The sequence below is a fragment of the Taudactylus pleione genome, unplaced genomic scaffold (assembly GCF_031769625.1).
Source record: "Taudactylus pleione unplaced genomic scaffold, aTauple2 ptg000282l, whole genome shotgun sequence".
NCBI lineage: Eukaryota > Metazoa > Chordata > Amphibia > Anura > Myobatrachidae > Taudactylus > Taudactylus pleione.
The window spans coordinates 13,595,975-13,740,153 of record NW_028284684.1 but is presented as its reverse complement, the minus strand read 5'-3'; the positions used below and the strand labels follow the sequence as shown (position 1 = coordinate 13,740,153).

Here is a 144,179-nt window from a genome sequence, read left to right as displayed (position 1 = left end):
AGAAGTATATCATTACAGTTGGTACATTTTGTTTTCTCTATCTGCTATTCCATTTGTATGGATCTATGAGGGTTTCCTTTAAGTACACATCTCAATATATTATAATTGTTTGGGTTGTTATTTATGCATGCCATAACATTTGTATTATTATTTTTCCACTGTGTCTGAAATGGAATATTGGAGAAATAAAAGTTATAGCCTCCCCGTCGGGGAATTGAACCCCGGTCTTCCGCGTGACAGGCGGGGATACTCACCACTATACTAACGAGGATCAGCTGTGGGCTGTGATTTCTGGTCCAGTCCAGAAAAGTGATTTTCAACTAAGAGTTGTTATAATATCCTTGGGTAATGAAAATGATTGAAATCATTTATACATCAATTTGTTAGTGTACTCTTTCACCATATATCAGATCCATGTCGATTCTTCTGCATCATGAGCTAGGTCAAATGCTTATAGAAATTGCCCCAGCTATCATTTTCTTACTCTACCCATGTCCGATAATCCCTGGACTGAGATGTTCTAGGATTTTACAGTGGATTTGCCAGTGTTTATAGGTATTTCTATGAATTGATTTATGGTTGACCATTTCTGATGCTTGATTGTATATTTAGTAATTCAAGATCCTTTAAAAAGCTCAAATGAATTTAGCAAAACCCATTACCCCTTATCAACTTTTTTCTAATTAGAATTTGCTTAGAAATCCTTGAATGGCTAAAAGACTATTATGCTAGAGACCAATGGTAGCTCTGCATGAGGAATATTAAATGCCAAATCTCTTCTGCTAAATTATGCCCAAATTATGTGAATGCTATAAAAATTGATAATTTATTCTATTATTCAGCTACTGTTTCCAACTTAATTAAAAAAAATATATATATATATATATATTCACTCTTCTTTTAAGGCACCAATAAATATCTATGCATTTTCTGGATATTCTATACCATACAATTTTAATACATGGGAATCCTGAATATAAAGTCCAATAAATGCTGGATTTGCCATGTTGTACATGTTCTAAGTAATATCTTTTAGATTATAGCTGATATAGGGCCTGATTCAGAGCCGCTTGCTGCTAGTGAGTGCTTGCTCAGAATAAGGGCGGTTTTTTATGTTTTGTATTTGTTTTTTTCTTTCATCAGGCCGCTTGCTAAGCTGTGGGTGACTACCCACAGCTTTTGCGAGTGGCCTGGAGCCCATCACGATTATCGTGACCATCAGGCTTGCGAGGAGACCCTGTGGAAGGGTCTGAGCTCTCACAAGTCCGAGTAAACTTCCTGCTCTAATAGAACAGGAAGTCCACTACTGACATCACTAGTGATGTCAGTAGGGCCACCCACAAACACCAGGCTTTCCTAAGGGAATGCCTGCATTTGTGCAGCCACCCCCCCCTCCCCGCATACAAAACGCGTTGAGTTATCAATCAACATTGACAGCCGCTCCGTCTTGTAGCTAGACCCATATCGATGGAGCAGCCGTTGCTGGACGGATCTTGCGCATGCACACGCCGGAGGCGGCGCATGGGTAGTGGGGGACCATCGAACCACTTACGAGTGTTGTGCGCTTGCGAGTGTGTCTGAATCAGGCCCATAGTCCTTAGGAAAATTTTTGGGTGCTTGCCAAAGACATGTAAATGAAGTGCTAGTTAAAAAATAAAATCCATTCTACTAACCATTGCAAAATGGAATTTGGGTCTTGAGGACCCACCTCATGGAGTTGGGCTTAGACAGCACAAGAAAATTGCTTGAGAAGTTACTTGACCTATACTGTTCTTGAGAATAGGGCCCAACAATGTGGTCTTTCAATGCTAGAAATGTCAAAATAATTCTGAATGTTGTAGTTTGATGTCCTAGAAAATGTGTGCAGTTTTCATTCCAAAAAGTGGCATACACCAATATGCCAACCTCCTTGCTTATATTTTATTTCTACATATAAAAATGTAAGTATGTATAAACCTTCCCAAAATACCAAACCATTCTGATTTATTCCATAGCCACCTAACGCCAACAAATGGTAATAGAAGTATATCATTACAGTTGGTACATTTTGTTTTCTCTATCTGCTATTCCATTTGTATGGATCTATGAGGGTTTCCTTTAAGTACACATCTCAATATATTATAGTTTGGGTTGTTATTTATGCATGCCATAACATTTGTATTATTATTTTTCCACTGTGTCTGAAATGGAATATTGGAGAAATAAAAGTTATAGCCTCCCCGTCGGGGAATTGAACCCCGGTCTCCCGCATGACAGGTGGGGATACTCACCACTCTACTAACGAGGATCAGCTGTGTGCTGTGATTTCTGGTCCAGTCCAGAAAAGTGATTTTCAACTAAGAGTTGTTATAATTTCCTTGGGTAATGAAAATGATTAAAATCATTTATACATCAATTTGTTAGTGTACTCTTTCACCATATATCAGATCCATGTCGATTCTTCTGCATCATGAGCTATGTCAAATGCTTATAGAAATTGCCCCAGCTATCATTTTCTTACTCTACCCATGTCCGATAATCCCTGGACTGAGATGTTCTAGGATTTTACTGTTGATTTGCCAGTGTTTATAGGTATTTCTATGAATTGATTTATGGTTGACCATTTCTGATGCTTGATTGTATATTTAGTAATTCAAGATCCTTTAAAAAGCTCAAGTGAATTTAGCAAAACCCATTACCCCTTATCAACTTTTTTATAATTAGAATTTGCTTAGAAATCCTTGAATGGCTAAAAGACTATTATGCTAGAGACCAATGGTAGCTCTGCAAGAGGAATATTAAACTCCAAATCTCTTCTACTAAATTATGCCCAAATTATGTGAATTCTATAAAAATTGATAATTTATTCTATTATTCAGCTACTGTTTCCAACTTACTTAAAAAAAAAATATATATGTATATATTCACTCTTCTTTTAAGGCACCAATAAATATCTATGCATTTTCTGGATATTCTATACCATACAATTTTAATACATGGGAATCCTGAATATAAAGTCCAATAAATGCTGGATTTGCCATGTTGTACATGTTCTAAGCAATATCTTTTAGATTATAGCTGATATAGGGCCTGATTCAGAGCCGCTTGCTGCTAGTGAGTGCTTGCTCAGAATAACGGCGTTTTTTTATGTTTTGTATTTGTTTTTTTCTTTCATCAGGCCCCTCGCTAAGCTGTGGGTGACTACCCACAGCTTTTGCGAGTGGCCTGGAGCCCATCACGATTATCGTGACCATCAGGCTTGCGAGGAGACCCTGTGGAAGGGTCTGAGCTCTCACAAGTCCGAGTAAACTTCCTGCTCTAATAGAACAGGAAGTCCACTACTGACATCACTAGTGATGTCAGTAGGGCCACCCACAAACACCAGGCTTTCCTAAGGGAATGCCTGCATTTGTGCAGCCACCCCCCCCTCCCCGCATACAAAACGCGGTGAGTTATCAATCAACATTGACAGCCGCTCCGTCTTGTAGCTAGACCCATATCGATGGAGCAGCCGTTGCTGGACGGATCTTGCGCATGCACACGCCGGAGGCGGCGCATGGGTAGTGGGGGACCATCGAACCACTTACGAGTGTTGTGCGCTTGCGAGTGTGTCTGAATCAGGCCCATAGTCCTTAGGAAAATTTTTGGGTGCTTGCCAAAGACATGTAAATGAAGTGCTAGTTAAAAAATAAAATCCATTCTACTAACCATTGCAAAATGGAATTTGGGTCTTGAGGACCCACCTCATGGAGTTGGGCTTAGACAGCACAAGAAAATTGCTTGAGAAGTTACTTGACCTATACTGTTCTTGAGAATAGGGCCCAACAATGTGGTCTTTCAATGCTAGAAATGTCAAAATAATTCTGAATGTTGTAGTTTGATGTCCTAGAAAATGTGTGCAGTTTTCATTCCAAAAAGTGGCATACACCAATATGCCAACCTCCTTGCTTATATTTTATTTCTACATATAAAAATGTAAGTATGTATAAACCTTCCCAAAATACCAAACCATTCTGATTTATTCCATAGCCACCTAACGCCAACAAATGGTAATAGAAGTATATCATTACAGTTGGTACATTTTGTTTTCTCTATCTGCTATTCCATTTGTATGGATCTATGAGGGTTTCCTTTAAGTACACATCTCAATATATTATAATTGTTTGGGTTGTTATTTATGCATGCCATAACATTTGTATTATTATTTTTCCACTGTGTCTGAAATGGAATATTGGAGAAATAAAAGTTATAGCCTCCCCGTCGGGGAATTGAACCCCGGTCTTCCGCGTGACAGGCGGGGATACTCACCACTATACTAACGAGGATCAGCTGTGGGCTGTGATTTCTGGTCCAGTCCAGAAAAGTGATTTTCAACTAAGAGTTGTTATAATATCCTTGGGTAATGAAAATGATTGAAATCATTTATACATCAATTTGTTAGTGTACTCTTTCACCATATATCAGATCCATGTCGATTCTTCTGCATCATGAGCTAGGTCAAATGCTTATAGAAATTGCCCCAGCTATCATTTTCTTACTCTACCCATGTCCGATAATCCCTGGACTGAGATGTTCTAGGATTTTACAGTGGATTTGCCAGTGTTTATAGGTATTTCTATGAATTGATTTATGGTTGACCATTTCTGATGCTTGATTGTATATTTAGTAATTCAAGATCCTTTAAAAAGCTCAAATGAATTTAGCAAAACCCATTACCCCTTATCAACTTTTTTCTAATTAGAATTTGCTTAGAAATCCTTGAATGGCTAAAAGACTATTATGCTAGAGACCAATGGTAGCTCTGCATGAGGAATATTAAATGCCAAATCTCTTCTGCTAAATTATGCCCAAATTATGTGAATGCTATAAAAATTGATAATTTATTCTATTATTCAGCTACTGTTTCCAACTTAATTAAAAAAAAAATATATATATATATATATTCACTCTTCTTTTAAGGCACCAATAAATATCTATGCATTTTCTGGATATTCTATACCATACAATTTTAATACATGGGAATCCTGAATATAAAGTCCAATAAATGCTGGATTTGCCATGTTGTACATGTTCTAAGTAATATCTTTTAGATTATAGCTGATATAGGGCCTGATTCAGAGCCGCTTGCTGCTAGTGAGTGCTTGCTCAGAATAAGGGCGGTTTTTTATGTTTTGTATTTGTTTTTTTCTTTCATCAGGCCGCTTGCTAAGCTGTGGGTGACTACCCACAGCTTTTGCGAGTGGCCTGGAGCCCATCACGATTATCGTGACCATCAGGCTTGCGAGGAGACCCTGTGGAAGGGTCTGAGCTCTCACAAGTCCGAGTAAACTTCCTGCTCTAATAGAACAGGAAGTCCACTACTGACATCACTAGTGATGTCAGTAGGGCCACCCACAAACACCAGGCTTTCCTAAGGGAATGCCTGCATTTGTGCAGCCACCCCCCCCTCCCCGCATACAAAACGCGTTGAGTTATCAATCAACATTGACAGCCGCTCCGTCTTGTAGCTAGACCCATATCGATGGAGCAGCCGTTGCTGGACGGATCTTGCGCATGCACACGCCGGAGGCGGCGCATGGGTAGTGGGGGACCATCGAACCACTTACGAGTGTTGTGCGCTTGCGAGTGTGTCTGAATCAGGCCCATAGTCCTTAGGAAAATTTTTGGGTGCTTGCCAAAGACATGTAAATGAAGTGCTAGTTAAAAAATAAAATCCATTCTACTAACCATTGCAAAATGGAATTTGGGTCTTGAGGACCCACCTCATGGAGTTGGGCTTAGACAGCACAAGAAAATTGCTTGAGAAGTTACTTGACCTATACTGTTCTTGAGAATAGGGCCCAACAATGTGGTCTTTCAATGCTAGAAATGTCAAAATAATTCTGAATGTTGTAGTTTGATGTCCTAGAAAATGTGTGCAGTTTTCATTCCAAAAAGTGGCATACACCAATATGCCAACCTCCTTGCTTATATTTTATTTCTACATATAAAAATGTAAGTATGTATAAACCTTCCCAAAATACCAAACCATTCTGATTTATTCCATAGCCACCTAACGCCAACAAATGGTAATAGAAGTATATCATTACAGTTGGTACATTTTGTTTTCTCTATCTGCTATTCCATTTGTATGGATCTATGAGGGTTTCCTTTAAGTACACATCTCAATATATTATAGTTTGGGTTGTTATTTATGCATGCCATAACATTTGTATTATTATTTTTCCACTGTGTCTGAAATGGAATATTGGAGAAATAAAAGTTATAGCCTCCCCGTCGGGGAATTGAACCCCGGTCTCCCGCATGACAGGTGGGGATACTCACCACTCTACTAACGAGGATCAGCTGTGTGCTGTGATTTCTGGTCCAGTCCAGAAAAGTGATTTTCAACTAAGAGTTGTTATAATTTCCTTGGGTAATGAAAATGATTAAAATCATTTATACATCAATTTGTTAGTGTACTCTTTCACCATATATCAGATCCATGTCGATTCTTCTGCATCATGAGCTATGTCAAATGCTTATAGAAATTGCCCCAGCTATCATTTTCTTACTCTACCCATGTCCGATAATCCCTGGACTGAGATGTTCTAGGATTTTACTGTTGATTTGCCAGTGTTTATAGGTATTTCTATGAATTGATTTATGGTTGACCATTTCTGATGCTTGATTGTATATTTAGTAATTCAAGATCCTTTAAAAAGCTCAAGTGAATTTAGCAAAACCCATTACCCCTTATCAACTTTTTTATAATTAGAATTTGCTTAGAAATCCTTGAATGGCTAAAAGACTATTATGCTAGAGACCAATGGTAGCTCTGCAAGAGGAATATTAAACTCCAAATCTCTTCTACTAAATTATGCCCAAATTATGTGAATTCTATAAAAATTGATAATTTATTCTATTATTCAGCTACTGTTTCCAACTTACTTAAAAAAAATATATATATGTATATATTCACTCTTCTTTTAAGGCACCAATAAATATCTATGCATTTTCTGGATATTCTATACCATACAATTTTAATACATGGGAATCCTGAATATAAAGTCCAATAAATGCTGGATTTGCCATGTTGTACATGTTCTAAGCAATATCTTTTAGATTATAGCTGATATAGGGCCTGATTCAGAGCCGCTTGCTGCTAGTGAGTGCTTGCTCAGAATAACGGCGTTTTTTTATGTTTTGTATTTGTTTTTTTCTTTCATCAGGCCGCTCGCTAAGCTGTGGGTGACTACCCACAGCTTTTGCGAGTGGCCTGGAGCCCATCGCGATTATCGTGACCATCAGGCTTGCGAGGAGACCCTGTGGAAGGGTCTGAGCTCTCACAAGCCCGAGTAAACTTCCTGCTCTAATAGAACAGGAAGTCCACTACTGACATCACTAGTGATGTCAGTAGGGCCACCCACAAACACCAGGCGTTCCTAAGGGAATGGCTGCATTTGTGCAGCCACCCCCCCCTCCCCACATACAAAACGCGGTGAGTTATCAATCAACATTGACAGCCGCTCCGTCTTGTAGCTAGACCCATATCGATGGAGCAGCCATCGCTGGACGGATCTTGCGCATGCACACGCCGGAGGCGGTGCATGGGTAGTGGGGGACCGTCGAACCACTTACGAGTGTTGTGCGCTTGCAAGTGTGTCTGAATCAGGCCCATAGTCCTTAGGAAAATTTTTGGGTGCTTGCCAAAGACATGTAAATGAAGTGCTTGTTAAAAAATAAAATCCATTCTACTAACCATTGCAAAATGGAATTTGGGTCTTGAGGACCCACCTCATGGAGTTGGGCTTAGACAGCACAAGAAAATTGCTTGAGAAGTTACTTGACCTATACTGTTCTTGAGAATGGGGCCCAACAATGTGGTCTTTCAACGCTAGAAATGTCAAAATAATTCTGAATGTTGTAGTTTGATGTCCTAGAAAATGTGTGCAGTTTTCATTCCAAAAAGTGGCATACACCAATATGCCAACCTCCTTGCTTATATTTTATTTCTACATATAAAAATGTAAGTATGTATAAACCTTCCCAAAATACCAAACCATTCTGATTTATTCCATAGCCACCTAACGCCAACAAATGGTAATAGAAGTATATCATTACAGTTGGTACATTTTGTTTTCTCTATCTGCTATTCCATTTGTATGGATCTATGAGGGTTTCCTTTAAGTACACATCTCAATATATTATAGTTTGGGTTGTTATTTATGCATGCCATAACATTGTATTATTATTTTTCCACTGTGTCTGAAATGGAATATTAGAGAAATAAAAGTTATAGCCTCCCCATCGGGGAATTGAACCCCGGTCTCTCGCGTGACAGGCGGGGATACTCACCACTATACTAATGAGGATCAGCTGTGTGCTGTGATTTCTGGCCCAGTCCAGAAAAGTGATTTTCAACTAAGAGTTGTTATAATTTCCTTGGGTAATGAAAATGATTGAAATTATTTATACATCAATTTGTTAGTGTACTCTTTCACCATATATCAGATCCATGTCGATTCTTCTGCATCATGAGCTAGGTCAAATGCTTATAGAAATTGCCCCAGCTATCATTTTCTTACTCTACCCATGTCCGATAATCCCTGGACTGAGATGTTCTAGGATTTTACTGTTGATTTGCCAGTGTTTATAGGTATTTCTATGAATTGATTTATGGTTGACTATTTCTGATGCTTGATTGTATATTTAGTTTTTCAAGATCCTTTAAAAAGCTCAAATGAATTTAGCAAAACCCATTACCCCTTATCAACTTTTTTATAATTAGAATTTGTTTAGAAATCCTTGAATGGCTAAAAGACTATTATGCTAGAGAACAATGGTAGCTCTGCTTGAGGAATATTAAACTCCAAATCTCTTCTGCTAAATTATGCCCAAATTATGTGAATGCTATAAAAATTGATAATTTATTCTATTATTCAGCTACTGTTTCCAACTTAATTAAAAAAAATATGTATATGTATATATTCACACTTCTTTTAAGGCACCAATAAATATCTATGCATTTTCTGGATATTCTATACCATACAATTTTAATACATGGGAATCCTGAATATAAAGTCCAATAAATGCTGGATTTGCCATGTTGTACATGTTCTAAGCAATATCTTTTAGATTATAGCTGATATAGGGCCTGATTCAGAGCCGCTTGCTGCTAGTGAGTGCTTGCTCAGAATAAGGGCGGTTTTTTATGTTTTGTATTTGTTTTTTTCTTTCATCAGGCCGCTCGCTAAGCTGTGGGTGACTACCCACAGCTTTTGCGAGTGGCCTGGAGCCCATCGCGATTATCGTGACCATCAGGCTTGCGAGGAGACCCTGTGGAAGGGTCTGAGCTCTCACAAGCCTGAGTAAACTTCCTGCTCTAATAGAGCAGGAAGTCCAGTACTGACATCACTAGTGATGTCAGTAGGGCCACCCACAAACACCAGGTGTTCCTAAGGGAATGCCTGCATTTGTGGAGACACCCCCCCCCCCTCCCCGCATACAAAATGTGGTGAGTTTTCAATCAACATTGACAGCCGCTCCGTCTTGTAGCTAGACCCATATCGATGGCGCAGCCGTCGCTGGATGGATCTTGCGCATGCACACGCCGGAGGCGGCGCATGGGTAGTGGGGGACCGTCAAACCACTTACGAGTGTTGTGCGTTTGCGAGTGTGTCTGAATCAGGCCCATAGTCCTTAGGAAATTTTTTGGGTGCTTGCCAAAGACATGTAAATGAAGTGCTTGTTAAAAAATAAAATCAATTCTACTAACCATTGCAAAATGGAATTTGGGTCTTGAGGACCCACCTCATGGAGTTGGGCTTAGACAGCACAAGAAAATTGCTTGAGAAGTTACTTGACCTATACTGTTCTTGAGAATGGGACCCAACAATGTGGTCTTTCAATGCTAGAAATGTCAAAATAATTCTGAATGTTGTAGTTTGATGTCCTAGAAAATGTGTGCAGTTTTCATTCCAAAAAGTGGCATACACCAATATGCCAACCTCCTTGCCTATATTTTATTTCTACATATAAAAATGTAAGTATGTATAAACCTTCCCAAAATACCAAACCATTCTGATTTATTCCATAGCCACCTAACGCCAACAAATGGTAATAGAAGTATATCATTACAGTTGGTACATTTTGTTTTCTCTATCTGCTATTCCATTTGTATGGATCTATGAGGGTTTCCTTTAAGTACACATCTCAATATATTATAGTTTGGGTTGTTATTTATGCATGCCATAACATTTGTATTATTATTTTTCCACTGTGTCTGAAATGGAATATTAGAGAAATAAAAGTTATAGCCTCCCCATCTGGGAATTGAACCCCGGTCTCCCGCGTGACAGGCGGGGATACTCACCACTATACTAACGAGGATCAGCTGTGTGCTGTGATTTCTGGTCCAGTCCAGAAAAGTGATTTTCAACTAAGAGTTGTTATAATTTCCTTGGGTAATGAAAATGATTGAAATTATTTATACATCAATTTGTTAGTGTACTCTTTCACCATATATCAGATCCATGTTGATTCTTCTCCATCATGAGCTAGGTCAAATGCTTATAGAAATTGCCCCAGCTATCATTTTCTTACTCTACCCATGTCCGATAATCCCTGGACTGAGATGTTCTAGGATTTTACTGTTGATTTGCCAGTGTTTATAGGTATTTCTATGAATTGATTTATGGTTGACTATTTCTGATGCTTGATTGTATATTTAGTTTTTCAAGATCCTTTAAAAAGCTCAAATGAATTTAGCAAAACCCATTACCCCTTATCAACTTTTTTATAATTAGAATTTGTTTAGAAATCCTTGAATGGCTAAAAGACTATTATGCTAGAGACCAATGGTAGCTCTGCATGAGGAATATTAAACTCCAAATCTCTTCTGCTAAATTATGCCCAAATTATGTGAATGCTATAAAAATTGATAATTTATTCTATTATTCAGCTACTGTTTCCAACTTAATTAAAAAAAATATGTATATGTATATATTCACTCTTCTTTTAAGGCACCAATAAATATCTATGCATTTTCTGGATATTCTATACCATACAATTTTAATACATGGGAATCCTGAATATAAAGTCCAATAAATGCTGGATTTGCCATGTTGTACATGTTCTAAGCAATATCTTTTAGATTATAGCTGATATAGGGCCTGATTCAGAGCCGCTTGCTGCTAGTGAGTGCTTGCTCAGAATAAGGGCGGTTTTTTATGTTTTGTATTTGTTTTTTTCTTTCATCAGGCCGCTCGCTAAGCTGTGGGTGAGTACCCACAGCTTTTGCGAGTGGCCTGGAGCCCATCGCGATTATCGTGACCATCAGGCTTGCGAGGAGACCCTGTGGAAGGGTCTGAGCTCTCACAAGCCTGAGTAAACTTCCTGCTCTAATAGAGCAGGAAGTCCAGTACTGACATCACTAGTGATGTCAGTAGGGCCACCCACAAACACCAGGTGTTCCTAAGGGAATGCCTGCATTTGTGCAGCCACCCCCCCCTCCCTGCATACAAAATGCGGTGAGTTATCAATCAACATTGACAGCCGCTCCGTCTTGTAGCTAGACCCATATCGATGGAGCAGCTGTCGCTGGACGGATCTTGCGCATGCACACGCCGGAGGCGGCGCATGGGTAGTGGGGGACCGTCAAACCACTTACGAGTGTTGTGCGTTTGCGAGTGTTTCTGAATCAGGCCCATAGTCCTTAGGAAAATTTTTGGGTGCTTGCCAAAGACATGTAAATGAAGTGCTTGTTAAAAAATAAAATCAATTCTACTAACCATTGCAAAATGGAATTTGGGTCTTGAGGACCCACCTCATGGAGTTGGGCTTAGACAGCACAAGAAAATTGCTTGAGAAGTTACTTGACCTATACTGTTCTTGAGAATGGGGCCCAACAATGTGGTCTTTCAATGCTAGAAATGTCAAAATAATTCTGAATGTTGTAGTTTGATGTCCTAGAAAATGTGTGCAGTTTTCATTCCAAAAAGTGGCATACACCAATATGCCAACCTCCTTGCCTATATTTTATTTCTACATATAAAAATGTAAGTATGTATAAACCTTCCCAAAATACCAAACCATTTTGATTTATTCCATAGCCACCTAACGCCAACAAATGGTAATAGAAGTATATTATTACAGTTGGAACATTTTGTTTTCCCTATCTGCTATTCCATTTGTATGGATCTATGAGGGTTTCCTTTAAGTACACATCTCAATATATTATTATTGTTTGGGTTGTTATTTATGCATGCCATGAGATTTGTATTATTATTTTTCCACTGTGTCTGAAATGGAATATTGGAGAAATAAAAGTTATAGCCTTCCCGTCGGGGAATTGAACCCCGGTCTCCCGCGTGACAGGCGGGGATACTCACCACTATACCAACGAGGATCAGCTGTGGGTTGTGATTTCTGGTCCAGTCCAGAAAAGTGATTTTCAACTAAGAGTTGTTATAATTTCCATGGGTAATGAAAATGATTGAAATCATTTATACATCAAATTGTTAGTGTACTCTTTCACCATATATCAGATCCATGTCGATTCTTCTGCATCATGAGCTAGGTCAAATGCTTATAGAAATTGCCCCAGCTATCATTTTCTTACTCTACCCATGTCTGATAATCCCTGGACTGAGATGTTCTAGGATTTTACTGTTGATTTGCCAGTGTTTATAGGTATTTCTATGAATTGATTTATGGTTGACCATTTCTGATGCTTGATTGTATATTTAGTAATTCAAGATCCTTTAAAAAGCTCAAATGAATTTAGCAAAACCCATTACCCCTTATCAACTTTTTTCTAATTAGAATTTGCTTAGAAATCCTTGAATGGCTAAAAGACTATTATGCTAGAGACCAATGGTAGCTCTGCATGAGGAATATTAAACGCCAAATCTCTTCTGCTAAATTATGCCCAAATTATGTGAATGCTATAAAAATTGATAATTTATTCTATTATTCAGCTACTGTTTCCAACTTAATTAAAAATATATATATATATATATATATATATATATATATATATATTCACTCTTCTTTTAAGGCACCAATAAATATCTATGCATTTTCTGGATATTCTATACCATACAATTTTAATACATGGGAATCCTGAATATAAAGTCCAATAAATGCTGGATTTGCCATGTTGTACATGTTCTAAGTAATATCTTTTAGATTATAGCTGATAAAGGGCCTGATTCAGAGCCGCTTGCTGCTAGTGAGTGCTTGCTCAGAATAAGGGCTGTTTTTTATGTTTTGTATTTGTTTTTTTCTTTCATCAGGCCGCTTGCTAAGCTGTGGGTGACTACCCACAGCTTTTGCGAGTGGCCTGGAGCCCATCACGATTATCGTGACCATCAGGCTTGCGAGGAGACCCTGTGGAAGGGTCTGAGCTCTCACAAGCCCGAGTAAACTTCTTGCTCTAATAGAACAGGAAGTCCACTACTGACATCACTAGTGATGTCAGTAGGACCACCCACAAACACCAGACGTTACTAAGGGAATGCCTGCATTTGTGCAGCCACCCCCCCCTCCCCGCATACAAAACGTGGTTAGTTATCAATCAACATTGACAGCCGCTCCGTCTTGTAGCTAGACCCATATCGATGGAGCAGCCGTCGCTGGACGGATCTTGCGCATGCACACGCCGTAGGCGGTGCATGGGTAGTGGGGGACCGTCAAACCACTTACGAGTGTTGTGCGCTTGCGAGTGTGTCTGAATCAGGCCCATAGTCCTTAGGAAAATTTTTGGGTGCTTGCCAAAGACATGTAAATGAAGTGCTTGTTAAAAAATAAAATCAATTCTACTAACCATTGCAAAATGGAATTTGGGTCTTGAGGACCCACCTCATGGAGTTGGGCTTAGACAGCACAAGAAAATTACTTGAGAAGTTACTTGACTTATACTGTTCTTGAGAATGGGGCCCAACAATGTGGTCTTTCAATGCTAGAAATGTCAAAATAATTCTGAATGTTGTAGTTTGATGTCCTAGAAAATGTGTGCAGTTTTCATTCCATAAAGTGGCATACACCAATATGCCAACCTCCTTGCCTATATTTTATTTCTACATATAAAAATGTAAGTATGTATAAACCTTCCCAAAATACCAAACCATTCTGATTTATTCCATAGCCACCTAACGCCAACAAATGGTAATAGAAGTATATCATTACAGTTGGTACATTTTGTTTTCTCTATCTGCTATTCCATTTGTATGGATCTATGAGGGTTTCCTTTAAGTACACATCTCAATATATTATAGTTTGGGTTGTTATTTATGCATGCCATAACATTTGTATTATTATTTTTCCACTGTGTCTGAAATGGAATATTGGAGAAATAAAAGTTATAGCCTCCCCGTCGGGGAATTGAACCCCGATCTCCCGCGTGACAGGCAGGGACACTCACCACTATACTAATGAGGATCAGCTGTGTGCTGTGATTTCTGGTCCAGTCCAGAAAAGTGATTTTCAACTAAGAGTTGTTATAATTTCCTTGGGTAATGAAAATGATTGAAATCATTTATACATCAATTTGTTAGTGTACTCTTTCACCATATATCAGATCCATGTCGATTCTTCTGCATCATGAGCTAGGTCAAATGCTTATAGAAATTGCCCCAGCTATCATTTTCTTACTCTACCCATGTCCGATAATCCCTGGACTGAGATGTTCTAGGATTTTACTGTTGATTTGCTAGTGTTTATAGGTATTTCTATGAATTGATTTATGGTTGACTATTTCTGATGCTTGATTGTATATTTAGTAATTCAAGATCCTTTAAAAAGCTCAAATGAATTTAGCAAAACCCATTACCCCTTATCAACTTTTTTATAATTAGAATTTGTTTAGAAATCCTTGAATGGCTAAAAGACTATTATGCTAGAGACCAATGGTAGCTCTGCATGAGGAATATTAAACTCCAAATCTCTTCTGCTAAATTATGCCCAAATTATGTGAATGCTATAAAAATTGATAATTTATTCTATTATTCAGCTACTGTTTCCAACTTAATTAAAAAAAATATGTATATGTATATATTCACTCTTCTTTTAAGGCACCAATAAATATCTATGCATTTTCTGGATATTCTATACCATACAATTTTAATACATGGGAATCCTGAATATAAAGTCCAATAAATGCTGGATTTGCCATGTTGTACATGTTCTAAGCAATATCTTTTAGATTATAGCTGATACAGGGCCTGATTCAGAGCCGCTTGCTGCTAGTGAGTGCTTGCTCAGAATAAGGGCGGTTTTTTATGTTTTGTATTTGTTTTTTTCTTTCATCAGGCCGCTCGCTAAGCTGTGGGTGACTACCCACAGTTTTTGCGAGTGGCCTGGAGCCCATCGCGATTATCGTGACCATCAGGCTTGCGAGGAGACCCTGTGGAAGGGTCTGAGCTCTCACAAGCCTGAGTAAACTTCCTGCTCTAATAGAACAGGAAGTCCACTACGGACATCACTAGTGATGTCAGTAGGGCCACCCACAAACACCAGGTGTTCCTAAGGGAATGCCTGCATTTGTGCAGCCACCCCCCCCTCCCCGCATACAAAATGCGGTGAGTTATCAATCAACATTGACAGCCGCTCCGTCTTGTAGCTAGACCCATATCGATGGAGCAGCCGTCGCTGGACGGATCTTGCGCATGCACACGCCGGAGGCGGCGCATGGGTAGTGGGGGACCGTCAAACCACTTACGAGTGTTGTGCATTTGCGAGTGTGTCTGAATCAGGCCCATAGTCCTTAGGAAAATTTTTGGGTGCTTGCCAAAGACATGTAAATGAAGTGCTTGTTAAAAAATAAAATCAATTCTACTAACCATTGCAAAATGGAATTTGGGTCTTGAGGACCCACCTCATGGAGTTGGGCTTAGACAGCACAAGAAAATTGCTTGAGAAGTTACTTGACCTATACTGTTCTTGAGAATGGGGCCAAGCAATGTGGTCTTTCAATGCTAGAAATGTCAAAATAATTCTGAATGTTGTAGTTTGATGTCCTAGAAAATGTGTGCAGTTTTCATTCCAAAAAGTGGCATACACCAATATGCCAACCTCCTTGCCTATATTTTATTTCTACATATAAAAATGTAAGTATGTATAAACCTTCCCAAAATACCAAACCATTCTGATTTATTCCATAGCCACCTAACGCCAACAAATGGTAATAGAAGTATATCATTACAGTTGGTACATTTTGTTTTCTCTATCTGCTATTCCATTTGTATGGATCTATGAGGGTTTCCTTTAAGTACACATCTCAATATATTATTATTGTTTGGGTTGTTATTTATGCATGCCATAACATTTGTATTATTATTTTTCCACTGTGTCTGAAATGCAATATTGGAGAAATAAAAGTTATAGCCTCCCCGTCGGGGAATTGAACCCCGGTCTCCCGCGTGACAGGCGGGGATACTCACCACTATACTAACGAGGATCAGCTGTGGGCTGTGATTTCTGGTCCAGTCCAGAAAAGTGATTTTCAACTAAGAGTTGTTATAATATCCTTGGGTAATGAAAATTATTGAAATCATTTATACATCAATTTGTTAGTGTACTCTTTCACCATATATCAGATCCATGTCGATTCTTCTGCATCATGAGCTAGGTCAAATGCTTATAGAAATTGCCCCAGCTATCATTTTCTTACTCTACCCATGTCCGATAATCCCTGGACTGAGATGTTCTAGGATTTTACAGTGGATTTGCCAGTGTTTATAGGTATTTCTATGAATTGATTTATGGTTGACCATTTCTGATGCTTGATTGTATATTTAGTAATTCAAGATCCTTTAAAAAGCTCAAATGAATTTAGCAAAACCCATTACCCCTTATCAACTTTTTTCTAATTAGAATTTGCTTAGAAATCCTTGAATGGCTAAAAGACTATTATGCTAGAGACCAATGGTAGCTCTGCATGAGGAATATTAAACGCCAAATCTCTTCTGCTAAATTATGCCCAAATTATGTGAATGCTATAAAAATTGATAATTTATTCTATTATTCAGCTACTGTTTCCAACTTAATTAAAAAAAAAAAATATATATATATATATATATTCACTCTTCTTTTAAGGCACCAATAAATATCTATGCATTTTCTGGATATTCTATACCATACAATTTTAATACATGGGAATCCTGAATATAAAGTCCAATAAATGCTGGATTTGCCATGTTGTACATGTTCTAAGTAATATCTTTTAGATTATAGCTGATATAGGGCCTGATTCAGAGCCGCTTGCTGCTAGTGAGTGCTTGCTCAGAATAAGGGCGGTTTTTTATGTTTTGTATTTGTTTTTTTCTTTCATCAGGCCGCTCGCTAAGCTGTGGGTGACTACCCACAGCTTTTGCGAGTGGCCTGGAGCCCATCACGATTATCGTGACCATCAGGCTTGCGAGGAGACCCTGTGGAAGGGTCTGAGCTCTCACAAGTCCGAGTAAACTTCCTGCTCTAATAGAACAGGAAGTCCACTACTGACATCACTAGTGATGTCAGTAGGGCCACCCACAAACACCAGGCTTTCCTAAGGGAATGCCTGCATTTGTGCAGCCACCCCCCCCTCCCCGCATACAAAACGCGGTGAGTTATCAATCAACATTGACAGCCGCTCCGTCTTGTAGCTAGACCCATATCGATGGAGCAGCCGTTGCTGGACGGATCTTGCGCATGCACACGCCGGAGGCGGCGCATGGGTAGTGGGGGACCATCGAACCACTTACGAGTGTTGTGCGCTTGCGAGTGTGTCTGAATCAGGCCCATAGTCCTTAGGAAAATTTTTGGGTGCTTGCCAAAGACATGTAAATGAAGTGCTTGTTAAAAAATAAAATCCATTCTACTAACCATTGCAAAATGTAATTTGGGTCTTGAGGACCCACCTCATGGAGTTGGGCTTAGACAGCACAAGAAAATTGCTTGAGAAGTTACTTGACCTATACTGTTCTTGAGAATGGGGCCCAGCAATGTGGTCTTTCAATGCTAGAAATGTCAAAATAATTCTGAATGTTGTAGTTTGATGTCCTAGAAAATGTGTGCAGTTTTCATTCCAAAAAGTGGCATACACCAATATGCCAACCTCCTTGCTTATATTTTATTTCTACATATAAAAATGTAAGTATGTATAAACCTTCCCAAAATACCAAACCATTCTGATTTATTCCATAGCCACCTAACGCCAACAAATGGTAATAGAAGTATATCATTACAGTTGGTACATTTTGTTTTCTCTATCTGCTATTCCATTTGTATGGATCTATGAGGGTTTCCTTTAAGTACACATCTCAATATATTATAGTTTGGGTTGTTATTTATGACCTATACTGAGGAATATTAAACTCCAAATCTCTTCTGCTAAATTATGCCCAAATTATGTGAATGCTATAAAAATTGATAATTTATTCTATTATTCAGCTACTGTTTCCAACTTAATTAAAATATATATATATATATATATTCACTCTTCTTTTAAGGCACCAATAAATATCTATGCATTTTCTGGATATTCTATACCATACAATTTTAATACATGGGAATCCTGAATATAAAGTCCAATAAATGCTGGATTTGCCATGTTGTACATGTTCTAAGTAATATCTTTTAGATTATAGCTGATATAGGGCCTGATTCAGAGACGCTTGCTGCTAGTGAGTGCTTGCTCAGAATAAGGGCGGTTTTTTATGTTTTGTATTTGTTTTTTTCTTTCATCAGGCCACTCGCTAAGCTGTGGGTGACTACCCACAGCTTTTGCGAGTGGCATGGAGCCCATCACGATTATCGTGACCATCAGTCTTGCGAGGAGACCCTGTGGAAGGGTCTGAGCTCTCACAAGTCCGAGTAAACTTCCTGCTCTAATAGAACAGGAAGTCCACTACGGACATCACTAGTGATGTCAGTAGGGCCACCCACAAACACCAGGCGTTCCTAAGGGAATGCCTGCATTTGTGCAGCCACCCCCCGCTCCCCGCATACAAAACGCGGTGAGTTATCAATCAACATTGACAGCCGCTCCGTCTTGTAGCTAGACCCATATCGATGGAGCAGCCGTTGCTGGACGGATCTTGCGCATGCACACGCCGGAGGCGGCGCATGGGTAGTGGGGGACCATCGAACCACTTACGAGTGTTGTGCGCTTGCGAGTGTGTCTGAATCAGGCCCATAGTCCTTAGGAAAATTTTTGGGTGCTTGCCAAAGACATGTAAATGAAGTGCTTGTTAAAAAATAAAATCCATTCTACTAACCATTGCAAAATGGAATTTGGGTCTTGAGGACCCACCTCATGGAGTTTGGCTTAGACAGCACAAGAAAATTGCTTGAGAAGTTACTTGACCTATACTGTTCTTGAGAATAGGGCCCAACAATGTGGTCTTTCAATGCTAGAAATGTCAAAATAATTCTGAATGTTGTAGTTTGATGTCCTAGAAAATGTGTGCAGTTTTCATTCCAAAAAGTGGCATACACCAATATGCCAACCTCCTTGCTTATATTTTATTTCTACATATAAAAATGTAAGTATGTATAAACCTTCCCAAAATACCAAACCATTCTGATTTATTCCATAGCCACCTAACGCCAACAAATGGTAATAGAAGTATATCATTACAGTTGGTACATTTTGTTTTCTCTATCTGCTATTCCATTTGTATGGATCTATGAGGGTTTCCTTTAAGTACACATCTCAATATATTATAGTTTGGGTTGTTATTTATGCATGCCATAACATTTGTATTATTATTTTTCCACTGTGTCTGAAATGGAATATTGGAGAAATAAAAGTTATAGCCTCCCCGTCGGGGAATTGAACCCCGGTCTCCAGCATTACAGGTGGGGATACTCACCACTCTACTAACGAGGATCAGCTGTGTGCTGTGATTTCTGGTCCAGTCCAGAAAAGTGATTTTCAACTAAGAGTTGTTATAATTTCCTTGGGTAATGAAAATGATTGAAATCATTTATACATCAATTTGTTAGAGTACTCTTTCACCATATATCAGATCCATGTCGATTCTTCTGCATCATGAGCTATGTCAAATGCTTATAGAAATTGCCCCAGCTATCATTTTCTTACTCTACCCATGTCCGATAATCCCTGGACTGAGATGTTCTAGGATTTTACTGTTGATTTGCCAGTGTTTATAGGTATTTCTATGAATTGATTTATGGTTGACCATTTCTGATGCTTGATTGTATATTTAGTAATTCAAGATCCTTTAAAAAGCTCAAGTGAATTTAGCAAAACCCATTACCCCTTATCAACTTTTTTATAATTAGAATTTGCTTAGAAATCCTTGAATGGCTAAAAGACTATTATGCTAGAGACCAATGGTAGCTCTGCATGAGGAATATTAAACTCCAAATCTCTTCTGCTAAATTATGCCCAAATTATGTGAATGCTATAAAAATTGATAATTTATTCTATTATTCAGCTACTGTTTCCAACTTACTTTAAAAAAATATATATATGTATATATTCACTCTTCTTTTAAGGCACCAATAAATATCTATGCATTTTCTGGATATTCTATACCATACAATTTTAATACATGGGAATCCTGAATATAAAGTCCAATAAATGCTGGATTTGCCATGTTGTACATGTTCTAAGCAATATCTTTTAGATTATAGCTGATATAGGGCCTGATTCAGAGCCGCTTGCTGCTAGTGAGTGCTTGCTCAGAATAAGGGCGTTTTTTTATGTTTTGTATTTGTTTTTTTCTTTCATCAGGCCGCTCGCTAAGCTGTGGGTGACTACCCACAGCTTTTGCGAGTGGCCTGGAGCCCATCGCGATTATCGTGACCATCAGGCTTGCGAGGAGACCCTGTGGAAGGGTCTGAGCTCTCACAAGCCCGAGTAAACTTCCTGCTCTAATAGAACAGGAAGTCCACTACTGACATCACTAGTGATGTCAGTAGGGCCACCCACAAACACCAGGCGTTCCTAAGGGAATGCCTGCATTTGTGTAGCCACCCCCCCCCTCCCCGCATACAAAACGCGGTGAGTTATCAATCAACATTGACAGCCGTTCCGTCTTGTAGCTAGACCCATATCATTGGAGCAGCCATCGCTGGACGGATCTTGCGCATGCACACGCCGGAGGCGGCGCATGGGTAGTGGGGGACCGTCGAACCACTTACAAGTGTTGTGCACTTGCGAGTGTGTCTGAATCAGGCCCATAGTCCTTTGGAAAATTTTTGGGTGCTTGCCAAAGACATGTAAATGAAGTGCTTGTAAAAAATAAAATCCATTCTACTAACCATTGCAAAATGGAATTTGGGTCTTGAGGACCCACCTCATGGAGTTGGGCTTAGACAGCACAAGAAAATTGCTTGAGAAGTTACTTAACCTATACTGTTCTTGAGAATAGGGCCCAACAATGTGGTCTTTCAATGCTAGAAATGTCAAAATAATTCTGAATGTTGTAGTTTGATGTCCTAGAAAATGTGTGCAGTTTTCATTCCAAAAAGTGGCATACACCAATATGCAACCTCCTTGCCTATATTTTATTTCTACATATAAAAATGTAAGTATGTATAAACCTTCCCAAAATACCAAACCATTCTGATTTATTCCATAGCCACCTAACGCCAACAAATGGTAATAGAAGTATATCATTACAGTTGGTACATTTTGTTTTCTCTATCTGCTATTCCATTTGTATGGATCTATGAGGGTTTCCTTTAAGTACACAACTCAATATATTATAGTTTGGGTTGTTATTTATGCATGCCATAACATTTGTATTATTATTTTTCCACTGTGTCTGAAATGGAATATTGGAGAAATAAAAGTTATAGCCTCCCCGTCGGGGAATTGAACCCCGGTCTCCCGCGTGACAGGCGGGGACACTGACCGCTATACTAACGAGGTTCAGCTGTGTGCTGTGATTTCTGGTCCAGTCTTGAAAGTGATTTTCAACTAAGAGTTGTTATAATTTCCTTGGGTAATGAAAATGATTGAAATCATTTATACATCAAATTGTTAGTGTACTCTTTCACCATATATCAGATCCATGTCGATTTTTCTGCATCATGAGCTAGGTCAAATGCTTATAGAAATTGCCCCAGCTATCATTTTCTTACTCTACCCATGTCCGATAATCCCTGGATTGAGATGTTCTAGGATTTTACTGTTGATTTGCCAGTGTTTATAGGTATTTCTATGAATTGATTTATGGTTGACCATTTCTGATGCTTGATTGTATATTTAGTAATTCAAGATCCTTTAAAAAGCTCAAATGAATTTAGCAAAACCCATTACCCCTTATCAACTTTTTTCTAATTAGAATTTGCTTAGAAATCCTTGAATGGCTAAAAGACTATTATGCTAGAGACCAATGGTAGCTCTGCATGAGGAATATTAAACTCCAAATCTCTTCTGCTAAATTATGCCCAAATTATGTGAATGCTATAAAAATTGATAATTTATTCTATTATTCAGCTACTGTTTCCAACTTAATTAAAAAAAATATATATATGTATATATTCACTCTTCTTTTAAGGCACCAATAAATATCTATGCGTTTTCTGGATATTCTATACCATACAATTTTAATACATGGGAATCCTGAATATAAAGTCCAATAAATGCTGGATTTGCCATGTTGTACATGTTCTAAGCAATATCTTTTAGATTATAGCTGATATAGGGCCTGATTCAGAGCCGCTTGCTGCTAGTGAGTGCTTGCTCAGAACAAGGGCGGTTTTTTATGTTTTGTATTTGTTTTTTTCTTTCATCAGGCCGCTCGCTAAGCTGTGGGTGACCTCCCACAGCTTTTGCGAGTGGCCTGGAGCCCATCGCGATTATCGTGACCATCAGGCTTGCGAGGAGACCCTGTGGAAGGGTCTGAGCTCTCACAAGCCCGAGTAAACTTCCTGCTCTAATAGAACAGGAAGTCCACTACTGACATCACTAGTGATGTCAGTAGGGCCACCCACAAACCAGGCATTCCTAAGGGAATGCCTGCATTTGTGCAGCCACCCCCCCCTCCCCCCACATACAAAACGCGGTGAGTTATCAATCAACATTGACAGCCGCTCCGTCTTGTAGCTAGACCCATATCGATGGAGCAGCCATCGCTGGACGGATCTTGCGCATGCACACGCCGGACGCGGCGCATGGGTAGTGGGGGACCGTCGAACCACTTACGAGTGTTGTGCGCTTGCGAGTGTGTCTGAATCAGGCCCATAGTCCTTAGGAAAATTTTTGGGTGCTTGCCAAAGACATGTAAATGAAGTGCTTGTTAAAAAATAAAATCCATTCTACTAACCATTGCAAAATGGAATTTGGGTCTTGAGGACCCACCTCATGGAGTTGGGCTTAGACAGCACAAGAAAATTGCTTGAGAAGTTACTTGACCTATACTGTTCTTGAGAATGGGGCCCAACAATGTGGTCTTTCAATGCTAGAAATGTCAAAATAATTCTGAATGTTGTAGTTTGATGTCCTAGAAAATGTGTGCAGTTTTCATTCCAAAAAGTGGCATACACCAATATGCCAACCTCCTTGCTTATATTTTATTTCTACATATAAAAATGTAAGTATGTATAAACCTTCCCAAAATACCAAACCATTCTGATTTATTCCATAGCCACCTAACGCCAACAAATGGTAATAGAAGTATATCATTACAGTTGGTACATTTTGTTTTCTCTATCTGCTATTCCATTTGTATGGATCTATGAGGGTTTCCTTTAAGTACACATCTCAATATATTATAGTTTGGGTTGTTATTTATGACCTATACTGAGGAATATTAAACTCCAAATCTCTTCTGCTAAATTATGCCCAAATTATGTGAATGCTATAAAAATTGATAATTTATTCTATTATTCAGCTACTGTTTCCAACTTAATTAAAATATATATATATATATATATATATTCACTCTTCTTTTAAGGCACCAATAAATATCTATGCATTTTCTGGATATTCTATACCATACAATTTTAATACATGGGAATCCTGAATATAAAGTCCAATAAATGCTGGATTTGCCATGTTGTACATGTTCTAAGTAATATCTTTTAGATTATAGCTGATATAGGGCCTGATTCAGAGACGCTTGCTGCTAGTGAGTGCTTGCTCAGAATAAGGGCGGTTTTTTATGTTTTGTATTTGTTTTTTTCAATCATCAGGCCACTCGCTAAGCTGTGGGTGACTACCCACAGCTTTTGCGAGTGGCATGGAGCCCATCACGATTATCGTGACCATCAGTCTTGCGAGGAGACCCTGTGGATGGGTCTGAGCTCTCACAAGTCCGAGTAAACTTCCTGCTCTAATAGAACAGGAAGTCCACTACGGACATCACTAGTGATGTCAGTAGGGCCACCCACAAACACCAGGCGTTCCTAAGGGAATGCCTGCATTTGTGCAGCCACCCCCCGCTCCCCGCATACAAAACGCGGTGAGTTATCAATCAACATTGACAGCCGCTCCGTCTTGTAGCTAGACCCATATCGATGGAGCAGCCGTTGCTGGACGGATCTTGCGCATGCACACGCCGGAGGCGGCGCATGGGTAGTGGGGGACCATCGAACCACTTACGAGTGTTGTGCGCTTGCGAGTGTGTCTGAATCAGGCCCATAGTCCTTAGGAAAATTTTTGGGTGCTTGCCAAAGACATGTAAATGAAGTGCTTGTTAAAAAATAAAATCCATTCTACTAACCATTGCAAAATGGAATTTGGGTCTTGAGGACCCACCTCATGGAGTTTGGCTTAGACAGCACAAGAAAATTGCTTGAGAAGTTACTTGACCTATACTGTTCTTGAGAATAGGGCCCAACAATGTGGTCTTTCAATGCTAGAAATGTCAAAATAATTCTGAATGTTGTAGTTTGATGTCCTAGAAAATGTGTGCAGTTTTCATTCCAAAAAGTGGCATACACCAATATGCCAACCTCCTTGCTTATATTTTATTTCTACATATAAAAATGTAAGTATGTATAAACCTTCCCAAAATACCAAACCATTCTGATTTATTCCATAGCCACCTAACGCCAACAAATGGTAATAGAAGTATATCATTACAGTTGGTACATTTTGTTTTCTCTATCTGCTATTCCATTTGTATGGATCTATGAGGGTTTCCTTTAAGTACACATCTCAATATATTATAGTTTGGGTTGTTATTTATGCATGCCATAACATTTGTATTATTATTTTTCCACTGTGTCTGAAATGGAATATTGGAGAAATAAAAGTTATAGCCTCCCCGTCGGGGAATTGAACCCCGGTCTCCCGCATGACAGGTGGGGATACTCACCACTCTACTAACGAGGATCAGCTGTGTGCTGTGATTTCTGGTCCAGTCCAGAAAAGTGATTTTCAACTAAGAGTTGTTATAATTTCCTTGGGTAATGAAAATGATTGAAATCATTTATACATCAATTTGTTAGAGTACTCTTTCACCATATATCAGATCCATGTCGATTCTTCTGCATCATGAGCTATGTCAAATGCTTATAGAAATTGCCCCAGCTATCATTTTCTTACTCTACCCATGTCCGATAATCCCTGGACTGAGATGTTCTAGGATTTTACTGTTGATTTGCCAGTGTTTATAGGTATTTCTATGAATTGATTTATGGTTGACCATTTCTGATGCTTGATTGTATATTTAGTAATTCAAGATCCTTTAAAAAGCTCAAGTGAATTTAGCAAAACCCATTACCCCTTATCAACTTTTTTATAATTAGAATTTGCTTAGAAATCCTTGAATGGCTAAAAGACTATTATGCTAGAGACCAATGGTAGCTCTGCATGAGGAATATTAAACTCCAAATCTCTTCTGCTAAATTATGCCCAAATTATGTGAATGCTATAAAAATTGATAATTTATTCTATTATTCAGCTACTGTTTCCAACTTACTTAAAAAAAATATATATATGTATATATTCACTCTTCTTTTAAGGCACCAATAAATATCTATGCATTTTCTGGATATTCTATACCATACAATTTTAATACATGGGAATCCTGAATATAAAGTCCAATAAATGCTGGATTTGCCATGTTGTACATGTTCTAAGCAATATCTTTTAGATTATAGCTGATATAGGGCCTGATTCAGAGCCGCTTGCTGCTAGTGAGTGCTTGCTCAGAATAAGGGCGTTTTTTTATGTTTTGTATTTGTTTTTTTCTTTCATCAGGCCGCTCGCTAAGCTGTGGGTGACTACCCACAGCTTTTGCGAGTGGCCTGGAGCCCATCGCGATTATCGTGACCATCAGGCTTGCGAGGAGACCCTGTGGAAGGGTCTGAGCTCTCACAAGCCCGAGTAAACTTCCTGCTCTAATAGAACAGGAAGTCCACTACTGACATCACTAGTGATGTCAGTAGGGCCACCCACAAACACCAGGCGTTCCTAAGGGAATGCCTGCATTTGTGTAGCCACCCCCCCCTCCCCGCATACAAAACGCGGTGAGTTATCAATCAACATTGACAGCCGTTCCGTCTTGTAGCTAGACCCATATCGATGGAGCAGCCATCGCTGGACGGATCTTGCGCATGCACACGTCGGAGGCGGCGCATGGGTAGTGGGGGACCGTCGAACCACTTACAAGTGTTGTGCGCTTGCGAGTGTGTCTGAATCAGGCCCATAGTCCTTTGGAAAATTTTTGGGTGCTTGCCAAAGACATGTAAATGAAGTGCTTGTAAAAAATAAAATCCATTCTACTAACCATTGCAAAATGGAATTTGGGTCTTGAGGACCCACCTCATGGAGTTGGGCTTAGACAGCACAAGAAAATTGCTTGAGAAGTTACTTAACCTATACTGTTCTTGAGAATAGGGCCCAACAATGTGGTCTTTCAATGCTAGAAATGTCAAAATAATTCTGAATGTTGTAGTTTGATGTCCTAGAAAATGTGTGCAGTTTTCATTCCAAAAAGTGGCATACACCAATATGCAACCTCCTTGCCTATATTTTATTTCTACATATAAAAATGTAAGTATGTATAAACCTTCCCAAAATACCAAACCATTCTGATTTATTCCATAGCCACCTAACGCCAACAAATGGTAATAGAAGTATATCATTACAGTTGGTACATTTTGTTTTCTCTATCTGCTATTCCATTTGTATGGATCTATGAGGGTTTCCTTTAAGTACACAACTCAATATATTATAGTTTGGGTTGTTATTTATGCATGCCATAACATTTGTATTATTATTTTTCCACTGTGTCTGAAATGGAATATTGGAGAAATAAAAGTTATAGCCTCCCCGTCGGGGAATTGAACCCCGGTCTCCCGCTTGACAGGCGGGGACACTCACCGCTATACTAACGAGGTTCAGCTGTGTGCTGTGATTTCTGGTCCAGTCTTGAAAGTGATTTTCAACTAAGAGTTGTTATAATTTCCTTGGGTAATGAAAATGATTGAAATCATTTATACATCAAATTGTTAGTGTACTCTTTCACCATATATCAGATCCATGTCGATTTTTCTGCATCATGAGCTAGGTCAAATGCTTATAGAAATTGCCCCAGCTATCATTTTCTTACTCTACCCATGTCCGATAATCCCTGGATTGAGATGTTCTAGGATTTTACTGTTGATTTGCCAGTGTTTATAGGTATTTCTATGAATTGATTTATGGTTGACCATTTCTGATGCTTGATTGTATATTTAGTAATTCAAGATCCTTTAAAAAGCTCAAATGAATTTAGCAAAACCCATTACCCCTTATCAACTTTTTTCTAATTAGAATTTGCTTAGAAATCCTTGAATGGCTAAAAGACTATTATGCTAGAGACCAATGGTAGCTCTGCATGAGGAATATTAAACTCCAAATCTCTTCTGCTAAATTATGCCCAAATTATGTGAATGCTATAAAAATTGATAATTTATTCTATTATTCAGCTACTGTTTCCAACTTAATTAAAAAAAAAATATATATGTATATATTCACTCTTCTTTTAAGGCACCAATAAATATCTATGCGTTTTCTGGATATTCTATACCATACAATTTTAATACATGGGAATCCTGAATATAAAGTCCAATAAATGCTGGATTTGCCATGTTGTACATGTTCTAAGCAATATCTTTTAGATTATAGCTGATATAGGGCCTGATTCAGAGCCGCTTGCTGCTAGTGAGTGCTTGCTCAGAACAAGGGCGGTTTTTTATGTTTTGTATTTGTTTTTTTCTTTCATCAGGCCGCTCGCTAAGCTGTGGGTGACCTCCCACAGCTTTTGCGAGTGGCCTGGAGCCCATCGCGATTATCGTGACCATCAGGCTTGCGAGGAGACCCTGTGGAAGGGTCTGAGCTCTCACAAGCCCGAGTAAACTTCCTGCTCTAATAGAACAGGAAGTCCACTACTGACATCACTAGTGATGTCAGTAGGGCCACCCACAAACCAGGCATTCCTAAGGGAATGCCTGCATTTATGCAGCCACCCCCCCCCTCCCCCCACATACAAAACGCGGTGAGTTATCAATCAACATTGACAGCCGCTCCGTCTTGTAGCTAGACCCATATCGATGGAGCAGCCATCGCTGGACGGATCTTGCGCATGCACACACCGGACGCGGCGCATGGGTAGTGGGGGACCGTCGAACCACTTACGAGTGTTGTGCGCTTGCGAGTGTGTCTGAATCAGGCCCATAGTCCTTAGGAAAATTTTTGGGTGCTTGCCAAAGACATGTAAATGAAGTGCTTGTTAAAAAATAAAATCCATTCTACTAACCATTGCAAAATGGAATTTGGGTCTTGAGGACCCACCTCATGGAGTTGGGCTTAGACAGCACAAGAAAATTGCTTGAGAAGTTACTTGACCTATACTGTTCTTGAGAATGGGGCCCAACAATGTGGTCTTTCAATGCTAGAAATGTCAAAATAATTCTGAATGTTGTAGTTTGATGTCCTAGAAAATGTGTGCAGTTTTCATTCCAAAAAGTGGCATACACCAATATGCCAACCTCCTTGCTTATATTTTATTTCTACATATAAAAATGTAAGTATGTATAAACCTTCCCAAAATACCAAACCATTCTGATTTATTCCATAGCCACCTAACGCCAACAAATGGTAATAGAAGTATATCATTACAGTTGGTACATTTTGTTTTCTCTATCTGCTATTCCATTTGTATGGATCTATGAGGGTTTCCTTTAAGTACACATCTCAATATATTATAGTTTGGGTTGTTATTTATGCATGCCATAACATTTGTATTATTATTTTTCCACTGTGTCTGAAATGGAATATTGGAGAAATAAAAGTTATAGCCTCCCCGTCGGGGAATTGAACCCCGGTCTCCCGCGTGACAGGCGGGGACACTCACCACTATACTAACGAGGATCAGCTGTGTGCTGTGATTTCTGGTCCAGTCTTGAAAGTGATTTTCAACTAAGAGTTGTTATAATTTCCTTGGGTAATGAAAATGATTGAAATCATTTATACATCAATTTGTTAGTGTACTCTTTCACCATATATCAGATCCATGTCGATTCTTCTGCATCATGAGCTAGGTCAAATGCTTATAGAAATTGCCCCAGCTATCATTTTCTTACTCTACCCATGTCCGATAATCCCTGGACTGAGATGTTCTAGGATTTTACTGTTGATTTGCCAGTGTTTATAGGTATTTCTATGAATTGATTTATGGTTGACCATTTCTGATGCTTGATTGTATATTTAGTAATTCAAGATCCTTTAAAAAGCTCAAGTGAATTTAGCAAAACCCATTACCCCTTATCAACTTTTTTCTAATTAGAATTTGCTTAGAAATCCTTGAATGGCTAAAAGACTATTATGCTAGAGACCAATGGTAGCTCTGCATGAGGAATATTAAACTCCAAATCTCTTCTGCTAAATTATGCCCAAATTATGTGAATGCTATAAAAATTGATAATTTATTCTATTATTCAGCTACTGTTTCCAACTTACTTAAAAAAAAAATATATATGTATATATTCACTCTTCTTTTAAGGCACCAATAAATATCTATGCATTTTCTGGATATTCTATACCATACAATTTTAATACATGGGAATCCTGAATATAAAGTCCAATAAATGCTGGATTTGCCATGTTGTACATGTTCTAAGCAATATCTTTTAGATTATAGCTGATATAGGGCCTGATTCAGAGCCGCTTGCTGCTAGTGAGTGCTTGCTCAGAATAACGGCGTTTTTTTATGTTTTGTATTTGTTTTTTTCTTTCATCAGGCCGCTCGATAAGCTGTGGGTGACTACCCACAGCTTTTGCGAGTGGCCTGGAGCCCATCGCGATTATCGTGACCATCAGGCTTGCGAGGAGACCCTGTGGAAGGGTCTGAGCTCTCACAAGCCCGAGTAAACTTCCTGCTCTAATAGAACAGGAAGTCCACTACTGACATCACTAGTGATGTCAGTAGGGCCACCCACAAACACCAGGCATTCCTAAGGGAATGCCTGCATTTGTGCAGCCACCCCCCCCTCCCCGCATACAAAATGCGGTGAGTTATCAATCAACATTGACAGCCGCTCCATCTTGTAGCTAGACCCATATCGATGGAGCAGCCGTCGCTGGACGGATCTTGCGCATGCACACGCCGGAGGCGGCGCATGGGTAGTGGGGGACCGTCAAACCACTTACGAGTGATGTGCGTTTGCGAGTGTGTCTGAATCAGGCCCATAGTCCTTAGGAAAATTTTTGGCTGCTTGCCAAAGACATGTAAATGAAGTGCTTGTTAAAAAATAAAATCAATTCTACTAACAATTGCAAAATGGAATTTGGGTCTTGAGGACCCACCTCATGGAGTTGGGCTTAGACAGCACAAGAAAATTGCTTGAGAAGTTACTTGACCTATACTGTTCTTGAGAATGGGGCCCAACAATGTGGTCTTTCAATGCTAGAAATGTCAAAATAATTCTGAATGTTGTAGTTTGATGTCCTAGAAAATGTGTGCAGTTTTCATTCCAAAAAGTGGCATACACCAATATGCCAACCTCCTTGCCTATATTTTATTTCTACATATAAAAATGTAAGTATGTGTAAACCTTCCCAAAATACCAAACCATTCTGATTTATTCCATAGCCACCTAACGCCAACAAATGGTAATAGAAATATATCATTACAGTTGGTACATTTTGTTTTCTCTATCTGCTATTCCATTTGTATGGATCTATGAGGGTTTCCTTTAAGTACACATCTCAATATATTACAGTTTGGGTTGTTATTTATGCATGCCATAACATTTGTATTATTATTTTTCCACTGTGTCTGAAATGGAATATTGGAGAAATAAAAGTTATAGCCTCCCCGTCGGGGAATTGAACCCCGGTCTCCCGCGTGACAGGCGGGGACACTCACCACTATACTAACGAGGATCAGCTGTGTGCTGTGATTTCTGGTCCAGTCTTGAAAGTGATTTTCAACTAAGAGTTGTTATAATTTCCTTGGGTAATGAAAATGATTGAAATCATTTATACATCAAATTGTTAGTGTACTCTTTCACCATATATCAGATCCATGTCGATTTTTCTGCATCATGAGCTAGGTCAAATGCTTATAGAAATTGCCCCAGCTATCATTTTCTTACTCTACCCATGTCCGATAATCCCTGGACTGAGATGTTCTAGGATTTTACTGTTGATTTGCCAGTGTTTATAGGTATTTCTATGAATTGATTTATGGTTGACCATTTCTGATGCTTGATTGTATATTTAGTAATTCAAGATCCTTTAAAAAGCTCAAATGAATTTAGCAAAACCCATTACCCCTTATCAACTTTTTTCTAATTAGAATTTGCTTAGAAATCCTTGAATGGCTAAAAGACTATTATGCTAGAGACCAATGGTAGCTCTGCATGAGGAATATTAAACTCCAAATCTCTTCTGCTAAATTATGCCCAAGTTATGTGAATGCTATAAAAATTGATAATTTATTGTATTATTCAGCTACTGTTTCCAACTTAATTTAAAAAAATATATATATGTATATATTCACTCTTCTTTTAAGGCACCAATAAATATCTATGCGTTTTCTGGATATTCTATACCATACAATTTTAATACATGGGAATCCTGAATATAAAGTCCAATAAATGCTGGATTTGCCATGTTGTACATGTTCTAAGCAATATCTTTTAGATTATAGCTGATATAGGGCCTGATTCAGAGCCGCTTGCTGCTAGTGAGTGCTTGCTCAGAACAAGGGCGGTTTTTTATGTTTTGTATTTGTTTTTTTCTTTCATCAGGCCGCTCGCTAAGCTGTGGGTGACCTCCCACAGCTTTTGCGAGTGGCCTGGAGCCCATCGCGATTATCGTGACCATCAGGCTTGCGAGGAGACCCTGTGGAAGGGTCTGAGCTCTCACAAGCCCGAGTAAACTTCCTGCTCTAATAGAACAGGAAGTCCACTACTGTCATCACTAGTGATGTCAGTAGGGCCACCCACAAACACCAGGCGTTCCTAAGGGAATGCCTGCATTTGTGCAGCCACCCCCCCCTCCCCACATACAAAACGCGGTGAGTTATCAATCAACATTGACAGCCGCTCCGTCTTGTAGCTAGACCCATATCGATGGAGCAGCCATCGCTGGACGGATCTTGCGCATGCACACGCCGGAGGCGGCGCATGGGTAGTGGGGGACCGTCGAACCACTTACGAGTGTTGTGCGCTTGCGAGTGTGTCTGAATCAGGCCCATAGTCCTTAGGAAAATTTTTGGGTGCTTGCCAAAGACATGTAAATGAAGTGCTTGTTAAAAAATAAAATCCATTCTACTAACCATTGCAAAATGGAATTTGGGTCTTGAGGACCCACCTCATGGAGTTGGGCTTAGACAGCACAAGAAAATTGCTTGAGAAGTTACTTGACCTATACTGTTCTTGAGAATGGGGCCCAACAATGTGGTCTTTCAATGCTAGAAATGTCAAAATAATTCTGAATGTTGTAGTTTGATGTCCTAGAAAATGTGTGCAGTTTTCATTCCAAAAAGTGGCATACACCAATATGCCAACCTCCTTGCTTATATTTTATTTCTACATATAAAAATGTAAGTATGTATAAACCTTCCCAAAATACCAAACCATTCTGATTTATTCCATAGCCACCGAACGCCAACAAATGGTAATAGAAGTATATAATTACAGTTGGTACATTTTGTTTTCTCTATCTGCTATTCCATTTGTATGGATCTATGAGGGTTTCCTTTAAGTACACATCTCAATATATTATAGTTTGGGTTGTTATTTATGCATGCCATAACATTTGTATTATTATTTTTCCACTGTGTCTGAAATGGAATATTGGAGAAATAAAAGTTATAGCCTCCCCGTCGTGGAATTGAACCCCGGTCTCCCGCGTGACAGGCGGGGATACTCACCACCATACTAACGAGGATCAGCTGTGTGCTGTGATTTCTGGTCCAGTCTTGAAAGTGATTTTCAACTAAGAGTTGTTATAATTTCCTTGGGTAATGAAAATGATTGAAATCATTTATACATCAATTTGTTAGAGTACTCTTTCACCATATATCAGATCCATGTCGATTCTTCTGCATCATGAGCTAGGTCAAATGCTTATAGAAATTGCCCCAGCTATCATTTTCTTACTCTACCCATGTCCGATAATCCCTGGACTGAGATGTTCTAGGATTTTACTGTTGATTTGCCAGTGTTTATAGGTATTTCTATGAATTGATTTATGGTTGACCATTTCTGATGCTTGATTGTATATTTAGTAATTCAAGATCCTTTAAAAAGCTCAAGTGAATTTAGCAAAACCCATTACCCCTTATCAACTTTTTTCTAATTAGAATTTGCTTAGAAATCCTTGAATGGCTAAAAGACTATTATGCTAGAGACCAATGGTAGCTCTGCATGAGGAATATTAAACTCCAAATCTCTTCTGCTAAATTATGCCCAAATTATGTGAATGCTATAAAAATTGATAATTTATTCTATTATTCAGCTACTGTTTCCAACTTACTTAAAAAAAATATATATATGTATATATTCACTCTTCTTTTAAGGCACCAATAAATATTTATGCATTTTCTGGATATTCTATACCATACAATTTTAATACATGGGAATCCTGAATATAAAGTCCAATAAATGCTGGATTTGCCATGTTGTACATGTTCTAAGCAATATCTTTTAGATTATAGCTGATATAGGGCCTGATTCAGAGCCGCTTGCTGCTAGTGAGTGCTTGCTCAGAATAACGGCGTTTTTTTATGTTTTGTATTTGTTTTTTTCTTTCATCAGGCCGCTCGCTAAGCTGTGGGTGACTACCCACAGCTTTTGCGAGTGGCCTGGAGCCCATCGCGATTATCGTGACCATCAGGCTTGCGAGGAGACCCTGTGGTAGGGTCTGAGCTCTCACAAGCCTGAGTAAACTTCCTGCTCTAATAGAACAGGAAGTCCACTACTGACATCACTAGTGATGTCAGTAGGGCCACCCACAAACACCAGGCATTCCTAAGGGAATGCCTGCATTTGTGCAGCCTCCCCCCCCTCCCCGCATACAAAATGCGGTGAGTTATCAATCAACATTGACAGCCGCTCCATCTTGTAGCTAGACCCATATCGATGGAGCAGCCATCGCTGGACGGATCTTGCGCATGCACACGCCGGAGGCGGCGCATGGGTAGTGGGGGACCATCAAACCACTTACGAGTGTTGTGCGTTTGCGAGTGTGTCTGAATCAGGCCCATAGTCCTTAGGAAAATTTTTGGCTGCTTGCCAAAGACATGTAAATGAAGTGCTTGTTAAAAAATAAAATCAATTCTACTAACAATTGCAAAATGGAATTTGGGTCTTGAGGACCCACCTCATGGAGTTGGGCTTAGACAGCACAAGAAAATTGCTTGAGAAGTTACTTGACCTATACTGTTCTTGAGAATGGGGCCCAACAATGTGGTCTTTCAATGCTAGAAATGTCAAAATAATTCTGAATGTTGTAGTTTGATGTCCTAGAAAATGTGTGCAGTTTTCATTCCAAAAAGTGGCATACACCAATATGCCAACCTCCTTGCCTATATTTTATTTCTACATATAAAAATTTAAGTATGTGTAAACCTTCCCAAAATACCAAACCATTCTGATTTATTCCATAGCCACCTAACGCCAACAAATGGTAATAGAAGTATATCATTACAGTTGGTACATTTTGTTTTCTCTATCTGCTATTCCATTTGTATGGATCTATGAGGGTTTCCTTTAAGTACACATCTCAATATATTACAGTTTGGGTTGTTATTTATGCATGCCATAACATTTGTATTATTATTTTTCCACTGTGTCTGAAATGGAATATTGGAGAAATAAAAGTTATAGCCTCCCCGTCGGGGAATTGAACCCCGGTCTCCCGCGTGACAGGCGGGGACACTCACCACTATACTAACGAGGATCAGCTGTGTGCTGTGATTTCTGGTCCAGTCTTGAAAGTGATTTTCAACTAAGAGTTGTTATAATTTCCTTGGGTAATGAAAATGATTGAAATCATTTATACATCAAATTGTTAGTGTACTCTTTCACCATATATCAGATCCATGTCGATTTTTCTGCATCATGAGCTAGGTCAAATGCTTATAGAAATTGCCCCAGCTATCATTTTCTTACTCTACCCATGTCCGATAATCCCTGGACTGAGATGTTCTAGGATTTTACTGTTGATTTGCCAGTGTTTATAGGTATTTCTATGAATTGATTTATGGTTGACCATTTCTGATGCTTGATTGTATATTTAGTAATTCAAGATCCTTTAAAAAGCTCAAATGAATTTAGCAAAACCCATTACCCCTTATCAACTTTTTTCTAATTAGAATTTGCTTAGAAATCCTTGAATGGCTAAAAGACTATTATGCTAGAGACCAATGGTAGCTCTGCATGAGGAATATTAAACTCCAAATCTCTTCTGCTAAATTATGCCCAAGTTATGTGAATGCTATAAAAATTGATAATTTATTGTATTATTCAGCTACTGTTTCCAACTTAATTAAAAAAAATATATATATGTATATATTCACTCTTCTTTTAAGGCACCAATAAATATCTATGCGTTTTCTGGATATTCTATACCATACAATTTTAATACATGGGAATCCTGAATATAAAGTCCAATAAATGCTGGATTTGCCATGTTGTACATGTTCTAAGCAATATCTTTTAGATTATAGCTGATATAGGGCCTGATTCAGAGCCGCTTGCTGCTAGTGAGTGCTTGCTCAGAACAAGGGTGGTTTTTTATGTTTTGTTTTTGTTTTTTTCTTTCATCAGGCCGCTCGCTAAGCTGTGGGTGACCTCCCACAGCTTTTGCGAGTGGCCTGGAGCCCATCGCGATTATCGTGACCATCAGGCTTGCGAGGAGACCCTGTGGAAGGGTCTGAGCTCTCACAAGCCCGAGTAAACTTCCTGCTCTAATAGAACAGGAAGTCCACTACTGTCATCACTAGTGATGTCAGTAGGGCCACCCACAAACACCAGGTGTTCCTAAGGGAATGCCTGCATTTGTGCAGCCACCCCCCCCTCCCCACATACAAAACGCGGTGAGTTATCAATCAACATTGACAGCCGCTCCGTCTTGTAGCTAGACCCATATCGTTGGAGCAGCCATCGCTGGACGGATCTTGCACATGCACACGCCGGAGGCGGCGCATGGGTAGTGGGGGACCGTCGAACCACTTACGAGTGTTGTGCGCTTGCGAGTGTGTCTGAATCAGGCCCATAGTCCTTAGGAAAATTTTTGGGTGCTTGCCAAAGACATGTAAATGAAGTGCTTGTTAAAAAATAAAATCCATTGTACTAACCTTTGCAAAATGGAATTTGGGTCTTGAGGACCCACCTCATGGAGTTGGGCTTAGACAGCACAAGAAAATTGCTTGAGAAGTTACTTGACCTATACTGTTCTTAAGAATAGGGCCCAACAATGTGGTCTTTCAATGCTAGAAATGTCAAAATAATTCTGAATGTTGTAGTTTGATGTCCTAGAAAATGTGTGCAGTTTTCATTCCAAAAAGTGGCATACACCAATATGCAACCTCCTTGCCTATATTTTATTTCTACATATAAAAATGTAAGTATGTATAAACCTTCCCAAAATACCAAACCATTCTGATTTATTCCATAGCCACCTAACGCCAACAAATGGTAATAGAAGTATATCATTACAGTTGGTACATTTTGTTTTCTCTATCTGCTATTCCATTTGTATGAATCTATGAGGGTTTCCTTTAAGTACACAACTCAATATATTATAGTTTGGGTTGTTATTTATGCATGCCATAACATTTATATTATTATTTTTCCACTGTGTCTGAAATGGAATATTGGAGAAATAAAAGTTATAGCCTCCCCGTCTGGGAATTGAACCCCAGTCTCCCGCGTGACAGGCGAGGATACTCACCACTATACTAACGAGGATCAGCCGTGGATTGTGATTTCTGGTCCAGTCCAGAAAAGTGATTTTCAACTAAGAGTTGTTATAATTTCCTTGGGTAATGAAAATGATTGAAATCATTTATACATCAATTTGTTAGTGTACTCTTTCACCATATATCAGATCCATGTCGATTCTTCTGCATCATGAGCTAGGTCAAATGCTTATAGAAATTGCCCCAGCTATCATTTTCTTACTCTACCCATGTCCGATAATCCCTGGACTGAGATGTTCTAGGATTTTACTGTTGATTTGCCAGTGTTTATAGGTATTTCTATGAATTGATTTATGGTTGACCATTTCTGATGCTTGATTGTATATTTAGTAATTCAAGATCCTTTAAAAAGCTCAAGTGAATTTAGCAAAACCCATTACCCCTTATCAACTTTTTTATAATTAGAATTTGCTTAGAAATCCTTGAATGGCTAAAAGACTATTATGCTAGAGACCAATGGTAGCTCTGCATGAGCAATATTAAACTCCAAATCTCTTCTGCTAAATTATGCCCAAATTATGTGAATGCTATAAAAATTGATAATTTATTCTATTATTCAGCTACTGTTTCCAACTTAATTAAAAAAAATATATATATGTATATATTCACTCTTCTTTTAAGGCACCAATAAATATCTATGCATTTTCTGGATATTCTATACCATACAATTTTAATACATGGGAATCCTGAATATAAAGTCCAATAAATGCTGGATTTGCCATGTTGTACATGTTCTAAGCAATATCTTTTAGATTATAGCTGATATAGGGCCTGATTCAGAGCCGCTTGCTGCTAGTGAGTGCTTGCTCAGAATAACGGCGTTTTTTTATGTTTTGTATTTGTTTTTTTCTTTCATCAGGCCGCTCGCTAAGCTGTGGGTGACCTCCCACAGCTTTTGCGAGTGGCCTGGAGCCCATCGCGATTATCGTGACCATCAGGCTTGCGAGGAGACCCTGTGGAAGGGTCTGAGCTCTCACAAGCCCGAGTAAACTTCCTGCTCTAATAGAACAGGAAGTCCACTACTGACATCACTAGTGATGTCAGTAGGGCCACCCACAAACACCAGGCGTTCCTAAGGGAATGCCTGCATTTGTGCAGCCACCCCCCCCTCCCCACATACAAAACGCGGTGAGTTATCAATCAACATTGACAGCCGCTCCGTCTTGTAGCTAGACCCATATCGATGGAGCAGCCGTCGCTGGACGGATCTTGCGCATGCACATGCCGGAGGCGGCGCATGGGTAGTGGGGGACCGTCGAACCACTTTCGAGTGTTGTGCGCTTGCGAGTGTGTCTGAATCAGGCCCATAGTCCTTTGGAAAATTTTTGGGTGCTTGCCAAAGACATGTAAATGAAGTGCTTGTTAAAAAATAAAATCCATTCTACTAACCATTGCAAAATGGAATTTGGGTCTTGAGGACCCACCTCATGGAGTTGGGCTTAGACAGCACAAGAAAATTGCTTGAGAAGTTACTTGACCTATACTGTTCTTAAGAATAGGGCCCAACAATGTGGTCTTTCAATGCTAGAAATGTCAAAATAATTCTGAATGTTGTAGTTTGATGTCCTAGAAAATGTGTGCAGTTTTCATTCCAAAAAGTGGCATACACCAATATGCAACCTCCTTGCCTATATTTTATTTCTACATATAAAAATGTAAGTATGTATAAACCTTCCCAAAATACCAAACCATTCTGATTTATTCCATAGCCACCTAACGCCAACAAATGGTAATAGAAGTATATCATTACAGTTGGTACATTTTGTTTTCTCTATCTGCTATTCCATTTGTATGGATCTATGAGGGTTTCCTTTAAGTACACAACTCAATATATCATAGTTTGGGTTGTTATTTATGCATGCCATAACATTTATATTATTATTTTTCCACTGTGTCTGAAATGGAATATTGGAGAAATAAAAGTTATAGCCTCCCCGTCTGGGAATTGAACCCCAGTCTCCCGCGTGACAGGCGAGGATACTCACCACTATACTAACGAGGATCAGCAGTGGATTGTGATTTCTGGTCCAGTCCAGAAAAGTGATTTTCAACTAAGAGTTGTTATAATTTCCTTGGGTAATGAAAATGATTGAAATCATTTATACATCAATTTGTTAGTGTACTCTTTCACCATATATCAGATCCATGTCGATTCTTCTGCATCATGAGCTAGGTCAAAAGCTTATAGAAATTGTCCCAGCTATCATTTTCTTACTCTACCCATGTCCGATAATCCCTGGACTGAGATGTTCTAGGATTTTACTGTTGATTTGCCAGTGTTTATAGGTATTTCTATGAATTGATTTATGATTGACCATTTCTGATGCTTGATTGTATATTTAGTAATTCAAGATCCTTTAAAAAGCTCAAATGAATTTAGCAAAACCCATTACCCCTTATCAACTTTTTTCTAATTAGAATTTGCTTAGAAATCCTTGAATGGCTAAAAGACTATTATGCTAGAGACCAATGGTAGCTCTGCATGAGGAATATTAAACTCCAAATCTCTTCTGCTAAATTATGCCCAAATTATGTGAATGCTATAAAAATTTATAATTTATTCTATTATTCAGCTACTGTTTCCAACTTAATTAAAAAAAATATATATATATATATATATATTCACTCTTCTTTTAAGGCACCAATAAATATCTATGCATTTTCTGGATATTCTATACCATACAATTTTAATACATGGGAATCCTGAATATAAAGTCCAATAAATGCTGGATTTGCCATGTTGTACATGTTCTAAGCAATATCTTTTAGATTATAGCTGATATAGGGCCTGATTCAGAGCCGCTTGCTGCTAGTGAGTGCTTGCTCAGAACAAGGGCGGTTTTTTATGTTTTGTATTTGTTTTTTTCTTTCATCAGGCCGCTCGCTAAGCTGTGGGTGACCTCCCACAGCTTTTGCGAGTGGCCTGGAGCCCATCGCGATTATCATGACCATCAGGCTTGCGAGGAGACCCTGTGGAAGGGTCTGAGCTCTCACAAGCCCGAGTAAACTTCCTGCTCTAATAGAACAGGAAGTCCACTACTGACATCACTAGTGATGTCAGTAGGGCCACCCACAAACACCAGGCATTCCTAAGGGAATGCCTGCATTTGTGCAGCCACCCCCCCCTCCCCGCATACAAAATGCGGTGAGTTATCAATCAACATTGACAGCCGCTCCGTCTTGTAGCTAGACCCATATCGATGGAGCAGCCATCGCTGGATGGATCTTGCGCATGCACATGCCGGAGGCGGCGCATGGGTAGTGGGGGACCGTCGAACCACTTACGAGTGTTGTGCATTTGCGAGTGTGTCTGAATCAGGCCCATAGTCCTTAGGAATATTTTTGGGTGCTTGCCAAAGACATGTAAATGAAGTGCTTGTTAAAAAATAAAATCAATTCTACTAACCATTGCAAAATGGAATTTGGGTCTTGAGGACCCACCTCATGGAGTTGGGCTTAGACAGCACAAGAAAATTGCTTGAGAAGTTACTTGACGTATACTGTTCTTGAGAATGGGGCCCAACAATGTGGTCTTTCAATGCTAGAAATGTCAAAATAATTCTGAATGTTGTAGTTTGATGCCCTAGAAAATGTGTGCAGTTTTCATTCCAAAAAGTGGCATACACCAATATGCCAACCTCCTTGCCTATATTTTATTTCTACATATAAAAATGTAAGTATGTATAAACCTTCCCAAAATACCAAACCATTCTGATTTATTCCATAGCCACCTAACGCCAACAAATGGTTATAGAAGTATATCATTACAGTTGGTACATTTTGTTTTCTCTATCTGCTATTCCATTTGTATGGATCTATGAGGGTTTCCTTTAAGTACACATCTCAATATATTATAGTTTGGGTTGTTATTTATGCATGCCATAACATTTGTATTATTATTTTTCCACTGTGTCTGAAATGGAATATTGGAGAAATAAAAGTTATAGCCTCCCCGTCGGGGAATTGAACCCCAGTCTCCCGCGTGACAGGTGGGGACACTCACCACTATACTAACGAGGATCAGCTGTGTGCTGTGATTTCTGGTCCAGTCTTGAAAGTGATTTTCAACTAAGAGTTGTTATAATTTCCTTGGGTAATGAAAATGATTGAAATCATTTATACATCAATTTGTTAGTGTACTCTTTCACCATATATCAGATCCATGTCGATTCTTCTGCATCATGAGCTAGGTCAAATGCTTATAGAAATTGCCCCAGCTATCATTTTCTTACTCTACCCATGTCCGATAATCCCTGGACTGAGATGTTCTAGGATTTTACTGTTGATTTGCCAGTGTTTATAGGTATTTCTTTGAATTGATTTATGATTGACCATTTCTGATGCTTGATTGTATATTTAGGAATTCAAGATCCTTTAAAAAGCTCAAGTGAATTTAGCAAAACCCATTACCCCTTATCAACTTTTTTATAATTAGAATTTGCTTAGAAATCCTTGAATGGCTAAAAGACTATTATGCTAGAGACCAATGGTAGCTCTGCATGAGGAATATTAAACTCCAAATCTCTTCTACTAAATTATGCCCAAATTATGTGAATGCTATAAAAATTGATAATTTATTCTATTATTCAGCTACTGTTTCCAACTTAATTAAAAAAAATATATTTATGTATATATTCACTCTTCTTTTAAGGCACCAATAAATATCTATGCATTTTCTGGATATTCTATACCATACAATTTTAATACATGGGAATCCTGAATATAAAGTCCAATAAATGCTGGATTTGCCATGTTGTACATGTTCTAAGCAATATTTTTTAGATTATAGCTGATATAGGGCCTGATTCAGAGCCGCTTGCTGCTAGTGAGTGCTTGCTCAGAATAACGGCGTTTTTTTATGTTTTGTATTTGTTTTTTTCTTTCATCAGGCCGCTCGCTAAGCTGTGGGTGACCTCCCACAGCTTTTGCGAGTGGCCTGGAGCCCATCGCGATTATCGTGACCATCAGGCTTGCGAGGAGACCCTGTGGAAGGGTCTGAGCTCTCACAAGCCCGAGTAAACTTCCTGCTCTAATAGAACAGGAAGTCCACTACTGACATCACTAGTGATGTCAGTAGGGCCACCCACAAACACCAGGCGTTCCCAAGGGAATGCCTGCATTTGTGCAGCCACCCCCCCCTCCCCGCATACAAAACGCGGTGAGTTATCAATCAACATTGACAGCCGCTCCGTCTTGTAGCTAGACCCATATCGATGGAGCAGCCATCGCTGGACGGATCTTGCGCATGCACACGCCGGAGGCGGCGCATGGGTAGTGGGGGACCGTCGAACCACTTACGAGTGTTGTGCGCTTGCGAGTGTGTCTGAATCAGGCCCATAGTCCTTTGGAAAATTTTTGGGTGCTTGCCAAAGACATGTAAATGAAGTGCTTGTTAAAAAATAAAATCCATTCTACTAACCATTGCAAAATGGAATTTGGGTCTTGAGGACCCACCTCATGGAGTTGGGCTTAGACAGCACAAGAAAATTGCTTGAGAAGTTACTTGACCTATACTGTTCTTGAGAATAGGGCCCAACAATGTGGTCTTTCAATGCTAGAAATGTCAAAATAATTCTGAATGTTGTAGTTTGATGTCCTAGAAAATGTGTGCAGTTTTCATTCCAAAAAGTGGCATACACCAATATGCCAACCTCCTTGCCTATATTTTATTTCTACATATAAAAATGTAAGTATGTATAAACCTTCCCAAAATACCAAACCATTCTGATTTATTCCATAGCCACCTAACGCCAACAAATGGTAATAGAAGTATATCATTACAGTTGGTACATTTTGTTTTCTCTATCTGCTATTCCATTTGTATGGATCTATGAGGATTTCCTTTAAGTACACATCTCAATATATTATAGTTTGGGTTGTTATTTATGCATGCCATAACATTTGTATTATTATTTTTCCACTGTGTCTGAAATGGAATATTGGAGAAATAAAAGTTATAGCCTCCCCGTCGGGGAATTGAACCCCGGTCTCCCGCGTGACAGGCGGGGACACTCACCACTATACTAAGGAGGATCAGCTGTGTGCTGTGATTTCTGGTCCAGTCTTGAAAGTGATTTTCAACTAAGAGTTGTTATAATTTCCTTGGGTAATGAAAATGATTGAAATCATTTATACATCAAATTGTTAGTGTACTCTTTCACCATATATCAGATCCATGTCGATTCTTCTGCATCATGAGCTAGGTCAAATGCTTATAGAAATTGCCCCAGCTATCATTTTCTTACTCTACCCATGTCCGATAATCCCTGGACTGAGATGTTCTAGGATTTTACTGTTGATTTGCCAGTGTTTATAGGTATTTCTATGAATTGATTTATGGTTGACCATTTCTGATGCTTGATTGTATATTTTGTAATTCAAGATCCTTTAAAAAGCTCAAATGAATTTAGCAAAACCCATTACCCCTTATCAACTTTTTTCTAATTAGAATTTGCTTAGAAATCCTTGAATGGCTAAAAGACTATTATGCTAGAGACCAATGGTAGCTCTGCATGAGGAATATTAAACTCCAAATCTCTTCTGCTAAATTATGCCCAAATTATGTGAATGCTATAAAAATTTATAATTTATTCTATTATTCAGCTACTGTTTCCAACTTAATTAAAAAAAATATATATATGTATATATTCACTCTTCTTTTAAGGCACCAATAAATATCTATGCGTTTTCTGGATATTCTATACCATACAATTTTAATACATGGGAATCCTGAATATAAAGTCCAATAAATGCTGGATTTGCCATGTTGTACATGTTCTAAGCAATATCTTTTAGATTATAGCTGATATAGGGCCTGATTCAGAGCCGCTTGCTGCTAGTGAGTGCTTGCTCAGAACAAGGGCGGTTTTTTATGTTTTGTATTTGTTTTTTTCTTTCATCAGGCCGCTCGCTAAGCTGTGGGTGACCTCCCACAGCTTTTGCGAGTGGCCTGGAGCCCATCGCGATTATCGTGACCATCAGGCTTGCGAGGAGACCCTGTGGAAGGGTCTGAGCTCTCACAAGCCCGAGTAAACTTCCTGCTCTAATAGAACAGGAAGTCCACTACTGACATCACTAGTGATGTCAGTAGGGCCACCCACAAACACCAGGCGTTCCTAAGGGAATGCCTGCATTTGTGCAGCCACCCCCCCCCTCCCCGCATACAAAACACGGTGAGTTATCAATCAACATTGACAGCCGCTCCGTCTTGTAGCTAGACCCATATCGATGGAGCAGCCATCGATGGACGGATCTTGCGCATGCACACGCCGGAGGCGGCGCATGGGTAGTGGGGGACCGTCGAACCACTTACGAGTGTTGTGCGCTTGCGAGTGTGTCTGAATCAGGCCCATAGTCCTTAGGAAAATTTTTGGGTGCTTGCCAAAGACATGTAAATGAAGTGCTTGTTAAAAAATAAAATCCATTCTACTAACCATTGCAAAATGGAATTTGGGTCTTGAGGACCCACCTCATGGAGTTGGGCTTAGACAGCACAAGAAAATTGCTTGAGAAGTTACTTGACCTATACTGTTCTTGAGAATGGGGCCCAACAATGTGGTCTTTCAATGCTAGAAATGTCAAAATAATTCTGAATGTTGTAGTTTGATGTCCTAGAAAATGTGTGCAGTTTTCATTCCAAAAAGTGGCATACACCAATATGCCAACCTCCTTGCCTATATTTTATTTCTACATATAAAAATGTAAGTATGTATAAACCTTCCCAAAATACCAAACCATTCTGATTTATTCCATAGCCACCTAACGCCAACAAATGGTAATAGAAGTATATCATTACAGTTGGTACATTTTGTTTTCTCTATCTGCTATTCCATTTGTATGGATCTATGAGGATTTCCTTTAAGTACACATCTCAATATATTATAGTTTGGGTTGTTATTTATGCATGCCATAACATTTGTATTATTATTTTTCCACTGTGTCTGAAATGGAATATTGGAGAAATAAAAGTTATAGCCTCCCCGTCGGGGAATTGAACCCCGGTCTCCCGCGTGACAGGCGGGGACACTCACCACTATACTAAGGAGGATCAGCTGTGTGCTGTGATTTCTGGTCCAGTCTTGAAAGTGATTTTCAACTAAGAGTTGTTATAATTTCCTTGGGTAATGAAAATGATTGAAATCATTTATACATCAAATTGTTAGTGTACTCTTTCACCATATATCAGATCCATGTCGATTCTTCTGCATCATGAGCTAGGTCAAATGCTTATAGAAATTGCCCCAGCTATCATTTTCTTACTCTACCCATGTCCGATAATCCCTGGACTGAGATGTTCTAGGATTTTACTGTTGATTTGCCAGTGTTTATAGGTATTTCTATGAATTGATTTATGGTTGACCATTTCTGATGCTTGATTGTATATTTTGTAATTCAAGATCCTTTAAAAAGCTCAAATGAATTTAGCAAAACCCATTACCCCTTATCAACTTTTTTCTAATTAGAATTTGCTTAGAAATCCTTGAATGGCTAAAAGACTATTATGCTAGAGACCAATGGTAGCTCTGCATGAGGAATATTAAACTCCAAATCTCTTCTGCTAAATTATGCCCAAATTATGTGAATGCTATAAAAATTTATAATTTATTCTATTATTCAGCTACTGTTTCCAACTTAATTAAAAAAAATATATATATGTATATATTCACTCTTCTTTTAAGGCACCAATAAATATCTATGCGTTTTCTGGATATTCTATACCATACAATTTTAATACATGGGAATCCTGAATATAAAGTCCAATAAATGCTGGATTTGCCATGTTGTACATGTTCTAAGCAATATCTTTTAGATTATAGCTGATATAGGGCCTGATTCAGAGCCGCTTGCTGCTAGTGAGTGCTTGCTCAGAACAAGGGCGGTTTTTTATGTTTTGTATTTGTTTTTTTCTTTCATCAGGCCGCTCGCTAAGCTGTGGGTGACCTCCCACAGCTTTTGCGAGTGGCCTGGAGCCCATCGCGATTATCGTGACCATCAGGCTTGCGAGGAGACCCTGTGGAAGGGTCTGAGCTCTCACAAGCCCGAGTAAACTTCCTGCTCTAATAGAACAGGAAGTCCACTACTGACATCACTAGTGATGTCAGTAGGGCCACCCACAAACACCAGGCGTTCCTAAGGGAATGCCTGCATTTGTGCAGCCACCCCCCCCCTCCCCGCATACAAAACACGGTGAGTTATCAATCAACATTGACAGCCGCTCCGTCTTGTAGCTAGACCCATATCGATGGAGCAGCCATCGATGGACGGATCTTGCGCATGCACACGCCGGAGGCGGCGCATGGGTAGTGGGGGACCGTCGAACCACTTACGAGTGTTGTGCGCTTGCGAGTGTGTCTGAATCAGGCCCATAGTCCTTAGGAAAATTTTTGGGTGCTTGCCAAAGACATGTAAATGAAGTGCTTGTTAAAAAATAAAATCAATTCTACTAACCATTGCAAAATGGAATTTGGGTCTTGAGGACCCACCTCATGGAGTTGGGCTTAGACAGCACAAGAAAATTGCTTGAGAAGTTACTTGACCTATACTGTTCTTGAGAATGGGGCCCAACAATGTGGTCTTTCAATGCTAGAAATGTCAAAATAATTCTGAATGTTGTAGTTTGATGTCCTGGAAAATGTGTGCAGTTTTCATTCCAAAAAGTGGCATACACCAATATGCCAACCTCCTTGCTTATATTTTATTTCTACATATAAAAATGTAAGTATGTATAAACCTTCCCAAAATACCAAACCATTCTGATTTATTCCATAGCCACCTAACGCCAACAAATGGTAATAGAAGTATATAATTACAGTTGGTACATTTTGTTTTCTCTATCTGCTATTCCATTTGTATGGATCTATGAGGGTTTCCTTTAAGTACACATCTCAATATATTATAGTTTGGGTTGTTATTTATGCATGCCATAACATTTGTATTATTATTATTCCACTGTGTCTGAAATGGAATATTGGAGAAATAAAAGTTATAGCCTCCCCGTCGGGGAATTGAACCCCAGTCTCCCGCGTGACAGGTGGGGACACTCACCACTACACTAACGAGGATCAGCTGTGTGATGTGATTTCTGGTCCAGTCTTGAAAGTGATTTTCAACTAAGAGTTGTTAAAATTTCCTTGGGTAATGAAAATGATTGAAATCATTTATACATCAATTTGTTAGTGTACTCTTTCACCATATATCAGATCCATGTCGATTCTTCTGCATCATGAGCTAGGTCAAATGCTTATAGAAATTGCCCCAGCTATCATTTTCTTACTCTACCCATGTCCGATAATCCCTGGACTGAGATGTTCTAGGATTTTACTGTTGATTTGCCAGTGTTTATAGGTATTTCTATGAATTGATTTATGGTTGACCATTTCTGATGCTTGATTGTATATTTATTAATTCAAGATCCTTTAAAAAGCTCAAATGAATTTAGCAAAACCCATTACCCCTTATCAACTTTTTTCTAATTAGAATTTGCTTAGAAATCCTTGAATGGCTAAAAGACTATTATGCTAGAGACCAATGGTAGCTCTGCATGAGGAATATTAAACTCCAAATCTCTTCTGCTAAATTATGCCCAAATTATGTGAATGCTATAAAAATTGATAATTTATTCTATTATTCAGCTACTGTTTCCAACTTAATTAAAAAAAATATATATATGTAAATATTCACTCTTCTTTTAAGGCACAAATAAATATCTATGCGTTTTCTGGATATTCTATACCATACAATTTTAATACATGGGAATCCTGAATATAAAGTCCAATAAATGCTGGATTTGCCATGTTGTACATGTTCTATGCAATATCTTTTAGATTATAGCTGATATAGGGCCTGATTCAGAGCCGCTTGCTGCTAGTGAGTGCTTGCTCAGAATAAGGGCGTTTTTTTATGTTTTGTATTTGTTTTTTTCTTTCATCAGGCCGCTCGCTAAGCTGTGGGTGACTACCCACAGCTTTTGCGAGTGGCCTGGAGCCCATCGCGATTATCGTGACCATCAGGCTTGCGAGGAGACCCTGTGGAAGGGTCTGAGCTCTCACAAGCCCGAGTAAACTTCCTGCTCTAATAGAACAGGAAGTCCACTACTGACATCACTAGTGATGTCAGTAGGGCCAACCACAAACACCAGGCGTTCCTAAGGGAATGCCTGCATTTGTGCAGCCACCCCCCCTCCCCGCATACAAAACGCGGTGATTTATCAATCAACATTGACAGCCGCTCTGTCTTGTAGCTAGACCCATATCGATGGAGCAGCCATCGCTGGACGGATCTTGCGCATGCACACGCCGGAGGCGGCGCATGGGTAGTGGGGGACCGTCGAACCACTTACGAGTGTTGTGCGCTTGCGAGTGTGTCTGAATCAGGCCCATAGTCCTTAGGAAAAATTTTGGGTGCTTGCCAAAGACATGTAAATGAAGTGCTTGTTAAAAAATAAAATCCATTCTACTAACCATTGCAAAATGGAATTTGGGTCTTGAGGACCCACCTCATGGAGTTGGGCTTAGACAGCACAAGAAAATTGCTTGAGAAGTTACTTGACCTATACTGTTCTTGAGAATGGGGCCCAGCAATGTGGTCTTTCAATGCTAGAAATGTCAAAATAATTCTGAATGTTGTAGTTTGATGTCCTAGAAAATGTGTGCAGTTTTCATTCCAAAAAGTGGCATACACCAATATGCCAACCTCCTTGCCTATATTTTATTTCTACATATAAAAATGTAAGTATGTATAAACCTTCCCAAAATACCAAACCATTCTGATTTATTCCATAGCCACCGAACGCCAACAAATGGTAATAGAAGTATATCATTACAGTTGGTACATTTTGTTTTCTCTATCTGCTATTCCATTTGTATGGATCTATGAGGATTTCCTTTAAGTACACATCTCAATATATTATAGTTTGGGTTGTTATTTATGCATGCCATAACATTTGTATTATTATTTTTCCACTGTGTCTGAAATGGAATATTGGAGAAATAAAAGTTATAGCCTCCCCGTCGGGGAATTGAACCCCAGTCTCCCGCGTGACAGGTGGGGACACTCACCACTATACTAACGAGGATCAGCTGTGTGATGTGATTTCTGGTCCAGTCTTGAAAGTGATTTTCAACTAAGAGTTGTTATAATTTCCTTGGGTAATGAAAATGATTGAAATCATTTATACATCAATTTGTTAGTGTACTCTTTCACCATATATCAGATCCATGTCGATTCTTCTGCATCATGAGCTAGGTCAAATGCTTATAGAAATTGCCCCAGCTATCATTTTCTTACTCTACCCATGTCCGATAATCCCTGGACTGAAATGTTCTAGGATTTTACTGTTGATTTGCCAGTGTTTATAGGTATTTCTATGAATTGATTTATGGTTGACCATTTCTGATGCTTGATTGTATATTTAGTAATTCAAGATCCTTTAAAAAGCTCAAATGAATTTAGCAAAACCCATTACCCCTTATCAACTTTTTTCTAATTAGAATTTGCTTAGAAATCCTTGAATGGCTAAAAGACTATTATGCTAGAGACCAATGGTAGCTCTGCATGAGGAATATTAAACTCCAAATCTCTTCTGCTAAATTATGCCCAAATTATGTGAATGCTATAAAAATTGATAATTTATTCTATTATTCAGCTACTGTTTCCAACTTAATTAAAAAAAATATATATATGTAAATATTCACTCTTCTTTTAAGGCACAAATAAATATCTATGCGTTTTCTGGATATTCTATACCATACAATTTTAATACATGGGAATCCTGAATATAAAGTCCAATAAATGCTGGATTTGCCATGTTGTACATGTTCTAAGCAATATCTTTTAGATTATAGCTGATATAGGGCCTGATTCAGAGCCGCTTGCTGCTAGTGAGTGCTTGCTCAGAATAAGGGCGTTTTTTTATGTTTTGTATTTGTTTTTTTCTTTCATCAGGCTGCTCGCTAAGCTGTGGGTGACTACCCACAGCTTTTGCGAGTGGCCTGGAGCCCATCGCGATTATCGTGACCATCAGGCTTGCGAGGAGACCCTGTGGAAGGGTCTGAGCTCTCACAAGCCCGAGTAAACTTCCTGCTCTAATAGAACAGGAAGTCCACTACTGACATCACTAGTGATGTCAGTAGGGCCAACCACAAACACCAGGCGTTCCTAAGGGAATGCCTGCATTTGTGCAGCCACCCCCCCCTCCCCGCATACAAAACGCGGTGATTTATCAATCAACATTGACAGCCGCTCCGTCTTGTAGCTAGACCCATATCGATGGAGCAGCCATCGCTGGACGGATCTTGCGCATGCACACGCCGGAGGCGGCGCATGGGTAGTGGGGGACCGTCGAACCACTTACGAGTGTTGTGCGCTTGCGAGTGTGTCTGAATCAGGCCCATAGTCCTTAGGAAAAATTTTGGGTGCTTGCCAAAGATATGTAAATGAAGTGCTTGTTAAAAAATAAAATCCATTCTACTAACCATTGCAAAATGGAATTTGGGTCTTGAGGACCCACCTCATGGAGTTGGGCTTAGACAGCACAAGAAAATTGCTTGAGAAGTTACTTGACCTATATTGTTCTTGAGAATGGGGCCCAGCAATGTGGTCTTTCAATGCTAGAAATGTCAAAATAATTCTGAATGTTGTAGTTTGATGTCCTAGAAAATGTGTGCAGTTTTCATTCCAAAAAGTGGCATACACCAATATGCCAACCTCCTTGCCTATATTTTATTTCTACATATAAAAATGTAAGTATGTATAAACCTTCCCAAAATACCAAACCATTCTGATTTATTCCATAGCCACCAGACGCCAACAAATGGTAATAGAAGTATATCATTACAGTTGGTACATTTTGTTTTCTCTATCTGCTATTCCATTTGTATGGATCTATGAGGGTTTCCTTTAAGTACACAACTCAATATATTATAGTTTGGGTTGTTATTTATGCATGCCATAACATTTGTATTATTATTTTTCCACTGTGTCTGAAATGGAATATTGGAGAAATAAAAGTTATAGCCTCCCCGTCGTGGAATTGAACCCCAGTCTCCCACGTGACAGGTGGGGACACTCACCACTATACTAACGAGGACCAGCTGTGTGATGTGATTTCTGGTCCAGTCTTGAAAGTGATTTTCAACTAAGAGTTGTTATAATTTCCTTGGGTAATGAAAATGATTGAAATCATTTATACATCAATTTGTTAGTGTACTCTTTCACCATATATCAGATCCATGTCGATTCTTCTGCATCATGAGCTAGGTCAAATGCTTATAGAAATTGCCCCAGCTATCATTTTCTTACTCTACCCATGTCCGATAATCCCTGGACTGAAATGTTCTAGGATTTTACTGTTGATTTGCCAGTGTTTATAGGTATTTCTATGAATTGATTTATGGTTGACCATTTCTGATGCTTGATTGTATATTTAGTAATTCAAGATCCTTTAAAAAGCTCAAATGAATTTAGCAAAACCCATTACCCCTTATCAACTTTTTTCTAATTAGAATTTGCTTAGAAATCCTTGAATGGCTAAAAGACTATTATGCTAGAGACCAATGGTAGCTCTGCATGAGGAATATTAAACTCCAAATCTCTTCTGCTAAATTATGCCCAAATTATGTGAATGCTATAAAAATTGATAATTTATTCTATTATTCAGCTACTGTTTCCAACTTAATTAAAAAAAATATATATATGTAAATATTCACTCTTCTTTTAAGGCACAAATAAATATCTATGCGTTTTCTGGATATTCTATACCATACAATTTTAATACATGGGAATCCTGAATATAAAGTCCAATAAATGCTGGATTTGCCATGTTGTACATGTTCTAAGCAATATCTTTTAGATTATAGCTGATATAGGGCCTGATTCAGAGCCGCTTGCTGCTAGTGAGTGCTTGCTCAGAATAAGGGCGTTTTTTTATGTTTTGTATTTGTTTTTTTCTTTCATCAGGCCGCTCGCTAAGCTGTGGGTGACTACCCACAGCTTTTGCGAGTGGCCTGGAGCCCATCGCGATTATCGTGACCATCAGGCTTGCGAGGAGACCCTGTGGAAGGGTCTGAGCTCTCACAAGCCCGAGTAAACTTCCTGCTCTAATAGAACAGGAAGTCCACTACTGACATCACTAGTGATGTCAGTAGGGCCAACCACAAACACCAGGCGTTCCTAAGGGAATGCCTGCATTTGTGCAGCCACCCCCCCCTCCCCGCATACAAAACGCGGTGATTTATCAATCAACATTGACAGCCGCTCCATCTTGTAGCTAGACCCATATCGATGGAGCAGCCATCGCTGGACGGATCTTGCGCATGCACACGCCGGAGGCGGTGCATGGGTAGTGGGGGACCGTCGAACCACTTACGAGTGTTGTGCGCTTGCGAGTGTGTCTGAATCAGGCCCATAGTCCTTAGGAAAAATTTTGGGTGCTTGCCAAAGATATGTAAATGAAGTGCTTGTTAAAAAATAAAATCCATTCTACTAACCATTGCAAAATGGAATTTGGGTCTTGAGGACCCACCTCATGGAGTTGGGCTTAGACAGCACAAGAAAATTGCTTGAGAAGTTACTTGACCTATATTGTTCTTGAGAATGGGGCCCAGCAATGTGGTCTTTCAATGCTAGAAATGTCAAAATAATTCTGAATGTTGTAGTTTGATGTCCTAGAAAATGTGTGCAGTTTTCATTCCAAAAAGTGGCATACACCAATATGCCAACCTCCTTGCCTATATTTTATTTCTACATATAAAAATGTAAGTATGTATAAACCTTCCCAAAATACCAAACCATTCTGATTTATTCCATAGCCACCAGACGCCAACAAATGGTAATAGAAGTATATCATTACAGTTGGTACATTTTGTTTTCTCTATCTGCTATTCCATTTGTATGGATCTATGAGGGTTTCCTTTAAGTACACAACTCAATATATTATAGTTTGGGTTGTTATTTATGCATGCCATAACATTTGTATTATTATTTTTCCACTGTGTCTGAAATGGAATATTGGAGAAATAAAAGTTATAGCCTCCCCGTCGGGGAATTGAACCCCGGTCTCCCGCGTGACAGGCGGGGACACTCACCACTATACTAACGAGGATCAGCTGTGTGCTGTGATTTCTGGTCCAGTCTTGAAAGTGATTTTCAACTAAGAGTTGTTATAATTTCCTTGGGTAATGAAAATGATTGAAATCATTTATACATCAAATTGTTAGTGTACTCTTTCACCATATATCAGATCCATGTCGATTTTTCTGCATCATGAGCTAGGTCAAATGCTTATAGAAATTGCCCCAGCTATCATTTTCTTACTCTACCCATGTCCGATAATCCCTGGACTGAGATGTTCTAGGATTTTACTGTTGATTTGCCAGTGTTTATAGGTATTTCTATGAATTGATTTATGGTTGACCATTTCTGATGCTTGATTGTATATTTAGTAATTCAAGATCCTTTAAAAAGCTCAAATGAATTTAGCAAAACCCATTACCCCTTATCAACTTTTTTCTAATTAGAATTTGCTTAGAAATCCTTGAATGGCTAAAAGACTATTATGCTAGAGACCAATGGTAGCTCTGCATGAGGAATATTAAACTCCAAATCTCTTCTGCTAAATTATGCCCAAATTATGTGAATGCTATAAAAATTGATAATTTATTCTATTATTCAGCTACTGTTTCCAACTTAATTAAAAAAAATATATATATGTAAATATTCACTCTTCTTTTAAGGCACAAATAAATATCTATGCGTTTTCTGGATATTCTATACCATACAATTTTAATACATGGGAATCCTGAATATAAAGTCCAATAAATGCTGGATTTGCCATGTTGTACATGTTCTAAGCAATATCTTTTAGATTATAGCTGATATAGGGCCTGATTCAGAGCCGCTTGCTGCTAGTGAGTGCTTGCTCAGAATAAGGGCGTTTTTTTATGTTTTGTATTTGTTTTTTTCTTTCATCAGGCCGCTCGCTAAGCTGTGGGTGACTACCCACAGCTTTTGCGAGTGGCCTGGAGCCCATCGCGATTATCATGACCATCAGGCTTGCGAGGAGACCCTGTGGAAGGGTCTGAGCTCTCACAAGCCCGAGTAAACTTCCTGCTCTAATAGAACAGGAAGTCCACTACTGACATCACTAGTGATGTCAGTAGGGCCAACCACAAACACCAGGCGTTCCTAAGGGAATGCCTGCATTTGTGCAGCCACCCCCCCCTCCCCGCATACAAAACGCGGTGATTTATCAATCAACATTGACAGCCGCTCCGTCTTGTAGCTAGACCCATATCGATGGAGCAGCCATCGCTGGACGGATCTTGCGCATGCACACGCCGGAGGCGGCGCATGGGTAGTGGGGGACCGTCGAACCACTTACGAGTGTTGTGCGCTTGCGAGTGTGTCTGAATCAGGCCCATAGTCCTTAGGAAAAATTTTGGGTGCTTGCCAAAGATATGTAAATGAAGTGCTTGTTAAAAAATAAAATCCATTCTACTAACCATTGCAAAATGGAATTTGGGTCTTGAGGACCCACCTCATGGAGTTGGGCTTAGACAGCACAAGAAAATTGCTTGAGAAGTTACTTGACCTATACTGTTCTTGAGAATGGGGCCCAGCAATGTGGTCTTTCAATGCTAGAAATGTCAAAATAATTCTGAATGTTGTAGTTTGATGTCCTAGAAAATGTGTGCAGTTTTCATTCCAAAAAGTGGCATACACCAATATGCCAACCTCCTTGCCTATATATTATTTCTACATATAAAAATGTAAGTATGTATAAACCTTCCCAAAATACCAAACCATTCTGATTTATTCCATAGCCACCAGACGCCAACAAATGGTAATAGAAGTATATCATTACAGTTGGTACATTTTGTTTTCTCTATCTGCTATTCCATTTGTATGGATCTATGAGGATTTCCTTTAAGTACACATCTCAATATATTATAGTTTGGGTTGTTATTTATGCATGCCATAACATTTGTATTATTATTATTTTTCCACTGTGTCTGAAATGGAATATTGGAGAAATAAAAGTTTTAGCCTCCCCGTCATGGAATTGAACCCCAGTCTCCCACGTGACAGGTGGGGACACTCACCACTATACTAACGAGGATCAGCTGTGTGCTGTGATTTCTGGTCCAGTCTTGAAAGTGATTTTCAACTAAGAGTTGTTATAATTTCCTTGGGTAATGAAAATGATTGAAATCATTTATACATCAATTTGTTAGTGTACTCTTTCACCATATATCAGATCCATGTCGATTCTTCTGCATCATGAGCTAGGTCAAATGCTTATAGAAATTGCCCCAGCTATCATTTTCTTACTCTACCCATGTCCGATAATCCCTGGACTGAGATGTTCTAGGATTTTACTGTTGATTTGCCAGTGTTTATAGGTATTTCTATGAATTGATTTATGGTTGACCATTTCTGATGCTTGATTGTATATTTAGTAATTCAAGATCCTTTAAAAAGCTCAAATGAATTTAGCAAAACCCATTACCCCTTATCAACTTTTTTCTAATTAGAATTTGCTTAGAAATCCTTGAATGGCTAAAAGACTATTATGCTAGAGACCAATGGTAGCTCTGCATGAGGAATATTAAACTCCAAATCTCTTCTGCTAAATTATGCCCAAATTATGTGAATGCTATAAAAATTGATAATTTATTCTATTATTCAGCTACTGTTTCCAACTTAATTAAAAAAAATATATATATGTATATATTCACTCTTCTTTTAAGGCACCAATAAATATCTATGCGTTTTCTGGATATTCTATACCATACAATTTTAATACATGGGAATCCTGAATATAAAGTCCAATAAATGCTGGATTTGCCATGTTGTACATGTTCTAAGCAATATCTTTTAGATTATAGCTGATATAGGGCCTGATTCAGAGCCGCTTGCTGCTAGTGAGTGCTTGCTCAGAACAAGGGCGGTTTTTTATGTTTTGTATTTGTTTTTTTCTTTCATCAGGCCGCTCGCTAAGCTGTGGGTGACCTCCCACAGCTTTTGCGAGTGGCCTGGAGCCCATCGCGATATCGTGACCATCAGGCTTGCGAGGAGACCCTGTGGAAGGGTCTGAGCTCTCACAAGCCCGAGTAAACTTCCTGCTCTAATAGAACAGGAAGTCCACTACTGACATCACTAGTGATGTCAGTAGGGCCACCCACAAACACCAGGCGTTCCTAAGGGAATGCCTGCATTTGTGCAGCCACCCCCCCCTCCCCGCATACAAAACACGGTGAGTTATCAATCAACATTGACAGCCGCTCCGTCTTGTAGCTAGACCCATATCGATGGAGCAGCCATCGATGGACGGATCTTGCGCATGCACACGCCGGAGGCGGCGCATGGGTAGTGGGGGACCGTCGAACCACTTACGAGTGTTGTGCGCTTGCGAGGGTATCTGAATCAGGCCCATAGTCCTTAGGAAAATTTTTGGGTGCTTGCCAAAGACATGTAAATGAAGTGCTTGTTAAAAAATAAAATCCATTCTACTAACCATTGCAAAATGGAATTTGGGTCTTGAGGACCCACCTCATGGAGTTGGGCTTAGACAGCACAAGAAAATTGCTTGAGAAGTTACTTGACCTATACTGTTCTTGAGAATGGGGCCCAACAATGTGGTCTTTCAATGCTAGAAATGTCAAAATAATTCTGAATGTTGTAGTTTGATGTCCTGGAAAATGTGTGCAGTTTTCATTCCAAAAAGTGGCATACACCAATATGCCAACCTCCTTGCTTATATTTTATTTCTACATATAAAAATGTAAGTATGTATAAACCTTCCCAAAATACCAAACCATTCTGATTTATTCCATAGCCACCTAATGCCAACAAATGGTAATAGAAGTATATAATTACAGTTGGTACATTTTGTTTTCTCTATCTGCTATTCCATTTGTATGGATCTATGAGGGTTTCCTTTAAGTACACATCTCAATATATTATAGTTTGGGTTGTTATTTATGCATGCCATAACATTTGTATTATTATTTTTCCACTGTGTCTGAAATGGAATATTGGAGAAATAAAAGTTATAGCCTCCCCGTCGGGGAATTGAACCCCAGTCTCCCGCGTGACAGGTGGGGACACTCACCACTATACTAACGAGGATCAGCTGTGTGATGTGATTTCTGGTCCAGTCTTGAAAGTGATTTTCAACTAAGAGTTGTTATAATTTCCTTGGGTAATGAAAATGATTGAAATCATTTATACATCAATTTGTTAGTGTACTCTTTCACCATATATCAGATCCATGTCGATTCTTCTGCATCATGAGCTAGGTCAAATGCTTATAGAAATTGCCCCAGCTATCATTTTCTTACTCTACCCATGTCCGATAATCCCTGGACTGAGATGTTCTATGATTTTACTGTTGATTTGCCAGTGTTTATAGGTATTTCTATGAATTGATTTATGGTTGACCATTTCTGATGCTTGATTGTATATTTATTAATTCAAGATCCTTTAAAAAGCTCAAATGAATTTAGCAAAACCCATTACCCCTTATCAACTTTTTTCTAATTAGAATTTGCTTAGAAATCCTTGAATGGCTAAAAGACTATTATGCTAGAGACCAATGGTAGCTCTGCATGAGGAATATTAAACTCCAAATCTCTTCTGCTAAATTATGCCCAAATTATGTGAATGCTATAAAAATTGATAATTTATTCTATTATTCAGCTACTGTTTCCAACTTAATTAAAAAAAATATATATATGTAAATATTCACTCTTCTTTTAAGGCACAAATAAATATCTATGCGTTTTCTGGATATTCTATACCATACAATTTTAATACATGGGAATCCTGAATATAAAGTCCAATAAATGCTGGATTTGCCATGTTGTACATGTTCTAAGCAATATCTTTTAGATTATAGCTGATATAGGGCCTGATTCAGAGCCGCTTGCTGCTAGTGAGTGCTTGCTCAGAATAAGGGCGTTTTTTTATGTTTTGTATTTGTTTTTTTCTTTCATCAGGCCGCTCGCTAAGCTGTGGGTGACTACCCACAGCTTTTGCGAGTGGCCTGGAGCCCATCGCGATTATCGTGACCATCAGGCTTGCGAGGAGACCCTGTGGAAGGGTCTGAGCTCTCACAAGCCCGAGTAAACTTCCTGCTCTAATAGAACAGGAAGTCCACTACTGACATCACTAGTGATGTCAGTAGGGCCAACCACAAACACCAGGCGTTCCTAAGGGAATGCCTGCATTTGTGCAGCCACCCCCCCTCCCCGCATACAAAACGCGGTGATTTATCAATCAACATTGACAGCCGCTCCGTCTTGTAGCTAGACCCATATCGATGGAGCAGCCATCGATGGACGGATCTTGCGCATGCACACGCCGGAGGCGGCGCATGGGTAGTGGGGGACCGTCGAACCACTTACGAGTGTTGTGCGCTTGCGAGGGTGTCTGAATCAGGCCCATAGTCCTTAGGAAAATTTTTGGGTGCTTGCCAAAGACATGTAAATGAAGTGCTTGTTAAAAAATAAAATCCATTCTACTAACCATTGCAAAATGGAATTTGGGTCTTGAGGACCCACCTCATGGAGTTGGGCTTAGACAGCACAAGAAAATTGCTTGAGAAGTTACTTGACCTATACTGTTCTTGAGAATGGGGCCCAACAATGTGGTCTTTCAATGCTAGAAATGTCAAAATAATTCTGAATGTTGTAGTTTGATGTCCTGGAAAATGTGTGCAGTTTTCATTCCAAAAAGTGGCATACACCAATATGCCAACCTCCTTGCTTATATTTTATTTCTACATATAAAAATGTAAGTATGTATAAACCTTCCCAAAATACCAAACCATTCTGATTTATTCCATAGCCACCTAATGCCAACAAATGGTAATAGAAGTATATAATTACAGTTGGTACATTTTGTTTTCTCTATCTGCTATTCCATTTGTATGGATCTATGAGGGTTTCCTTTAAGTACACATCTCAATATATTATAGTTTGGGTTGTTATTTATGCATGCCATAACATTTGTATTATTATTTTTCCACTGTGTCTGAAATGGAATATTGGAGAAATAAAAGTTATAGCCTCCCCGTCGGGGAATTGAACCCCAGTCTCCCGCGTGACAGGTGGGGACACTCACCACTATACTAACGAGGATCAGCTGTGTGATGTGATTTCTGGTCCAGTCTTGAAAGTGATTTTCAACTAAGAGTTGTTATAATTTCCTTGGGTAATGAAAATGATTGAAATCATTTATACATCAATTTGTTAGTGTACTCTTTCACCATATATCAGATCCATGTCGATTCTTCTGCATCATGAGCTAGGTCAAATGCTTATAGAAATTGCCCCAGCTATCATTTTCTTACTCTACCCATGTCCGATAATCCCTGGACTGAGATGTTCTATGATTTTACTGTTGATTTGCCAGTGTTTATAGGTATTTCTATGAATTGATTTATGGTTGACCATTTCTGATGCTTGATTGTATATTTATTAATTCAAGATCCTTTAAAAAGCTCAAATGAATTTAGCAAAACCCATTACCCCTTATCAACTTTTTTCTAATTAGAATTTGTTTAGAAATCCTTGAATGGCTAAAAGACTATTATGCTAGAGACCAATGGTAGCTCTGCATGAGGAATATTAAACTCCAAATCTCTTCTGCTAAATTATGCCCAAATTATGTGAATGCTATAAAAATTGATAATTTATTCTATTATTCAGCTACTGTTTCCAACTTAATTAAAAAAAATATATATATGTAAATATTCACTCTTCTTTTAAGGCACAAATAAATATCTATGCGTTTTCTGGATATTCTATACCATACAATTTTAATACATGGGAATCCTGAATATAAAGTCCAATAAATGCTGGATTTGCCATGTTGTACATGTTCTAAGCAATATCTTTTAGATTATAGCTGATATAGGGCCTGATTCAGAGCCGCTTGCTGCTAGTGAGTGCTTGCTCAGAATAAGGGCGTTTTTTTATGTTTTGTATTTGTTTTTTTCTTTCATCAGGCCGCTCGCTAAGCTGTGGGTGACTACCCACAGCTTTTGCGAGTGGCCTGGAGCCCATCGCGATTATCGTGACCATCAGGCTTGCGAGGAGACCCTGTGGAAGGGTCTGAGCTCTCACAAGCCCGAGTAAACTTCCTGCTCTAATAGAACAGGAAGTCCACTACTGACATCACTAGTGATGTCAGTAGGGCCAACCACAAACACCAGGCGTTCCTAAGGGAATGCCTGCATTTGTGCAGCCACCCCCCCTCCCCGCATACAAAACGCGGTGATTTATCAATCAACATTGACAGCCGCTCCGTCTTGTAGCTAGACCCATATCGATGGAGCAGCCATCGCTGGATGGATCTTGCGCATGCACACGCCGGAGGCGGCGCATGGGTAGTGGGGGACCGTCGAACCACTTACGAGTGTTGTGCGCTTGCGAGTGTGTCTGAATCAGGCCCATAGTCCTTAGGAAAAATTTTGGGTGCTTGCCAAAGACATGTAAATGAAGTGCTTGTTAAAAAATAAAATCCATTCTACTAACCATTGCAAAATGGAATTTGGGTCTTGAGGACCCACCTCATGGAGTTGGGCTTAGACAGCACAAGAAAATTGCTTGAGAAGTTACTTGACCTATACTGTTCTTGAGAATGGGGCCCAGCAATGTGGTCTTTCAATGCTAGAAATGTCAAAATAATTCTGAATGTTGTAGTTTGATGTCCTAGAAAATGTGTGCAGTTTTCATTCCAAAAAGTGGCATACACCAATATGCCAACCTCCTTGCCTATATTTTATTTCTACATATAAAAATGTAAGTATGTATAAACCTTCCCAAAATACCAAACCATTCTGATTTATTCCATAGCCACCGAACGCCAACAAATGGTAATAGAAGTATATCATTACAGTTGGTACATTTTGTTTTCTCTATCTGCTATTCCATTTGTATGGATCTATGAGGATTTCCTTTAAGTACACATCTCAATATATTATAGTTTGGGTTGTTATTTATGCATGCCATAACATTTGTATTATTATTTTTCCACTGTGTCTGAAATGGAATATTGGAGAAATAAAAGTTATAGCCTCCCCGTCGGGGAATTGAACCCCAGTCTCCCGCGTGACAGGTGGGGACACTCACCACTATACTAACGAGGATCAGCTGTGTGATGTGATTTCTGGTCCAGTCTTGAAAGTGATTTTCAACTAAGAGTTGTTATAATTTCCTTGGGTAATGAAAATGATTGAAATCATTTATACATCAATTTGTTAGTGTACTCTTTCACCATATATCAGATCCATGTCGATTCTTCTGCATCATGAGCTAGGTCAAATGCTTATAGAAATTGCCCCAGCTATCATTTTCTTACTCTACCCATGTCCGATAATCCCTGGACTGAAATGTTCTAGGATTTTACTGTTGATTTGCCAGTGTTTATAGGTATTTCTATGAATTGATTTATGGTTGACCATTTCTGATGCTTGATTGTATATTTAGTAATTCAAGATCCTTTAAAAAGCTCAAATGAATTTAGCAAAACCCATTACCCCTTATCAACTTTTTTCTAATTAGAATTTGCTTAGAAATCCTTGAATGGCTAAAAGACTATTATGCTAGAGACCAATGGTAGCTCTGCATGAGGAATATTAAACTCCAAATCTCTTCTGCTAAATTATGCCCAAATTATGTGAATGCTATAAAAATTGATAATTTATTCTATTATTCAGCTACTGTTTCCAACTTAATTAAAAAAAATATATATATGTAAATATTCACTCTTCTTTTAAGGCACAAATAAATATCTATGCGTTTTCTGGATATTCTATACCATACAATTTTAATACATGGGAATCCTGAATATAAAGTCCAATAAATGCTGGATTTGCCATGTTGTACATGTTCTAAGCAATATCTTTTAGATTATAGCTGATATAGGGCCTGATTCAGAGCCGCTTGCTGCTAGTGAGTGCTTGCTCAGAATAAGGGCGTTTTTTTATGTTTTGTATTTGTTTTTTTCTTTCATCAGGCCGCTCGCTAAGCTGTGGGTGACTACCCACAGCTTTTGCGAGTGGCCTGGAGCCCATCGCGATTATCGTGACCATCAGGCTTGCGAGGAGACCCTGTGGAAGGGTCTGAGCTCTCACAAGCCCGAGTAAACTTCCTGCTCTAATAGAACAGGAAGTCCACTACTGACATCACTAGTGATGTCAGTAGGGCCAACCACAAACACCAGGCCTTCCTAAGGGAATGCCTGCATTTGTGCAGCCACCCCCCCCTCCCCGCATACAAAACGCGGTGATTTATCAATCAACATTGACAGCCGCTCCGTCTTGTAGCTAGACCCATATCGATGGAGCAGCCATCGCTTGACGGATCTTGCGCATGCACACGCCGGAGGCGGCGCATGGGTAGTGGGGGACCGTCGAACCACTTACGAGTGTTGTGCGCTTGCGAGTGTGTCTGAATCAGGCCCATAGTCCTTAGGAAAAATTTTGGGTGCTTGCCAAAGACATGTAAATGAAGTGCTTGTTAAAAAATAAAATCAATTCTACTAACCAATGCAAAATGGAATTTGGGTCTTGAGGACCCACCTCATGGAGTTGGGCTTAGACAGCACAAGAAAATTGCTTGAGAAGTTACTTGACCTATACTGTTCTTGAGAATGGGGCCCAGCAATGTGGTCTTTCAATGCTAGAAATGTCAAAATAATTCTGAATGTTGTAGTTTGATGTCCTAGAAAATGTGTGCAGTTTTCATTCCAAAAAGTGGCATACACCAATATGCCAACCTCCTTGCCTATATTTTATTTCTACATATAAAAATGTAAGTATGTATAAACCTTCCCAAAATACCAAACCATTCTGATTTATTCCATAGCCACAATAACGCCAACAAATGGTAATAGAAGTATATCATTACAGTTGGTACATTTTGTTTTCTCTATCTGCTATTCCATTTGTATAGATCTATGAGGGTTTCCTTTAAGTACACATCTCAATATATTATAGTTTGGGTTGTTATTTATGCATGCCATAACATTTGTATTAATATTTTTCCAGTGTGTCTGAAATGGAATATTGGAGAAATAAAAGTTATAGCCTCCCCGTCGGGGAATTCAACCCCAGTCTCCCGCGTGACAGGCGGGAACACTCACCACTATACTAACGAGGATCAGCTGTGTGCTGTGATTTCTGGTCCAGTCTTGAAAGTGATTTTCAACTAAGAGTTGTTATAATTTCCTTGGGTAATGAAAATGATTGAAATCATTTATACATCAAATTGTTAGTGTACTCTTTCACCATATATCAGATCCATGTCGATTCTTCTGCATCATGAGCTAGGTCAAATGCTTATAGAAATTGCCCCAGCTATCATTTTCTTACTCTACCCATGTCTGATAATCCCTGGACTGAGATGTTTTAGGATTTTACTGTTGATTTGCCAGTGTTTATAGGTATTTCTATGAATTGATTTATGGTTGACCATTTCTGATGCTTGATTGTATATTTAGTAATTCAAGATCCTTTAAAAAGCTCAAATGAATTTAGCAAAACCCATTACCCCTTATCAACTTTTTTCTAATTAGAATTTGCTTAGAAATCCTTGAATGGCTAAAAGACTATTATGCTAGAGACCAATGGTAGCTCAGCATGAGGAATATTAAACTCCAAATCTCTTCTGCTAAATTATGCCCAAATTATGTGAATGCTATAAAAATTGATAATTTATTCTATTATTTAGCTACTGTTTCCAACTTAATTAAAAAAAATATATATATGTAAATATTCACTCTTCTTTTAAGGCACCAATAAATATCTATGCGTTTTCTGGATATTCTATAACATACAATTTTAATACATGGGAATCCTGAATATAAAGTCCAATAAATGCTGGATTTGCCATGTTGTACATGTTCTAAGCAATATCTTTTAGATTATAGCTGATATAGGGCCTGATTCAGAGCCGCTTGCTGCTAGTGAGTGCTTGCTCAGAATAACGGCGGTTTTTATGTTTTGTATTTGTTTTTTTCTTTCATCAGGCCGCTTGCTAAGCTGTCGGTGACTACCCACAGCTTTTGCGAGTGGCCTGGAGCCCATCGCGATTATCGTGACCATCAGGCTTGCGAGGAGACCCTGTGGAAGGGTCTGAGCTCTCACAAGCCCGAGTAAACTTCCTGCTCTAATAGAACAGGAAGTCCACTACTGACATCACTAGTGATGTCAGTAGGGCCACCCACAAACACCAGGCGTTCCTAAGGGAATGCCTGCATTTGTTCAGCCACCGCCCCCTCCCCACATACAAAACGCGGTGAGTTATCAATCAACATTGACAGCCGCTCCGTCTTGTAGCTAGACCCATATCGATGGAGCAGCCGTCGCTGGACGGATCTTGCACATGCACACGCCGGAGGCAGCGCATGGGTAGTGGGGGACCGTCGAACCACTTACGAGTGTTGTGCGCTTGCGAGTGTGTCTGAATCAGGCCCATAGTCCTTAGGAAAATTTTTGGGTGCTTGCCAAAGACATGTAAATGAAGTGCTTGTTAAAAAATAAAATCCATTCTACTAACCATTGCAAAATGGAATTTGGGTCTTGAGGACCCACCTCATGGAGTTGGGCTTAGACAGCACAAGAAAATTGCTTGAGAAGTTACTTGACCTATACTGTTCTTGAGAATGGGGCCCAGCAATGTGGTCTTTCAATGCTAGAAATGTCAAAATAATTCTGAATGTTGTAGTTTGATGTCCTAGAAAATGTGTGCAGTTTTCATTCCAAAAAGTGGCATACACCAATATGCCAACCTCCTTGCCTATATTTTATTTCTACATATAAAAATGTAAGTATGTATAAACCTTCCCAAAATACCAAACCATTCTGATTTATTCAATAGCCACCTAACGCCAACAAATGGTAATAGAAGTATATCATTACAGTTGGTACATTTTGTTTTCTCTATCTGCTATTCCATTTGTATGGATCTATGAGGGTTTCCTTTAAGTACACATCTCAATATATTATAGTTTGGGTTGTTATTTATGCATGCCATAACATTTGTATTATTATTTTTCCACTGTGTCTGAAATGGAATATTGGAGAAATAAAAGTTATAGCCTCCCCGTCGGGGAATTCAACCCCGGTCTCCCGCGTGACAGGCGGGGACACTCACCACTATACTAACGAGGATCAGCTGTGTGCTCTGATTTCTGGTCCAGTCTTGAAAGTGATTTTCAACTAAGAGTTGTTATAATTTCCTTGGGTAATGAAAATGATTGAAATCATTTATACATCAAATTGTTAGTGTACTCTTTCACCATATATCAGATCCATGTCGATTCTTCTGCATCATGAGCTAGGTCAAATGCTTATAGAAATTGCCCCAGCTATCATTTTCTTACTCTACCCATGTCCGATAATCCCTGGACTGAGATGTTCTAGGATTTTACTGTTGATTTGCCAGTGTTTATAGGTATTTCTATGAATTGATTTATGGTTGACCATTTCTGATGCTTGATTGTATATTTAGTAATTCAAGATCCTTTAAAAAGCTCAAATGAATTTAGCAAAACCCATTACCCCTTATCAACTTTTTTCTAATTAGAATTTGCTTAGAAATCCTTGAATGGCTAAAAGACTATTATGCTAGAGACCAATGGTAGCTCTGCATGAGGAATATTAAACTCCAAATCTCTTCTGCTAAATTATGCCCAAATTATGTGAATGCTATAAAAATTGATAATTTATTCTATTATTCAGCTACTGTTTCCAACTTAATTAAAAAAAATATATATATGTAAATATTCACTTTTCTTTTAAGGCACCAATAAATATCTATGCGTTTTCTGGATATTCTATACCATACAATTTTTATACATGGGAATCCTGAATATAAAGTCCAATAAATGCTGGATTTGCCATGTTGTACATGTTCTAAGCAATATCTTTTAGATTATAGCTGATATAGGGCCTGATTCAGAGCCGCTTGCTGCTAGTGAGTGCTTGCTCAGAATAAGGGCGTTTTTTTATGTTTTGTATTTGTTTTTTTCTTTCATCAGGCCACTCGCTAAGCTGTGGGTGACCTCCCACAGCTTTTGCGAGTGGCCTGGAGCCCATTGCGATTATCGTGACCATCAGGCTTGCGAGGAGACCCTGTGGAAGGGTCTGAGCTCTCACAAGCCCGAGTAAACTTCCTGCTCTAATAGAACAGGAAGTCTACTACTGACATCACTAGTGATGTCAGTAGGGCCACCCACAAACACCAGGCGTTCCTAAGGGAATGCCTGCATTTGTGCAGCCACCCCCCCCTCCCCGCATACAAAACGCGGTGAGTTATCAATCAACATTGACAGCCGCTCCGTCTTGTAGCTAGACCCATATCGATGGAGCAGCCGTCGCTGGACGGATCTTGCGCATGCACATGCCAGAGGCGGCGCATGGGTAGTGGGGGACCGTCGAACCACTTACGAGTGTTGTGCGCTTGCGAGTGTGTCTGAATCAGGCCCATAGTCCTTAGGAAATTTTGGGGTGCTTGCCAAAGACATGTAAATGAAGTGCTTGTTAAAAAATAAAATCAATTCTACTAACCATTGCAAAATGGAATTTGGGTCTTGAGGACCCACCTCATGGAGTTTGGCTTAGACAGCACAAGAAAATTGCTTGAGAAGTTACTTGACCTATACTGTTCTTGAGAATGGGGCCCAACAATGTGGTCTTTCAATGCTAGAAATGTCAAAATAATTCTGAATGTTGTAGTTTGATGTCCTAGAAAATGTGTGCAGTTTTCATTCCAAAAAGTGGCATACACCAATATGCCAACCTCCTTGCCTATATTTTATTTCTACATATAAAAATATAAGTATGTATAAACCTTCCCAAAATACCAAACCATTCTGATTTATTCCATAGCCACCTAACGCCAACAAATGGTAATAGAAGTATATCATTACAGTTGGTACATTTTGTTTTCTCTATCTGCTATTCCATTTGTATGGATCTATGAGGGTTTCCTTTAAGTACACATCTCAATATATTATAGTTTGGGTTGTTATTTATGCATGCCATAACATTTGTATTATTATTTTTCCACTGTGTCTGAAATGGAATATTGGAGAAATAAAAGTTATAGCCTCCTCATCGGGGAATTGAACCACGGTCTCCGGCGTGACAGGCGGGGACACTCACCACTATACTAACGAGAATCAGCTGTGTGCTGTGATTTCTGGTCCAGTCTTGAAAGTGATTTTCAACTAAGAGTTGTTATAATTTCCTTGGGTAATGAAAATGATTGAAATCATTTATACATCAAATTGTTAGTGTACTCTTTCACCATATATCAGATCCATGTCGATTCTTCTGCATCACGAGCTAGGTCAAATGCTTATAGAAATTGCCCCAGCTATCATTTTCTTACTCTACCCATGTCCGATAATCCCTGGACTGAGATGTTCTAGGATTTTACTGTTGATTTGCCAGTGTTTAAAGGTATTTCTATGAATTGATTTATGGTTGACCATTTCTGATGCTTGATTGTATATTTAGTAATTCAAGATCCTTTAAAAAGCTCAAATGAATTTAGCAAAACCCATTACCCCTTATCAACTTTTTTCTAATTAGAATTTGCTTAGAAATCCTTGAATGGCTAAAAGACTATTATGCTAGAGACCAATGGTAGCTCAGCATGAGGAATATTAAACTCCAAATCTCTTCTGCTAAATTATGCCCAAATTATGTGAATGCTATAAAAATTGATAATTTATTCTATTATTTAGCTACTGTTTCCAACTTAATTAAAAAAAATATATATATGTAAATATTCACTCTTCTTTTAAGGCACCAATAAATATCTATGCGTTTTCTGGATATTCTATACCATACAATTTTAATACATGGGAATCCTGAATATAAAGTCCAATAAATGCTGGATTTGCCATGTTGTACATGTTCTAAGCAATATCTTTTAGATTATAGCTGATATAGGGCCTGATTCAGAGCCGCTTGCTGCTAGTGAGTGCTTGCTCAGAATAAGGGCGTTTTTTTATGTTTTGTATTTGTTTTTTTCTTTCATCAGGCCACTCGCTAAGCTGTGGGTGACCTCCCACAGCTTTTGCGAGTGGCCTGGAGCCCATCGCGATTATCGTGACCATCAGGCTTGTGAGGAGACCCTGTGGAAGGGTCTGAGCTCTCACAAGCCCGAGTAAACTTCCTGCTCTAATAGAACAGGAAGTCCACTACTGACATCACTAGTGATGTCAGTAGGGCCACCCACAAACACCAGGCATTCCTAAGGGAATGCCTGCATTTGTGCAGCCACCCCCCCCTCCCCGCATACAAAATGCGGTGAGTTATCAATCAACATTGACAGCCGCTCCGTCTTGTAGCTAGACCCATATCGATGCAGCAGCCATCGCTGGACGGATCTTGCGCATGCACACGCCGGAGGCGGCGCATGGGTAGTGGGGGACCGTCGAACCACTTACAAGTATTGTGCGCTTGCGAGTGTGTCTGAATCAGGCCCATAGTCCTTAGGAAAAATTTTGGGTGCTTGCCAAAGACATGTAAATGAAGTGCTTGTTAAAAAATAAAATCCATTCTACTAACCATTGCAAAATGGAATTTGGGTCTTGAGGACCCACCTCATGGAGTTGGGCTTAGACAGCACAAGAAAATTGCTTGAGAAGTTACTTGACCTATACTGTTCTTGAGAATGGGGCCCAGCAATGTGGTCTTTCAATGCTAGAAATGTCAAAATAATTCTGAATGTTGTAGTTTGATGTCCTAGAAAATGTGTGCAGTTTTCATTCCAAAAAGTGGCATACACCAATATGCCAACCTCCTTGCCTATATTTTATTTCTACATATAAAAATGTAAGTATGTATAAACCTTCCCAAAATACCAAACCATTCTGATTTATTCCATAGCCACCTAACGCCAACAAATGGTAATAGAAGTATATCATTACAGTTGGTACATTTTGTTTTCTCTATCTGCTATTCCATTTGTATGGATCTATGAGGATTTCCTTTAAGTACACATCTCAATATATTATAGTTTGGGTTGTTATTTATGCATGCCATAACATTTGTATTATTATTTTTCCACTGTGTCTGAAATGGAATATTGGAGAAATAAAAGTTATAGCCTCCCCGTCGGGGAATTGAACCCCGGTCTCCCGCGTGACAGGCGGGGATACTCACCACTATACTAACGAGGATCAGCTGTGTGCTGTGATTTCTGGTCCAGTCCAGAAAAGTGATTTTCAACTAAGAGTTGTTATAATTTCCTTGGGTAATGAAAATGATTGAAATCATTTATACATCAATTTGTTAGTGTACTCTTTCACCATATATCAGATCCATGTCGATTCTTCTGCATCATGAGCTAGGTCAAATGCTTATAGAAATTGCCCCAGCTATCATTTTCTTACTCTACCCATGTCCGATAATCCCTGGACTGAGAGATTCTAGGATTTTACTGTTGATTTGCCAGTGTTTATAGGTATTTCTATGAATTGATTTATGGTTGACCATTTCTGATGCTTGATTGTATATTTAGTAATTCAAGATCCTTTAAAAAGCTCAAATGAATTTAGCAAAACCCATTACCCCTTATCAACTTTTTTCTAATTAGAATTTGCTTAGAAATCCTTGAATGGCTAAAAGACTATTATGCTAGAGACCAGTGGTAGCTCTGCATGAGGAATATTAAACTCCAAATCTCTTCTGCTAAATTATACCCAAATTATGTGAATGCTATAAAAATTGATAATTAATTCTATTATTCAGCTACTGTTTCCAACTTAATTAAAATATATATATATATGTATATATTCACTCTTCTTTTAAGGCACCAATAAATATCTATGCATCTTCTGGATATTCTATACCATACAATTATAATACATGGGAATCCAGAATATAAAGTCCAATAAATGCTGGATTTGCCATGTTGTACATGTTCTAAGCAATATCTTTTAGATTATAGTTGATATAGGGCCTGATTCAGAGCCGCTTGCTGCTAGTGAGTGCTTGCTCAGAATAACGGCGGTTTTTATGTTTTGTATTTGTTTTTTTCTTTCATCAGGCCGCTTGCTAAGCTGTCAGTGACTACCCACAGCTTTTGCGAGTGGCCTGGAGCCCATCGCGATTATCGTGACCATCAGGCTTGCGAGGAGACCCTGTGGAAGGGTCTGAGCTCTCACAAGCCCGAGTAAACTTCCTGCTCTAATAGAACAGGAAGTCCACTACTGACATCACTAGTGATGTCAGTAGGGCCACCCACAAACACCAGGCGTTCCTAAGGGAATGCCTGCATTTGTGCAGCCACTGCCCCCTCCCCACATACAAAACGCGGTGAGTTATCAATCAACATTGACAGCCACTCCGTCTTGTAGCTAGACCCATATCGATGGAGCAGCCGTCGCTGGACGGATCTTGCGCATGCACACGCCGGAGGCGGCGCATGGGTAGTGGGGGACCGTTGAACCACTTACGAGTGTTGTGCGCTTGCGAGTGTGTCTGAATCAGGCCCATAGTCCTTAGGAAAATTTTTGGGTGCTTGCCAAAGACATGTAAATGAAGTGCTTGTTAAAAAATAAAATCCATTCTACTAACCATTGCAAAATGGAATTTGGGTCTTGAGGACCCACCTCATGGAGTTGGGCTTAGACAGCACAAGAAAATTGCTTGAGAAGTTACTTGACCTATACTGTTCTTGAGAATGGGGCCCAGCAATGTGGTCTTTCAATGCTAGAAATGTCAAAATAATTCTGAATGTTGTAGTTTGATGTCCCAGAAAATGTGTACAGTTTTCATTCCAAAAAGTGGCATACACCAATATGCCAACCTCCTTGCCTATATTTTATTTCTACATATAAAAATGTAAGTATGTATAAACCTTCCCAAAATACCAAACCATTCTGATTTATTCCATAGCCACCTAACGCCAACAAATGGTAATAGAAGTATATCATTACAGTTGGTACATTTTGTTTTCTCTATCTGCTATTCCATTTGTATGGATCTATGAGGGTTTCCTTTAAGTACACATCTCAATATATTATAGTTTGGGTTGTTATTTATGCATGCCATAACATTTGTATTATTATTTTTCCACTGTGTCTGAAATGGAATATTGGAGAAATAAAAGTTATAGCCTCCCCGTCGGGAAATTGAACCCCTGTCTCCCGTGTGACAGGAGGGGATACTCACCACTATACTAACGAGGATCAGCTGTGTGCTGTGATTTCTGGTCCAGTCCAGAAAAGTGATTTTCAACTAAGAGTTGTTATAATTTCCTTGGGTAATGAAAATGATTGAAATCATTTATACATCAATTTGTTAGTGTACTCTTTCACCATATATCAGATCCATGTCGATTCTTCTGCATCATGAGCTAGGTCAAATGCTTATAGAAATTGCCCCAGCTATCATTTTCTTACTCTACCCATGTCCGATAATCCCTGGACTGAGAGATTCTAGGATTTTACTGTTGATTTGCCAGTGTTTATAGGTATTTCTATGAATTGATTTATGGTTGACCATTTCTGATGCTTGATTGTATATTTAGTAATTCAAGATCCTTTAAAAAGCTCAAATGAATTTAGCAAAACCCATTACCCCTTATCAACTTTTTTCTAATTAGAATTTGCTTAGAAATCCTTGAATGGCTAAAAGACTATTATGCTAGAGACCAGTGGTAGCTCTGCATGAGGAATATTAAACTCCAAATCTCTTCTGCTAAATTATACCCAAATTATGTGAATGCTATAAAAATTGATAATTAATTCTATTATTCAGCTACTGTTTCCAACTTAATTAAAAAAAATATATATATGTATATATTCACTCTTCTTTTAAGGCAACAATAAATATCTATGCATCTTCTGGATATTCTATACCATACAATTTTAATACATGGGAATCCTGAATATAAAGTCCAATAAATGCTGGATTTGCCATGTTGTACATGTTCTAAGCAATATCTTTTAGATTATAGCTGATATAGGGCCTGATTCAGAGCCGCTTGCTGCTAGTGAGTGCTTGCTCAGAACAAGGGCGGTTTTTTATGTTTTGTATTTGCTTTTTTCTTTCATCAGGCCACTCGCTAAGCTGTGGGTGACCTCCCACAGCTTTTGCGAGTGGCCTGGAGCCCATCGCGATTATCGTGACCATCAGGCTTGCGAGGAGACCCTGTGGAAGGGTCTGAGCTCTCACAAGCCCGAGTAAACTTCCTGCTCTAATAGAACAGGAAGTCCACTACTGACATCACTAGTGATGTCAGTAGGGCCAACCACAAACACCAGGCGTTCCTAAGGGAATGCCTGCATTTGTGCAGCCACCGCCCCCTCCCCACATACAAAACGCGGTGAGTTATCAATCAACATTGACAGCCGCTCCGTCTTGTAGCTAGACCCATATCGATGGAGCAGCCGTCGCTGGACGGATCTTGGGCATGCACACGCCGGAGGCGGCGCATGGGTAGTGGGGGACCGTCGAACCACTTATGAGTGTTGTGCGCTTGCGAGTGTGTCTGAATCAGGCCCATAGTCCTTAGGAAAATTTTTGGGTGCTTGCCAAAGACATGTAAATGAAGTGCTTGTTAAAAAATAAAATCCATTCTACTAACCATTGCAAAATGGAATTTGGGTCTTGAGGACCCACCTCATGGAGTTGGGCTTAGACAGCACAAGAAAATTGCTTGAGAAGTTACTTGACCTATACTGTTCTTGAGAATGGGGCCCAGCAATGTGGTCTTTCAATGTTAGAAATGTCAAAATAATTCTGAATGTTGTAGTTTGATGTCCTAGAAAATGTGTGCAGTTTTCATTCCAAAAAGTGGCATACACCAATATGCCAACCTCCTTGCCTATATTTTATTTCTACATATACAAATGTAAGTATGTATAAACCTTCCCAAAATACCAAACCATTCTGATTTATTCCATAGCCACCTAACGCCAACAAATGGTAATAGAAGTATATCATTACAGTTGGTACATTTTGTTTTCTCTATCTGCTATTCCATTTGTATGGATCTATGAGGGTTTCCTTTAAGTACACATCTCAATATATTATAGTTTGGGTTGTTATTTATGCATGCCATAACATTTGTATTATTATTTTTCCACTGTGTCTGAAATGGAATATTGGAGAAATAAAAGTTATAGCCTCCCCGTCGGGGAATTCAACCCCGGTCTCCCGCGTGACAGGCGGGGACACTCACCACTATACTAACGAGGATCAGCTGTGTGCTGTGATTTCTGGTCCAGTCTTGAAAGTGATTTTCAACTAAGAGTTGTTATAATTTCCTTGGTTAATGAAAATGATTGAAATCATTTATACATCACATTGTTAGTGTACTCTTTCACCATATATCAGATCCATGTCGATTCTTCTGCATCATGAGCTAGGTCAAATGCTTATAGAAATTGCCCCAGCTATCATTTTCTTACTCTACCCATGTCCGATAATCCCTGGACTGAGAGATTCTAGGATTTTACTGTTGATTTGCCAGTGTTTATAGGTATTTCTATGAATTGATTTATGGTTGACCATTTCTGATGCTTGATTGTATATTTAGTAATTCAAGATCCTTTAAAAAGCTCAAATGAATTTAGCAAAACCCATTACCCCTTATCAACTTTTTTCTAATTAGAATTTGCTTAGAAATCCTTGAATGGCTAAAAGACTATTATGCTAGAGACCAGTGGTAGCTCTGCATGAGGAATATTAAACTCCAAATCTCTTCTGCTAAATTATACCCAAATTATGTGAATGCTATAAAAATTGATAATTAATTCTATTATTCAGCTACTGTTTCCAACTTAATTAAAAAAAAATATATATATGTATATATTCACTCTTCTTTTAAGGCACCAATAAATATCTATGCATCTTCTGGATATTCTATACCATACAATTTTAATACATGGGAATCCTGAATATAAAGTCCAATGAATGCTGGATTTGCCATGTTGTACATGTTCTAAGCAATATCTTTTAGATTATAGCTGATATAGGGCCTGATTCAGAGCCGCTTGCTGCTAGTGAGTGCTTGCTCAGAACAAGGGCGGTTTTTTATGTTTTGTATTTGCTTTTTTCTTTCATCAGGCCACTCGCTAAGCTGTGGGTGACCTCCCACAGCTTTTGCGAGTGGCCTGGAGCCCATCGCGATTATCGTGACCATCAGGCTTGCGAGGAGACCCTGTGGAAGGGTCTGAGCTCTCACAAGCCCGAGTAAACTTCCTGCTCTAATAGAACAGGAAGTCCACTACTGACATCACTAGTGATGTCAGTAGGGCCAACCACAAACACCAGGCGTTCCTAAGGGAATGCCTGCATTTGTGCAGCCACCGCCCCCTCCCCACATACAAAACGCGGTGAGTTATCAATCAACATTGACAGCCGCTCCGTCTTGTAGCTAGACCCATATCGATGGAGCAGCCGTCGCTGGACGGATCTTGGGCATGCACACGCCGGAGGCGGCGCATGGGTAGTGGGGGACCGTCGAACCACTTATGAGTGTTGTGCGCTTGCGAGTGTGTCTGAATCAGGCCCATAGTCCTTAGGAAAATTTTTGGGTGCTTGCCAAAGACATGTAAATGAAGTGCTTGTTAAAAAATAAAATCCATTCTACTAACCATTGCAAAATGGAATTTGGGTCTTGAGGACCCACCTCATGGAGTTGGGCTTAGACAGCACAAGAAAATTGCTTGAGAAGTTACTTGACCTATACTGTTCTTGAGAATGGGGCCCAGCAATGTGGTCTTTCAATGCTAGAAATGTCAAAATAATTCTGAATGTTGTAGTTTGATGTCCTAGAAAATGTGTGCAGTTTTCATTCCAAAAAGTGGCATACACCAATATGCCAACCTCCTTGCCTATATTTTATTTCTACATATAAAAATGTAAGTATGTATAAACCTTCCCAAAATACCAAACCATTCTGATTTATTCCATAGCCACCTAACGCCAACAAATGGTAATAGAAGTATATCATTACAGTTGGTACATTTTGTTTTCTCTATCTGCTATTCCATTTGTATGGATCTATGAGGGTTTCCTTTAAGTACACATCTCAATATATTATAGTTTGGGTTGTTATTTATGCATGCCATAACATTTGTATTATTATTTTTCCACTGTGTCTGAAATGGAATATTGGAGAAATAAAAGTTATAGCCTCCCCGTCGGGGAATTCAACCCCGGTCTCCCGCGTGACAGGCGGGGACACTCACCACTATACTAACGAGGATCAGCTGTGTGCTGTGATTTCTGGTCCAGTCTTGAAAGTGATTTTCAACTAAGAGTTGTTATAATTTCCTTGGGTAATGAAAATGATTGAAATCATTTATACATCAAATTGTTAGTGTACTCTTTCACCATATATCAGATCCATGTCGATTCTTCTGCATCATGAGCTAGGTCAAATGCTTATAGAAATTGCCCCAGCTATCATTTTCTTACTCTACCCATGTCCGATAATCCCTGGACTGAGATGTTCTAGGATTTTACTGATGATTTGCCAGTGTTTATAGGTATTTCTATGAATTGATTTATGGTTGACCATTTCTGATGCTTGATTGTATATTTAGTAATTCAAGATCCTTTAAAAAGCTCAAATGAATTTAGCAAAACCCATTACCCCTTATCAACTTTTTTCTAATTAGAATTTGCTTAGAAATCCTTGAATGGCTAAAAGACTATTATGCTAGAGACCAATGGTAGCTCTGCATGAGGAATATTAAACTCCAAATCTCTTCTGCTAAATTAAGCCCAAATTATGTGAATGCTATAAAAATTGATAATTTATTCTATTATTCAGCTACTGTTTCCAACTTAATTAAAAAAAATATATATATGTATATATTCACTCTTCTTTTAAGGCACCAATAAATATCTATGCATCTTCTGGATATTCTATACCATACAATTTTAATACATGGGAATCCTGAATATAAAGTCCAATAAATGCTGGATTTGCCATGTTGTACATGTTCTAAGCAATATCTTTTAGATTATAGTTGATATAGGGCCTGATTCAGAGCCGCTTGCTGCTAGTGAGTGCTTGCTCAGAATAACGGCGGTTTTTATGTTTTGTATTTGTTTTTTTCTTTCATCAGGCCGCTTGCTAAGCTGTCGGTGACTACCCACAGCTTTTGCGAGTGGCCTGGAGCCCATCGCGATTATCGTGACCATCAGGCTTGCGAGGAGACCCTGTGGAAGGGTCTGAGCTCTCACAAGCCCGAGTAAACTTCCTGCTCTAATAGAACAGGAAGTCCACTACTGACATCACTAGTGATGTCAGTAGGGCCACCCACAAACACCAGGCGTTCCTAAGGGAATGCCTGCATTTGTTCAGCCACCGCCCCCTCCCCACATACAAAACGCGGTGAGTTATCAATCAACATTGACAGCCGCTCCGTCTTGTAGCTAGACCCATATCGATGGAGCAGCCGTCGCTGGACGGATCTTGCGCATGCACACGCCGGAGGCAGCGCATGGGTAGTGGGGGACCGTCGAACCACTTACGAGTGTTGTGCGCTTGCGAGTGTGTCTGAATCAGGCCCATAGTCCTTAGGAAAATTTTTGGGTGCTTGCCAAAGACATGTAAATGAAGTGCTTGTTAAAAAATAAAATCCATTCTACTAACCATTGCAAAATGGAATTTGGGTCTTGAGGACCCACCTCATGGAGTTGGGCTTAGACAGCACAAGAAAATTGCTTGAGAAGTTACTTGACCTATACTGTTCTTGAGAATGGGGCCCAGCAATGTGGTCTTTCAATGCTAGAAATGTCAAAATAATTCTGAATGTTGTAGTTTGATGTCCTAGAAAATGTGTGCAGTTTTCATTCCAAAAAGTGGCATACACCAATATGCCAACCTCCTTGCCTATATTTTATTTCTACATATTAAAATGTAAGTATGTATAAACCTTCCCAAAATACCAAACCATTCTGATATATTCCATAGCCACCTAACGCCAACAAATGGTAATAGAAGTATATCATTACAGTTGGTACATTTTGTTTTCTCTATCTGCTATTCCATTTGTATGGATCTATGAGGGTTTCCTTTAAGTACACATCTCAATATATTATAGTTTGGGTTGTTATTTATGCATGCCATAACATTTGTATTATTATTTTTCCACTGTGTCTGAAATGGAATATTGGAGAAATAAAAGTTATAGCCTCCCCGTCGGGGAATTGAACCCCGGTCTCCCACGTGACAGGCGGGGATACTCACCACTATACTAACGAGGATCAGCTGTGGGCTGTGATTTCTGGTCCAGTCCAGAAAAGTGATTTTCAACTAAGAGTTGTTATAATTTCCTTGGGTAATGAAAATGATTGAAATCATTTATACATCAATTTGTTAGTGTACTCTTTCACCATATATCAGATCCATGTTGATTCTTCTGCATCATGAGCTAGGTCAAATGCTTATAGAAATTGCCCCAGCTATCATTTTCTTACTCTACCCATGTCCGATAATCCCTGGACTGAGATGTTCTAGGATTTTACTGTTGATTTGCCAGTGTTTATAGGTATTTCTATGAATTGATTTATGGTTGACCATTTCTGATGCTTGATTGTATATTTAGTAATTCAAGATCCTTTAAAAAGCTCAAAAGAATTTAGCAAAACCCATTACCCCTTATCAACTTTTTTCTAATTAGAATTTGCTTAGAAATCCTGGAATGGCTAAAAAGACTATTATGCTAGAGACCAATGGTAGCTCTGCATGAGGAATATTAAACTCCAAATCTCTTCTGCTAAATTATGCCCAAATTATGTGAATGCTATAAAAATTGATAATTTATTCTATTATTCAGCTACTGTTTCCAACTTAATTAAAAAAAAAAAAAATATATATATATATATTCACTCTTCTTTAAAGGCACCAATAAATATCTATGCATTTTCTGGATATTCTATACCATACAATTTTAATACATGGGAATCCTGAATATAAAGTCCAATAAATGCTGGATTTGCCATGTTGTACATGTTCTAAGCAATATCTTTTAGATTATAGCTGATATAGGGCCTGATTCAGAGCCGCTTGCTGCTAGTGAGTGCTTGCTCAGAACAAGGGCGGTTTTTTATGTTTTGTATTTGTTTTTTTCTTTCATCAGGCCACTCGCTAAGCTGTGGGTGACCTCCCACAGCTTTTGCGAGTGGCCTGGAGCCCATCGCGATTATCGTGACCATCAGGCTTGCGAGGAGACCCTGTGGAAGGGTCTGAGCTCTCACAAGCCTGAGTAAACTTCCTGCTCTAATAGAACAGGAAGTCCACTACTGACATCACTAGTGATGTCAGTAGGGCCAACCACAAACACCAGGCGTTCCTAAGGGAATGCCTGCATTTGTGCAGCAACCCCCCCTCCCTGCATACAAAACGCAGTGAGTTATCAATCAACATTGACAGCCGCTCCGTCTTGTAGCTAGACCCATATCGATGGAGCAGCCGTCGCTGGACGGATCTTGGGCATGCACACGCCGGAGGCGGCGCATGGGTAGTGGGGGACCGTCGAACCACTTATGAGTGTTGTGCGCTTGCGAGTGTGTCTGAATCAGGCCCATAGTCCTTAGGAAAATTTTTGGGTGCTTGCCAAAGACATGTAAATGAAGTGCTTGTTAAAAAATAAAATCCATTCTACTAACCCTTGCAAAATGGAATTTGGGTCTTGAGGACCCACCTCATGGAGTTGGGCTTAGACAGCACAAGAAAATTGCTTGAGAAGTTACTTGACCTATACTGTTCTTGAGAATGGGGCCCAGCAATGTGGTCTTTCAATGCTAGAAATGTCAAAATAATTCTGAATGTTGTAGTTTGATGTCCTAGAAAATGTGTGCAGTTTTCATTCCAAAAAGTGGCATACACCAATATGCCAACCTCCTTGCCTATATTTTATTTCTACATATAAAAATGTAAGTATGTATAAACCTTCCCAAAATACCAAACCATTCTGATTTATTCCATAGCCACCTAACGCCAACAAATGGTAATAGAAGTATATCATTACAGTTGGTACATTTTGTTTTCTCTATCTGCTATTCCATTTGTATGGATCTATGAGGGTTTCCTTTAAGTACACATCTCAATATATTATAGTTTGGGTTGTTATTTATGCATGCCATAACATTTGTATTATTATTTTTCCACTGTGTCTGAAATGGAATATTGGACAAATAAAAGTTATAGCCTCCCCGTCGGGGAATTGAACCCCGGTCTCCCGCGTGACAGGCGGGGATACTCACCACTATACTAACGAGGATCAGCTGTGCGCTGTGATTTCTGGTCCAGTCCAGAAAAGTGATTTTCAACAAAGAGTTGATATAATTTCCTTGGGTAATGAAAATGATTGAAATCATTTATACATCAATTTGTTAGTGTACTCTTTCACCATATATCAGATCCATGTCGATTCTTCTGCATCATGAGCTAGGTCAAATGCTTATAGAAATTGCCCCAGCTATCATTTTCTTACTCTACCCATGTCCGATAATCCCTGGACTGAGATGTTCTAGGATTTTACTGTTGATTTGCCAGTGTTTATAGGTATTTCTATGAATTGATTTATGGTTGACCATTTCTGATGCTTGATTGTATATTTAGTAATTCAAGATCCTTTAAAAAGCTCAAATGAATTTAGCAAAACCCATTACCCCTTATCAACTTTTTTCTAATTAGAATTTGCTTAGAAATCCTTGAATGGCTAAAAGACTATTATGCTAGAGACCAATGGTAGCTCTGCATGAGGAATATTAAACTCCAAATCTCTTCTGCTAAATTATGCCCAAATTATGTGAATGCTATAACAATTGATAATTTATTCTATTATTCAGCTACTGTTTCCAACTTAATTAAAAAAATATATATATGTATATATTCACTCTTCTTTTAAGGCACCAATAAATATCTATGCGTTTTCTGGATATTCTATACCATACAATTTTAATACATGGGAATCCTGAATATAAAGTCCAATAAATGCTGGATTTGCCATGTTGTACATGTTCTAAGCAATATCTTTTAGATTATAGCTGATATAGGGCCTGATTCAGAGCCGCTTGCTGCTAGTGAGTGCTTGCTCAGAACAAGGGCGGTTTTTTATGTTTTGTATTTGTTTTTTTCTTTCATCAGGCCACTCGCTAAGCTGTGGGTGACCTCCCACAGCTTTTGCGAGTGGCCTGGAGCCCATCGCGATTATCGTGACCATCAGGCTTGCGAGGAGACCCTGTGGAAGGGTCTGAGCTCTCACAAGCCTGAGTAAACTTCCTGCTCTAATAGAACAGGAAGTCCACTACTGACATCACTAGTGATGTCAGTAGGGCCAACCACAAACACCAGGCGTTCCTAAGGGAATGCCTGCATTTGTGCAGCAACCCCCCCCTCCCCGCATACAAAACGCAGTGAGTTATCAATCAACATTGACAGCCGCTCCGTCTTGTAGCTAGACCCATATCGATGGAGCAGCCGTCGCTGGACGGATCTTGGGCATGCACACGCCGGAGGCGGCGCATGGGTAGTGGGGGACCGTCGAACCACTTATGAGTGTTGTGCGCTTGCGAGTGTGTCTGAATCAGGCCCATAGTCCTTAGGAAAATTTTTGGGTGCTTGCCAAAGACATGTAAATGAAGTGCTTGTTAAAAAATAAAATCCATTCTACTAACCCTTGCAAAATGGAATTTGGGTCTTGAGGACCCACCTCATGGAGTTGGGCTTAGACAGCACAAGAAAATTGCTTGAGAAGTTACTTGACCTATACTGTTCTTGAGAATGGGGCCCAGCAATGTGGTCTTTCAATGCTAGAAATGTCAAAATAATTCTGAATGTTGTAGTTTGATGTCCTAGAAAATGTGTGCAGTTTTCATTCCAAAAAGTGGCATACACCAATATGCCAACCTCCTTGCCTATATTTTATTTCTACATATAAAAATGTAAGTATGTATAAACCTTCCCAAAATACCAAACCATTCTGATTTATTCCATAGCCACCTAACGCCAACAAATGGTAATAGAAGTATATCATTACAGTTGGTACATTTTGTTTTCTCTATCTGCTATTCCATTTGTATGGATCTATGAGGGTTTCCTTTAAGTACACATCTCAATATATTATAGTTTGGGTTGTTATTTATGCATGCCATAACATTTGTATTATTATTTTTCCACTGTGTCTGAAATGGAATATTGGACAAATAAAAGTTATAGCCTCCCCGTCGGGGAATTGAACCCCGGTCTCCCGCGTGACAGGCGGGGATACTCACCACTATACTAACGAGGATCAGCTGTGTGCTGTGATTTCTGGTCCAGTCCAGAAAAGTGATTTTCAACAAAGAGTTGATATAATTTCCTTGGGTAATGAAAATGATTGAAATCATTTATACATCAATTTGTTAGTGTACTCTTTCACCATATATCAGATCCATGTCGATTCTTCTGCATCATGAGCTAGGTCAAATGCTTATAGAAATTGCCCCAGCTATCATTTTCTTACTCTACCCATGTCCGATAATCCCTGGACTGAGATGTTCTAGGATTTTACTGTTGATTTGCCAGTGTTTATAGGTATTTCTATGAATTGATTTATGGTTGACCATTTCTGATGCTTGATTGTATATTTAGTAATTCAAGATCCTTTAAAAAGCTCAAATGAATTTAGCAAAACCCATTACCCCTTATCAACTTTTTTCTAATTAGAATTTGCTTAGAAATCCTTGAATGGCTAAAAGACTATTATGCTAGAGACCAATGGTAGCTCTGCATGAGGAATATTAAACTCCAAATCTCTTCTGCTAAATTATGCCCAAATTATGTGAATGCTATAAAAATTGATAATTTATTCTATTATTCAGCTACTGTTTCCAACTTAATTAAAAAAAATATATATATGTATATATTCACTCTTCTTTTAAGGCACCAATAAATATCTATGCATTTTCTGGATATTCTATACCATACAATTTTAATACATGGGAATCCTGAATATAAAGTCCAATAAATGCTGGATTTGCCATGTTGTACATGTTCTAAGCAATATCTTTTAGATTATAGCTGATATAGGGCCTGATTCAGAGCCGCTTGCTGCTAGTGAGTGCTTGCTCAGAATAACGGCGGTTTTTATGTTTTGTATTTGTTTTTTTCTTTCATCAGGCCGCTTGCTAAGCTGTCAGTGACTACCCACAGCTTTTGCGAGTGGCCTGGAGCCCATCGCGATTATCGTGACCATCAGGCTTGCGAGGAGACCCTGTGGAAGGGTCTGAGCTCTCACAAGCCCGAGTAAACTTCCTGCTCTAATAGAACAGGAAGTCCACTACTGACATCACTAGTGATGTCAGTAGGGCCACCCACAAACACCAGGCGTTCCTAAGGGAATGCCTGCATTTGTGCAGCCACCGCCCCCTCCCCACATACAAAACGCATTGAGTTATCAATCAACATTGACAGCCGCTCCGTCTTGTAGCTAGACCCATATCGATGGAGCAGCCGTCGCTGGACGGATCTTGCGCATGCACACGCCGGAGGCGGCGCATGGGTAGTGGGGGACCGTTGAACCACTTACGAGTGTTGTGCGCTTGCGAGTGTGTCTGAATCAGGCCCATAGTCCTTAGGAAAATTTTTGGGTGCTTGCCAAAGACATGTAAATGAAGTGCTTGTTAAAAAATAAAATCCATTCTACTAACCATTGCAAAATGGAATTTGGGTCTTGAGGACCCACCTCATGGAGTTGGGCTTAGACAGCACAAGAAAATTGCTTGAGAAGTTACTTGACCTATACTGTTCTTGAGAATGGGGCCCAGCAATGTGGTCTTTCAATGCTAGAAATGTCAAAATAATTCTGAATGTTGTAGTTTGATGTCCTAGAAAATGTGTACAGTTTTCATTCCAAAAAGTGGCATACACCAATATGCCAACCTCCTTGCCTATATTTTATTTCTACATATAAAAATGTAAGTATGTATAAACCTTCCCAAAATACCAAACCATTTTGATTTATTCCATAGCCACCTAACGCCAACAAATGGTAATAGAAGTATATCATTACAGTTGGTACATTTTGTTTTCTCTATCTGCTATTCCATTTGTATGGATCTATGAGGGTTTCCTTTAAGTACACATCTCAATATATTATAGTTTGGGTTGTTATTTATGCATGCCATAACATTTGTATTATTATTTTTCCACTGTGTCTGAAATGGAATATTGGAGAAATAAAAGTTATAGCCTCCCCGTCGGGAAATTGAACCCCGGTCTCCCGTGTGACAGGAGGGGATACTCACCACTATACTAACGAGGATCAGCTGTGTGCTGTGATTTCTGGTCCAGTCCAGAAAAGTGATTTTCAACTAAGAGTTGTTATAATTTCCTTGGGTAATGAAAATGATTGAAATCATTTATACATCAATTTGTTAGTGTACTCTTTCACCATATATCAGATCCATGTCGATTCTTCTGCATCATGAGCTAGGTCAAATGCTTATAGAAATTGCCCCAGCTATCATTTTCTTACTCTACCCATGTCCGATAATCCCTGGACTGAGAGATTCTAGGATTTTACTGTTGATTTGCCAGTGTTTATAGGTATTTCTATGAATTGATTTATGGTTGACCATTTCTGATGCTTGATTGTATATTTAGTAATTCAAGATCCTTTAAAAAGCTCAAATGAATTTAGCAAAACCCATTACCCCTTATCAACTTTTTTCTAATTAGAATTTGCTTAGAAATCCTTGAATGGCTAAAAGACTATTATGCTAGAGACCAGTGGTAGCTCTGCATGAGGAATATTAAACTCCAAATCTCTTCTGCTAAATTATACCCAAATTATGTGAATGCTATAAAAATTGATAATTAATTCTATTATTCAGCTACTGTTTCCAACTTAATTAAAAAATATATATATATGTATATATTCACTCTTCTTTTAAGGCACCAATAAATATCTATGCATCTTCTGGATATTCTATACCATACAATTTTAATACATGGGAATCCTGAATATAAAGTCCAATAAATGCTGGATTTGCCATGTTGTACATGTTCTAAGCAATATCTTTTAGATTATAGCTGATATAGGGCCTGATTCAGAGCCGCTTGCTGCTAGTGAGTGCTTGCTCAGAATAACGGCGGTTTTTATGTTTTGTATTTGTTTTTTTCTTTCATCAGGCCGCTTGCTAAGCTGTCAGTGACTACCCACAGCTTTTGCGAGTGGCCTGGAGCCCATCGCGATTATCGTGACCATCAGGCTTGCGAGGAGACCCTGTGGAAGGGTCTGAGCTCTCACAAGCCCGAGTAAACTTCCTGCTCTAATAGAACAGGAAGTCCACTACTGACATCACTAGTGATGTCAGTAGGGCCACCCACAAACACCAGGCGTTCCTAAGGGAATGCCTGCATTTGTGCAGCCACCGCCCCCTCCCCACATACAAAACGCGGTGAGTTATCAATCAACATTGACAGCCGCTCCGTCTTGTAGCTAGACCCATATCGATGGAGCAGCCGTCGCTGGACGGATCTTGCGCATGCACACGCCGGAGGCGGCGCATGGGTAGTGGGGGACCGTTGAACCACTTACGAGTGTTGTGCGCTTGCGAGTGTGTCTGAATCAGGCCCATAGTCCTTAGGAAAATTTTTGGGTGCTTGCCAAAGACATGTAAATGAAGTGCTTGTTAAAAAATAAAATCCATTCTACTAACCATTGCAAAATGGAATTTGGGTCTTGAGGACCCACCTCATGGAGTTGGGCTTAGACAGCACAAGAAAATTGCTTGAGAAGTTACTTGACCTATACTGTTCTTGAGAATGGGGCCCAGCAATGTGGTCTTTCAATGCTAGAAATGTCAAAATAATTCTGAATGTTGTAGTTTGATGTCCTAGAAAATGTGTACAGTTTTCATTCCAAAAAGTGGCATACACCAATATGCCAACCTCCTTGCCTATATTTTATTTCTACATATAAAAATGTAAGTATGTATAAACCTTCCCAAAATACCAAACCATTTTGATTTATTCCATAGCCACCTAACGCCAACAAATGGTAATAGAAGTATATCATTACAGTTGGTACATTTTGTTTTCTCTATCTGCTATTCCATTTGTATGGATCTATGAGGGTTTCCTTTAAGTACACATCTCAATATATTATAGTTTGGGTTGTTATTTATGCATGCCATAACATTTGTATTATTATTTTTCCACTGTGTCTGAAATGGAATATTGGAGAAATAAAAGTTATAGCCTCCCCGTCGGGAAATTGAACCCCGGTCTCCCGTGTGACAGGAGGGGATACTCACCACTATACTAACGAGGATCAGCTGTGTGCTGTGATTTCTGGTCCAGTCCAGAAAAGTGATTTTCAACTAAGAGTTGTTATAATTTCCTTGGGTAATGAAAATGATTGAAATCATTTATACATCAATTTGTTAGTGTACTCTTTCACCATATATCAGATCCATGTCGATTCTTCTGCATCATGAGCTAGGTCAAATGCTTATAGAAATTGCCCCAGCTATCATTTTCTTACTCTACCCATGTCCGATAATCCCTGGACTGAGAGATTCTAGGATTTTACTGTTGATTTGCCAGTGTTTATAGGTATTTCTATGAATTGATTTATGGTTGACCATTTCTGATGCTTGATTGTATATTTAGTAATTCAAGATCCTTTAAAAAGCTCAAATGAATTTAGCAAAACCCATTACCCCTTATCAACTTTTTTCTAATTAGAATTTGCTTAGAAATCCTTGAATGGCTAAAAGACTATTATGCTAGAGACCAGTGGTAGCTCTGCATGAGGAATATTAAACTCCAAATCTCTTCTGCTAAATTATACCCAAATTATGTGAATGCTATAAAAATTGATAATTAATTCTATTATTCAGCTACTGTTTCCAACTTAATTAAAAAATATATATATATGTATATATTCACTCTTCTTTTAAGGCACCAATAAATATCTATGCATCTTCTGGATATTCTATACCATACAATTTTAATACATGGGAATCCTGAATATAAAGTCCAATAAATGCTGGATTTGCCATGTTGTACATGTTCTAAGCAATATCTTTTAGATTATAGCTGATATAGGGCCTGATTCAGAGCCGCTTGCTGCTAGTGAGTGCTTGCTCAGAACAAGGGCGGTTTTTTATGTTTTGTATTTGCTTTTTTCTTTCATCAGGCCACTCGCTAAGCTGTGGGTGACCTCCCACAGCTTTTGCGAGTGGCCTGGAGCCCATCGCGATTATCGTGACCATCAGGCTTGCGAGGAGACCCTGTGGAAGGGTCTGAGCTCTCACAAGCCCGAGTAAACTTCCTGCTCTAATAGAACAGGAAGTCCACTACTGACATCACTAGTGATGTCAGTAGGGCCAACCACAAACACCAGGCGTTCCTAAGGGAATGCCTGCATTTGTGCAGCCACCGCCCCCTCCCCACATACAAAACGCGGTGAGTTATCAATCAACATTGACAGCCGCTCCGTCTTGTAGCTAGACCCATATCGATGGAGCAGCCGTCGCTGGACGGATCTTGGGCATGCCCACGCCGGAGGCGGCGCATGGGTAGTGGGGGACCGTCGATCCACTTATGAGTGTTGTGCGCTTGCGAGTGTGTCTGAATCAGGCCCATAGTCCTTAGGAAAATTTTTGGGTGCTTGCCAAAGACATGTAAATGAAGTGCTTGTTAAAAAATAAAATCCATTCTACTAACCATTGCAAAATGGAATTTGGGTCTTGAGGACCCACCTCATGGAGTTGGGCTTAGACAGCACAAGAAAATTGATTGAGAAGTTACTTGACCCATACTGTTCTTGAGAATGGGGCCCAACAATGTGGTCTTTCAATGCTAGAAATGTCAAAATAATTCTGAATGTTGTAGTTTGATGTCCTGGAAAATGTGTGCAGTTTTCATTCCAAAAAGTGGCATACACCAATATGCCAACCTCCTTGCCTATATTTTATTTCTACATATTAAAATGTAAGTATGTATAAACCTTCCCAAAATACCAAACCATTCTGATATATTCCATAGCCACCTAACGCCAACAAATGGTAATAGAAGTATATCATTACAGTTGGTACATTTTGTTTTCTCTATCTGCTATTCCATTTGTATGGATCTATGAGGGTTTCCTTTAAGTACACATCTCAATATATTATAGTTTGGGTTGTTATTTATGCATGCCATAACATTTGTATTATTATTTTTCCACTGTGTCTGAAATGGAATATTGGAGAAATAAAAGTTATAGCCTCCCCGTCGGGGAATTGAACCCCGGTCTCCCACGTGACAGGCGGGGATACTCACCACTATACTAACGAGGATCAGCTGTGGGCTGTGATTTTTGGTCCAGTCCAGAAAAGTGATTTTCAACTAAGAGTTGTTATAATTTCCTTGGGTAATGAAAATGATTGAAATCATTTATACATCAATTTGTTAGTGTACTCTTTCACCATATATCAGATCCATGTTGATTCTTCTGCATCATGAGCTAGGTCAAATGCTTATAGAAATTGCCCCAGCTATCATTTTCTTACTCTACCCATGTCCGATAATCCCTGGACTGAGATGTTCTAGGATTTTACTGTTGATTTGCCAGTGTTTATAGGTATTTCTATGAATTGATTTATGGTTGACCATTTCTGATGCTTGATTGTATATTTAGTAATTCAAGATCCTTTAAAAAGCTCAAATGAATTTAGCAAAACCCATTACCCCTTATCAACTTTTTTCTAATTAGAATTTGCTTAGAAATCCTGGAATGGCTAAAAAGACTATTATGCTAGAGACCAATGGTAGCTCTGCATGAGGAATATTAAACTCCAAATCTCTTCTGCTAAATTATGCCCAAATTATGTGAATGCTATAAAAATTGATAATTTATTCTATTATTCAGCTACTGTTTCCAACTTAATTAAAAAAAAAAAAATATATATATATATATTCACTCTTCTTTAAAGGCACCAATAAATATCTATGCATTTTCTGGATATTCTATACCATACAATTTTAATACATGGGAATCCTGAATATAAAGTCCAATAAATGCTGGATTTGCCATGTTGTACATGTTCTAAGCAATATCTTTTAGATTATAGCTGATATAGGGCCTGATTCAGAGCCGCTTGCTGCTAGTGAGTGCTTGCTCAGAACAAGGGCGGTTTTTTATGTTTTGTATTTGTTTTTTTCTTTCATCAGGCCACTCGCTAAGCTGTGGGTGACCTCCCACAGCTTTTGCGAGTGGCCTGGAGCCCATCGCGATTATCGTGACCATCAGGCTTGCGAGGAGACCCTGTGGAAGGGTCTGAGCTCTCACAAGCCTGAGTAAACTTCCTGCTCTAATAGAACAGGAAGTCCACTACTGACATCACTAGTGATGTCAGTAGGGCCAACCACAAACACCAGGCGTTCCTAAGGGAATGCCTGCATTTGTGCAGCAACCCCCCCCTCCCCGCATACAAAACGCAGTGAGTTATCAATCAACATTGACAGCCGCTCCGTCTTGTAGCTAGACCCATATCGATGGAGCAGCCGTCGCTGGACGGATCTTGGGCATGCACACGCCGGAGGCGGCGCATGGGTAGTGGGGGATCGTCGAACCACTTATGAGTGTTGTGCGCTTGCGATTGTGTCTGAATCAGGCCCATAGTCCTTAGGAAAATTTTTGGGTGCTTGCCAAAGACATGTAAATGAAGTGCTTGTTAAAAAATAAAATCCATTCTACTAACCATTGCAAAATGGAATTTGGGTCTTGAGGACCCACCTCATGGAGTTGGGCTTAGACAGCACAAGAAAATTGCTTGAGAAGTTACTTGACCTATACTGTTCTTGAGAATGGGGCCCAGCAATGTGGTCTTTCAATGCTAGAAATGTCAAAATAATTCTGAATGTTGTAGTTTGATGTCCTAGAAAATGTGTGCAGTTTTCATTCCAAAAAGTGGCATACACCAATATGCCAACCTCCTTGCCTATATTTTATTTCTACATATAAAAATGTAAGTATGTATAAACCTTCCCAAAATACCAAACCATTCTGATTTATTCCATAGCCACCTAACGCCAACAAATGGTAATAGAAGTATATCATTACAGTTGGTACATTTTGTTTTCTCTATCTGCTATTCCATTTGTATGGATCTATGAGGGTTTCCTTTAAGTACACATCTCAATATATTATAGTTTGGGTTGTTATTTATGCATGCCCTAACATTTGTATTATTATTTTTCCACTGTGTCTGAAATGGAATATTGGACAAATAAAAGTTATAGCCTCCCCGTCGGGGAATTGAACCCCGGTCTCCCGCGTGACAGGCGGGGATACTCACCACTATACTAACGAGGATCAGCTGTGTGCTGTGATTTCTGGTCCAGTCCAGAAAAGTGATTTTCAACTAAGAGTTGATATAATTTCCTTGGGTAATGAAAATGATTGAAATCATTTATACATCAATTTTTTAGTGTACTCTTTCACCATATATCAGATCCATGTCGATTCTTCTGCATCATGAGCTAGGTCAAATGCTTATAGAAATTGCCCCAGCTATCATTTTCTTACTCTACCCATGTCCGATAATCCCTGGACTGAGATGTTCTAGGATTTTACTGTTGATTTGCCAGTGTTTATAGGTATTTCTATGAATTGATTTATGGTTGACCATTTCTGATGCTTGATTGTATATTTAGTAATTCAAGATCCTTTAAAAAGCTCAAATGAATTTAGCAAAACCCATTACCCCTTATCAACTTTTTTCTAATTAGAATTTGCTTAGAAATCCTTGAATGGCTAAAAGACTATTATGCTAGAGACCAATGGTAGCTCTGCATGAGGAATATTAAACTCCAAATCTCTTCTGCTAAATTATGCCCAAATTATGTGAATGCTATAAAAATTGATAATTTATTCTATTATTCAGCTACTGTTTCCAACTTAATTAAAAAAAATATATATATGTATATATTCACTCTTCTTTTAAGGCACCAATAAATATCTATGCATTTTCTGGATATTCTATACCATACAATTTTAATACATGGGAATCCTGAATATAAAGTCCAATAAATGCTGGATTTGCCATGTTGTACATGTTCTAAGCAATATCTTTTAGATTATAGCTGATATAGGGCCTGATTCAGAGCCGCTTGCTGCTAGTGAGTGCTTGCTCAGAACAAGGGCGGTTTTTTATATTTTGTATTTGTTTTTTTCTTTCATCAGGCCGCTCGCTAAGCTGTGGGTGACCTCCCACAGCTTTTGCGAGTGGCCTGGAGCCCATCGCGATTATCGTGACCATCAGGCTTGCGAGGAGACCCTGTGGAAGGGTCTGAGCTCTCACAAGCCCGAGTAAACTTCCTGCTCTAATAGAACAGGAAGTCCACTACTGACATCACTAGTGATGTCAGTAGGGCCAACCACAAACACCAGGCGTTCCTAAGGGAATGCCTGCATTTGTGCAGGCACCCCCCCCTCCCCGCATACAAAACGCGGTGAGTTATCAATCAACATTGACAGCCGCTCCGTCTTGTAGCTAGACCCATATCGATGGAGCAGCCATCGCTGGACGGATCTTGGGCATGCACACGCCGGAGGCGGCGCATGGGTAGTGGGGGACCGTCGAACCACTTACGAGTGTTGTGCGCTTGCGAGTGTGTCTGAATCAGGCCCATAGTCCTTAGGAAAACTTTTGGGTGCTTGCCAAAGACATGTAAATGAAGTGCTTGTTAAAAAATAAAATCCATTCTACTAACCATTGCAAAATGGAATTTGGGTCTTGAGGACCCACCTCATGGAGTTGGGCTTAGACAGCACAAGAAAATTGCTTGAGAAGTTACTTGACCTATACTGTTCTTGAGAATGGGGCCCAGCAATGTGGTCTTTCAATGCTAGAAATGTCAAAATAATTCTGAATGTTGTAGTTTGATGTCCTAGAAAATGTGTGCAGTTTTCATTCCAAAAAGTGGCATACACCAATATGCCAACCTCCTTGCCTATATTTTATTTCTACATATAAAAATGTAAGTATGTATAAACCTTCCCAAAATACCAAACCATTCTGATTTATTCCATAGCCACCTAACGCCAACAAATGGTAATAGAAGTATATCATTACAGTTGGTACATTTTGTTTTCTCTATCTGCTATTCCATTTGTATGGATCTATGAGGGTTTCCTTTAAGTACACATCTCAATATATTATAGTTTGGGTTGTTATTTATGCATGCCATAACATTTGTATTATTATTTTTCCACTGTGTCTGAAATGGAATATTGGAGAAATAAAAGTTATAGCCTCCCCGTCGGGGAATTGAACCCCGGTCTCCCGCGTGACAGGCAGGGATACTCACCACTATACTAACGAGGATCAGCTGTGTGCTGTGATTTCTGGTCCAGTCCAGAAAAGTGATTTTCAACTAAGAGTTAATATAATTTCCTTGGGTAATGAAAATGATTGAAATCATTTATACATCAATTTGTTAGTGTACTCTTTCACCATATATCAGATCCATGTCGATTCTTCTGCATCATGAGCTAGGTCAAATGCTTATAGAAATTGCCCCAGCTATCATTTTCTTACTCTACCCATGTCCGATAATCCCTGGACTGAGATGTTCTAGGATTTTACTGTTGATTTGCCAGTGTTTATAGGTATTTCTATGAATTGATTTATGGTTGACCATTTCTGATGCTTGATTGTATATTTAGTAATTCAAGATCCTTTAAAAAGCTCAAATGAATTTAGCAAAACCCATTACCCCTTATCAACTTTTTTCTAATTAGAATTTGCTTAGAAATCCTTGAATGGCTAAAAGACTATTATGCTAGAGACCAATGGTAGCTCTGCATGAGGAATATTAAACTCCAAATCTCTTCTGCTAAATTATGCCCAAATTATGTGAATGCTATAAAAATTGATAATTTATTCTATTATTCAGCTACTGTTTCCAACTTAATTAAAAAAAATATATATATGTATATATTCACTCTTCTTTTAAGGCACCAATAAATATCTATGCATTTTCTGGATATTCTATACCATACAATTTTAATACATGGGAATCCTGAATATAAAGTCCAATAAATGCTGGATTTGCCATGTTGTACATGTTCTAAGCAATATCTTTTAGATTATAGCTGATATAGGGCCTGATTCAGAGCCGCTTGCTGCTAGTGAGTGCTTGCTCAGAACAAGGGCGGTTTTTTATGTTTTGTATTTGTTTTTTTCTTTCATCAGGCCGCTCGCTAAGCTGTGTGTGACCTCCCACAGCTTTTGCGAGTGGCCTGGAGCCCATCGCGATTATCGTGACCATCAGGCTTGCGAGGAGACCCTGTGGAAGGGTCTGAGCTCTCACAAGCCCGAGTAAACTTCCTGCTCTAATAGAACAGGAAGTCCACTACTGACATCACTAGTGATGTCAGTAGGGCCAACCACAAACACCAGGCGTTCCTAAGGGAATGCCTGCATTTGTGCAGCCACCCCCCCCTCCCCGCATACAAAACGCGGTGAATTATCAATCAACATTGACAGCCACTCCGTCTTGTAGCTAGACCCATATCGATGGAGCAGCCGTCGCTGGACGGATCTTGCGCATGCACACGCCGGAGGCGGCGCATGGGTAGTGGGGGACCGTCGAACCACTTACGAGTGTTGTGCGCTTGCGAGTGTGTCTGAATCAGGCCCATAGTCCTTAGGAAAATTTTTGGGTGCTTGCCAAAGTCATGTAAATGAAGTGCTTGTTAAAAAATAAAATCCATTCTACTAACCATTGCAAAATGGAATTTGGGTCTTGAGGACCCACCTCATGGAGTTGGGCTTAGACAGCACAAGAAAATTGCTTGAGAAGTTACATGACCTATACTGTTCTTGAGAATGGGGCCCAGCAATGTGGTCTTTCAATGCTAGAAATGTCAAAATAATTCTGAATGTTGTAGTTTGATGTCCTAGAAAATGTGTGCAGTTTTCATTCCAAAAAGTGGCATACACCAATATGCCAACCTCCTTGCCTATATTTTATTTCTACATATAAAAATGTAAGTATGTATAAACCTTCCCAAAATACCAAACCATTCTGATTTATTCCATAGCCACCTAATGCCAACAAATGGTAATAGAAGTATATCATTACAGTTGGTACATTTTGTTTTCTCTATCTGCTATTCCATTTGTATGGATCTATGAGGGTTTCCTTTAAGTACACATCTCAATATATTATAGTTTGGGTTGTTATTTATGCATGCCATAACATTTGTATTATTATTTTTCCACTGTGTCTGAAATGGAATATTGGAGAAATAAAAGTTATAGCCTCCCCGTCGGGGAATTGAACCCCGGTCTCCCGTGTGACAGGCGGGGATACTCACCACTATACTAACGAGGATCAGCTGTGTGCTGTGATTTCTGGTCCAGTCCAGAAAAGTGATTTTCAACTAAGAGTTGATATAATTTCCTTGGGTAATGAAAATGATTGAAATCATTTATACATCAATTTGTTAGTGTACTCTTTCACCATATATCAGATCCATGTCGATTCTTCTGCATCATGAGCTAGGTCAAATGCTTATAGAAATTGCCCCAGCTATCATTTTCTTACTCTACCCATGTCCGATAATCCCTGGACTGAGATGTTCTAGGATTTTACTGTTGATTTGCCAGTGTTTATAGGTATTTCTATGAATTGATTTATGGTTGACCATTTCTGATGCTTGATTGTATATTTAGTAATTCAAGATCCTTTAAAAAGCTCAAATGAATTTAGCAAAACCCATTACCCCTTATCAACTTTTTTCTAATTAGAATTTGCTTAGAAATCCTTGAATGGCTAAAAGACTATTATGCTAGAGACCAATGGTAGCTCTGCATGAGGAATATTAAACTCCAAATCTCTTCTGCTAAATTATGCCCAAATTATGTGAATGCTATAAAAATTGATAATTTATTCTATTATTCAGCTACTGTTTCCAACTTAATTAAAAAAAATATATATATGTATATATTCACTCTTCTTTTAAGGCACCAATAAATATCTATGCATTTTCTGGATATTCTATACCATACAATTTTAATACATGGGAATCCTGAATATAAAGTCCAATAAATGCTGGATTTGCCATGTTGTACATGTTCTAAGCAATATCTTTTAGATTATAGCTGATATAGGGCCTGATTCAGAGCCGCTTGCTGCTAGTGAGTGCTTGCTCAGAACAAGGGCGGTTTTTTATGTTTTGTATTTGTTTTTTTCTTTCATCAGGCCGCTCGCTAAGCTGTGTGTGACCTCCCACAGCTTTTGCGAGTGGCCTGGAGCCCATCGCGATTATCGTGACCATCAGGCTTGCGAGGAGACCCTGTGGAAGGGTCTGAGCTCTCACAAGCCCGAGTAAACTTCCTGCTCTAATAGAACAGGAAGTCCACTACTGACATCACTAGTGATGTCAGTAGGGCCAACCACAAACACCAGGCGTTCCTAAGGGAATGCCTGCATTTGTGCAGCCACCCCCCCCTCCCCGCATACAAAACGCGGTGAATTATCAATCAACATTGACAGCCACTCCGTCTTGTAGCTAGACCCATATCGATGGAGCAGCCGTCGCTGGACGGATCTTGCGCATGCACACGCCGGAGGCGGCGCATGGGTAGTGGGGGACCGTCGAACCACTTACGAGTGTTGTGCGCTTGCGAGTGTGTCTGAATCAGGCCCATAGTCCTTAGGAAAATTTTTGGGTGCTTGCCAAAGACATGTAAATGAAGTGCTTGTTAAAAAATAAAATCCATTCTACTAACCATTGCAAAATGGAATTTGGGTCTTGAGGACCCACCTCATGGAGTTGGGCTTAGACAGCACAAGAAAATTGCTTGAGAAGTTACTTGACCTATACTGTTCTTGAGAATGGGGCCCAGCAATGTGGTCTTTCAATGCTAGAAATGTCAAAATAATTCTGAATGTTGTAGTTTGATGTCCTAGAAAATGTGTGCAGTTTTCATTCCAAAAAGTGGCATACACCAATATGCCAAACTCCTTGCCTATATTTTATTTCTACATATAAAAATGTAAGTATGTATAAACCTTCCCAAAATACCAAACCATTCTGATTTATTCCATAGCCACCTAACGCCAACAAATAGTAATAGAAGTATATCATTACAGTTGGTACATTTTGTTTTCTCTATCTGCTATTCCATTTGTATGGATCTATGAGGGTTTCCTTTAAGTACACATCTCAATATATTATAGTTTGGGTTGTTATTTATGCATGCCATAACATTTGTATTATTATTTTTCCACTGTGTCTGAAATGGAATATTGGAGAAATAAAAGTTATAGCCTCCCCGTCGGGGAATTGAACCCCGGTCTCCCACGTGACAGGCGGGGATACTCACCACTATACTAACGAGGATCAGCTGTGTGCTGTGATTTTTGGTCCAGTCCAGAAAAGTGATTTTCAACTAAGAGTTGTTATAATTTCCTTGGGTAATGAAAATGATTGAAATCATTTATACATCAATTTGTTAGTGTACTCTTTCACCATATATCAGATCCATGTCGATTCTTCTGCATCATGAGCTAGGTCAAATGCTTATAGAAATTGCCCCAGCTATCATTTTCTTACTCTACCCATGTCCGATAATCCCTGGACTGAGATGTTCTAGGATTTTACTGTTGATTTGCCAGTGTTTATAGGTATTTCTATGAATTGATTTATGGTTGACCATTTCTGATGCTTGATTGTATATTTAGTAATTCAAGATCCTTTAAAAAGCTCAAATGAATTTAGCAAAACCCATTACCCCTTATCAACATTTTTCTAATTAGAATTTGCTTAGAAATCCTTGAATGGCTAAAAGACTATTATGCTAGAGACCAATGGTAGCTCTGCATGAGGAATATTAAACTCCAAATCTCTTCTGCTAAATTATGCCCAAATTATGTGAATGCTATAAAAATTGATAATTTATTCTATTATTCAGCTACTGTTTCCAACTTAATTAAAAAATATATATATATATGTATATATTCACTCTTCTTTTAAGGCACCAATAAATATCTATGCATTTTCTGGATATTCTATACCATACAATTTTAATACATGGGAATCCTGCATATAAAGTCCAATAAATGCTGGATTTGCCATGTTGTACATGTTCTAAGCAATATCTTTTAGATTATAGCTGATATAGGGCCTGATTCAGAGCCGCTTGCTGCTAGTGAGTGCTTGCTCAGAACAAGGGCGGTTTTTTATGTTTTGTATTTGTTTTTTTCTTTCATCAGGCTGCTCGCTAAGCTGTGGGTGACCTCCCACAGCTTTTGCGAGTGGCCTGGAGCCCATCGCGATTATCGTGACCATCAGGCTTGCGAGGAGACCCTGTGGAAGGGTCTGAGCTCTCACAAGCCCGAGTTATCTTCCTGCTCTAATAGAACAGGAAGTCCACTACTGACATCACTAGTGATGTCAGTAGGGCCAACCACAAACACCAGGCGTTCCTAAGGGAATGCCTGCATTTGTGCAGCCACCCCCCCCTCCCCGCATACAAAAGCGGTGAGTTATCAATCAACATTGACAGCCGCTCCGTCTTTTAGCTAGACCCATATCGATGGAGCAGCCGTCGCTGGACGGATCTTGGGCATGCACACGCCGGAGGCGGCGCATGGGTAGTGGGGGACCGTCGAACCACTTACGAGTGTTGTGCGATTGCGAGTGTGTCTGAATCAGGCCCATAGTCCTTAGGAAAATTTTTGGGTGCTTGCCAAAGACATGTAAATGAAGTGCTTGTTAAAAAATAAAATCCATTCTACTAACCATTGCAAAATGGAATTTGGGTCTTGAGGACCCACCTCATGGAGTTGGGCTTAGACAGCACAAGAAAATTGCTTGAGAAGTTACTTGACCTATACTGTTCTTGAGAAAGGGGCCCAGCAATGTGGTCTTTCAATGCTAGAAATGTCAAAATAATTCTGAATGTTGTAGTTTGATGTCCTAGAAAATGTGTGCAGTTTTCATTCCAAAAAGTGGCATACACCAATATGCCAACCTCCTTGCCTATATTTTATTTCTACATATAAAAATGTAAGTATGTATAAACCTTCCCAAAATACCAAACCATTCTGATTTATTCCATAGCCACCTAACGCCAACAAATGGTAATAGAAGTATATCATTACAGTTGGTACATTTTGTTTTCTCTATCTGCTATTCCATTTGTATGGATCTATGAGGGTTTCCTTTAAGTACACATCTCAATATATTATAGTTTGGGTTGTTATTTATGCATGCCATAACATTTGTATTATTATTTTTCCACTGTGTCTGAAATGGAATATTGGAGAAATAAAAGTTATAGCCTCCCCGTCGGGGAATTGAACCCCGGTCTCCCGCGTGACAGGCAGGGATACTCACCACTATACTAACGAGGATCAGCTGTGTGCTGTGATTTCTGGTCCCGTCCAGAAAAGTGATTTTCAACTAAGAGTTGATATAATTTCCTTGGGTAATGAAAATGATTGAAATCATTTATACATCAATTTGTTAGTGTACTCTTTCACCATATATCAGATCCATGTCGATTCTTCTGCATCATGAGCTAGGTCAAATGCTTATAGAAATTGCCCCAGCTATCATTTTCTTACTCTACCCATGTCCGATAATCCCTGGACTGAGATGTTCTAGGATTTTACTGTTGATTTGCCAGTGTTTATAGGTATTTCTATGAATTGATTTATGGTTGACCATTTCTGATGCTTGATTGTATATTTAGTAATTCAAGATCCTTTAAAAAGCTCAAATGAATTTAGCAAAACCCATTACCCCTTATCAACTTTTTTTCTAATTAGAATTTGCTTAGAAATCCTTGAATGGCTAAAAGACTATTATGCTAGAGACCAATGGTAGCTCTGCATGAGGAATATTAAACTCCAAATCTCTTCTGCTAAATTATGCCCAAATTATGTGAATGCTATAAAAATTGATAATTTATTCTATTATTCAGCTACTGTTTCCAACTTAATTAAAAAAAATATATATATGTATATATTCACTCTTCTTTTAAGGCACCAATAAATATCTATGCATTTTCTGGATATTCTATACCATACAATTTTAATACATGGGAATCCTGAATATAAAGTCAATAAATGCTGGATTTGCCATGTTGTACATGTTCTAAGCAATATCTTTTAGATTATAGCTGATATAGGGCTGATTCAGAGCCGCTTGCTGCTAGTGAGTGCTTGCTCAGAACAAGGGCGGTTTTTTATGTTTTGTATTTGTTTTTTTCTTTCATCAGGCCGCTCGCTAAGCTGTGTGTGACCTCCCACAGCTTTTGCGAGTGGCCTGGAGCCCATCGCGATTATCGTGACCATCAGGCTTGCGAGGAGACCCTGTGGAAGGGTCTGAGCTCTCACAAGCCCGAGTTATCTTCCTGCTCTAATAGAACAGGAAGTCCACTACTGACATCACTAGTGATGTCAGTAGGGCCAACCACAAACACCAGGCGTTCCTAAGGGAATGCCTGCATTTGTGCAGCCACCCCCCCCTCCCCGCATACAAAAGCGGTGAGTTATCAATCAACATTGACAGCCGCTCCGTCTTTTAGCTAGACCCATATCGATGGAGCAGCCGTCGCTGGACGGATCTTGGGCATGCACACGCCGGAGGCGGCGCATGGGTAGTGGGGGACCGTTCGAACCACTTACGAGTGTTGTGCGATTGCGAGTGTGTCTGAATCAGGCCCATAGTCCCTTAGGAAAATTTTTGGTGTGCTTGCCAAAGACATGTAAATGAAGTGCTTGTTAAAAATAAAATCCATTCTACTAACCATTGCAAAATGGAATTTGGGTCTTGAGGACCCACCTCATGGAGTTGGGCTTAGACAGCACAAGAAAATTGCTTGAGAAGTTACTTGACCTATACTGTTCTTGAGAAAGGGGCCCAGCAATGTGGTCTTTCAATGCTAGAAATGTCAAAATAATTCTGAATGTTGTAGTTTGATGTCCTAGAAAATGTGTGCAGTTTTCATTCCAAAAAGTGGCATACACCAATATGCCAACCTCCTTGCCTATATTTTATTTCTACATATAAAAATGTAAGTATGTATAAACCTTCCAAAATACCAAACCATTCTGATTTATTCCATAGCCACCTAACGCCAACAAATGGTAATAGAAGTATATCATTACAGTTGGTACATTTTGTTTTCTCTATCTGCTATTCCATTTGTATGGATCTATGAGGGTTTCCTTTAAGTACACATCTCAATATATTATAGTTTGGGTTGTTATTTATGCATGCCATAACATTTGTATTATTATTTTTCCACTGTGTCTGAAATGGAATATTGGAGAAATAAAAGTTATAGCCTCCCGTTGGGGAATTGAACCCCGGTCTCCGCGTGACAGGCAGGGATACTCACCACTATACTAACGAGGATCAGCTGTGTGCTGTGATTTCTGGTCCCGTCCAGAAAAGTGATTTTCAACTAAGAGTTGATATAATTTCCTTGGGTAAGGAAAATGATTGAAATCATTTATACATCAATTTGTTAGTGTACTCTTTCACCATATATCAGATCCATGTCGATTCTTCTGCATCATGAGCTAGGTCAAATGCTTATAGAAATTGCCCCAGCTATCATTTTCTTACTCTACCCATGTCCGATAATCCCTGGACTGAGATGTTCTAGGATTTTACTGTTGATTTGCCAGTGTTTATAGGTATTTCTATGAATTGATTTATGGTTGACCATTTCTGATGCTTGATTGTATATTTAGTAATTCAAGATCTTTAAAAAGCTCAAATGAATTTAGCAAAACCCATTACCCCTTATCAACTTTTTTCTAATTAGAATTTGCTTAGAAATCCTTGAATGGCTAAAAGACTATTATGCTAGAGACCAATGTAGCTCTGCATGAGGAATATTAAACTCCAAATCTCTTCTGCTAAATTATGCCCAAATTATGTGAATGCTATAAAAATTGATAATTTATTCTATTATTCAGCTACTGTTTCCAACTTAATTAAAAAAAATATATATATGTATATATTCACTCTTCTTTTAAGGCACCAATAAATATCTATGCATTTTCTGGATATTCTATACCATACAATTTTAATACATGGGAATCCTGAATATAAAGTCCAATAAATGCTGGATTTGCCATGTTGTACATGTTCTAAGCAATATCTTTTAGATTATAGCTGATATAGGGCCTGATTCAGAGCCGCTTGCTGCTAGTGAGTGCTTGCTCAGAACAAGGGCGGTTTTTTATGTTTTGTATTTGTTTTTTTCTTTCATCAGGCCGCTCGCTAAGCTGTGGGTGACCTCCCACAGCTTTTGCGAGTGGCCTGGAGCCCATCGCGATTATCGTGACCATCAGGCTTGCGAGGAGACCCTGTGGAAGGGTCTGAGCTCTCACAAGCCCGAGTAAACTTCCTGCTCTAATAGAACAGGAAGTCCACTACTGACATCACTAGTGATGTCAGTAGGGCCAACCACAAACACCAGGCGTTCCTAAGGGAATGCCTGCATTTGTGCAGCCACCCCCCCTCCCCGCATACAAAACGCGGTGAGTTATCAATCAACATTGACAGCCACTCCGTCTTGTAGCTAGACCCATATCGATGGAGCAGCTGTCGCTGGACGGATCTTGGGCATGCACACGCCGGAGGCGGCGCATGGGAAAGTGGGGGACCGTCGAACCACTTACGAGTGTTGTGCGCTTGCGAGTGTGTCTGAATCAGGCCCATAGTCCTTAGGAAAATTTTTGGGTGCTTGCCAAAGACATGTAAATGAAGTGCTTGTTAAAAAATAAAATCCATTCTACTAACCATTGCAAAATGGAATTTGGGTCTTGAGGACCCACCTCATGGAGTTGGGCTTAGACAGCACAAGAAAATTGCTTGAGAAGTTACTTGACCTATACTGTTCTTGAGAATGGGGCCCAGCAATGTGGTCTTTCAATGCTAGAAATGTCAAAATAATTCTGAATGTTGTAGTTTGATGTCTTAGAAAATGTGTGCAGTTTTCATTCCAAAAAGTGGCATACACCAATATGCCAACCTCCTTGCCTATATTTTATTTCTACATATAAAAATGTAAGTATGTATAAACCTTCCCAAAATACCAAACCATTCTGATTTATTCCATAGCCACCTAACGCCAACAAATGGTAATAGAAGTATATCATTACAGTTGGTACATTTTGTTTTCTCTATCTGCTATTCCATTTGTATGGATCTATGAGGGTTTCCTTTAAGTACACATCTCAATATATTATAGTTTGGGTTGTTATTTATGCATGCCATAACATTTGTATTATTATTTTTCCACTGTGTCTGAAATGGAATATTGGAGAAATAAAAGTTATAGCCTCCCCGTCGGGGAATTGAACCCCGGTCTCCCGCGTGACAGGCGGGGATACTCACCACTATACTAACGAGGATCGGCTGTGTGCTGTGATTTCTGGTCCCGTCCAGAAAAGTGATTTTCAACTAAGAGTTGATATAATTTCCTTGGGTAATGAAAATGATTGAAATCATTTATACATCAATTTGTTAGTGTACTCTTTCACCATATATCAGATCCATGTCGATTCTTCTGCATCATGAGCTAGGTCAAATGCTTATAGAAATTGCCCCAGCTATCATTTTCTTACTCTACCCATGTCCGATAATCCCTGGACTGAGATGTTCTAGGATTTTACTGTTGATTTGCCAGTGTTTATAGGTATTTCTATGAATTGATTTATGGTTGACCATTTCTGATGCTTGATTGTATATTTAGTAATTCAAGATCCTTTAAAAAGCTCAAATGAATTTAGCAAAACCCATTACCCCTTATCAACTTTTTTCTAATTAGAATTTGCTTAGAAATCCTTGAATGGCTAAAAGACTATTATGCTAGAGACCAATGGTAGCTCTGCATGAGGAATATTAAACTCCAAATCTCTTCTGCTAAATTATGCCCAAATTATGTGAATGCTATAAAAATTGATAATTTATTCTATTATTCAGCTACTGTTTCCAACTTAATTAAAAAAAATATATATATGTATATATTCACTCTTCTTTTAAGGCACCAATAAATATCTATGCATTTTCTGGATATTCTATACCATACAATTTTAATACATGGGAATCCTGAATATAAAGTCCAATAAATGCTGGATTTGCCATGTTGTACATGTTCTAAGCAATATCTTTTAGATTATAGCTGATATAGGGCCTGATTCAGAGCCGCTTGCTGCTAGTGAGTGCTTGCTCAGAACAAGGGCGGTTTTTTATGTTTTGTATTTGTTTTTTTCTTTCATCAGGCCGCTCGCTAAGCTGTGGGTGACCTCCCACAGCTTTTGCGAGTGGCCTGGAGCCCATCGCGATTATCGTGACCATCAGGCTTGCGAGGAGACCCTGTGGAAGGGTCTGAGCTCTCACAAGCCCGAGTAAACTTCCTGCTCTAATAGAACAGGAAGTCCACTACTGACATCACTAGTGATGTCAGTAGGGCCAACCACAAACACCAGGCGTTCCTAAGGGAATGCCTGCATTTGTGCAGCCACCCCCCCCTCCCCGCATACAAAACGCGGTGAATTATCAATCAACATTGACAGCCACTCCGTCTTGTAGCTAGACCCATATCGATGGAGCAGCCGTCGCTGGACGGATCTTGCGCATGCACACGCCGGAGGCGGCGCATGGGTAGTGGGGGACCGTCGAACCACTTACAAGTGTTGTGCGCTTGCGAGTGTGTCTGAATCAGGCCCATAGTCCTTAGGAAAATTTTTGGGTGCTTGCCAAAGTCATGTAAATGAAGTGCTTGTTAAAAAATAAAATCCATTCTATTAACCATTGCAAAATGGAATTTTGGTCTTGAGGACCCACCTCATGGAGTTGGGCTTAGACAGCACAAGAAAATTGCTTGAGAAGTTACTTGACCTATACTGTTCTTGAGAATGGGGCCCAGCAATGTGGTCTTTCAATGCTAGAAATGTCAAAATAATTCTGAATGTTGTAGTTTGATGTCCTAGAAAATGTGTGCAGTTTTCATTCCAAAAAGTGGCATACACCAATATGCCAACCTCCTTGCCTATATTTTATTTCTACATATAAAAATGTAAGTATGTATAAACCTTCCCAAAATACCAAACCATTCTGATTTATTCCATAGCCACCTAACGCCAACAAATGGTAATAGAAGTATATCATTACAGTTGGTACATTTTGTTTTCTCTATCTGCTATTCCATTTGTATGGATCTATGAGGGTTTCCTTTAAGTACACATCTCAATATATTATAGTTTGGGTTGTTATTTATGCATGCCATAACATTTGTATTATTATTTTTCCACTGTGTCTGAAATGGAATATTGGAGAAATAAAAGTTATAGCCTCCCCGTCGGGGAATTGAACCCCGGTCTCCCGCGTGACAGGCGGGGATACTCACCACTATACTAACGAGGATCAGCTGTGTGCTGTGATTTCTGGTCCAGTCCAGAAAAGTGATTTTCAACTAAGAGTTGATATAATTTCCTTGGGTAATGAAAATGATTGAAATCATTTATACATCAATTTGTTAGTGTACTCTTTCACCATATATCAGATCCATGTCGATTCTTCTGCATCATGAGCTAGGTCAAATGCTTATAGAAATTGCCCCAGCTATCATTTTCTTACTCTACCCATGTCCGATAATCCCTGGACTGAGATGTTCTAGGATTTTACTGTTGATTTGCCAGTGTTTATAGGTATTTCTATGAATTGATTTATGGTTGACCATTTCTGATGCTTGATTGTATATTTAGTAATTCAAGATCCTTTAAAAGCTCAAATGAATTTAGCAAAACCCATTACCCCTTATCAACTTTTTTCTAATTAGAATTTGCTTAGAAATCCTTGAATGGCTAAAAGACTATTATGCTAGAGACCAATGGTAGCTCTGCAAGAGGAATATTAAACTCCAAATCTCTTCTGCTAAATTATGCCCAAATTATGTGAATGCTATAAAAATTGATAATTTATTCTATTATTCAGCTACTGTTTCCAACTTAATTAAAAAAAATATATATATGTATATATTCACTCTTCTTTTAAGACACCAATAAATATCTATGCATTTTCTGGATATTCTATACCATACAATTTTAATACATGGGAATCCTGAATATAAAGTCCAATAAATGCTGGATTTGCCATGTTGTACATGTTCTAAGCAATATCTTTTAGATTATAGCTGATATAGGGCCTGATTCAGAGCCGCTTGCTGCTAGTGAGTGCTTGCTCAGAACAAGGGCGGTTTTTTATGTTTTGTATTTGTTTTTTTCTTTCATCAGGCCGCTCGCTAAGCTGTGGGTGACCTCCCACAGCTTTTGCGAGTGGCCTGGAGCCCATCGCGATTATCGTGACCATCAGGCTTGCGAGGAGACCCTGTGGAAGGGTCTGAGCTCTCACAAGCCCGAGTAAACTTCCTGCTCTAATAGAACAGGAAGTCCACTACTGACATCACTAGTGATGTCAGTAGGGCCAACCACAAACACCAGGCGTTCCTAAGGGAATGCCTGCATTTGTGCAGCCACCCCCCCCCCTCCCCGCATACAAAACGCGGTGAGTTATCAATCAACATTGACAGCCGCTCCGTCTTGTAGCTAGACCCATATCGATGGAGCAGCCGTCGCTGGCCGGATCTTGGGCATGCACACGCCGGAGGCGGCGCATGGGTAGTGGGGGACCGTCGAACCACTTACGAGTGTTGTGCGCTTGCGAGTGTGTCTGAATCAGGCCCATAGTCCTTAGGAAAATTTTTGGGTGCTTGCCAAAGACATGTAAATGAAGTGCTTGTTAAAAAATAAAATCCATTCTACTAACCATTGCAAAATGGAATTTGGGTCTTGAGGACCCACCTCATGGAGTTGGGCTTAGACAGCACAAGAAAATTGCTTGAGAAGTTACTTGACCTATACTGTTCTTGAGAATGGGGCCCAGCAATGTGGTCTTTCAATGCTAGAAATGTCAAAATAATTCTGAATGTTGTAGTTTGATGTCCTAGAAAATGTGTGCAGTTTTCATTCCAAAAAGTGGCATACACCAATATGCCAACCTCCTTGCCTATATTTTATTTCTACATATAAAAATGTAAGTATGTATAAACCTTCCCAAAATACCAAACCATTCTGATTTATTCCATAGCCACCTAACGCCAACAAATGGTAATAGAAGTATATCATTACAGTTGGTACATTTTGTTTTCTCTATCTGCTATTCCATTTGTATGGATCTATGAGGGTTTCCTTTAAGTACACATCTCAATATATTATAGTTTGGGTTGTTATTTATGCATGCCATAACATTTGTATTATTATTTTTCCACTGTGTCTGAAATGGAATATTGGAGAAATAAAAGTTATAGCCTCCCCGTCGGGGAATTGAACCCCGGTCTCCCGCGTGACAGGCGGGGATACTCACCACTATACTAACGAGGATCAGCTGTGTGCTGTGATTTCTGGTCCAGTCCAAAAAGTGATTTTCAACTAAGAGTTGATATAATTTCCTTGGGTAATGAAAATGATTGAAATCATTTATACATCAATTTGTTAGTGTACTCTTTCACCATATATCAGATCCATGTCGATTCTTCTGCATCATGAGCTAGGTCAAATGCTTATAGAAATTGCCCCAGCTATCATTTTCTTACTCTACCCATGTCCGATAATCCCTGGACTGAGATGTTCTAGGATTTTACTGTTGATTTGCTAGTGTTTATAGGTATTTCTATGAATTGATTTATGGTTGACCATTTCTGATGCTTGATTGTATATTTAGTAATTCAAGATCCTTTAAAAAGCTCAAATGAATTTAGCAAAACCCATTACCCCTTATCAACTTTTTTCTAATTAGAATTTGCTTAGAAATCCTTGAATGGCTAAAAGACTATTATGCTAGAGACCAATGGTAGCTCTGCATGAGGAATATTAAACTCCAAATCTCTTCTGCTAAATTATGCCCAAATTATGTGAATGCTATAAAAATTGATAATTTATTCTATTATTCAGCTACTGTTTCCAACTTAATTAAAAAAAATATATATATGTATATATTCACTCTTCTTTTAAGGCACCAATAAATATCTATGCATTTTCTGGATATTCTATACCATACAATTTTAATACATGGGAATCCTGAATATAAAGTCCAATAAATGCTGGATTTGCCATGTTGTACATGTTCTAAGCAATATCTTTTAGATTATAGCTGATATAGGGCCTGATTCAGAGCCGCTTGCTGCTAGTGAGTGCTTGCTCAGAACAAGGGCGGTTTTTTATGTTTTGTATTTGTTTTTTTCTTTCATCAGGCCGCTCGCTAAGCTGTGGGTGACCTCCCACAGCTTTTCCGAGTGGCCTGGAGCCCATCGCGATTATCGTGACCATCAGGCTTGCGAGGAGACCCTGTGGAAGGGTCTGAGCTCTCACAAGCCCGAGTAAACTTCCTGCTCTAATAGAACAGGAAGTCCACTACTGACATCACTAGTGATGTCAGTAGGGCCAACCACAAACACCAGGCGTTCCTAAGGGAATGCCTGCATTTGTGCAGGCACCCCCCCCCCTCCCCGCATACAAAACGTGGTGAGTTATCAATCAACATTGACAGCCGCTCCGTCTTGTAGCTAGACCCATATCGATGTAGCAGCCATCGCTGGACGGATCTTGGGCATGCACACGCCGGAGGCGGCGCATGGGTAGTGGGGGACCGTCGAACCACTTCCGAGTGTTGTGCGCTTGCGAGTGTGTCTGAATCAGGCCCATAGTCCTTAGGAAAATTTTTGGGTGCTTGCCAAAGACATGTAAATGAAGTGCTTGTTAAAAAATAAAATCCATTCTACTAACCATTGCAAAATGGAATTTGGGTCTTGAGGACCCACCTCATGGAGTTGGGCTTAGACAGCACAAGAAAATTGCTTGAGAAGTTACTTGACCTATACTGTTCTTGAGAATGGGGCCCAGCAATGTGGTCTTTCAATGCTAGAAACGTCAAAATAATTCTGAATGTTGTAGTTTGATGTCCTAGAAAATGTGTGCAGTTTTCATTCCAAAAAGTGGCATACACCAATATGCCAACCTCCTTGCCTATATTTTATTTCTACATATAAAAATGTAAGTATGTATAAACCTTCCCAAAATACCAAACCATTCTGATTTCTTCCATAGCCACCTAACGCCAACAAATGGTAATAGAAGTATATCATTACAGTTGGTACATTTTGTTTTCTCTATCTGCTATTCCATTTGTATGGATCTATGAGGGTTTCCTTTAAGTACACATCTCAATATATTATAGTTTGGGTTGTTATTTATGCATGCCATAACATTTGTATTATTATTTTTCCACTGTGTCTGAAATGGAATATTGGAGAAATAAAAGTTATAGCCTCTACGTCGGGGAATTGAACCCTGGTCTCCCGCGTGACAGGCGGGGATACTCACCACTATACTAACGAGGATCAGCTGTGTGCTGTGATTTCTGGTCCAGTCCAGAAAAGTGATTTTCAACTAAGAGTTGATATAATTTCCTTGGGTAATGAAAATGATTGAAATCATTTATACATCAATTTGTTAGTGTACTCTTTCACCATATATCAGATCCATGTCGATTCTTCTGCATCATGAGCTAGGTCAAATGCTTATAGAAATTGCCCCAGCTATCATTTTCTTACTCTACCCATGTCCGATAATCCCTGGACTGAGATGTTCTAGGATTTTACTGTTGATTTGCCAGTGTTTATAGGTATTTCTATGAATTGATTTATGGTTGACCATTTCTGATGCTTGATTGTATATTTAGTAATTCAAGATCCTTTAAAAAGCTCAAATGAATTTAGCAAAACCCATTACCCCTTATCAACTTTTTTCTAATTAGAATTTGCTTAGAAATCCTTGAATGGCTAAAAGACTATTATGCTAGAGACCAATGGTAGCTCTGCATGAGGAATATTAAACTCCAAATCTCTTCTGCTAAATTATGCCCAAATTATGTGAATGCTATAAAAATTGATAATTTATTCTATTATTCAGCTACTGTTTCCAACTTAATTAAAAAAAATATATATATGTATATATTCACTCTTCTTTTAAGGCACCAATAAATATCTATGCATTTTCTGGATATTCTATACCATACAATTTTAATACATGGGAATCCTGAATATAAAGTCCAATAAATGCTGGATTTGCCATGTTGTACATGTTCTAAGCAATATCTTTTAGATTATAGCTGATATAGGGCCTGATTCAGAGCCGCTTGCTGCTAGTGAGTGCTTGCTCAGAACAAGGGCGGTTTTTTATGTTTTGTATTTGTTTTTTTCTTTCATCAGGCCGCTCGCTAAGCTGTGGGTGACCTCCCACAGCTTTTGCGAGTGGCCTGGAGCCCATCGCGATTATCGTGACCATCAGGCTTGCGAGGAGACCCTGTGGAAGGGTCTGAGCTCTCACAAGCCCGAGTAAACTTCCTGCTCTAATAGAACAGGAAGTCCACTACTGACATCACTAGTGATGTCAGTAGGGCCACCCACAAACACCAGGCATTCCTAAGGGAATGCCTGCATTTGTGCAGCCACCCCCCCCTCCCCGCATACAAAACGCGGTGAGTTATCAATCAACATTGACAGCCGCTCCGTCTTGTAGCTAGACCCATATCGATGGAGCAGCCATCGCTGGACGGATCTTGGGCATGCACACGCCGGAGGCGGCGCATGGGTAGTGGGGGACCATCGAACCACTTACGAGTGTTGTGCGCTTGCGAGTGTGTCTGAATCAGGCCCATAGTCCTTAGGAAAATTTTTGGGTGCTTGCCAAAGACATGTAAATGAAGTGCTTGTTAAAAAATAAAATCCATTCTACTAACCATTGCAAAATGGAATTTGGGTCTTGAGGACCCACCTCATGGAGTTGGGCTTAGACAGCACAAGAAAATTGCTTGAGAAGTTACTTGACCTATACTGTTCTTGAGAATGGGGCCCAGCAATGTGGTCTTTCAATGCTAGAAATGTCAAAATAATTCTGAATGTTGTAGTTTGATGTCCTAGAAAATGTGTGCAGTTTTCATTCCAAAAAGTGGCATACACCAATATGCCAACCTCCTTGCCTATATTTTATTTCTACATATAAAAATGTAAGTATGTATAAACCTTCCCAAAATACCAAACCATTCTGATTTATTCCATAGCCACCTAACGCCAACAAATGGTAATAGAAGTATATCATTACAGTTGGTACATTTTGTTTTCTCTATCTGCTATTCCATTTGTATGGATCTATGAGGGTTTCCTTTAAGTACACATCTCAATATATTATAGTTTGGGTTGTTATTTATGCATGCCATAACATTTGTATTATTATTTTTCCACTGTGTCTGAAATGGAATATTGGAGAAATAAAAGTTATAGCCTCCCCGTCGGGGAATTGAACCCCGGTCTCCCGCGTGACAGGCGGGGATACTCACCACTATACTAACGAGGATCAGCTGTGTGCTGTGATTTCTGGTCCCGTCCAGAAAAGTGATTTTCAACTAAGAGTTGATATAATTTCCTTGGGTAATGAAAATGATTGAAATCATTTATACATCAATTTGTTAGTGTACTCTTTCACCATATATCAGATCCATGTCGATTCTTCTGCATCATGAGCTAGGTCAAATGCTTATAGAAATTGCCCCAGCTATCATTTTCTTACTCTACCCATGTCCGATAATCCCTGGACTGAGATGTTCTAGGATTTTACTGTTGATTTGCCAGTGTTTATAGGTATTTCTATGAATTGATTTATGGTTGACCATTTCTGATGCTTGATTGTATATTTAGTAATTCAAGATCCTTTAAAAAGCTCAAATGAATTTAGCAAAACCCATTACCCCTTATCAACTTTTTTCTAATTAGAATTTGCTTAGAAATCCTTGAATGGCTAAAAGACTATTATGCTAGAGACCAATGGTAGCTCTGCATGAGGAATATTAAACTCCAAATCTCTTCTGCTAAATTATGCCCAAATTATGTGAATGCTATAAAAATTGATAATTTATTCTATTATTCAGCTACTGTTTCCAACTTAATTAAAAAAAAAATATATATGTATATATTCACTCTTCTTTTAAGGCACCAATAAATATGTATGCATTTTCTGGATATTCTATACCATACAATTTTAATACATGGGAATCCTGAATATAAAGTCCAATAAATGCTGGATTTGCCATGTTGTACATGTTCTAAGCAATATCTTTTAGATTATAGCTGATATAGGGCCTGATTCAGAGCCGCTTGCTGCTAGTGAGTGCTTGCTCAGAACAAGGGCGGTTTTTTATGTTTTGTATTTGTTTTTTTCTTTCATCAGGCCGCTCGCTAAGCTGTGGGTGACCTCCCACAGCTTTTGCGAGTGGCCTGGAGCCCATCGCGATTATCGTGACCATCAGGCTTGCGAGGAGACCCTGTGGAAGGGTCTGAGCCCTCACAAGCCCGAGTAAACTTCCTGCTCTAATAGAACAGGAAGTCCACTACTGACATCACTAGTGATGTCAGTAGGGCCAACCACAAACACCAGGCGTTCCTAAGGGAATGCCTGCATTTGTGCAGCCACCCCCCCCCTCCCCGCATACAAAACGCGGTGAATTATCAATCAACATTGACAGCCACTCCGTCTTGTAGCTAGACCCATATCGATGGAGCAGCCGTCGCTGGACGGATCTTGCGCATGCACACGCCGGAGGCGGCGCATGGGTAGTGGGGGACCGTCGAACCACTTACGAGTGTTGTGCGCTTGCGAGTGTGTCTGAATCAGGCCCATAGCCCTTAGGAAAATTTTTGAGTGCTTGCCAAAGTCATGTAAATGAAGTGCTTGTTAAAAAATAAAATCCATTCTACTAACCATTGCAAAATGGAATTTTGGACTTGAGGACCCACCTCATGGAGTTGGGCTTAGACAGCACAAGAAAATTGCTTGAGAAGTTACTTGACCTATACTGTTCTTGAGAATGGGGCCCAGCAATGTGGTCTTTCAATGCTAGAAATGTCAAAATAATTCTTAATGTTGTAGTTTGATGTCCTAGAAAATGTGTGCAGTTTTCATTCCAAAAAGTGGCATACACCAATATGCCAACCTCCTTGCCTATATTTTATTTCTACATATAAAAATGTAAGTATGTATAAACCTTCCCAAAATACCAAACCATTCTGATTTATTCCATAGCCACCTAACGCCAACAAATGGTAATAGAAGTATATCATTACAGTTGGTACATTTTGTTTTCTCTATCTGCTATTCCATTTGTATGGATCTATGAGGGTTTCCTTTAAGTACACATCTCAATATATTATAGTTTGGGTTGTTATTTATGCATGCCATAACATTTGTATTATTATTTTTCCACTGTGTCTGAAATGGAATATTGGAGAAATAAAAGTTATAGCCTCCCCGTCGGGGAATTGAACCCCGGTCTCCCGCGTGACAGGCGGGGATACTCACCACTATACTAACGAGGATCAGCTGTGTGCTGTGATTTCTGGTCCAGTCCAGAAAAGTGATTTTCAACTAAGAGTTGATATAATTTCCTTGGGTAATGAAAATGATTGAAATCATTTATACATCAATTTGTTAGTGTACTCTTTCACCATATATCAGATCCATGTCGATTCTTCTGCATCATGAGCTAGGTCAAATGCTTATAGAAATTGCCCCAGCTATCATTTTCTTACTCTACCCATGTCCGATAATCCCTGGACTGAGATGTTCTAGGATTTTACTGTTGATTTGCCAGTGTTTATAGGTATTTCTATGAATTGATTTATGGTTGACCATTTCTGATGCTTGATTGTATATTTAGTAATTCAAGATCCTTTAAAAAGCTCAAATGAATTTAGCAAAACCCATTACCCCTTATCAACTTTTTTCTAATTAGAATTTGCTTAGAAATCCTTGAATGGCTAAAAGACTATTATGCTAGAGACCAATGGTAGCTCTGCATGAGGAATATTAAACTCCAAATCTCTTCTGCTAAATTATGCCCAAATTATGTGAATGCTATAAAAATTGATAATTTATTCTATTATTCAGCTACTGTTTCCAACTTAATTAAAAAAAATATATATATGTATATATTCACTCTTCTTTTAAGGCACCAATAAATATCTATGCATTTTCTGGATATTCTATACCATACAATTTTAATACATGGGAATCCTGAATATAAAGTCCAATAAATGCTGGATTTGCCATGTTGTACATGTTCTAAGCAATATCTTTTAGATTATAGCTTATATAGGGCCTGATTCAGAGCCGCTTGCTGCTAGTGAGTGCTTGCTCAGAACAAGGGCGTTTTTTTATGTTTTGTATTTGTTTTTTTCTTTCATCAGGCCGCTCGCTAAGCTGTGGGTGACCTCCCACAGCTTTTGCGAGTGGCCTGGAGCCCATCGCGATTATCGTGACCATCAGGCTTGCGAGGAGACCCTGTGGAAGGGTCTGAGCTCTCACAAGCCCGAGTAAACTTCCTGCTCTAATAGAACAGGAAGTCCACTAATGACATCACTAGTGATGTCAGTAGGGCCACCCACAAACACCAGGCGTTCCTAAGGGAATGCCTGCATTTGTGCAGCCACCCCCCCCTCCCCGCATACAAAACGCGGTGAGTTATTAATCAACATTGACAGCCGCTCCGTCTTGTAGCTAGACCCATATCGATGGAGCAGCCGTCGCTGGACGGATCTTGCGCATGCACACGCTGGAGGCGGCGCATGGGTAGTGTCTGAATCATGCCCATAGTCCTTTGGAAAATTTTTGGGTGCTTGCCAAAGACATGTAAATGAAGTGCTTGTTAAAAAATAAAATCCATTCTACTAACCATTGCAAAATGGAATTTGGGTCTTGAGGACCCACCTCATGGAGTTGGGCTTAGACAGCACAAGAAAATTGCTTGAGAAGTTACTTGACCTATACTGTTCTTGAGAATGGGGCCCAGCAATGTGGTCTTTCAATGCTAGAAATGTCAAAATAATTCTGAATGTTGTAGTTTGATGTCCTAGAAAATGTGTGCAGTTTTCATTCCAAAAAGTGGCATACACCAATATGCCAACCTCCTTGCCTATATTTTATTTCTACATATAAAAATGTAAGTATGTATAAACCTTCCCAAAATACCAAACAATTCTGATTTATTCCATAGCCACCTAACGCCAACAAATGGTAATAGAAGTATATCATTACAGTTGGTACATTTTGTTTTCTCTATCTGCTATTCCATTTGTATGGATCTATGAGGGTTTCCTTTAAGTACACATCTCAATATATTATAGTTTGGGTTGTTATTTATGCATGCCATAACATTTGTATTATTATTTTTCCACTGTGTCTGAAATGGAATATTGGAGAAATAAAAGTTATAGCCTCCCCGTCGGGGAATTGAACCCCGGTCTCTCGCGTGACAGGCGGGGACACTCACCACTATACTAACAAAGATCAGCTGTGTGCTGTGATTACTGGTCCAGTCTTGAAAGTGATTTTCAACTAAGAGTTGTTATAATTTCCTTGGGTAATGAAAATGATTGAAATCATTTATACATCAAATTGTTAGTGTACTCTTTCACCATATATCAGATCCATGTCGATTCTTCTGCATCATGAGCTAGGTCAAATGCTTATAGAAATTGCCCCAGCTATCATTTTCTTACTCTACCCATGTCCGATAATCCCTGGACTGAGATGTTCTAGGATTTTACTGTTGATTTGCCAGTGTTTATAGGTATTTCTATGAATTGATTTATGGTTGACCATTTCTGATGCTTGATTGTATATTTAGTAATTCAAGATCCTTTAAAAAGCTCAAATGAATTTAGCAAAACCCATTACCCCTTATCAACTTTTTTCTAATTAGAATTTGCTTAGAAATCCTTGAATGGCTAAAAGACTATTATGCTAGAGACCAATGGTAGCTCTGCATGAGGAATATTAAACTCCAAATCTCTTCTGCTAAATTATGCCCAAATTATGTGAATGCTATAAAAATTGATAATTTATTCTATTATTCAGCTACTGTTTCCAACTTAATTAAAAAAAATATATATATGTATATATTCACTCTTCTTTTAAGGCACCAATAAATATCTATGCATTTTCTGGATATTCTATACCATACAATTTTAATACATGGGAATCCTGAATATAAAGTCCAATAAATGCTGGATTTGCCATGTTGTACATGTTCTAAGCAATATCTTTTAGATTATAGCTGATATAGGGCCTGATTCAGAGCCGCTTGCTGCTAGTGAGTGCTTGCTCAGAACAAGGGCGTTTTTTTATGTTTTGTATTTGTTTTTTTCTTTCATCAGGCCGCTTGCTAAGCTGTGGGTGACCTTCCACAGCTTTTGCGAGTGGCCTGGAGCCCATCGCGATTATCGTGACCATCAGGCTTGCGAGGAGACCCTGTGGAAGGGTCTGAGCTCTCACAAGCCCGAGTAAACTTCCTGCTCTAATAGAACAGGAAGTCCACTACTGACATCACTAGTGATGTCAGTAGGGCCAACCACAAACACCAGGCGTTCCTAAGGGAATGCCTGCATTTGTGCAGCCACCCCCCCCTCCCCGCATACAAAACGCGGTGAATTATCAATCAACATTGACAGCCACTCCGTCTTGTAGCTAGACCCATATCGATGGAGCAGCCGTCGCTGGACGGATCTTGCGCATGCACACGCCGGAGGCGGCGCATGGGTAGTGGGGGACCGTCGAACCACTTACGAGTGTTGTGCGCTTGCGAGTGTGTCTGAATCAGGCCCATAGTCCTTAGGAAAATTTTTGAGTGCTTGCCAAAGTCATGTAAAAGAAGTGCTTGTTAAAAAATAAAATCCATTCTACTAACCATTGCAAAATGGAATTTTGGACTTGAGGACCCACCTCATGGAGTTGGGCTTAGACAGCACAAGAAAATTGCTTGAGAAGTTACTTGACCTATACTGTTCTTGAGAATGGGGCCCAGCAATGTGGTCTTTCAATGCTAGAAATGTCAAAATAATTCTGAATGTTGTAGTTTGATGTCCTAGAAAATGTGTGCAGTTTTCATTCCAAAAAGTGGCATACACCAATATGCCAACCTCCTTGCCTATATTTTATTTCTACATATAAAAATGTAAGTATGTATAAACCTTCCCAAAATACCAAACCATTCTGATTTATTCCATAGCCACCTAACGCCAACAAATGGTAATAGAAGTATATCATTACAGTTGGTACATTTTGTTTTCTCTATCTGCTATTCCATTTGTATGGATCTATGAGGGTTTCCTTTAAGTACACATCTCAATATATTATAGTTTGGGTTGTTATTTATGCATGCCATAACATTTGTATTATTATTTTTCCACTGTGTCTGAAATGGAATATTGGAGAAATAAAAGTTATAGCCTCCCCGTCGGGGAATTGAACCCCGGTCTCCCGCGTGACAGGCGGGGATACTCACCACTATACTAACGAGGATCAGCTGTGTGCTGTGATTTCTGGTCCCGTCCAGAAAAGTGATTTTCAACTAAGAGTTGATATAATTTCCTTGGGTAATGAAAATGATTGAAATCATTTATACATCAATTTGTTAGTGTACTCTTTCACCATATATCAGATCCATGTCGATTCTTCTGCATCATGAGCTAGGTCAAATGCTTATAGAAATTGCCCCAGCTATCATTTTCTTACTCTACCCATGTCCGATAATCCCTGGACTGAGATGTTCTAGGATTTTACTGTTGATTTGCCAGTGTTTATAGGTATTTCTATGAATTGATTTATGGTTGACCATTTCTGATGCTTGATTGTATATTTAGTAATTCAAGATCCTTTAAAAAGCTCAAATGAATTTAGCAAAACCCATTACCCCTTATCAACTTTTTTCTAATTAGAATTTGCTTAGAAATCCTTGAATGGCTAAAAGACTATTATGCTAGAGACCAATGGTAGCTCTGCATGAGGAATATTAAACTCCAAATCTCTTCTGCTAAATTATGCCCAAATTATGTGAATGCTATAAAAATTGATAATTTATTCTATTATTCAGCTACTGTTTCCAACTTAATTAAAAAAAAAATATATATGTATATATTCACTCTTCTTTTAAGGCACCAATAAATATGTATGCATTTTCTGGATATTCTATACCATACAATTTTAATACATGGGAATCCTGAATATAAAGTCCAATAAATGCTGGATTTGCCATGTTGTACATGTTCTAAGCAATATCTTTTAGATTATAGCTGATATAGGGCCTGATTCAGAGCCGCTTGCTGCTAGTGAGTGCTTGCTCAGAACAAGGGCGGTTTTTTATGTTTTGTATTTGTTTTTTTCTTTCATCAGGCCGCTCGCTAAGCTGTGGGTGACCTCCCACAGCTTTTGCGAGTGGCCTGGAGCCCATCGCGATTATCGTGACCATCAGGCTTGCGAGGAGACCCTGTGGAAGGGTCTGAGCCCTCACAAGCCCGAGTAAACTTCCTGCTCTAATAGAACAGGAAGTCCACTACTGACATCACTAGTGATGTCAGTAGGGCCAACCACAAACACCAGGCGTTCCTAAGGGAATGCCTGCATTTGTGCAGCCACCCCCCCCCTCCCCGCATACAAAACGCGGTGAATTATCAATCAACATTGACAGCCACTCCGTCTTGTAGCTAGACCCATATCGATGGAGCAGCCGTCGCTGGACGGATCTTGCGCATGCACACGCCGGAGGCGGCGCATGGGTAGTGGGGGACCGTCGAACCACTTACGAGTGTTGTGCGCTTGCGAGTGTGTCTGAATCAGGCCCATAGCCCTTAGGAAAATTTTTGAGTGCTTGCCAAAGTCATGTAAATGAAGTGCTTGTTAAAAAATAAAATCCATTCTACTAACCATTGCAAAATGGAATTTTGGACTTGAGGACCCACCTCATGGAGTTGGGCTTAGACAGCACAAGAAAATTGCTTGAGAAGTTACTTGACCTATACTGTTCTTGAGAATGGGGCCCAGCAATGTGGTCTTTCAATGCTAGAAATGTCAAAATAATTCTTAATGTTGTAGTTTGATGTCCTAGAAAATGTGTGCAGTTTTCATTCCAAAAAGTGGCATACACCAATATGCCAACCTCCTTGCCTATATTTTATTTCTACATATAAAAATGTAAGTATGTATAAACCTTCCCAAAATACCAAACCATTCTGATTTATTCCATAGCCACCTAACGCCAACAAATGGTAATAGAAGTATATCATTACAGTTGGTACATTTTGTTTTCTCTATCTGCTATTCCATTTGTATGGATCTATGAGGGTTTCCTTTAAGTACACATCTCAATATATTATAGTTTGGGTTGTTATTTATGCATGCCATAACATTTGTATTATTATTTTTCCACTGTGTCTGAAATGGAATATTGGAGAAATAAAAGTTATAGCCTCCCCGTCGGGGAATTGAACCCCGGTCTCCCGCGTGACAGGCGGGGATACTCACCACTATACTAACGAGGATCAGCTGTGTGCTGTGATTTCTGGTCCAGTCCAGAAAAGTGATTTTCAACTAAGAGTTGATATAATTTCCTTGGGTAATGAAAATGATTGAAATCATTTATACATCAATTTGTTAGTGTACTCTTTCACCATATATCAGATCCATGTCGATTCTTCTGCATCATGAGCTAGGTCAAATGCTTATAGAAATTGCCCCAGCTATCATTTTCTTACTCTACCCATGTCCGATAATCCCTGGACTGAGATGTTCTAGGATTTTACTGTTGATTTGCCAGTGTTTATAGGTATTTCTATGAATTGATTTATGGTTGACCATTTCTGATGCTTGATTGTATATTTAGTAATTCAAGATCCTTTAAAAAGCTCAAATGAATTTAGCAAAACCCATTACCCCTTATCAACTTTTTTCTAATTAGAATTTGCTTAGAAATCCTTGAATGGCTAAAAGACTATTATGCTAGAGACCAATGGTAGCTCTGCATGAGGAATATTAAACTCCAAATCTCTTCTGCTAAATTATGCCCAAATTATGTGAATGCTATAAAAATTGATAATTTATTCTATTATTCAGCTACTGTTTCCAACTTAATTAAAAAAAATATATATATGTATATATTCACTCTTCTTTTAAGGCACCAATAAATATCTATGCATTTTCTGGATATTCTATACCATACAATTTTAATACATGGGAATCCTGAATATAAAGTCCAATAAATGCTGGATTTGCCATGTTGTACATGTTCTAAGCAATATCTTTTAGATTATAGCTTATATAGGGCCTGATTCAGAGCCGCTTGCTGCTAGTGAGTGCTTGCTCAGAACAAGGGCGTTTTTTTATGTTTTGTATTTGTTTTTTTCTTTCATCAGGCCGCTCGCTAAGCTGTGGGTGACCTCCCACAGCTTTTGCGAGTGGCCTGGAGCCCATCGCGATTATCGTGACCATCAGGCTTGCGAGGAGACCCTGTGGAAGGGTCTGAGCTCTCACAAGCCCGAGTAAACTTCCTGCTCTAATAGAACAGGAAGTCCACTAATGACATCACTAGTGATGTCAGTAGGGCCACCCACAAACACCAGGCGTTCCTAAGGGAATGCCTGCATTTGTGCAGCCACCCCCCCCTCCCCGCATACAAAACGCGGTGAGTTATTAATCAACATTGACAGCCGCTCCGTCTTGTAGCTAGACCCATATCGATGGAGCAGCCGTCGCTGGACGGATCTTGCGCATGCACACGCTGGAGGCGGCGCATGGGTAGTGTCTGAATCATGCCCATAGTCCTTTGGAAAATTTTTGGGTGCTTGCCAAAGACATGTAAATGAAGTGCTTGTTAAAAAATAAAATCCATTCTACTAACCATTGCAAAATGGAATTTGGGTCTTGAGGACCCACCTCATGGAGTTGGGCTTAGACAGCACAAGAAAATTGCTTGAGAAGTTACTTGACCTATACTGTTCTTGAGAATGGGGCCCAGCAATGTGGTCTTTCAATGCTAGAAATGTCAAAATAATTCTGAATGTTGTAGTTTGATGTCCTAGAAAATGTGTGCAGTTTTCATTCCAAAAAGTGGCATACACCAATATGCCAACCTCCTTGCCTATATTTTATTTCTACATATAAAAATGTAAGTATGTATAAACCTTCCCAAAATACCAAACAATTCTGATTTATTCCATAGCCACCTAACGCCAACAAATGGTAATAGAAGTATATCATTACAGTTGGTACATTTTGTTTTCTCTATCTGCTATTCCATTTGTATGGATCTATGAGGGTTTCCTTTAAGTACACATCTCAATATATTATAGTTTGGGTTGTTATTTATGCATGCCATAACATTTGTATTATTATTTTTCCACTGTGTCTGAAATGGAATATTGGAGAAATAAAAGTTATAGCCTCCCCGTCGGGGAATTGAACCCCGGTCTCTCGCGTGACAGGCGGGGACACTCACCACTATACTAACAAAGATCAGCTGTGTGCTGTGATTACTGGTCCAGTCTTGAAAGTGATTTTCAACTAAGAGTTGTTATAATTTCCTTGGGTAATGAAAATGATTGAAATCATTTATACATCAAATTGTTAGTGTACTCTTTCACCATATATCAGATCCATGTCGATTCTTCTGCATCATGAGCTAGGTCAAATGCTTATAGAAATTGCCCCAGCTATCATTTTCTTACTCTACCCATGTCCGATAATCCCTGGACTGAGATGTTCTAGGATTTTACTGTTGATTTGCCAGTGTTTATAGGTATTTCTATGAATTGATTTATGGTTGACCATTTCTGATGCTTGATTGTATATTTAGTAATTCAAGATCCTTTAAAAAGCTCAAATGAATTTAGCAAAACCCATTACCCCTTATCAACTTTTTTCTAATTAGAATTTGCTTAGAAATCCTTGAATGGCTAAAAGACTATTATGCTAGAGACCAATGGTAGCTCTGCATGAGGAATATTAAACTCCAAATCTCTTCTGCTAAATTATGCCCAAATTATGTGAATGCTATAAAAATTGATAATTTATTCTATTATTCAGCTACTGTTTCCAACTTAATTAAAAAAAATATATATATGTATATATTCACTCTTCTTTTAAGGCACCAATAAATATCTATGCATTTTCTGGATATTCTATACCATACAATTTTAATACATGGGAATCCTGAATATAAAGTCCAATAAATGCTGGATTTGCCATGTTGTACATGTTCTAAGCAATATCTTTTAGATTATAGCTGATATAGGGCCTGATTCAGAGCCGCTTGCTGCTAGTGAGTGCTTGCTCAGAACAAGGGCGTTTTTTTATGTTTTGTATTTGTTTTTTTCTTTCATCAGGCCGCTTGCTAAGCTGTGGGTGACCTTCCACAGCTTTTGCGAGTGGCCTGGAGCCCATCGCGATTATCGTGACCATCAGGCTTGCGAGGAGACCCTGTGGAAGGGTCTGAGCTCTCACAAGCCCGAGTAAACTTCCTGCTCTAATAGAACAGGAAGTCCACTACTGACATCACTAGTGATGTCAGTAGGGCCAACCACAAACACCAGGCGTTCCTAAGGGAATGCCTGCATTTGTGCAGCCACCCCCCCCTCCCCGCATACAAAACGCGGTGAATTATCAATCAACATTGACAGCCACTCCGTCTTGTAGCTAGACCCATATCGATGGAGCAGCCGTCGCTGGACGGATCTTGCGCATGCACACGCCGGAGGCGGCGCATGGGTAGTGGGGGACCGTCGAACCACTTACGAGTGTTGTGCGCTTGCGAGTGTGTCTGAATCAGGCCCATAGTCCTTAGGAAAATTTTTGAGTGCTTGCCAAAGTCATGTAAAAGAAGTGCTTGTTAAAAAATAAAATCCATTCTACTAACCATTGCAAAATGGAATTTTGGACTTGAGGACCCACCTCATGGAGTTGGGCTTAGACAGCACAAGAAAATTGCTTGAGAAGTTACTTGACCTATACTGTTCTTGAGAATGGGGCCCAGCAATGTGGTCTTTCAATGCTAGAAATGTCAAAATAATTCTTAATGTTGTAGTTTGATGTCCTAGAAAATGTGTGCAGTTTTCATTCCAAAAAGTGGCATACACCAATATGCCAACCTCCTTGCCTATATTTTATTTCTACATATAAAAATGTAAGTATGTATAAACCTTCCCAAAATACCAAACCATTCTGATTTATTCCATAGCCACCTAACGCCAACAAATGGTAATAGAAGTATATCATTACAGTTGGTACATTTTGTTTTCTCTATCTGCTATTCCATTTGTATGGATCTATGAGGGTTTCCTTTAAGTACACATCTCAATATATTATAGTTTGGGTTGTTATTTATGCATGCCATAACATTTGTATTATTATTTTTCCACTGTGTCTGAAATGGAATATTGGAGAAATAAAAGTTATAGCCTCCCCGTCGGGGAATTGAACCCCGGTCTCCCGCGTGACAGGCGGGGATACTCACCACTATACTAACGAGGATCAGCTGTGTGCTGTGATTTCTGGTCCAGTCCAGAAAAGTGATTTTCAACTAAGAGTTGATATAATTTCCTTGGGTAATGAAAATGATTGAAATCATTTATACATCAATTTGTTAGTGTACTCTTTCACCATATATCAGATCCATGTCGATTCTTCTGCATCATGAGCTAGGTCAAATGCTTATAGAAATTGCCCCAGCTATCATTTTCTTACTCTACCCATGTCCGATAATCCCTGGACTGAGATGTTCTAGGATTTTACTGTTGATTTGCCAGTGTTTATAGGTATTTCTATGAATTGATTTATGGTTGACCATTTCTGATGCTTGATTGTATATTTAGTAATTCAAGATCCTTTAAAAAGCTCAAATGAATTTAGCAAAACCCATTACCCCTTATCAACTTTTTTCTAATTAGAATTTGCTTAGAAATCCTTGAATGGCTAAAAGACTATTATGCTAGAGACCAATGGTAGCTCTGCATGAGGAATATTAAACTCCAAATCTCTTCTGCTAAATTATGCCCAAATTATGTGAATGCTATAAAAATTGATAATTTATTCTATTATTCAGCTACTGTTTCCAACTTAATTAAAAAAAATATATATATGTATATATTCACTCTTCTTTTAAGGCACCAATAAATATCTATGCATTTTCTGGATATTCTATACCATACAATTTTAATACATGGGAATCCTGAATATAAAGTCCAATAAATGCTGGATTTGCCATGTTGTACATGTTCTAAGCAATATCTTTTAGATTATAGCTGATATAGGGCCTGATTCAGAGCCGCTTGCTGCTAGTGAGTGCTTGCTCAGAACAAGGGCGGTTTTTTATGTTTTGTATTTGTTTTTTTCTTTCATCAGGCCGCTCGCTAAGCTGTGGGTGACCTCCCACAGCTTTTGCGAGTGGCCTGGAGCCCATCGCGATTACCGTGACCATCAGGCTTGCGAGGAGACCCTGTGGAAGGGTCTGAGCTCTCACAAGCCCGAGTAAACTTCCTGCTCTAATAGAACAGGAAGTCCACTAATGACATCACTAGTGATGTCAGTAGGGCCACCCACAAACACCAGGCGTTCCTAAGGGAATGCCTGCATTTGTGCAGCCACCCCCCCCTCCCCGCATACAAAACGCGGTGAGTTATTAATCAACATTGACAGCCGCTCCGTCTTGTAGCTAGACCCATATTGATGGAGCAGTCGTCGCTGGACGGATCTTGCGCATGCACACGCCGGAGGCGGCGCATGGGTAGTGTCTGAATCATGCCCATAGTCCTTTGGAAAATTTTTGGGTGCTTGCCAAAGACATGTAAATGAAGTGCTTGTTAAAAAATAAAATCCATTCTACTAACCATTGCAAAATGGAATTTGGGTCTTGAGGACCCACCTCATGGAGTTGGGCTTAGACAGCACAAGAAAATTGCTTGAGAAGTTACTTGACCTATACTGTTCTTGAGAATGGGGCCCAGCAATGTGGTCTTTCAATGCTAGAAATGTCAAAATAATTCTGAATGTTGTAGTTTGATGTCCTAGAAAATGTGTGCAGTTTTCATTCCAAAAAGTGGCATACACCAATATGCCAACCTCCTTGCCTATATTTTATTTCTACATATAAAAATGTAAGTATGTATAAACCTTCCCAAAATACCAAACAATTCTGATTTATTCCATAGCCACCTAACGCCAACAAATGGTAATAGAAGTATATCATTACAGTTGGTACATTTTGTTTTCTCTATCTGCTATTCCATTTGTATGGATCTATGAGGGTTTCCTTTAAGTACACATCTCAATATATTATAGTTTGGGTTGTTATTTATGCATGCCATAACATTTGTATTATTATTTTTCCACTGTGTCTGAAATGGAATATTGGAGAAATAAAAGTTATAGCCTCCCCGTCGGGGAATTGAACCCCGGTCTCTCGCGTGACAGGCGGGGACACTCACCACTATACTAACAAAGATCAGCTGTGTGCTGTGATTACTGGTCCAGTCTTGAAAGTGATTTTCAACTAAGAGTTGTTATAATTTCCTTGGGTAATGAAAATGATTGAAATCATTTATACATCAAATTGTTAGTGTACTCTTTCACCATATATCAGATCCATGTCGATTCTTCTGCATCATGAGCTAGGTCAAATGCTTATAGAAATTGCCCCAGCTATCATTTTCTTACTCTACCCATGTCCGATAATCCCTGGACTGAGATGTTCTAGGATTTTACTGTTGATTTGCCAGTGTTTATAGGTATTTCTATGAATTGATTTATGGTTGACCATTTCTGATGCTTGATTGTATATTTAGTAATTCAAGATCCTTTAAAAAGCTCAAATGAATTTAGCAAAACCCATTACCCCTTATCAACTTTTTTCTAATTAGAATTTGCTTAGAAATCCTTGAATGGCTAAAAGACTATTATGCTAGAGACCAATGGTAGCTCTGCATGAGGAATATTAAACTCCAAATCTCTTCTGCTAAATTATGCCCAAATTATGTGAATGCTATAAAAATTGATAATTTATTCTATTATTCAGCTACTGTTTCCAACTTAATTAAAAAAAAAATATATATGTATATATTCACTCTTCTTTTAAGGCACCAATAAATATCTATGCATTTTCTGGATATTCTATACCATACAATTTTAATACATGGGAATCCTGAATATAAAGTCCAATAAATGCTGGATTTGCCATGTTGTACATGTTCTAAGCAATATCTTTTAGATTATAGCTGATATAGGGCCTGATTCAGAGCCGCTTGCTGCTAGTGAGTGCTTGCTCAGAACAAGGGCGTTTTTTTATGTTTTGTATTTGTTTTTTTCTTTCATCAGGCCGCTTGCTAAGCTGTGGGTGACCTTCCACAGCTTTTGCGAGTGGCCTGGAGCCCATCGCGATTATCGTGACCATCAGGCTTGCGAGGAGACCCTGTGGAAGGGTCTGAGCTCTCACAAGCCCGAGTAAACTTCCTGCTCTAATAGAACAGGAAGTCCACTACTGACATCACTAGTGATGTCAGTAGGGCCACCCACAAACACCAGGCGTTCCTAAGGGAATGCCTGCATTTGTGCAGCCACCCCCCCCTTCCCGCATACAAAACGCGGTGAGTTATCAATCAACATTGACAGCCGCTCCGTCTTGTAGCTAGACCCATATCGATGGAGCAGCCGTCGCTGGACGGATCTTGCGCATGCACACGCCGGAGGCGGCGCATGGGTAGTGGGGGACCGTCGAACCACTTACGAGTGTTGTGCGCTTGCGAGTGTGTCTGAATCATGCCCATAGTCCTTAGGAAAATTTTTGGGTGCTTGCCAAAGACATGTAAATGAAGTGCTTGTTAAAAAATAAAATCCATTCTACTAACCATTGCAAAATGGAATTTGGGTCTTGAGGACCCACCTCATGGAGTTGGGCTTAGACAGCACAAGAAAATTGCTTGAGAAGTTACTTGACCTATACTGTTCTTGAGAATGGGGCCCAGCAATGTGGTCTTTCAATGCTAGAAATGCCAAAATAATTCTGAATGTTGTAGTTTGATGTCCTAGAAAATGTGTGCAGTTTTCATTCCAAAAAGTGGCATACACCAATATGCCAACCTCCTTGCCTATATTTTATTTCTACATATAAAAATGTAAGTATGTATAAACCTTCCCAAAATACCAAACCATTCTGATTTATTCCATAGCCACCTAACGCCAACAAATGGTAATAGAAGTATATCATTACAGTTGGTACATTTTGTTTTCTCTATCTGCTATTCCATTTGTATGGATCTATGAGGGTTTCCTTTAAGTACACATCTCAATATATTATAGTTTGGGTTGTTATTTATGCATGCCATAACATTTGTATTATTATTTTTCCACTGTGTCTGAAATGGAATATTGGAGAAATAAAAGTTATAGCCTCCCCGTCGGGGAATTGAACCCCGGTCTCCCGCGTGACAGGCGGGGATACTCACCACTATACTAACGAGGATCAGCTGTGTGCTGTGATTTCTGGTCCAGTCCAGAAAAGTGATTTTCAACTAAGAGTTGATATAATTTCCTTGGGTAATGAAAATGATTGAAATCATTTATACATCAATTTGTTAGTGTACTCTTTCACCATATATCAGATCCATGTCGATTCTTCTGCATCATGAGCTAGGTCAAATGCTTATAGAAATTGCCCCAGCTATCATTTTCTTACTCTACCCATGTCCGATAATCCCTGGACTGAGATGTTCTAGGATTTTACTGTTGATTTGCCAGTGTTTATAGGTATTTCTATGAATTGATTTATGGTTGACCATTTCTGATGCTTGATTGTATATTTAGTAATTCAAGATCCTTTAAAAAGCTCAAATGAATTTAGCAAAACCCATTACCCCTTATCAACTTTTTTCTAATTAGAATTTGCTTAGAAATCCTTGAATGGCTAAAAGACTATTATGCTAGAGACCAATGGTAGCTCTGCATGAGGAATATTAAACTCCAAATCTCTTCTGCTAAATTATGCCCAAATTATGTGAATGCTATAAAAATTGATAATTTATTCTATTATTCAGCTACTGTTTCCAACTTAATTAAAAAAAAAATATATATGTATATATTCACTCTTCTTTTAAGGCACCAATAAATATCTATGCATTTTCTGGATATTCTATACCATACAATTTTAATACATGGGAATCCTGAATATAAAGTCCAATAAATGCTGGATTTGCCATGTTGTACATGTTCTAAGCAATATCTTTTAGATTATAGCTGATATAGGGCCTGATTCAGAGCCGCTTGCTGCTAGTGAGTGCTTGCTCAGAACAAGGGCGGTTTTTTATGTTTTGTATTTGTTTTTTTCTTTCATCAGGCCGCTCGCTAAGCTGTGGGTGACCTCCCACAGCTTTTGCGAGTGGCCTGGAGCCCATCGCGATTATCGTGACCATCAGGCTTGCGAGGAGACCCTGTGGAAGGGTCTGAGCTCTCACAAGCCCGAGTAAACTTCCTGCTCTAATAGAACAGGAAGTCCACTAATGACATCACTAGTGATGTCAGTAGGGCCACCCACAAACACCAGGCGTTCCTAAGGGAATGCCTGCATTTGTGCAGCCACCCCCCCCTCCCCGCATACAAAACGCGGTGAGTTATCAATCAACATTGACAGCCGCTCCGTCTTGTAGCTAGACCCATATCGATGGAGCAGCCGTCGCTGGACGGATCTTGCGCATGCACACGCCGGAGGCGGCGCATGGGTAGTGTCTGAATCATGCCCATAGTCGATTGGAAAATTGTTGGGTGCTTGCCAAAGACATGTAAATGAAGTGCTTGTTAAAAAATAAAATCCATTCTACTAACCATTGCAAAATGGAATTTGGGTCTTGAGGACCCACCTCATGGAGTTGGGCTTAGACAGCACAAGAAAATTGCTTGAGAAGTTACTTGACCTATACTGTTCTTGAGAATGGGGCCCAGCAATGTGGTCTTTCAATGCTAGAAATGTCAAAATAATTCTGAATGTTGTAGTTTGATGTCCTAGAAAATGTGTGCAGTTTTCATTCCAAAAAGTGGCATACACCAATATGCCAACCTCCTTGCCTATATTTTATTTCTACATATAAAAATGTAAGTATGTATAAACCTTCCCAAAATACCAAACCATTCTGATTTATTCCATAGCCACCTAACGCCAACAAATGGTAATAGAAGTATATCATTACAGTTGGTACATTTTGTTTTCTCTATCTGCTATTCCATTTGTATGGATCTATGAGGGTTTCCTTTAAGTACACATCTCAATATATTATAGTTTGGGTTGTTATTTATGCATGCCATAACATTTGTATTATTATTTTTCTACTGTGTCTGAAATGGAATATTGGAGAAATAAAAGTTATAGCCTCCCCATCGGGGAATTGAACCCCGGTCTCTCGCGTGACAGGCGGGGACACTCACCACTATACTAACAAGGATCAGCTGTGTGCTTTGATTTCTGGTCCAGTCTTGAAAGTGATTTTCAACTAAGAGTTGTTATAATTTCCTTGGGTAATGAAAATGATTGAAATCATTTATACATCAAATTGTTAGTGTACTCTTTCACCATATATCAGATCCATGTCGATTCTTCTGCATCATGAGCTAGGTCAAATGCTTATAGAAATTGCCCCAGCTATCATTTTCTTACTCTACCCATGTCCGATAATCCCTGGACTGAGATGTTCTAGGATTTTACTGTTGATTTGCCAGTGTTTATAGGTATTTCTATGAATTGATTTATGGTTGACCATTTCTGATGCTTGATTGTATATTTAGTAATTCAAGATCCTTTAAAAACCTCAAATGAATTTAGCAAAACCCATTACCCCTTATCAACTTTTTTCTAATTAGAATTTGCTTAGAAATCCTTGAATGGCTAAAAGACTATTATGCTAGAGACCAATGGTAGCTCTGCATGAGGAATATTAAACTCCAAATCTCTTCTGCTAAATTATGCCCAAATTATGTGAATGCTATAAAAATTGATAATTTATTCTATTATTCAGCTACTGTTTCCAACTTAATTAAAAAATATATATATATGTATATATTCACTCTTCTTTTAAGGCACCAATAAATATCTATGCATTTTCTGGATATTCTATACCATACAATTTTAATACATGGGAATCCTGAATATAAAGTCCAATAAATGCTGGATTTGCCATGTTGTACATGTTCTAAGCAATATCTTTTAGATTATAGCTGATATAGGGCCTGATTCAGAGCCGCTTGCTGCTAGTGAGTGCTTGCTCAGAACAAGGGCGGTTTTTTATGTTTTGTATTTGTTTTTTTCTTTCATCAGGCCGCTCGCTAAGCTGTGGGTGACCTCCCACAGCTTTTGCGAGTGGCCTGGAGCCCATCGCGATTATCGTGACCATCAGGCTTGCGAGGAGACCCTGTGGAAGGGTCTGAGCTCTCACAAGCCCGAGTAAACTTCCTGCTCTAATAGAACAGGAAGTCCACTACTGACATCACTAGTGATGTCAGTAGGGCCACCCACAAACACCAGGCGTTCCTAAGGGAATGCCTGCATTTGTGCAGCCACCCCCCCCTTCCCGCATACAAAACGAGGTGAGTTATCAATCAACATTGACAGCCGCTCCGTCTTGTAGCTAGACCCATATCGATGGAGCAGCCGTCGCTGGACGGATCTTGCGCATGCACACGCCGGAGGCGGCGCATGGGTAGTGGGGGACCGTCGAACCACTTACGAGTGTTGTGCGCTTGCGAGTGTGTCTGAATCATGCCCATAGTCCTTAGGAAAATTTTTGGGTGCTTGCCAAAGACATGTAAATGAAGTGCTTGTTAAAAAATAAAATCCATTCTACTAACCATTGCAAAATGGAATTTGGGTCTTGAGGACCCACCTCATGGAGTTGGGCTTAGACAGCACAAGAAAATTGCTTGAGAAGTTACTTGACCTATACTGTTCTTGAGAATGGGGCCCAGCAATGTGGTCTTTCAATGCTAGAAATGTCAAAATAATTCTGAATGTTGTAGTTTGATGTCCTAGAAAATGTGTGCAGTTTTCATTCCAAAAAGTGGCATACACCAATATGCCAACCTCCTTGCCTATATTTTATTTCTACATATAAAAATGTAAGTATGTATAAACCTTCCCAAAATACCAAACCATTCTGATTTATTCCATAGCCACCTAACGCCAATAAATGGTAATAGAAGTATATCATTACAGTTGGTACATTTTGTTTTCTCTATCTGCTATTCCATTTGTATGGATCTATGAGGGTTTCCTTTAAGTACACATCTCAATATATTATAGTTTGGGTTGTTATTTATGCATGCCATAACATTTGTAGTATTATTTTTCCACTGTGTCTGAAATGGAATATTGGAGAAATAAAAGTTATAGCCTCCCCGTCAGGGAATTGAACCCCGGTTTCCCGCGTGACAGGCGGGGATACTCACCACTATACTAACGAGGATCAGCTGTGTGCTGTGATTTCTGGTCCAGTCCAGAAAAGTGATTTTCAACTAAGAGTTGATATAATTTCCTTGGGTAATGAAAATGATTGAAATCATTTATACATCAATTTGTTAGTGTACTCTTTCACCATATATCAGATCCATGTCGATTCTTCTGCATCATGAGCTAGGTCAAATGCTTATAGAAATTGCCCCAGCTATCATTTTCTTACTCTACCCATGTCCGATAATCCCTGGACTGAGATGTTCTAGGATTTTACTGTTGATTTGCCAGTGTTTATAGGTATTTCTATGAATTGATTTATTGTTGACCATTTCTGATGCTTGATTGTATATTTAGTAATTCAAGATCCTTTAAAAAGCTCAAATGAATTTAGCAAAACCCATTACCCCTTATCAACTTTTTTCTAATTAGAATTTGCTTAGAAATCCTTGAATGGCTAAAAGACTATTATGCTAGAGACCAATGGTAGCTCTGCATGAGGAATATTAAACTCCAAATCTCTTCTGCTAAATTATGCCCAAATTATGTGAATGCTATAAAAATTGATAATTTATTCTATTATTCAGCTACTGTTTCCAACTTAATTAAAAAAAATATATATATGTATATATTCACTCTTCTTTTAAGGCACCAATAAATATCTATGCATTTTCTGGATATTCTATACCATACAATTTTAATACATGGGAATCCTGAATATAAAGTCCAATAAATGCTGGATTTGCCATGTTGTACATGTTCTAAGCAATATCTTTTAGATTATAGCTGATATAGGGCCTGATTCAGAGCCGCTTGCTGCTAGTGAGTGCTTGCTCAGAACAAGGGCGGTTTTTTATGTTTTGTATTTGTTTTTTTCTTTCATCAGGCCGCTCGCTAAGCTGTGGGTGACCTCCCACAGCTTTTGCGAGTGGCCTGGAGCCCAACGCGATTATCGTGACCATCAGGCTTGCGAGGAGACCCTGTGGAAGGGTCTGAGCTCTCACAAGCCCGAGTAAACTTCCTGCTCTAATAGAACAGGAAGTCCACTAATGACATCACTAGTGATGTCAGTAGGGCCACCCACAAACACCAGGCGTTCCTAAGGGAATGCCTGCATTTGTGCAGCCACCCCCCCCTCCCCGCATACATAACGCAGTGAGTTATCAATCAACATTGACAGCCGCTCCGTCTTGTAGCTAGACCCATATCGATGGAGCAGCTGTCGCTGGACGGATCTTGCGCATGCACACGCCGGAGGCGGCGCATGGGTAGTGTCTGAATCATGCCCATAGTCCTTTGGAAAATTTTTGGGTGCTTGCCAAAGACATGTAAATGAAGTGCTTGTTAAAAAATAAAATCCATTCTACTAACCATTGCAAAATGGAATTTGGGTCTTGAGGACCCACCTCATGGAGTTGGGCTTAGACAGCACAAGAAAATTGCTTGAGAAGTTACTTGACCTATACTGTTCTTGAGAATGGGGCCCAGCAATGTGGTCTTTCAATGCTAGAAATGTCAAAATAATTCTGAATGTTGTAGTTTGATGTCCTAGAAAATGTGTGCAGTTTTCATTCCAAAAAGTGGCATACCCCAATATGCCAACCTCCTTGCCTATATTTTATTTCTACATATTAAAAATGTAAGTATGTATAAACCTTCCCAAAATACCAAACCATTCTGATTTTTTCCATAGCCACCTAACGCCAACAAATGGTAATAGAAGTATATCATTACAGTTGGTACATTTTGTTTTCTCTATCTGCTATTCCATTTGTATGGATCTATGAGGGTTTCCTTTAAGTACACATCTCAATATATTATAGTTTGGGTTGTTATTTATGCATGCCATAACATTTGTATTATTATTTTTCCACTGTGTCTGAAATGGAATATTGGAGAAATAAAAGTTATAGCCTCCCCGTCGGGGAATTGAACCCCGGTCTCCCGCGTGACAGGCAGGGATACTCACCACTATACTAACGAGGATCAGCTGTGTGCTGTGATTTCTGGTCCAGTCCAGAAAAGTGATTTTCAACTAAGAGTTGATATAATTTCCTTGGGTAATGAAAATGATTGAAATCATTTATACATCAATTTGTTAGTGTACTCTTTCACCATATATCAGATCCATGTCGATTCTTCTGCATCATGAGCTAGGTCAAATGCTTATAGAAATTGCCCCAGCTATCATTTTCTTACTCTACCCATGTCCGATAATCCCTGGACTGAGATGTTCTAGGATTTTACTGTTGATTTGCCAGTGTTTATAGGTATTTCTATGAATTGATTTATGGTTGACCATTTCTGATGCTTGATTGTATATTTAGTAATTCAAGATCCTTTAAAAAGCTCAAATGAATTTAGCAAAACCCATTACCCCTTATCAACTTTTTTCTAATTAGAATTTGCTTAGAAATCCTTGAATGGCTAAAAGACTATTATGCTAGAGACCAATGGTAGCTCTGCATGAGGAATATTAAACTCCAAATCTCTTCTGCTAAATTATGCCCAAATTATGTGAATGCTATAAAAATTGATAATTTATTCTATTATTCAGCTACTGTTTCCAACTTAATTAAAAAAAAAATATATATGTATATATTCACTCTTCTTTTAAGGCACCAATAAATATCTATGCATTTTCTGGATATTCTATACCATACAATTTTAATACATGGGAATCCTGAATATAAAGTCCAATAAATGCTGGATTTGCCATGTTGTACATGTTCTAAGCAATATCTTTTAGATTATAGCTGATATAGGGCCTGATTCAGAGCCGCTTGCTGCTAGTGAGTGCTTGCTCAGAATAACGGCGTTTTTTTATGTTTTGTATTTGTTTTTTTCTTTCATCAGGCCACTCGCTAAGCTGTGGGTGACTACCCACAGCTTTTGCGAGTGGCCTGGAGCCCATCGCGATTATCGTGACCATCAGGCTTGCGAGGAGACCCTGTGGAAGGGTCTGAGCTCTCACAAGCCCGAGTAAACTTCCTGCTCTAATAGAACAGGAAGTCCACTACTGACATCACTAGTGATGTCAGTAGGGCCACCCACAAACACCAGGCATTCCTAAGGGAATGCCTGTATTTGTGCAGCCACCCCCCCCTCCCCGCATACAAAACGCGGTGAGTTATCAATCAACATTGACAGCCGCTCCGTCTTGTAGCTAGACCCATATCGATGGAGCAGCCGTCGCTGGACGGATCTTGCGCATGCACACACCGGAGGCGGCGCATGGGTAGTGGGGGACCGTCGAACCACTTACGAGTGTTGTGCGCTTGCGAGTGTGTCTGAATCATGCCCATAGTCCTTAGGAAAATTTTTGGGTGCTTGCCAAAGACATGTAAATGAAGTGCTTGTTAAAAAATAAAATCCATTCTACTAACCATTGCAAAATGGAATTTGGGTCTTGAGGACCCACCTCATGGAGTTGGGCTTAGACAGCACAAGAAAATTGCTTGAGAAGTTACTTGACCTATACTGTTCTTGAGAATGGGGCCCAACAATGTGGTCTTTCAATGCTAGAAATGTCAAAATATTTCTGAATGTTGTAGTTTGATGTCCTAGAAAATGTGTGCAGTTATCATTCCAAAAAGTGGCATACACCAATATGCCAACCTCCTTGCCTATATTTTATTTCTACATATAAAAATGTAAGTATGTATAAACCTTCCCAAAATACCAAACCATTCTGATTTATTCCATAGCCACCTAACGCCAACAAATGGTAATAGAAGTATATCATTACAGTTGGTACATTTTGTTTTCTCTATCTGCTATTCCATTTGTATGGATCTATGAGGGTTTCCTTTAAGTACACATCTCAATATATTATAGTTTGGGTTGTTATTTATGCATGCCATAACATTTGTATTATTATTTTTCCACTGTGTCTGAAATGGAATATTGGAGAAATAAAAGTTATAGCCTCCCCGTCGGGGAATTGAACCCCGGTCTCCCGTGTGACAGGCGGGGATACTCACCACTATACTAACGAGGATCTGCTGTCTGCTGTGATTTCTGGTCCAGTCCAGAAAAGTGATTTTCAACTAAGAGTTGATATAATTTCCTTGGGTAATGAAAATGATTGAAATCATTTATACATCAATTTGTTAGTGTACTCTTTCACCATATATCAGATCCATGTCGATTCTTCTGCATCATGAGCTAGGTCAAATGCTTATAGAAATTGCCCCAGCTATCATTTTCTTACTCTACCCATGTCCGATAATCCCTGGACTGAGATGTTCTAGGATTTTACTGTTGATTTGCCAGTGTTTATAGGTATTTCTATGAATTGATTTATTGTTGACCATTTCTGATGCTTGATTGTATATTTAGTAATTCAAGATCCTTTAAAAAGCTCAAATGAATTTAGCAAAACCCATTACCCCTTATCAACTTTTTTCTAATTAGAATTTGCTGAGAAATCCTTGAATGGCTAAAAGACTATTATGCTAGAGACCAATGGTAGCTCTGCATGAGGAATATTAAACTCCAAATCTCTTCTGCTAAATTATGCCCAAATTATGTGAATGCTATAAAAATTGATAATTTATTCTATTATTCAGCTACTGTTTCCAACTTATTTAAAAAAAATATATATATGTATATATTCACTCTTCTTTTAAGGCACCAATAAATATCTATGCATTTTCTGGATATTCTATACCATACAATTTTAATACATGGGAATCCTGAATATAAAGTCCAATAAATGCTGGATTTGCCATGTTGTACATGTTCTAAGCAATATCTTTTAGATTATAGCTGATATAGGGCCTGATTCAGAGCCGCTTGCTGCTAGTGAGTGCTTGCTCAGAATAACGGCGTTTTTTTATGTTTTGTATTTGTTTTTTTCTTTCATCAGGCCACTCGCTAAGCTGTGGGTGACTACCCACAGCTTTTGCGAGTGGCCTGGAGCCCATCGCGATTATCGTGACCATCAGGCTTGCGAGGAGACCCTGTGGAAGGGTCTGAGCTCTCACAAGCCCGAGTAAACTTCCTGCTCTAATAGAACAGGAAGTCCACTACTGACATCACTAGTGATGTCAGTAGGGCCACCCACAAACACCAGGCATTCCTAAGGGAATGCCTGTATTTGTGCAGCCACCCCCCCCTCCCCGCATACAAAACGCGGTGAGTTATCAATCAACATTGACAGCCGCTCCGTCTTGTAGCTAGACCCATATCGATGGAGCAGCCGTCGCTGGACGGATCTTGCGCATGCACACGCCGGAGGCGGCGCATGGGTAGTGGGGGACCGTCGAACCACTTACGAGTGTTGTGCGCTTGCGAGTGTGTCTGAATCATGCCCATAGTCCTTAGGAAAATTTTTGGGTGCTTGCCAAAGACATGTAAATGAAGTGCTTGTTAAAAAATAAAATCCATTCTACTAACCATTGCAAAATGGAATTTGGGTCTTGAGGACCCACCTCATGGAGTTGGGCTTAGACAGCACAAGAAAATTGCTTGAGAAGTTACTTGACCTATACTGTTCTTGAGAATGGGGCCCAACAATGTGGTCTTTCAATGCTAGAAATGTCAAAATATTTCTGAATGTTGTAGTTTGATGTCCTAGAAAATGTGTGCAGTTATCATTCCAAAAAGTGGCATACACCAATATGCCAACCTCCTTGCCTATATTTTATTTCTACATATAAAAATGTAAGTATGTATAAACCTTCCCAAAATACCAAACCATTCTGATTTATTCCATAGCCACCTAACGCCAACAAATGGTAATAGAAGTATATCATTACAGTTGGTACATTTTGTTTTCTCTATCTGCTATTCCATTTGTATGGATCTATGAGGGTTTCCTTTAAGTACACATCTCAATATATTATAGTTTGGGTTGTTATTTATGCATGCCATAACATTTGTATTATTATTTTTCCACTGTGTCTGAAATGGAATATTGGAGAAATAAAAGTTATAGCCTCCCCGTCGGGGAATTGAACCCCGGTCTCCCGTGTGACAGGCGGGGATACTCACCACTATACTAACGAGGATCTGCTGTGTGCTGTGATTTCTGGTCCAGTCCAGAAAAGTGATGTTCAACTAAGAGTTGTTATAATTTCCTTGGGTAATGAAAATTATTGAAATCATTTATACATCAATTTGTTAGTGTACTCTTTCACCATATATCAGATCCATGTCGATTCTTCTGCATCATGAGCTAGGTCAAATGCTTATAGAAATTGCCCCAGCTATCATTTTCTTACTCTACCCATGTCCGATAATCCCTGGACTGAGATGTTCTAGGATTTTACTGTTGATTTGCCAGTGTTTATAGGTATTTCTATGAATTGATTTATGGTTGACCATTTCTGATGCTTGATTGTATATTTAGTAATTCAAGATCCTTTAAAAAGCTCAAATGAATTTAGCAAAACCCATTACCCCTTATCAACTTTTTTCTAATTAGAATTTGCTTAGAAATCCTTTAATGGCTAAAAGACTATTATGCTAGAGACCAATGGTAGCTCTGCATGAGGAATATTAAACTCCAAATCTCTTCTGCTAAATTATGCCCAAATTATGTGAATGCTATAAAAATTGATAATTTATTATATTATTCAGCTACTGTTTCCAACTTAATTAAAAAAAATATATATATGTATATATTCACTCTTCTTTTAAGGCACCAATAAATATCTATGCATTTTCTGGATATTCTATACCATACAATTTTAATACATGGGAATCCTGAATATAAAGTCCAATAAATGCTGGATTTGCCATGTTGTACATGTTCTAAGCAATATCTTTTAGATTATAGCTGATATAGGGCCTGATTAAGAGCCGCTTGCTGCTAGTGAGTGCTTGCTCAGAACAAGGGCGGTTTTTTATGTTTTGTATTTGTTTTTTTCTTTCATCAGGCCACTCGCTAAGCTGTGGGTGACCTCCCACAGCTTTTGCGAGTGGCCTGGAGCCCATCGCGATTATCGTGACCATCAGGCTTGCGAGGAGACCCTGTGGAAGGGTCTGAGCTCTCACAAGCCCGAGTAAACTTCCTGCTCTAATAGAACAGGAAGTCCACTACTGACATCACTAGTGATGTCAGTAGGGCCACCCACAAACACCAGGCATTCCTAAGGGAATGCCTGCATTTGTGCAGCCACCCCCCCCTCCCCGCATACAAATTGCGGTGAGTTATCAATCAACATTGACAGCCGCTCCGTCTTGTAGCTAGATCCATATCGATGGAGCAGCCATCGCTGGACGGATCTTGCGCATGCACACGCCGGAGGCAGCGCATGGGTAGTGGGGGACCGTCGAACCACTTACGAGTGTTGTGCGCTTGCGAGTGTGTCTGAATCATGCCCATAGTCCTTAGGAAAATTTTTGGGTGCTTGCCAAAGACATGTAAATGAAGTGCTTGTTAAAAAATAAAATCCATTCTACTAACCATTGCAAAATGGAATTTGGGTCTTGAGGACACACCTCATGGAGTTGGGCTTAGACAGCACAAGAAAATTGCTTGAGAAGTTACTTGACCTATACTGTTCTTGAGAATGGGGCCCAACAATGTGGTCTTTCAATGCTAGAATTGTCAAAATAATTCTGAATGTTGTAGTTTGATGTCCTAGAAAATGTGTGCAATTTTCATTCCAAAAAGTGGCATACACCAATATGCCAACCTCCTTGCCTATATTTTATTTCTACATATAAAAATGTAAGTATGTATAAACCTTCCCAAAATACCAAACCATTCTGATTTATTCCATAGCCACCTAACGCCAACAAATGGTAATAGAAGTATATCATTACAGTTTGTACATTTTGTTTTCTCTATCTGCTATTCCATTTGTATGGATCTATGAGGGTTTCCTTTAAGTACACATCTCAATATATTATAGTTTGGGTTGTTATTTATGCATGCCATAACATTTGTATTATTATTTTTCCACTGTGTCTGAAATGGAATATTGGAGAAATAAAAGTTATAGCCTCCCCGTCGGGGAATTGAACCCCGGTCTCCCGCGTGACAGGCGGGGATACTCACCACTATACTAATGAGGATCGGCTGTGTGCTGTGATTTCTGGTCCAGTCCAGAAAAGTGATGTTCAACTAAGAGTTGTTATAATTTCCTTGGGTAATGAAAATGATTGAAATCATTTATACATCAATTTGTTAGTGTACTCTTTCACCATATATCAGATCCATGTCGATTCTTCTGCATCATGAGCTAGGTCAAATGCTTATAGAAATTGCCCCAGCTATCATTTTCTTACTCTACCCATGTCCGATAATCCCTGGACTGAGATGTTCTAGGATTTTACTGTTGATTTGCCAGTGTTTATAGGTATTTCTATGAATTGATTTATGGTTGACAATTTCTGATGCTTGATTGTATATTTAGTAATTCAAGATCCTTTAAAAAGCTCAAATGAATTTAGCAAAACCCATTACCCCTTATCAACTTTTTTCTAATTAGAATTTGCTTAGAAATCCTTGAATGGCTAAAAGACTATTATGCTAGAGACCAATGGTAGCTCTGCATGAGGAATATTAAACTCCAAATCTCTTCTGCTAAATTATGCCCAAATTATGTGAATGCTATAAAAATTGATAATTTACTCTATTATTCAGCTACTGTTTCCAACTTAATTAAAAAAAATATATATATGTATATATTCACTCTTCTTTTAAGGCACCAATAAATATCTATGCATTTTCTGAATATTCTATACCATACAATTTTAATACATGGGAATCCTGAATATAAAGTCCAATAAATGCTGGATTTGCCATGTTGTACATGTTCTAAGCAATATCTTTTAGATTATAGCTGATATAGGGCCTGATTCAGAGCCGCTTGCTGCTAGTGAGTGCTTGCTCAGAACAAGGGCGGTTTTTTATGTTTTGTATTTGCTTTTTCTTTCATCAGGCCGCTCGCTAAGCTGTGGGTGACCTCCCACAGCTTTTGCGAGTGGCCAGGAGCCCATCGCGATTATCGTGACCATCAGGCTTGCGAGGAGACCCTGTGGAAGGGTCTGAGCTCTCACAAGCCCGAGTAAACTTCCTGCTCTAATAGAACAGGAAGTCCACTACTGACATCACTAGTGATGTCAGTAGGGCCACCCACAAACACCAGGCATTCCTAAGGGAATGCCTGCATTTGTGCAGCCACCCCCCCCTCCCCGCATACAAAACGCGGTGAGTTATCAATCAACATTGACAGCCGCTCCGTCTTGTAGCTAGACCCATATCGATGGAGCAGCCATCGCTGGACGGATCTTGCGCATGCACACGCCGGAGGCGGCGCATGGGTAGTGGGGGACCGTCGAACCACTTACGAGTGTTGTGCGCTTGCGAGTGTGTCTGTATCATGCCCATAGTCCTTAGGAAAATTTTTGGGTGCTTGCCAAAGACATGTAAATGAAGTGCTTGTTAAAAAATAAAATCCATTCTACTAACCATTGCAAAATGGAATTTGGGTCTTGAGGACCCACCTCATGGAGTTGGGCTTAGACAGCACAAGAAAATTGCTTGAGAAGTTACTTGACCTATACTGTTCTTGAGAATGGGGCCCAACAATGTGGTCTTTCAATGCTAGAAATGTCAAAATAATTCTGAATGTTGTAGTTTGATGTCCTAGAAAATGTGTGCAGTTTTCATTCCAAAAAGTGGCATACACCAATATGCCAACCTCCTTGCCTATATTTTATTTCTACATATAAAAATGTAAGTATGTATAAACCTTCCCAAAATACCAAACCATTCTGATTTATTCCATAGCCACCTAACGCCAACAAATGGTAATAGAAGTATATCATTACAGTTGGTACATTTTGTTTTCTCTATCTGCTATTCCATTTGTATGGATCTATGAGGGTTTCCTTTAAGTACACATCTCAATATATTATAGTTTGGGTTGTTATTTATGCATGCCATAACATTTGTATTATTATTTTTCCACTGTGTCTGAAATGGAATATTGGAGAAATAAAAGTTATAGCCTCCCCGTCGGGGAATTGAACCCCGGTCTCCCGCGTGACAGGCGGGGATACTCACCACTATACTAACGAGGATCTGCTGTGTGCTGTGATTTCTGGTCCAGTCCAGAAAAGTGATTTTCAACTAAGAGTTGATATAATTTCCTTGGGTAATGAAAATGATTGAAATCATTTATACATCAATTTGTTAGTGTACTCTTTCACCATATATCAGATCCATGTCGATTCTTCTGCATCATGAGCTAGGTCAAATGCTTATAGAAATTGCCCCAGCTATCATTTTCTTACTCTACCCATGTCCGATAATCCCTGGACTGAGATGTTCTAGGATTTAACTGTTGATTTGCCAGTGTTTATAGGTATTTCTATGAATTGATTTATTGTTGACCATTTCTGATGCTTGATTGTATATTTAGTAATTCAAGATCCTTTAAAAAGCTCAAATGAATTTAGCAAAACCCATTACCCCTTATCAACTTTTTTCTAATTAGAATTTGCTGAGAAATCCTTGAATGGCTAAAAGACTATTATGCTAGAGACCAATGGTAGCTCTGCATGAGGAATATTAAACTCCAAATCTCTTCTGCTAAATTATGCCCAAATTATGTGAATGCTATAAAAATTGATAATTTATTCTATTATTCAGCTACTGTTTCCAACTTATTTAAAAAAAATATATATATGTATATATTCACTCTTCTTTTAAGGCACCAATAAATATCTATGCATTTTCTGGATATTCTATACCATACAATTTTAATACATGGGAATCCTGAATATAAAGTCCAATAAATGCTGGATTTGCCATGTTGTACATGTTCTAAGCAATATCTTTTAGATTATAGCTGATATAGGGCCTGATTCAGAGCCGCTTGCTGCTAGTGAGTGCTTGCTCAGAATAACGGCGTTTTTTTATGTTTTGTATTTGTTTTTTTCTTTCATCAGGCCACTCGCTAAGCTGTGGGTGACTACCCACAGCTTTTGCGAGTGGCCTGGAGCCCATCGCGATTATCGTGACCATCAGGCTTGCGAGGAGACCCTGTGGAAGGGTCTGAGCTCTCACAAGCCCGAGTAAACTTCCTGCTCTAATAGAACAGGAAGTCCACTACTGACATCACTAGTGATGTCAGTAGGGCCACCCACAAACACCAGGCATTCCTAAGGGAATGCCTGTATTTGTGCAGCCACCCCCCCCTCCCCGCATACAAAACGCGGTGAGTTATCAATCAACATTGACAGCCGCTCCGTCTTGTAGCTAGACCCATATCGATGGAGCAGCCGTCGCTGGACGGATCTTGCGCATGCACACGCCGGAGGCGGCGCATGGGTAGTGGGGGACCGTCGAACCACTTACGAGTGTTGTGCGCTTGCGAGTGTGTCTGAATCATGCCCATAGTCCTTAGGAAAATTTTTGGGTGCTTGCCAAAGACATGTAAATGAAGTGCTTGTTAAAAAATAAAATCCATTCTACTAACCATTGCAAAATGGAATTTGGGTCTTGAGGACCCACCTCATGGAGTTGGGCTTAGACAGCACAAGAAAATTGCTTGAGAAGTTACTTGACCTATACTGTTCTTGAGAATGGGGCCCAACAATGTGGTCTTTCAATGCTAGAAATGTCAAAATATTTCTGAATGTTGTAGTTTGATGTCCTAGAAAATGTGTGCAGTTATCATTCCAAAAAGTGGCATACACCAATATGCCAACCTCCTTGCCTATATTTTATTTCTACATATAAAAATGTAAGTATGTATAAACCTTCCCAAAATACCAAACCATTCTGATTTATTCCATAGCCACCTAACGCCAACAAATGGTAATAGAAGTATATCATTACAGTTGGTACATTTTGTTTTCTCTATCTGCTATTCCATTTGTATGGATCTATGAGGGTTTCCTTTAAGTACACATCTCAATATATTATAGTTTGGGTTGTTATTTATGCATGCCATAACATTTGTATTATTATTTTTCCACTGTGTCTGAAATGGAATATTGGAGAAATAAAAGTTATAGCCTCCCCGTCGGGGAATTGAACCCCGGTCTCCCGTGTGACAGGCGGGGATACTCACCACTATACTAACGAGGATCTGCTGTGTGCTGTGATTTCTGGTCCAGTCCAGAAAAGTGATGTTCAACTAAGAGTTGTTATAATTTCCTTGGGTAATGAAAATTATTGAAATCATTTATACATCAATTTGTTAGTGTACTCTTTCACCATATATCAGATCCATGTCGATTCTTCTGCATCATGAGCTAGGTCAAATGCTTATAGAAATTGCCCCAGCTATCATTTTCTTACTCTACCCATGTCCGATAATCCCTGGACTGAGATGTTCTAGGATTTTACTGTTGATTTGCCAGTGTTTATAGGTATTTCTATGAATTGATTTATGGTTGACCATTTCTGATGCTTGATTGTATATTTAGTAATTCAAGATCCTTTAAAAAGCTCAAATGAATTTAGCAAAACCCATTACCCCTTATCAACTTTTTTCTAATTAGAATTTGCTTAGAAATCCTTGAATGGCTAAAAGACTATTATGCTAGAGACCAATGGTAGCTCTGCATGAGGAATATTAAACTCCAAATCTCTTCTGCTAAATTATGCCCAAATTATGTGAATGCTATAAAAATTGATAATTTATTATATTATTCAGCTACTGTTTCCAACTTAATTTAAAAAAATATATATATGTATATATTCACTCTTCTTTTAAGGCACCAATAAATATCTATGCATTTTCTGGATATTCTATACCATACAATTTTAATACATGGGAATCCTGAATATAAAGTCCAATAAATGCTGGATTTGCCATGTTGTACATGTTCTAAGCAATATCTTTTAGATTATAGCTGATATAGGGCCTGATTCAGAGCCGCTTGCTGCTAGTGAGTGCTTGCTCAGAACAAGGGCGGTTTTTTATGTTTTGTATTTGCTTTTTCTTTCATCAGGCCGCTCGCTAAGCTGTGGGTGACCTCCCACAGCTTTTGCGAGTGGCCAGGAGCCCATCGCGATTATCGTGACCATCAGGCTTGCGAGGAGACCCTGTGGAAGGGTCTGAGCTCTCACAAGCCCGAGTAAACTTCCTGCTCTAATAGAACAGGAAGTCCACTACTGACATCACTAGTGATGTCAGTAGGGCCACCCACAAACACCAGGCATTCCTAAGGGAATGCCTGCATTTGTGCAGCCACCCCCCCCTCCCCGCATACAAAACGCGGTGAGTTATCAATCAACATTGACAGCCGCTCCGTCTTGTAGCTAGACCCATATCGATGGAGCAGCCATCGCTGGACGGATCTTGCGCATGCACACGCCGGAGGCGGCGCATGGGTAGTGGGGGACCGTCGAACCACTTACGAGTGTTGTGCGCTTGCGAGTGTGTCTGAATCATGCCCATAGTCCTTAGGAAAATTTTTGGGTGCTTGCCAAAGACATGTAAATGAAGTGCTTGTTAAAAAATAAAATCCATTCTACTAACCATTGCAAAATGGAATTTGGGTCTTGAGGACCCACCTCATGGAGTTGGGCTTAGACAGCACAAGAAAATTGCTTGAGAAGTTACTTGACCTATACTGTTCTTGAGAATGGGGCCCAACAATGTGGTCTTTCAATGCTAGAAATGTCAAAATAATTCTGAATGTTGTAGTTTGATGTCCTAGAAAATGTGTGCAGTTTTCATTCCAAAAAGTGGCATACACCAATATGCCAACCTCCTTGCCTATATTTTATTTCTACATATAAAAATGTAAGTATGTATAAACCTTCCCAAAATACCAAACCATTCTGATTTATTCCATAGCCACCTAACGCCAACAAATGGTAATAGAAGTATATCATTACAGTTGGTACATTTTGTTTTCTCTATCTGCTATTCCATTTGTATGGATCTATGAGGGTTTCCTTTAAGTACACATCTCAATATATTATAGTTTGGGTTGTTATTTATGCATGCCATAACATTTGTATTATTATTTTTCCACTGTGTCTGAAATGGAATATTGGAGAAATAAAAGTTATAGCCTCCCCGTCGGGGAATTGAACCCCGGTCTCCCGCGTGACAGGCGGGGATACCACTATACTAACGAGGATCGGCTGTGTGCTGTGATTTCTGGTCCAGTCCAGAAAAGTGATGTTCAACTAAGAGTTGTTATAATTTCCTTGGGTAATGAAAATGATTGAAATCATTTATACATCAATTTGTTAGTGTACTCTTTCACCATATATCAGATCCATGTCGATTCTTCTGCATCATGAGCTAGGTCAAATGCTTATAGAAATTGCCCCAGCTATCATTTTCTTACTCTACCCATGTCCGATAATCCCTGGACTGAGATGTTCTAGGATTTTACTGTTGATTTGCCAGTGTTTATAGGTATTTCTATGAATTGATTTATGGTTGACCATTTCTGATGCTTGATTGTATATTTAGTAATTCA

General features: G+C 39.1%; 35 non-coding genes across 35 annotated transcripts; all 35 read right to left on the bottom strand.

Moving 5' to 3' along the window:
• Window positions 1-199: 199 nt before the first annotated feature.
• Window positions 200-271, bottom strand: TRNAD-GUC (transfer RNA aspartic acid (anticodon GUC)). Its single transcript has one exon. It is a non-coding gene; the product is annotated as a tRNA-Asp (tRNA).
• A 3,961-nt stretch (window positions 272-4,232) lies between these two features.
• Window positions 4,233-4,304, bottom strand: TRNAD-GUC (transfer RNA aspartic acid (anticodon GUC)). The gene has a single exon. It is a non-coding gene; the product is annotated as a tRNA-Asp (tRNA).
• A 3,957-nt stretch (window positions 4,305-8,261) lies between these two features.
• TRNAD-GUC (transfer RNA aspartic acid (anticodon GUC)) lies at window positions 8,262-8,333 on the bottom strand. The gene has a single exon. It is a non-coding gene; the product is annotated as a tRNA-Asp (tRNA).
• Window positions 8,334-12,295: 3,962 nt separating this feature from the next.
• TRNAD-GUC (transfer RNA aspartic acid (anticodon GUC)) lies at window positions 12,296-12,367 on the bottom strand. Its single transcript has one exon. It is a non-coding gene; the product is annotated as a tRNA-Asp (tRNA).
• A 3,978-nt stretch (window positions 12,368-16,345) lies between these two features.
• Window positions 16,346-16,417, bottom strand: TRNAD-GUC (transfer RNA aspartic acid (anticodon GUC)). Its single transcript has one exon. It is a non-coding gene; the product is annotated as a tRNA-Asp (tRNA).
• Window positions 16,418-29,209: 12,792 nt separating this feature from the next.
• TRNAD-GUC (transfer RNA aspartic acid (anticodon GUC)) lies at window positions 29,210-29,281 on the bottom strand. Its single transcript has one exon. It is a non-coding gene; the product is annotated as a tRNA-Asp (tRNA).
• Window positions 29,282-31,222: 1,941 nt separating this feature from the next.
• TRNAD-GUC (transfer RNA aspartic acid (anticodon GUC)) lies at window positions 31,223-31,294 on the bottom strand. Its single transcript has one exon. It is a non-coding gene; the product is annotated as a tRNA-Asp (tRNA).
• A 3,954-nt stretch (window positions 31,295-35,248) lies between these two features.
• TRNAD-GUC (transfer RNA aspartic acid (anticodon GUC)) lies at window positions 35,249-35,320 on the bottom strand. The gene has a single exon. It is a non-coding gene; the product is annotated as a tRNA-Asp (tRNA).
• Window positions 35,321-53,370: 18,050 nt separating this feature from the next.
• Window positions 53,371-53,442, bottom strand: TRNAD-GUC (transfer RNA aspartic acid (anticodon GUC)). The gene has a single exon. It is a non-coding gene; the product is annotated as a tRNA-Asp (tRNA).
• Window positions 53,443-69,473: 16,031 nt separating this feature from the next.
• TRNAD-GUC (transfer RNA aspartic acid (anticodon GUC)) lies at window positions 69,474-69,545 on the bottom strand. Its single transcript has one exon. It is a non-coding gene; the product is annotated as a tRNA-Asp (tRNA).
• Window positions 69,546-77,526: 7,981 nt separating this feature from the next.
• Window positions 77,527-77,598, bottom strand: TRNAD-GUC (transfer RNA aspartic acid (anticodon GUC)). The gene has a single exon. It is a non-coding gene; the product is annotated as a tRNA-Asp (tRNA).
• A 1,946-nt stretch (window positions 77,599-79,544) lies between these two features.
• On the bottom strand, window positions 79,545-79,616 carry TRNAD-GUC (transfer RNA aspartic acid (anticodon GUC)). Its single transcript has one exon. It is a non-coding gene; the product is annotated as a tRNA-Asp (tRNA).
• Window positions 79,617-81,557: 1,941 nt separating this feature from the next.
• TRNAD-GUC (transfer RNA aspartic acid (anticodon GUC)) lies at window positions 81,558-81,629 on the bottom strand. Its single transcript has one exon. It is a non-coding gene; the product is annotated as a tRNA-Asp (tRNA).
• A 5,968-nt stretch (window positions 81,630-87,597) lies between these two features.
• Window positions 87,598-87,669, bottom strand: TRNAD-GUC (transfer RNA aspartic acid (anticodon GUC)). Its single transcript has one exon. It is a non-coding gene; the product is annotated as a tRNA-Asp (tRNA).
• A 1,946-nt stretch (window positions 87,670-89,615) lies between these two features.
• Window positions 89,616-89,687, bottom strand: TRNAD-GUC (transfer RNA aspartic acid (anticodon GUC)). Its single transcript has one exon. It is a non-coding gene; the product is annotated as a tRNA-Asp (tRNA).
• Window positions 89,688-91,629: 1,942 nt separating this feature from the next.
• Window positions 91,630-91,701, bottom strand: TRNAD-GUC (transfer RNA aspartic acid (anticodon GUC)). The gene has a single exon. It is a non-coding gene; the product is annotated as a tRNA-Asp (tRNA).
• Window positions 91,702-93,643: 1,942 nt separating this feature from the next.
• On the bottom strand, window positions 93,644-93,715 carry TRNAD-GUC (transfer RNA aspartic acid (anticodon GUC)). The gene has a single exon. It is a non-coding gene; the product is annotated as a tRNA-Asp (tRNA).
• A 1,942-nt stretch (window positions 93,716-95,657) lies between these two features.
• Window positions 95,658-95,729, bottom strand: TRNAD-GUC (transfer RNA aspartic acid (anticodon GUC)). Its single transcript has one exon. It is a non-coding gene; the product is annotated as a tRNA-Asp (tRNA).
• Window positions 95,730-97,672: 1,943 nt separating this feature from the next.
• Window positions 97,673-97,744, bottom strand: TRNAD-GUC (transfer RNA aspartic acid (anticodon GUC)). The gene has a single exon. It is a non-coding gene; the product is annotated as a tRNA-Asp (tRNA).
• A 3,951-nt stretch (window positions 97,745-101,695) lies between these two features.
• TRNAD-GUC (transfer RNA aspartic acid (anticodon GUC)) lies at window positions 101,696-101,767 on the bottom strand. Its single transcript has one exon. It is a non-coding gene; the product is annotated as a tRNA-Asp (tRNA).
• A 1,942-nt stretch (window positions 101,768-103,709) lies between these two features.
• Window positions 103,710-103,781, bottom strand: TRNAD-GUC (transfer RNA aspartic acid (anticodon GUC)). Its single transcript has one exon. It is a non-coding gene; the product is annotated as a tRNA-Asp (tRNA).
• A 1,943-nt stretch (window positions 103,782-105,724) lies between these two features.
• Window positions 105,725-105,796, bottom strand: TRNAD-GUC (transfer RNA aspartic acid (anticodon GUC)). Its single transcript has one exon. It is a non-coding gene; the product is annotated as a tRNA-Asp (tRNA).
• A 3,957-nt stretch (window positions 105,797-109,753) lies between these two features.
• Window positions 109,754-109,825, bottom strand: TRNAD-GUC (transfer RNA aspartic acid (anticodon GUC)). Its single transcript has one exon. It is a non-coding gene; the product is annotated as a tRNA-Asp (tRNA).
• A 1,943-nt stretch (window positions 109,826-111,768) lies between these two features.
• Window positions 111,769-111,840, bottom strand: TRNAD-GUC (transfer RNA aspartic acid (anticodon GUC)). The gene has a single exon. It is a non-coding gene; the product is annotated as a tRNA-Asp (tRNA).
• A 3,910-nt stretch (window positions 111,841-115,750) lies between these two features.
• On the bottom strand, window positions 115,751-115,822 carry TRNAD-GUC (transfer RNA aspartic acid (anticodon GUC)). The gene has a single exon. It is a non-coding gene; the product is annotated as a tRNA-Asp (tRNA).
• Window positions 115,823-117,765: 1,943 nt separating this feature from the next.
• TRNAD-GUC (transfer RNA aspartic acid (anticodon GUC)) lies at window positions 117,766-117,837 on the bottom strand. Its single transcript has one exon. It is a non-coding gene; the product is annotated as a tRNA-Asp (tRNA).
• A 3,910-nt stretch (window positions 117,838-121,747) lies between these two features.
• Window positions 121,748-121,819, bottom strand: TRNAD-GUC (transfer RNA aspartic acid (anticodon GUC)). Its single transcript has one exon. It is a non-coding gene; the product is annotated as a tRNA-Asp (tRNA).
• A 3,910-nt stretch (window positions 121,820-125,729) lies between these two features.
• Window positions 125,730-125,801, bottom strand: TRNAD-GUC (transfer RNA aspartic acid (anticodon GUC)). The gene has a single exon. It is a non-coding gene; the product is annotated as a tRNA-Asp (tRNA).
• A 3,910-nt stretch (window positions 125,802-129,711) lies between these two features.
• On the bottom strand, window positions 129,712-129,783 carry TRNAD-GUC (transfer RNA aspartic acid (anticodon GUC)). Its single transcript has one exon. It is a non-coding gene; the product is annotated as a tRNA-Asp (tRNA).
• Window positions 129,784-131,681: 1,898 nt separating this feature from the next.
• Window positions 131,682-131,753, bottom strand: TRNAD-GUC (transfer RNA aspartic acid (anticodon GUC)). Its single transcript has one exon. It is a non-coding gene; the product is annotated as a tRNA-Asp (tRNA).
• A 1,942-nt stretch (window positions 131,754-133,695) lies between these two features.
• Window positions 133,696-133,767, bottom strand: TRNAD-GUC (transfer RNA aspartic acid (anticodon GUC)). The gene has a single exon. It is a non-coding gene; the product is annotated as a tRNA-Asp (tRNA).
• Window positions 133,768-135,709: 1,942 nt separating this feature from the next.
• On the bottom strand, window positions 135,710-135,781 carry TRNAD-GUC (transfer RNA aspartic acid (anticodon GUC)). The gene has a single exon. It is a non-coding gene; the product is annotated as a tRNA-Asp (tRNA).
• A 1,942-nt stretch (window positions 135,782-137,723) lies between these two features.
• On the bottom strand, window positions 137,724-137,795 carry TRNAD-GUC (transfer RNA aspartic acid (anticodon GUC)). Its single transcript has one exon. It is a non-coding gene; the product is annotated as a tRNA-Asp (tRNA).
• Window positions 137,796-139,736: 1,941 nt separating this feature from the next.
• Window positions 139,737-139,808, bottom strand: TRNAD-GUC (transfer RNA aspartic acid (anticodon GUC)). Its single transcript has one exon. It is a non-coding gene; the product is annotated as a tRNA-Asp (tRNA).
• Window positions 139,809-141,750: 1,942 nt separating this feature from the next.
• On the bottom strand, window positions 141,751-141,822 carry TRNAD-GUC (transfer RNA aspartic acid (anticodon GUC)). The gene has a single exon. It is a non-coding gene; the product is annotated as a tRNA-Asp (tRNA).
• Between the last annotated feature and the right edge of the window lie 2,357 nt (window positions 141,823-144,179).